Here is a 109,013-nt window from a genome sequence, read left to right as displayed (position 1 = left end):
CCAAATCCTTTAACCAATCCTTTCTACGAAACACTATTGAAGATTGGAACAAACTTCCTGAGTCTATTGTCACTGAGTCAAAATTCAAAGATAGTCTAAAAGCCATTCTCATTGTCTAACTGTCTTGTGCGTCTTGTTTTTTATTTATCGATACATTTTCTGGGCATGTGTTATGATACATTATCTTTTATTTCAAGGTTTCTTATGTATGATTTTCTTTCTGCCATCAGTCCTTGACTATGTTCTATCTTTTCAGTGCATTTTATTATCCTTACACTTACGTTGTTTTTGTTATATCACGCACTGTATAATGTTTCATGCTGCCTCCATCCCCTTGTGTAATGCCCCTTTTGGTTATTTAAGGAAAGATAAATTAGTATTATGATGAAGATGATGTGTGACCACTGTATTGTGATCTACAATAGTTGCATCTTCGTATCTTTTCTTGATGGTATGTACATACCAGTGATGTTGGCGTGCCCTGGAACAAAGACAGTCCCCGAAAGTGTACCTAGGGAAGTGAAGTTTAACAGTAACCAGCCTGAAAACTATTAACGATTGTTGATAGACAATAGTACATATTATAATACGCTTTTGCAGTATCTGCATGAAACGAATCCCCGTGCTTATATATGTGTGATTTGATCCCGATATTATTCCGGGGGGAAACTCAGGGAAATAAAAAGAAAGGCCGCTCATTAATGACCTTGATTACCTCCATGCTGTCATATAGATATTCACTTTGGATTGTGTAATTACCCGGATTTTAAAGGCCTTCTACTGCTTTCTGGACAGCTTTAAGTTGAATTAGCATTGCCGTTTTATGCCAGTGCAGTGAGTGTCGCATGATCCTGCGTGTTGACATGATAATATGCTGTTGCGGTGCGGCATATCCGATGCTGCAGCTGTCTTTGCGCAGGATGTCTACTAAATACGCGTTCCTCTGTGTCCACCAGCTTTTTACGTGCTTTTTCTGTTCTGTCCGTTCAGCGTTAATTTTCTTGTCCACGAGAGCGTGATAGCTGAGACTTGTTCATGATGACTCTGACCTATATCCGTCCTCGTGCCCGCGGCCTGTCCTTGGCTTCCGTGCATGCGGGAGACCCTGTACATTGCGCCTATTGGAGACTGGTGAACTGGTTTCCTGAGTGCTAAAAACAAAAATAAACTGCGGTGTCTAACTTCACGAAACTGCACAGCGGGTTGCGAGTAACGCTGTAGGGGAGGGCCTCGGATTAATTTTGACCACATGGGGTCCTGTACACGTGCACCTAAATCTAAGAAGGCCTACACGAGCGTTGTTGCATTTTGCCCCATCGAGATGCAGCCGCCGTGGCCGCGAGTCGCACTAGCGACCTCGCGCTCAGCAGCAGAATGTCAGCCACCGCGGCGGATGTTTCTTGCCGAATTCTCAGAGGGCGCTTTCCATTGGTGAGAGTTGAGCGTAGCTTTGTAGCTCTTCATTTCTTGTGTGTTGCGGAGGCCTGTAATTTCTCGGACGGCGACGTTATACACGATTTTCAGCTGTAATATTCTCTTACGCTCTTTGGCGAGGATGTAATCAGAAATCCCCTACAATATTTAAGATGGTAGCGTCACCTCAGTAAGTCTTGCTGAAGTTTCGATTCGTGCACCTTTGTTTCTGTGCGCTATGCGCTTGGTAAGTCATAGATTAGGTTTCCATTGCTGCCGTAGTTGTAGTCATGTGGGCGGGTTTTCTTTTCTTTGATAACATTGGCCAGGGCCGTGATGTGCCTAGCATTCTCTGACCACGCAACTGTAGCGACAGCTGTGCGCTTTTGGAACGGCCCCGTATACGGGAAAATCGTGCCTTCTCCGCGGACGTACCCAATCCAGTGTGCTTGAGGGCGGTATCAGTTACATGCAGGGCTGTCAGCACAATTCTTTTTTCCTCGCTTCTTTACGTATGGTTAATGTGTTGTCCATAACGTAATGGTTGTCGGCATTGGTGGTGAACCAGACTTCGTGCATTCTGCTCTGTTTCCAAGAAGACGCGAGTTCTATGTCGAACAGGATTAGGGGTATTCGAAATGTCTTTGATACCCCGATTAACCCTGATCCTGTTCTTGCGCCACCTGCTTTCTTGGTTGTCGGGCCAAACTTCAGTTAGTATGTGCGGTCCTCGAAGAAATCTTTAACGATGGTTGGTGATCTCGTTGCCCATCCATAACGTCTAATTATCTTAATGATGGTATTGTGCGCGTCAGACACGACGCTCATTAGATAGATATCTTTAAGTTCACAACCAATAAAATATCTGGCCTTGTCCATTTTGTGCTTCTGTTCATCGTGTTAAGAAGTAAGAACGAGCTGCATTGTGTGCTAAGTTGTTTCTTGAACACTGTTCGGAAAGGATGAAAAAAAAATATTGTTGACATTCCAGATCGTCATCTCTTCCACCAGTTTGCATACAATTCAGACAAGTGAAAGCTGCCGTAGGTTGATTAGTTGGTTCGATCTTATGTGTTCAGTATCGATATTACTCTCGAGTGTTTCCATTCTCTGGTATGTCTTTTCTGCCCAATGTTCCAGGTCCAGGTGTCTGAGAGGCCCGGTAGTCGGCCACTCATATGCAGGGACGCTGCCTTCTTACCTTCCTTTCTGCCGATACGCTTACGTAACGGCTCTATTATCACGATCAGGGAAAACCAGCCAATGATGGCTTTAGCTTCAGTTACACCCCAGTGTATACTGAGACGCAATGGTCAGCGAATGATTACGAGAAAGTGGAATTCAAGAAAATGTGAACATGCGTGTTGCGAGGCCTCTTGAAGGGGACCAGGCTGCACCACAGGCCGAATCAATTACGTCACTATCTGCCAAATCGCGGTCCAGGCAAACTATGTGTGTAAATGGTTTCCCTCGTTACACTCCCCTACTCCCATCCCACCAGTGCTGACGGCCGTTCAGGCGCCATCAAACTGCTCTTGACAGTTATGGTGCGATCGGCAGTGATTTCCTTCCTTTTCTTTATATTATTATTTATTTTAATAAGCAACAACCGATTACTGCTCTTTGCTGTGCCTAATAAAGAAAGGGAGATTTCATCCACCAGTGCACTTTATGCAGTGCCCCGGCTACTTCCTCACAGCAAACGGACATCAGACGATGCACCATTTGAATGAGAAATTGCTGAAACCACGCTTATGTGGCTACCAGGATGGCAACGCCGAGATACCACACGAGGAGAGGCCTTCGCTCACCCCTCCATTTGTGAACAGAGAAGCCATTTCGAGCGGGCCAGCAACGACTGCTAGAGACATACGGACTTAGCGTTCCTCGAGATCAGATAAGGCAGTGATTATTCTTTCTTCTATCCTGTTCCTCTGTCATCCGTCACACTGAACAGCCATTTCTGGCGATACGGTGGCGTGCAAACGAATGTCGAAGAGTTTAAAAATGCAGTTGAAAAGAAAATGAATCAGTGTTACCCCCGTCCATTTTATTTGAGAGAGAGAGAGAGAATCAACTTTTGAACTGAGCGCTTAGTGACGGTTGGTGCGCGCTGGCACCAGATGGGGTGGAACCTTATTCTCAAGTCCCATATGCGTCCAGCAGTTCCTGGCCCCTAGCCGCCAGCGCGAGCTGGGTCGGTAGGTCGGGGCTGGACAACAAGGTCTCCCATCGCTCGGGGGGGTTGGGGCTGGGGAGGGTGGGGGGTAGGGATGGTGGGGGGTTCTTGAGCTTAGTGCACTCTGCAATGATGTGTGCTAGAGTGCCTTTTGACTGTCTGCAAAAAGGGCATAAAGTGTCATGCTCTGTTGGGAACGTCTTGTGCAAGAGCACGGGATGCGCTAGCGACCCCGCTTGCGTGCGTCGCAAGATCGTTTGCTGCTGTCGGCTGAGTTGCGGATGCGGACGGGGAAGCCTACATCTGCCGCTTCTGTACATTTGCGTGATTTCTTTGTAGCTTGTCACGGGGTGCGGTAGCTCTGGCTCGTCCTCGGCCCGGATTGACAGTTCTCGGGCATAGTGGTCGGCGAGTGCGTTGCCTTCCACTTGCGAGTGAGCCGGGACCCACACGAGCTCAACGGCCCGTCCCGGTGATTTGCATTTGGTGAGGATCGCTAGTGCCGCGGGAGAGATGTTCCCCTTGCGGTAGCTTGCGTAGGTGGTCTGGGAGTCTGTGACCACGGTCCTCACTCCCGGTTGTGCGAGTGCGAGGGCCACGGCCACTTCTTCTGCTTCGGCTATATTCGTCGTCCGTATCGACGCGCCTGTGACCAGTTTATCGATGGTGGTGACGACCGCCGTTGCTCTGGTTCCGTGCTTGGGAAGCGAGGCGTCCGCGTAGAGAACCTCTGGGTCCTTTTCCAGCTGTCGAGCCATTGCCTTGGCCCGCGCAGAGCGTCTCTCGTCGTTCCTCCCCGGCTGCATGTTCCGGGGGAGAGGCTTGGTCTTAATAATGTCTCTCCACGTTGTGGGGAGTGGCTCCGTTGTCGGTTGCTGTTCAATTTGCCATCCTATCTTGCGTAGGACGGCCCGACCGTGCTCTGTCCGGCTCAGCCTTACTCTCTGGTGGGATAGGTGTGCTTCCACCAGCTCTTCCACCGTGTTGTGGGCACCCATTTCCAGCAGCTTCTGCGTTGACGAGTAGACTGGGATGCCCATCGCGAGTTTCACTGCTTTCCTTATCGTCGTGTTCAGCGTCTCGCGGTTCACCTTCGCAAGCTGGAGGTACGGGGCGGAGTACGTTACGCGTGACACGACGAATGCCTGCACCAGGCGCAGTGCGTCTTCTTCTTTGATTCCTCTGTTCCGGTTGGTGACTCTCCGGATCATGCTCAGGACTTGCTCCGATGTGGTCTTGATTTTGTTGACGGCTGCGTGCGCCTTGCCGTCGCTGCGCAACAGAAGGCCCAGTATCCGGATCTGCTGCGTTGGTTTGATCACTGTGCCGTCGATGGTGATGATTATGTTTGGCGGCGGCTCTTTCTTCGGTCTTCCGGGCTGTACCATGAGCAGCTCCGATTTCTGTGGAGCGCAGCTCAGGCCGCAGGTCGTGGCATACTCATGGACGGTCGTTGCCGCTCTCTGCAAGGCTTCCTCCGCCCAGGCGTCGGACCCCGCGCGGTTCGTCCACACCGTTATATCGTCGGCATAGAACGCGTGGTCCACGCCCTCGATCTGATTGAGTAGTTCGGGCAGGGGCAGGAGCGCTAGGTTGAAAAGCAGAGGCGACAGGACAGACCCCTGTGGGGTACCCCTGTCTCCGAGCTCCACAGGCTCTGACCGTTCATTTCCTATCCGGATAGTTGCTGTTCTATTGGTTAGGAAATCTTTAATATAGCCGTAGGTCTTGCGGCCACAACCAGTCTTGCGCAGGTTCTCGAGCATGCTGGCGTGGGACACGTTGTCGAAGGCCCCTTTCAGGTCCAAAGCCAGTATACCCCGGGGCGCGTGCCTCGTTGCTCTTTTAATCACTAATTCGTGTAATTGGATCAGGACGTCTTGGGTGCTCAGGTGCTGTTGGAAACCATACATGGTCGCTGGCATCTGATTTGTCTCGTCCAGGTGTGCTTGAAGTCTTCTGAGAACCATGCGTTCCATGACCTTGCCCACACAGGACGTGAGCGAGATAGGGCGCATGTTCTCGATCGTCAGAGGTTTACCGGGTTTAGGTATGAACCGTACCTCGGCCTCTTTCCATTCTGCGGGCAACCTCGAGCTTTCCCAGGTTCTGTTGATGTGACCCAGGAGCCCGTGTGCCGCCGCATCACTCATGTTATTGAGCAGCTTGTATGTAATGGCGTCCGTTCCGGGTGCGCTCGTCTTATTACTCTCGTCTATGGCTGTTAATAGTTCCGTGATGGTGAACGGTTCATCCAATGCCGGATTTTCCGGTCCCCCGTACTCGTCCGGTATCGGAAACCGCCCTCTCTCCGTCTTGAGATAGATCGCCTTGAGGTCTTCAATGAGCCTTTGGCCGTTGCCATCGTAAGCGTTCAGAACTTTGGTGAGGTTGCGGTTGGTAGCGGTCTTGCTGCTCAACGGGTCGATCAGGTGTCTGAGCAGGCACCAGGTCTTGCGCGCCGAGAGCTTTCCCTGCAGCCCGTCGCACGTACTCATCCAGTTCTCTCGGCACAGCTTGGTTGCGTATTCAGCGATCTGTTTGTTGAGGAGCGCGATGCGTTTGACGAGCTTCTTGTTTCGTCGTTGACGCTTCCATCTTCGCGTGAGCGAGTGCCGCGCCTCCCACATGTGTGCTAGTTTGGCGTCGACGAAGGGCGTCTGCATCGTTGTTACAACTTCTTGAGTAAATCTGTCGAGCGCGATCTTTTGTTCTCGCGCCCATTCTGCGTACGTTTGATGTCTGCCCTCCTCCTCGTTTTCTCCGCAGGTCTCGTTTTCTTCGTCCGTGTGCTTGCGCATTCGGTCCCAGTCGGTGATCCGGGCTTTGCCGAGGGCTGCCCGGTACCTTGGTCCCTTGATCGTTACACTTATGATGCTGTGGTCGGAGCCCAGGTCTACGTCTTCGTTCCGCCAGGCCACTTCTAGGGAGCCCGCCATCCACGACAGGTCCGGGGTGGTGTCCCTGTTGACGCTGTTTCCCTTTCGGGTGACGACGCCCGGTTCATTAAGGAGCGCCATTCCTTGGTCCTCCATTGCCTGTGCTAGAGCCTTGCCTCGTTTAGATTGGTATTTGTAACCCCATGTAGTGTGAGGGGCGTTGAAGTCGCCTAGGACCAGGAGCGGCCTGTTCCCCGCCAACCTCTTCGCCTGGCTTACTGTTGTTTCGAAGTCGTACTGCCTTTGTGACGGTCTGCAGTATGCGCTCATTACAAACAGGTTTCCGGCACTGCCAATAGTCCTTGTGTGAACCTCGACCAGCGTGTGTTCGCAGCCCTTTTGCGCCGTGAGGTGCTGGGTGGCTGCTATGTTGGTGCGCACCAGTAACGCCGTCCCGCCTTCCGTCGGATCCGTGTAGGTCACGTAACCCGGGAGTCTGGGTCTGCCGTGTGTCTCTTGTAACGCGATCAGATCCGGTTTCTGGTCGAGCCCATCTATGTGAAGTTGTAACTCGGCTTCCTTGGTGCGGATGCCCCTGCAATTCCATTGGTAAATGATCGTTGTTTCCCCCCCGCGGATTTGCTTTCTACTGTTCGGCGTCTGCGCCATCTTCCTTTAACGTTTTGATGCGACCGCGCCTGTACGCGATCGATTCCTTGACTTTATTGGCGCGTTCATTCCTTAGCGCTGCGAACTTGTTCTTCACGGTTATTGTCGCTGTCTTCGCCGCCAGTCGTTCGTGCTTGATTGACAGGATCTTTATTTGACCCTCGAAGGCCTCTAACCTGGCATTCATATTGCCGAGATTCTCGTTAATTTGATTGATGGCTGCGAGTATCGCTGCCAGTTTGCGGCAGCGATACGAAATGCGGCATATATTGCTCTTACCACGTCCGTCCTGGGTCAAGGCGGCGGTAACTTACTATCGTATGGGCGCCAACACGCGTGGTTTTACGACCGCTTTTCTTGAGGGATGTTCACACGTGAACATACTATATGGCAGATGCGCAATTTTTTGTAGACCTATGGGGGACTTATCATCATCATTATCATCAGCCTGGTTACGCCCACTGCAGGGCAAAGGCCTCTCCCATACTTCTCCAACAACCCCGGTCATGTACTAATTGTGGCCATGTCGTCCCTGCAAACTTCTTAATCTCATCCGCCCACCTAACCTTCTGCCTTCCCCTGCTACGCTTTCCGTCCCTTGGAATCCAGTCCGTAACCCATTACATGTCCTGCCCATGCCCATTTCTTTTTCTTGATTTCAACTAAGATATCATTAACTCGAGTTTGTTTCCTCACCCAATCTGCTCTTTTCTTATCCCTTAACGTTACACCTATCATTCTTCTTTCCATAGCTCGTTTAGTCGTCCTCAACTTAAGTAGAACCCTTTTCGTAAGCCTCCAGGTTTCTGCCCCGTACGTGAGTACTGGCAAGACACAGCTGTTATACACTTTTCTCTTGAGGGATAATGGCAACCTGCTGTTCATGATCTGAGAGTGCCTGCCAAACGCACCCCAGCTCATTCTTATTCTTCTCATTATTTCAGTCTCATGATCCGGATCCGCGGTCACTACCTGCTTTCAGTAGATGTATTCCCTTACCACTTCCAGTGCCTCGCTACCTATCGTAAACTATTGTTCTCTTCCGAGACTGTTAAGCATTACTTTAGTTTTCTGCAGATTAATTTTAGAATTAATTTTAGAATTTTTAGATATTTTGGGACTTATATCGTAGCACGAAAGACTGCTACTACATTTTATTTCAGTTTTTACCTTGTGTGCGTCACGTCCATTGCCCTGCGTTCTACGCTATTCCCGAAGGGCCTGAACATTTTCTATATATAAAAGGATTCGACCTTCTGAATTCCCGCTGGACTGACCCGGCTGAGCCAACTTGATCCTTTCGTTGATGAGTTTTTGATGTGCTCAGACGTCAGCATTGTTGGCAGTCACATATATGTACAGTATTGACATTTATTTTCATAATAACAGTTGACCTTCATAATTTTTGTGGTTTGTTTACTTTTACCTCCTTAAAGAATTTACTGCGGTTTAACAAAACTTCATTTACCCACGATGTTTATTCCTGGTTAGAAAATTTCTGTTTCCCCATGAGTACGTCACACAGAATAAGAGAATGGATTAAAATGACGCTTAACATCTACTGCCGCCAACAGTGGACCGAACTTCGGTATAACACCGTACGAAACTGCCAGTTTTTTTGTTCTTTTTTGTTTTTGCTGTAGATACATTATTTCTTTAACTAATATCTTCGTATTCGCTTTTGTATTCCGTTGCTCACATTGGGAATTCGCTGCACTTGGTTATAATAACCACTATTTCGCATACCCATCCGCCCGCGCCTGCATTATTAATTCGCCTATATAGAGGAGCTTCTCATGCTGAGGAAAGCAAACATGCGTAAAAAGACAAACTGATCACAAGACAAAAAAAAAAAAAAGAAAGATACATGCAGTGTATGTTGCTGCGCAGTGAATTCTCCGAGCATAACGGAGTTTCTCCACGATCGAATCGGATGATGCGGTCGCGAAGGATGCAGTTGTGCCCTTTCAGCTCACTCAACGCTTTGCGCATTTTGCGCGTCGTGTGGGTTAATCTTACTGCAATGCTCACATTACAATGATTCTAGTGATGAAAAATAGACTAGCGGCGAGCGTGCTCGAGCCAGCAAGTAATCACTTCCCGCAAAAGTGCCAGAGTCTTCGTAACGTGCCAGCTTGTTGCTCCTCAAGTGGCAACTGCAAACAAAAGAAGAAGCGGTCGAGAGGACTGCAGAAAAAGTATCGATCGATCAGCCGCTGCGGCAGGCCGACAGGCACTGTTACCGCAGGGGGCGTTGACTGATGTCATTCTGCTTTAGAGTAGACGTAGAATAGTCGTATATTCAGTTAGACACAACGTGTTTCGCAGTTTACGCTTGAACTTCATTAATTTATATACTCATAATTTATCTCACGTCTCGCGAGGTTAGGGTTCTATGTGTTTCAAAGCACGCTCGTTTCCCTGTAGAATCCTTCACTTGTCTTGAAGCTACCAATAACGAAGTAGACACAATTAAAGAAAACAAAACATAGAAACTGAAACAATCAACTGCTATGTAAATTAGTTTTTTAATAAATCTAAACATACAACTTATAACTAGTGGTGTTGGAATAGCGATATCTCCGAATCGAATACGTGCATTTGAGAAAAATTACCTTCGTATATCAAATCAAATATTATGTACGCTTCATTCTAAGCAAAGTGAGATACAATTTTTTTGTGGAGTCCGTATGATAAAAATTGAGGCTTACTTGCGTTATTTCACACGTGTACATAATGCCATTTTCAAGTAGGCGTCTGTTCAACAAAGCAGCTTTCAAATGAAAAACAACTGCTTTCACTTACCTGGCACATCGTGACTATGACTAATGAAATAAGAAAACAAAACGTCACCTGCTTCACGCAGCACGCTGAAATGAGTTGATATTTAATGAAAGAGAGAAGCGTTGTACTACATCACCACGTATTGTAGTAAAGGTGTATAAATAAGGAGAAATGGTTAAATAATTGCTTCACCTAAACGGAAACATAACTAAGTATATAGACGGCCTAAAAAAGAAGTCATTCTTATTGAATGACTGCAAATTAGTAAGCAAGAGTTATCTGACCCGCGCACATGCTCAGTCGCCCCTGCGCAACAACCGCGACTTTCATGCAGAAGGGATCATTCGAAACATTCCTCAATTGCATCTACCTCTCCCTGGTGAGACTACAATAAGTGTTATTATCTCTTATATTCCAACAGAAGCGAATATTCGAAAAATTCGAATAGTGAATTCTCAGATCAAATGCGGTTCAAGTACGAAATAAATAAGTCCTGTTCGATTCGTATTCAAAAAAAAATTTAATGTGGCACACCCCTACCACTAACCGAAAATTGCAACGTCGCAAGCAGCCTGAACTATGCGGCGCCACGTATTAATTGCTCAAACATACTGTTACACGCGTTAGCGGCAGTGCTTTCTCAAACACTGCCGCCAACGCGTGTAACTTTGTTTTGTCGCCAACGACGAGGTATTGTGCACGAAGCGCGACATTTCAAACACTGCAAGATGTCATAGGCGACTCCCTGGAACATGATAACAGGACACATTTGTGCATCATTCATTGACTGGCAAAGTCCCGGACGCTAGTGGGCGTCGAGGAAACCGTGCGAGAATTCGTTTTGCAGTTTATTTAAAACAACGTAGAACGAAAAGATTATAAAGATCGGAAGAAAGGTTGGCACGCTTGAGCAGGGGACAAAATATAGCCGAGCACACAGATTGACACGATACACCTTCCTCCTCAATTTATAAGTTCACTTGAACTTTTCTATTTCGGCCATTGGCTCACCTTTGAAAGTTTCTCGTGTAGCTTAAGCGACGTGGTGGCCTAACTTGCCGCTGTGAGCTTCTTAATCTGGAGAGAGTCACTGACACCATCACATTCGTTGAAGATTGGCGCGCTGATGGGGCTGCGCCAACCTGGGATTCAAGTAACGTCCTAGTCGTGACTTGAATAATCGTCTGAGACTCGCCGGTGGAAGCCCTTATTTCTCTTCTGCAAGAGTTGGCGATTTAGCCGTTGCGTCCGATTGTCTTCCGTTCGAACGTAATAGGACATGGGCCCTGCTGGTGCTACCACCTTGACTTTGAGTAACCATGCGCCACTCTTCCCGAGTACTAAGGCGTCCCCGTGGAGGCGTAGAGAAGATGTACGGTTGATGCGTGGGCGGTTTGTGCTTCTTCACTTGGACAATTGGCTGGTCTGGAAGGTTGGGCAGCGGGGTGAGCAGGGCACGTCCTTGAAGTAGCCAATTCTCCAGGATACAGGCCATATTCCAGGGACCTCACCCCCGTAAGGTAGCACATCAAGCCAACAGCCATATTTAGACTCTGACGGGTTTTTCTTTTTTTTTTTATATAACCTGCACGCCTTCATTCCGCCAGAACATTTGACTTCGGAAATTGCGGGCTAGATGTGACGTGTGGGATGTCATACAATTTTTGCGAAATGGACAAATTCACGACTAAACTGTCATTCGTTGTCTGCGCATACCTTGACGGAAATGCCGTATCTTGAAAACATTGCTCTGAGCCTTTCAGTGGTTGAAGATACTGTGGTCTTGTGCGGCAGTCCGACTTTTGGATAGCACAGGCTACTGTATGCTAAAGGATATGGCCATTGATGCGGTACCACGCTTAAATAGGGTTAAACACATCATTAGTGGTTTTGACGGTTGAGTGTGTGCGCGCTTCCTACAAAGTGCAGATTTTTGAATAACAGCTTCAACATTGCAGTCAATGTCTAGCCAGTACACCAGCTGTTGCATCCTTGATTCATATTTGCTTGTACGAAAATGATCCCCCTGAATGTATTTTAGCATATCAAGCCGCATGCACAAAGGAACCACATTTGCTCCATTTTCTGTTCGACACCGGCCTTCCTTCAGTAGTCAACAACTTTGATTTGTGGATCGGACGTGGTCTTTCGTGCAAGTCAAATCGCTGTTTTTGTTTTTCGCTCACCGATGCCGCCACGACGGTAAGGGCATGAACTTGGACATGACCAGTCTCCACCTCAGTGACATCACCAGCGTCCAGTGCTCTTGACACCATGACCATCCACTGCATTTGTTTCCCAGGAATAAAGTAGCGTGTAAACGTACCTGAAATAAAAAAAAACGTTGCAACTCGGTCGGACTATTGACAATGTGCTAGTTTTCTTGGAAATATCTATCAAAGGTCTGCGGTTAATTTCAAGTAGCAGCGGGCGACCATATACGAAAAGGGTAAACTTCTCAGAACGAAAAATAAGGACAAGAAGTTTTTTTTTCTCTTTTTGAATAACATTGCTTTGTTTCTGTCAGGCAGCTCGACGCGCACTCTACCGGCTTAATCTATTCTCATGGCTCTGCAGTAGAATGAAACCAATACCGTTTTGGGAAGCGTGTGATGCTATTTTTGTTTGCTTGCGACAGTTTTAGTTCGCTTGTGCCCGCACACTTCAGTCACGCAGAAGCTGTCCCTGTGTGAAAAGAAGCATGCTAGGCCATATGTTGCCTGCGTGGTTGTCATGGTCTATGACATTCCACTCACTAGCGGTAGGATTTATATTGGTCGGAAAGGCCGCTGCGTTTGTAACACAAATGAAGTACGAGCTTTCAGTCAAGAACAAGATTTCTGCACATTTACCTATACACTCTGGTTTCTGCACATGCGAGCCAAGTTCATGATACATGCGAAGTCTTTCTAATGTCCGCATGCTCGGTAAAAGCAAATATGTTTTAGCACGTGATTTAATGAAGGCATATAACGTCAGAAAGAAACAAGATATTTGTATCCGCGATACCTCGGTGGTCCTGCGCAGCCATGAATATTAATTATTCGCGTGTTTCTCAGAATAAGAATGCATTATGTCAATTCAATGTTTATTGCTGTGTGGTCTTTTATTTCTGCATAAATATGTTGGCGCACGCTATCACCTTCCGTATAAAATGTACCTGTACTCTGAATAAAGTTAGATGCGAGTAGCGTTCTTTGCTGTCCTGTATGTTTCTTACTTGTTTCCGCGTCTTTTACACCACAGGAAGTATGAACCAATTAACTAGCCCAGCAACAAGCATAGTAATAACCAATGCTTAGCATAGGGGCGCGGAATGCGTCCGCTACGGACAGACGCGCGCAGAGAGAAGAGAACTAACTTTGAGAGCAACCGGCGAGCAGCCGAGCGGCGGTGAAACTGAGCCTTTTATTGTACGTGCCTTCCACGCCGAGGAGGCCGGTGCCGCAAACATAAACATCCGCTCATTGTGCAGACGCCCACGGCGGTGGCAGCGGAATCGGATCCACTACAGGGCTTCCCCCGTAGATACAAAGGTCGCTGCTGTCGCGCTGATGCCCAGGACACTAGTTTACTCACCGGGCAGGGTACGGATGGGGGAGAATCCGGCGGGGAACGAGTGGGGAGTGCAAGCGAAACACACAAGTTTGCCATGTACGCGGGTTTCACACGGTCGATTGAAATCACGTTTTCACGGCCGTTCACAGAAACAGTAAGTCTTTTCTCCGCGCTGTAGCACTTCTAACGGGCCGTCGTACGGTGCAGTGAGGGCGGGCCGGATGACTTCGCGGCGCACGAAAACGTGAGTTGAGGCAGCTAGGTCTTTGCTTACGAAAACGTCGTAAGTGGAGGGCTGTCGAGGTGATGTTGGTCGCAAGCGCTCAAAGAGCGACCGAAGTTGCTCAACGTAGACAGGAGGCGAGAGGTTGGGGACTGCAGGTGGTGCGAGGAATTCGCCGGGTAGACGTAGTGTCGTCCCGTAGACCATTTCGGCAGCTGTATACCCGAGGTCCTCTTTTATCGCCGACCGAATACCTAGTAGAACTAGCGGCAGGTCGTTGACCCATGAAGTTCGAGCGTCGGGGGCGATGAGGGCGGCTTGCAGCTGGCGGTGAAGCCTTTCCACCATTCCATTTGCTGACGGATTGTATGCAGTTGTGTGGATGTGGCGGATACCGAGGATGCTTGTTAACGCTCCGAAGAGCTCACTTTCAAACTGTCGTCCGCGGTCGGTTGTTACCACGCTGGGGCAGCCGAAACGAGATATCCAACCGGCTACGAAAACGGAGATAAAATGCAGGTGCCGAATTTGCCGGGACGTGTGTGTGCTGTGGTTTCCACGGAAAGCGAATGTCAGTGGCTTATGATCCGTCAGTACATGGGACACGGTACCTTCGAGAAGGTGGCGAAAGTGGCGAATGCCAAGGTAGACAGCCAGGAGTTCGCGGTCGAAAGTGCTGTATCGAGTTTCTGCCGGCTTCATCTTCTGCGAAAAGAAACCGAGTGGACACCACAAATTCTGCTGGAATTGTTGCAGAACCGCACCAACGGCACTGGAGGAGGCGTCGGTGATGAGCCGCATGGGCGCGTCAGTTAGGGGATGCACTAGGAGGGTGGCTTGTGCCAGGGCATTCTTGGCTTCTTGGAAGGCGGCGTCTGCTTCGGATGTCCACTCCAAGATCGCAGATGGTGCCTTTGAAGCCTTCAGCATGTCGGTCAGAGGTAGAATGATGCGCACTATATTAGCCAGGAACCGACGATGGAAGTTCAGAAGCCCGAGAAATTCGCGGAGCTTGCGAATTCGCGGAGCTTGCGAAGCGACGTTGGACGTGGAAAATCCCGCAGAGCTTGAACCTTCCTGTACAATGGCTTGATTCCTTCAGGTGTGACAAGGTGTCCAAGAAATTCGACGTTGTCAACACCAAAGACACATTTGGCTGTGTTGATAGTTAAGCCATGTTCCTGCAGTCGCGAAAACAGCAACCGCAGATGGTCAGCGTGCTACTCTGGTGAAGAACTTGCCACCAGCAGATCATCAAGATAGGCGATGACGAAGTGCAGACCACGTATGACTTCGTTGATGAAGCGTTGGAAAGTTTGGCCTGCATTATACGTAACCCGAAAGGCATGCGGACGTACTCGAATAGGCCAAAAGGTGTTGTGATGGCAGTCTTCGGTATGTCCGCTGGTTCCACAGGAATTTGATGATATGCCTTGACTAGGTCAATCTTGCTAAATATGGTTGTTCCAGCAAGAGTGGTAGCAAAGTCGTGAATGTGCGGGAGCGGGTACCGGTCGGGGGCGGTGCGGGCATTCAATGCACGATAGTCTCCACGAGGGCGCCAATCTCCGGGGTCACGCTTGGTCACCATGTGCAGGGCAGATGACCAGCTGCTTGACGATGGGCGGATTATGCCTAACTGCAGCATGTGATCAAATTCTCTGCGAGTGTGGCGAGGCGGTCTCCAGCAAGACGTCGTGGCTTGCAGGACGCTGGAGGACCCGTGGTGACGATGTGGTGCGTCACAGTGTGCCTCACGGGAAGTTCCAAATTGCTAGGTTTGGTAAGTTCAGGAAATTCACTGAGGATAGAGGCGAATTCTGATGATGACGAATGCCGAGCTGGTTGCGTAGAGGCGGACAGCGGTGCGAGGATACTTTGCACGGAGAGGCTGGTCGTACAGTCCACAAGTTGACGGGAGCAGAGATTCACGTTCAAACCGAAATGGGTAAGAAAGTCCGCACCTAGTATGGCGAAGCGCACGTCGGCGAGGATGGAAATCCACCGAAATATGCGACGCAGGCCCAGGTCAATGGTGAGGGAGCGTTGGCCATATGTTGCGATTGTGGATGTATTTACAGCTTGCAAAGGCGCAGTGCTCGGGCAACGGTGTCGGTCCTGGCGAGATGCAGGAATGACGCTTACCTCTGCACCAGTGTTCAGAAAAAAGCGATGGCCTGCGATCCTGTCTGTGATGTAGAATAGGAGGCTTCCCGTAGCGGTTGAGTCACGCGCCGCCATTAGTGACTCGCTTCCATGTTTCCCTGCCAGCGACAAGGCTGTCGACATTTTGCAGCGCTGGCGCCGAACCTATTGTGGTACCAGCAGAAGACGTCAGAAGTGTGTCTCGGGCGGGAACGGGAACGCGAGCGTGAGCCACCCCTAGCCAGTGGAGAGCGACGAGGCGAGATTGCCGGGCCTCGAGGTCTGATGTGACAGTGGTCGAGGACACCGCGGAGCTTGCGCCGGAGTAGTCGTTGACGCGGTCCGCGAGCTCTGCCAGTTTGTCAAGAGGCATATCATCCGCAGCTGCCAAAACCACGACAAGTGTCCGAGGCAAGCGTTGCAGAAACAGCTCGCGCAATAGCGGACTCTCGTAGTCTTGGGTACGGTCGCCGAGTAGCTGTCGCATCCAATGTAATAGCTGCGACGGTCGGCGATCGCCGAGTTCTTCCGCGTTGAGGAGTTGGTGCAAGCGGCTTCTCTCGGACACGGTTTTGCGTGTGAGCACTATGGCCTTGAAATGGTCGTAGGGTGCGGCCGGATGTGGGGCTCTTATGACGTCGTCGAACTCATCAGCTACCTCGGAGGAAAGTGCTGAGACGACATGCAGGTACATCACACGTTGTGATGTGATGCGCCGCAGATCTAAGAGGGCTTCTACTTGCGCGAACCACACGGCGGGATTCTTCGGCCAAAACGGCGGCAGCCGCAGCTGGGCATTGCAAATGGCGTCCATTACAACGCTGGGGGCAGGTATGTCGCCTGGCACTGTTGACTGGGGCTTAAGAGCCGGGGCGTCGTTGCTGAAAACCGTAGTGTTCATTTCGTCTTCCATTGCGTGAGCTTGCTACGTCTGGGTCACCAGGCTATAGAGGCGCGAAATGCGTCCGCTATAGACAGACGCGCGCAGAGAGAAGAGAACGAAATTTGAAAGCAAGCGGCTAGCAGCCGAGCGGCGGTGACACTGAGCCTTTTATTGTACGTGCTGTTGCATCTGGGTCGCAAGCCCCAAGGGTAGCGTTGGCCTGGCGGCCTGGGGCACAGCTGGAAGCATCCGAAGGTCCTGGCAAAGGATGAGTCGACTGCTAACAGAACAACTTGTTTATTATAGCATCGCAAAAGAGCGGCCGGTCAGGTCAACCGAAGTGGAGAAACGGGAGACCACGTTACTCGACTGAATAAATCGAAGCTTCTCTCTTGGCGACCGGGGGCAGCTGCTTTTATACTCTCGGAGTCGAGGGCAAGAAGGAACGGCTTGGGAGAGGCGCCAGTGACGGCGGCGCACGGACACGTTGAGACAAGAAGTGACGCATCCGCCGGGCCGGCGCTGGTCAGACCTCCTCGCTTCACAGTTGGGGGAGCTCCTCTTCCCGGCTGCCGCGCTTTGACAAGCGTGGGCACCAACATGCACACACACTCACACACACACGAAGACACGTGGCATTGAAACATGCCTGGACGCGCTTAGCGAGAGGCGTTGGGACAGCGCTGAACTGGCCAAAATGTCCGCCGCTGTGAACGAAGCCCCGGCGTCCGTTGCATCCGCGCCGGCTATACCGCACGTCGGAGGCGAAATGTAACAGACCGCCCCGCCGGGAGAAGGAGATCCCGATGGTCAGGGGACTGCATCCGCTGTCCGGAGGGATGTCGCTCGATGATGCTCATAACCGAAGTCGGTCGTCCCTCGGCGTTTCTTGAGCGCAGCGCACAGAGAAGGCCTCGTTCTCACGTTCAGGTTCACACAGAACACTGCAAAGTGACTTAGCGAGAGTTGCCATTTTTGTTCTCGTTCCCAGCAAGCGTTAGAACTACGCCGAAACTCAACCGCTCAGTCAGCAAGCACGACACAACCCTCACTAAGCCATGCCAGGCTCTTTCCCCTTTTATACTACTGCCTAGTTCCTTACAGTAGTCTAGCAGCACTCAGAACGCGTCCACAAATTGGAAAATTGCACTAGAAAGCACGTCATCACTTTGAAACACTAAACAAAAGCAATATGTTAAAAATCCTGCCTCAGGAAGAAAAACATCAGTAACAAATAACTTTGAGGCTGATTCCTACGTTAGGGGACTCGACTTAAGCCATCGACGTTACCGTTGAGACTCCCCTTTTTGTAACGCACCTCAAAGGAATATTGTTGCAAAGCGAGGCTCCAGCGCAGGAGGCGGCCATTTTTGGAAGAGATGGTCTGCAGCCATTGGAGAGGACAGTGATCCGTCTCAATGATAAACCTCGAGCCGGCTAGGTAGCATGACAATTTCTGAACGGCCCATACGAGACACGCACACTCTTTCTCGGTGGCGCTGTACGCCTGCTCACGACTGGTCAGCTTACGACTAGCATACAGGACGGGGTGTTCCACTTCTCCATTTTCCCGTTGGCACAGTACAACGCCCATGCTGTACTGTCTGTCTGTCTGTCTGTCTGCCTCGCTCACTAGCATCGCACTGAAAAACGAACCCTTTTGTGTAGTCTGGCGATCGTAGCACAGGCTGGCTTGTTAGGGCGCTCTTTAGGGCGTTAAAAGCTCTTTCCCTTGTCTCGTCCCAGACGACTGTTTGGGGCTCTGTTTTTCTTGGAGCATCCGTCAGGGGAGCTGCGATATCAGAGTACCTGGGGATGTACCTCTGATAGTAGCCGGCGACACCTAAGAACGACCGAATATCGGTGTTCGTGCGCGGCTGCGGGAAGTCTCGCACAGCGGCCACCTTTATTTCAGAGGAGCGGCGACGACCCCGTCCAATCACGTGACCGAGGTAGACAACCTCGGCCTGTGCTAACTGGCACTTGGGAGCCTTGACTGTCAAGCCCGCTTCGCGCAGGCGGGTTAGCACTGCCCGCAAGTGTGCCATATGCTCAGACCAGGATGCGGAGAATATTGCTACGTCGTCTAAATACGGTAAAGCGAATTCTTCCTGTCCCCGCAACACTTTGTCCATGAGGCTTGAAAAGCAGTATGGCGCGTTCTTCAAACCAAAACTCAAAACTTTAGGACGGAATGTTCCCATTGATGAACTGAACGCCGCATACCTACTAGCCTCTTCTAAGTGGAACCTGCCAATAACCCCTGACAAGATCTAGGGTGGAAATAAACTGAGCGCTACTAACTTTCTCAAGGCGCTCCTCGATATTAGGGATCGGATTAATTTGATCCTTAGTGATGGAATTAAGCCTGCGGTAGTCGACGCAAGGACGAGGTTCCTTGCCCGGTACCTCAACTAAAATCAAAGGGGAGGTATAATGACTCCCACCGGCCTGAATAACACCGAGCTGTAGCATTTTCTTTACCTCAGCCTCCATAATATCGCGCTGGCGGGGTGACACCCGGTACGCCTTGGATCGTACTGGCTCTGGGGAGGTGAGTTCTATTTCACGAGTAAGGACAGAAGTCCTACCAAACCTCTCAGAGAACTGACCTTGAAACTCTTGTAAGAGCTGGTGTAGTTCAGTTTTCTGCTCAGGCAACAGCGGTGCTTTACTGATTAAGTCACTAATGACTTGATCGGTGTCTTCCCTGTTCATCACTGAGCCTAGTCCTGGAAGCTCGACCGGAAGCTCTTCGGGAACGTTTACCATCATACACACCACTGCTTCCCGTTGTCTATAGGGTTTGAGCAGATTACAGAGGTAAGCTTGCTGTGCTTTCCGTTTTCCTGGCAGACTCACCACGTTGTCAACGTCCGACAGTTTTTTAACAACCCGTGCTGGGCCCTCCCACTGCACGTCGAGTTTGTTTTTTAGCGATGTGCGCAATATCATTACCTCATCGCCCACATCAACACGACGGGCCCTGGCTGTCCGATCATAATAAACCTTGGCCCTCTGCTGGGGCTTTGCCATTGCTTCACCTGACAACTCCTGTGCCCTTCTTAAGCGTTCGAGGAGCCTAAGCACGTACTCCACCACGACTGGGTCGTCGCCCCTGCCTTCCCACGAGTCTCGAAGCATGCGAAGCAGAGACCGCAGCGAGCGACCGTACAGCAGCTCAGCTGGCGAAAACCCCGTAGCCGCATGCGGCGCGATCCTTAATGCAAACATCACCCCAGGCAGACACAGCTCCCAGTCAGTTTGTTGTTCAAAACACAATGCTCTCAACACGCGCTCCATGACGGAGTGGAGCTTCTCAACGGAATTTGACTGTGGGTGGTACACTGAGCTGTGTAACAGCTTTACCCCGCACCTTTCGAGAAAGGCTGCCGTCAAAGCGCTAGTAAACACTGTGCCCTGATCTGACTGGATTTCCGCAGGAAAACCAACTCGCGCAAATATGGACAGTAGTGCATTGACTATCTCAACTGAGCTGAGTTCTTTAAGCGGCACTGCTTCAGGGAACTTTGTCGCTGGGCAGATCACAGTCAAAATGTGTTTGTACCCCGTGGTTGTTACCGGCAGAGGTCCCACTGTATCAATAACGAGCCGTCTAAAAGGCTCCGTAATGATAGGTACCAACTTCAACGGCGCCCTCGATTTGTCCCCTGGTTTGCCCACCCGCTGACAGGTGTCACATGTCCTCACAAAGTGTTCTGCGTCACGAAAACACCCTGGCCAATAGTACTCTTGCAAGAGACGGTCCTTAGTCTTCTTAACTCCTAGGTGTCCGGATCACGAACCTCCATGCGACAAGCGCAAGAGATCCTGACGGTAGCACTGAGGCACGATCAGCTGATCGAACTCCACTCCCCTGCGGTCTAGATACTTCCAGTACAGGACCCCACTTCTTTCCACAAAACGAGCATTTTTCTTGGCGATACCATCCTTGACATTGCAGCGCATGTTTTCTAGGCTGCCATCCTTTTTTTGCTCGGCTATCAGAGCCGACCGGCTGACTTTTAGCAACCTATTAAGTACATCTGACGTAGGCGCGATGAGCAAATCTGCTGATAGCTCTTCTAACTTTCCCGTGTCGGGCATTTCCTCTCCAGTATCTGGTGCCTTGCAGCGCAATGAACGGGACGTGCAGACTTAGACCAAGTGCTGTGTCAGTCTCAGTTCTTCATCTGTCTCAGCCTCCACGTCCCGTTCTTTGCGCTGTTACTCGTTTCTTTTATTTATTTTTTTCAGACATGTACCATCCGGCCCAAGTTAGCACTTTAGTGCAATATATTTGTGAATATCTTAATTTTGTTATTGTAATGGGACAATTCAATTGATATCATTCGTCCTAGCCCCTTACCATTTCCCGTGTATTTTTTGGCAGAATTGATGCATGAGCTATGAGTTGCTGCAAAGAAAAAGTATTGACAGCTGAAGGGTCGTATACTAACGGTGTAATGCGTTATGTCTTGCCCGCTGAATCTAGGGGGCTCATTCTGAAAGCGTAATTGGAAGTCTTCGCGGAATTTGACTTGAGGTCTTCAAAAAGGTTTTCAGTGGGCGTATTAACGAGTGGTGGTGGTAGAAACATTTATTGCCAATGATATGAATGGTGGGGGCGAAGCCCCCTACATGGCACTTGAGTGCTCCCTTACTATGAGGGGGCACCCTTACAAAGCGAAGGAAAGTCCTTCAAGCGCAATCCTTCTTATTGCACTGGAGATGATCCGGCACTGGTCTTAAGCGGAAGTGCAGGTCAGAAGAGTCTCCCAGTAAGACACCGCCACGGCAGGTGATGGGGGATGAGGGAAGGTGGGGCATGTGAGGAGGGTGTGCAGGAAGTCTCCTGGTTTGCCGCAAAGTTTGCATGTTGAGGGGAATTGGTCTGGGTATCTGGCATGTAGTAGTATGGGGTATGGAGCAGTCCGAGTTTGTAGTCGACGCCAGTGTGCGGCCTGCTCTATGGTGAGGGATGGGGCTGGGGGTGTGTATTCCCTTCGTTTGTCCCGGTAGTACGAGAGAATATCACGGAAGGAGAGCAGGCACTCCCCGGCCCGTAGAGGGGGCTCGGCTCCCACTGCCCGGAATGTGAGACCTCGGGCGAAGGAGTGAGCCTCCTCGTTGCCGGGGAGGCCAGCATGTGCTGGCGTCCAGATTAGGGTTATGCGGCGCCGGGGCTCCCAGAAGCGTAGTAAGCGCGCAGCGGTGCGGGATATGTAGCCATTGGCATAGTTGAGAATGGCGGATTTGGAGTCAGTGATAACTTTGGTGGCAGATGAAGAGATGAGAGCAAGCGCGATGGCTGCCTCTTCTGCCTCTGTGGTGGAATTGGTGATGATTGAACTGGAGGTTAGAAGCTTTGCTCGATTGTCGGCTACCGCCAGGGCCATACGGGAGCCTGACGTATATTCCGCTGCGTCCACGTAGACCACCTCATGGTTCTCGCCATACTGTTTGTGGAGGGCCCGAGCCCTTGCTATTCGGCGGTTCCCGTCTCGCTCAGGGTTCATGTTCTTGGGGACAGGGGGTATGTTCAGGTTAGAGCGGAGGATAGGAGAAAGGGGGACCCTCTCGGTAGGGTGTGTAATTGGGGTTAGGCTTAATTGGGATAACAGAGTGCGGCCAGGCTCTGAGTTAGACAGACGGGATATTTGTGCCGTAAAGGTAGCTTCTCTGAGTTCTTCAAAGGTGTTGTGGACACCGAGTTTGAGGAGTCGGTCATTGGATGTGCTGGGAGGAAGGCGTAGAGCTGCTTTCGTGCAACTCCGTAGGAGCGCGTTTACTCGATCTCTCTCCTTCTGTCAAAGGGGTAGGTAAGGAAGAGCATATGCGGTGCGGCTTATTATGTAAGCCTGGGTGAGGCGAAGCGTGTTTTCCTCGCGTAAGCCAGCCCGGCGGTTCGCTATGCGGCGAATCAGTCGGGTGGTCTGTTGAGCGTGTGTTTGGAGAGTTTTTATGACTTCTCCGTGCGCGCCATGAGAGTGGATAACTAGCCCTAGCACTCGGATTTTTGATACTAGTGGGATGGGGTGAGTACCTAGCGTAAAGGTGATGGGAGGAACAACTGAATCGTGTTGCTTGTGGCGGTATAGAAAGAGCTCCGATTTTGATGGGGAGCAGGTCAGGCCACGCTCTCGTACATATGTGTCGATGGTGGTTAGTGCCAATTGTAGGTGTTGTTCTATTTCGGCGTTACTGCCTCGGTTTGTCCAGACAGTGATGTCGTCGGCGTAGAGGCTAAAATGGATGTCGGGGATTTGAGCTAGTTGTTGGGGTAGGTGAAGGAGTGCTATATTGAATAATATAGGGGAGAGGACGGCTCCCTGGGGCGTACCTCGTGCCCCGAGTGTGATACCTGGGAGGCTGTGGTCACCGAAAGTAAGTGTGGCTGTGCGATGGCTGAGGAAGTCTCGGATGTAGTTGTACATCCTGGCTCCGACTCCCAAGGTTGTAAGGTTTTGTAGGATAGCTGAGTGTGTAACGTTGTCAAATGCCTTAGTAAGATCCACACCTAGAATAGCTTTGGTGTCGTTGGTTTGGGAATCTAGAATGTGATGTTTTAGCTGTAGGAAGACGTCCTGTGTGGAAAGTCCAGGACGAAATCCAAACATGCAGGTGGGCATCAGATCATTGCTTTCTAGGTAACGGCAGAGCCTGGTCTGGAGTACGTGTTCCATCAGTTTGCCCACCGAAGATGTCAGAGAGATGGGTCTGAGGTTAGAGGTGAGCAGAGGTTTCCCGGGTTTAGGTATGAAGACGACTTTGGCCTCTTTCCATTGCGATGGGAGGGTGCCCTTTTGCCAGCACCCGTTAAAGTATTCGGTAAGGGCCGCAATGGATTCAGCGTCGAGATTCCGAAGTGCCTTGTTATGTACCCCGTCCGGACCGGGGGTTGAGCACGTGTTAAGTCTCTGGAGTTCAGCCTGAACTTCTGCTTCTGTAATGGGTTGGTCGAGGAAGTCGTTAGGGGGGCCTGCATAGTCGGTGTGTGTTAAAGGAGGGTGTGTGGGGAAGTACAGATTTCGAAGTTCTTGGAGGAGTTCCAATGGAGGTGTATCGGAAGTATGTATGAGTTTGGTGAGGTTGTGTCTTTGTGTAGTCTTAGACTGTGTGGAGTCTATTAAGTCTCTAAAGAGGTTCCAAGTCTGAGGTAAACTCATATTGCCATCTAGCTTGTTGCATAGTGACTCCCAGTTTTGTCGTGAAAGAGTCGCTGCGTGTGTCTCTATCTCTTTGTTGAGACGGGCGAGGCGGCGTCTAAGTGTCTGGTTCCAACGCTGCCTTTGCCAGCGTCGTTCTAGGCTTGCTTTAGCTTCCCATAAATGTAGGAGGTGGGAGTCAACTGTGTCGGTGGGGTAGTCCTCCCATAGGGGACGAGTTACGAGTCGGACATCACTTTGTAGTTGTTTGGTCCATACGGTGATGTCCTTGATGGGGGCGGAGGTGCGGGCTGCTCTATATGATCGGAAAGAGTCCCACTTCGTGAAAGTGGAGCCTCTGGGAGGTCTGCGGGGTAGTTGAATGTTTAAGAGAATTTCGATGATGCAATGGTCACTGCCCAAATTCTCTTGTGTGTTGCACCATGTGGCGTGAGGGAGGCGATGTGCGAACGTAAGGTCTGGCGTAGTGTCTCTACAGACGCTGGTTCCCGTGCGTGTAGGAGAGGTAGGGTCGGTGAGTAGAGAGAGACCGGCTTGTTGCGCTGCTAACCACACACGACGGCCTTTCGGTGTGTCATGTGGGTAACCCCAGGCCGTATGCGGGGCATTAAAGTCTCCTACGACGAGTAAGGGGCACTTGTTTGCTATGCGCTTCGCAAGTGTAAAGAGGCGTTCGAAGTTGCTTTGTAGGCACTTTGGGTGGCTATATACATTTAGGATGAAGAGACTGTTCGCTCGAGCGTGTTGCGGCACAAGCTCAATTAGAAGGTGATCAATGTCTTGAATCGGTAGGGTATGGGAGATGGTGGTGATTGAGCGACTAACTAGAAACGCTACCCGGGAGGGTAGGGGGGATGTGGGCAGAATAGGAGTATAGCCAGGGAGGGTAAGTGGGTTGGAGCGTTCTTGCAGGGCAAGGATGTCGGGCCCCGTTGCGCAGGACAGCAGTTGGTGGACCACATGACGCTTCTGGCAAAAGCCCCGGCAGTTCCACTGCCAGAGTGTAAGATTATGGTTTGGAGCTGCCATCATGAGAGTCAATAGCAGGGGAAGGAATAACAGGGGGGTGGGGGTCGTGAGCTATGACAGGCATAGGGTTGTCGTTTCCCTCCGTTGCTTTAGCCTTCTTGCGTCTATTTGGGGTGGGGTCCCGCTTCGGGAGGGTGGTTGAGTAAGAATTGAGCTGGGACTCAAGATCGCTACATCGGTCAGAGAAGCATTGTGTAGCACGTCTAATCGTTGGTTAAAAGCAGTATTGTCTTGTGTTATGTGGATTACCGCGTTTTTGAGGGTTGCACATTCCTGGTTGATGTGAGTAATAGCGGCCTGCAATTTTGCCTCAAAGCGAGCAGCGAATGACTCAAGCAGGATGGGAATGTCGTCTCGTAAGGTAGCGGTGGAGGGATTGGGTGCTGTGCATGGAGTTGAACTTGCGGAGGGTTCGGTGTCAGCTTCCATTGCTAGCAAATCAGGAGAGGAAGTAGGATTGGAGTGACTGGGTAAGGTATGGGCGATGGGTGGATTGGGGGTGGGAGGCTGGGATGCGGCAGGAGCGGGGGCAGGTGGAATGGGAGATCCAGAGGCAAGAGCACTTATCTGGGTTTCCAGTTTGGCGATATGTTGATGAAGGGCGGCGGCTTCTTTCCGGGCTGCTGTAGCTTCTGCTTTGGCCGCCGCTGCCTCCTCCTGGGATTTTGCAAGGGCGTGTTGTAGATTGGGAGTCACTGTCATGGATGGCATGTGCTTGTGAGAAGAGAGGGGAGTGTCCCAGGCTTGCTTCAACGGCGCTGTCCAGGCTTGCTTGTGTTGGTTGGGCGACAACTGGGGAAAATTGTCCCCGGATGTGAGCAATTCTTGATGCCGCGTTTGTGGGTGGCTCGGCTGTTTCCGTGTCTGGTGAAGGTTTCGTCCCTTGCAGGATCCCGTGCCGGTAAGGTGAGGGCCCTCGCACAGAATGCAATTAGGCGTGCAAGGAGGTTCTTGTTGCGGATGTTGTATTCCACAGCGGGGACAAAGATTGGTCTTGGGGCTTGGGCATACGTCATGACGGTGACCCGGTTGTCTGCAATTTGTGCAGGCTTCCGGACTGCCGCGGTATTGGGTGCAGCGGTGGATGGCTCCCATGTATTTGATGGAGTTCGGGACTGCGCTTGCGTCGAAGGTGATTAGGATGGAGTGCGTCTTTCCCATGCGTCGGGCTGCTAATATGGTGTGCTCTGGATTTCTTCTGACCAGGTCTTGGTAGAGTTGCATTGGGGTCTCGTCGTCATAGGCGTTTGTGATGACTCCTCTGGTAGCGCCCGGTGGGGCTGCCACGTAAGCTGCGCACGGGTAGGTTCGGTCTCCAATGATGAGGGAGGTCAGCGTCTTCAGAGTCTCGGCTGTTGGGAAATGTGTTGTTGCCATGGTGAAAGTATTGTTGGTCGGGTGGATGCGAAGGCAGAAGTCGTCCGGTAGAGTGATTTGGAGCTGGGTCTGCACTGCCTTACTGAGTCGAGGTGTTGGGATGTCTAGGAGTCGCACTTCACCTCGCGGGCGAACGACCACTCTAATAGCGTTGGGTGGGAGTGGCGGCAGTTGCTTGCTGCGTTGCACTGTGAGGCGAGCCTCCTTGGTCGCAGGTGGTAGGCGGGCCGGTGTCTTGCTGCTAGTTGCGACTGCTGCGTCGGGCGCCGCGTTTCTGGCGTTCGGGTTTGCTGCCTCGGAGGTAGCGTTGTCTGAGCGTTGAGGTGGTTCCGGCGAATTGGCGGGTCGGGAGGCATAGGCTTTATATAGAACTGGTGTCCAATCGTCTGACTGGAGCTCTTGTGCGGTTACGGTGTGGCCTTCAACCGTTACTTCCATGTTAACGGCTGGCGTCGCCGGCGGAGTCCGAGTGAGGCTTAGCTCGACGGCTGAGCGTCTCTCCGGAGCTGGGGAGCCGGAGTCGTCGGGGTCTCGGGGCGAGCCGTGCCGCTCGCGGTGCCTCGGGGGCCCCCGGCTGGGGGCGGCGGTTCGGGCCGACGTACGTGCTGTGGAGCAGTGTTTAGGCATGTCTGACCTCGACGAGCGCGCGTGGTGTTCTCCCTATTAACGAGTGTGCGTTTTCAGGATTGGGGGCTCAATCCCACCGTTCGTTACTCGTTGTCAAGATTGGATTCGGGCATGAATTAGAAGGTAGCTGGCCCATGCCAGCGGTGGCGTTCCAAGAAAAGTTGCCGCCGCTGTCGCAAAGGGCTGAGCATGAGCATGAGTGCCTGATCGAAAATATGACTGAGCCTGCATGCGTAAGAAGAGCGGGATGTATTTCTTCTTATTTGTTCTGCACGACCAAAGCAAAAATTGTTCCTGCTATAATACTATAATAATGCAAATTCTTGCTATAATGTTCTTTCGGTTATTGAAACTAGTTCCTATATGAAGTTTTTTTATTACTAGCGATTTGTTCAGAGCCATACGTTGTACTTTGACCATTTGCATATTATAATATTTTATATGATTTTATAGTGACAAGTGCCATGTGTGGTCACTGGCAACAATCATTTAAATCATTCTCGTCATGGTGCACACGAGGTCCCAATTCACTTTATAACTACGGGACCTCGATCCTTCTGTGTGTGCATCTCTTGTAATTTCTACTTCACTACTGAGAGGAATAAACTGATTTTTATTCTCATAAACAATTTAGCATACAAGGTAGTGCACTTACATGACACACCAACTATGAACTGATGCTTTGTGCGTGATTAAACTTGAGATGACTGCCGAACGAGGGCGTATTGGGCGGCAGGATTGAAATGGTAAATTTCGGGAAACAGACAGAATCCCGTAATTTGTTGGCGCAGTGAATGGTCGGGCATGTTTTGGGCATTTTTCGTTGCGGTAACGCTAGAAGCACGGGAATAGTAAAAAAAAATTAAGCTAGTGGAACGATTTTGAATTGCCTCAATGTTATGAGTGAGAGAATAAGTATACTCACCCCATATTGAGGACGCCCATTCAAGCTTGTATCTTACTAAAGTTTTGTAAAGGAAACGCTTCAGGTTAGTAGGAGCCGAGAAAGAGTGCCGCCGTAAATAAGTAAAGGTGCGATTGGCATTGCTTACAATTTTTTTTAATGCGAGTTTTTCAAGGAATTTTATAATAAATGTACAAATCCAAGCATTTATGAGAGACACGTTATTAAGTACATAACTAAAATAAGCAGCACTGTAAGTCTGGTGGGAACTCCTAATGCCTTTGAATTTTGACGCATAGTTTCATTGACCACTTATTGCACCAAGAAGAAATGCTGTCAAGATAAGATTCCAAATAATAAAGTCAGTAGGATTTGAAGTTTCACATACTGCACGGGGTTGGACAAAAAGCATTCAATCAATTTAGCAATATTGGAAACAAGGTTAATATAACCCCATTTTAAAAGTAGTAATTGATTATACACTGGATCAAACGCTCTTGCGAAACATATAAATATGCAATCTACAAAGGATGACCGGTCTCTGGCTGATAACAGATCCTTTGTGAAGGACAGGAGTTGTGTTTCGCGCGAATAATTTTTGCTGTAGCCGTGTTGGTTAGTACAGAAAAAGGAGTTGCTTTATAAAAGAAAAGGTTACTAATTCAATGTATATAAATAACATGCTGCATAAGTTTGCAAAGTATACTTGTTAGTGATGTTGGTCATTAATTGTTTGGGTTGGGCGTATTATCTGAATGGAACGCAGACACCACCTTCCAGTCGTCTGCGAGGGCATGCTTACAAATAAAAAGAAAGTTTTGACAACAAAATGAATGAATTCGCTGCAGTATTTTTATAAAACTTCGGGTTAATTCCCTCGTCACCTGAAGACGAAGGCTTCATATGTTCAACTAATGTAGACAACCGAACACCTGTCAAATACAACAGCATTCATGCGAAAGTAATCACAAAAATCAATATCGGGAGCTGCAAATTGTGAATTGCTGGAGAACGCAGACTAAAATACAGAATTCAGCACAACACAGCAACTCTATTTCGTTGCAACCAAATTGTCTTCGGCTAATATATCAATTGACTTCCTATCTTCCCCATTGCTTACGTGCCAGATTTTCCGCGGGTTTGTTAACAACAAAGATGGAAGAGTTGTCTCAAAACAAGTTTCTTTTGGGAGAGGCAGCCCGCCAGAGCATTCGCAATCTGTGTAAAAAAAATTTCCCGTCTTTCGGGGTTCTATGAAAGCATCCCTTTTCTGTAAATGCATTTTTGTGATTATTATTAAGGAATCACTTCAATGTCGGGGTAATCCAGGGTGACCGGGTGTCTTTTTTAACTTTCCGAAGCAATACAAACCGGTTGGTCTCATAATTTTCTACTCCTTTAAATATACGCCAGTTTTTATGAACCGACCATTCTGGGAAATTCAGCTGACATTCTTTAAGAACATTTCAAGTTCAGCATGAATGGCGATGTAAGCAGTTCTGGCGTAGTCTTTGGTTGCCTGCTCAATTTGCTCTTGTACGGTAACATGTTAGAGAGATTAAAGTGAATGGCGAGATGCTCGCTCAAACCAGGCAGCAGAGAAAGAGTGTCGATTAAATCCCAGTGTGCGATAAGCACTAATTCTAATAAGTTAGCGCTATGATTAGCAATCTGGGCAGGATTTAAAACAAGTTGATTCAAATGGAAAGTAAGGTATGCGATCAGCAAGAAAGCACACTCAGAAGATGTGGCATTTGCCATCAGAAATTGGCTGTGCCAGCTTATGCTCGGGACGTTAAAATCGCCCATACAAATGCCGTAGAAGACATAAATCTAGCCTGCAAAGTACTCAAGATATCCTGTAAATGTGAAGAACAAACCGGGGTGCTCTGGGTGAGCGATAGTAAGCACTGATAATGACGTCTTTGTGATTCAGACATGCGCATGTGCACATTATATAGTTCAAGTATAGTGGCAATGGGTACATGAAATGAAGCCAGTTCTTCAGAACCCGCAATCAAAACTTTTCCATCAGAACGAACATCTGTATCGGATCTGTAAAAATTGCAGCTCTTTATTCCAAAACTCAATATTTCATGACTGCCGATTTGCGTCGAAAGCCATATTCCAGTAATGACCACGATGTCAGCTTGGTATGGGTCGATTAAAGCCAACAATACATCTCATCTGTTAGGAAGGTTTCTTGAGTTGCAAAGTAGAAACGAAAAGATTTTAGAGCGCAGCTCTTAGGCGCCCGTTCATGCGGCGAGCGTCGGCGGCGGCGTAACTGAGCGCACGAGCACAGCAAAAGATGAAAGCGAACGCGGAACGCAGCGCGGGATGAAAGCCGCGAGGAGGAAAGCGGAGAGGAGGGTGCAGGGGAACCATGAGCTGGAAAGCTGAGGAGCGTGTGGCGAAAGCGTGAGAAGAAAAGCGTAGGGCGGCGACCATGGCTACGAGATGGCGCCAGAGTAGCGCGCGTCGTCCGGGGAGTCTGTCGGCGGTGGCTGCTGCGAATCGCGTCACCCACACCCTGCCTCTCGCGATCTCCGATTAGCGAGGCAGTCGCGCTGCACTGTTTTTATGAGTGACAGCATGTGCAGCTTTATCTAGCTATGAGAAAGAATGGCCAGTAGTTATCACTTAAATATTTCAAAGGCTCTTCAGATTTATTTACTTCATTATGTGTTTCAAAAGTGTGCGACAAGAAGCGATGTTTGTTACGAAATCATATTAACTTTGTATTCTTGATGTTAGTGCTTATCTGTCAGTCAATACACCGTCGGCTTACTTCCTGCAAGTCTTTCTCACTACTCACTACAATCATTATGGTCTGTTAAGGATATAGTAAATGACAGTCGTCAGCAAGCAGACACATTTTTGAAACATACCAGTGCAATTATCATTTATTCATATTACAAACAGCTTTCACACAAGTACTGAAGCGCGTGCGTGTGTGTTGGGGGGAAAAAGGAAAGAAAAAAGAACTAGGCCTCAACACCTTGGGCGTGCAGCACAGCATCCTGCAACTACGCGTTGTCCTCCTATAGCACATTAGTGCAAAGCGCTAGAATTACATTTACAAAGAGCAGTGGCTAGCTATCCAACTTGCCAAACGCGCAGTCAGTCAGATGGCAATGAATATATTAGCCCAGTGGTCCATTTCACTCTCTCACAGGTGCACGGGTGCACGAGATCTACAGTCACACATACTTTCAGTCAGATATGCGAGATGATTTTTATTTTATGTTTCCTTTTTTAGCGACATGAAGAAAATAAGCAAGCAAGGTAACATCTGCAAGCCAGCCAGAAACATTACACACGTCCGCCAACATGTCTTCCGCGGCTAAATGCAAATTTGCAACATTGAAGCTGAACATTAGGAGAATGCTATGTTGGGCTAGTTGGTGCGTAGCGCAAAATTAGTATAATATTAATAAATTATGGGATCTTACGTGCGAAACCACCATATGATAATGTGGCACGCCGTATTAGGGCACTCCGGATTAATTTTGACCAACTGGGTTTCTTTACCGTGCACCCAAAGCACGGTACACGGGCATTTTTGCATATTGCCCCCATTGAAATTTGGCCGCCGTGGCCGTGATTTGGGGACCTATAACGTAAAACTATTCCAATATGTTTTTATTCCGATCTCCTTACGTCAAATTTGCGTAACCGCCGATGCAAGCATCGGGCGGTGATCAGCAGCGTTGCCTCAACAGCTCAATCAAACGCTCTCTTAGTTTATACCAGGTCACTTTGCTTTCAAGACGAATAACATTGCCTACATTCAGCAGTTTTTCGTTTGTAATTGGCTGCCAGGAGGCGAGGAGCGCGGTCAAGTGGAGAGGGTTTCGATGGGGCCGAGCCAGTGCACTGAAAATAGATACCTGGATGAAGAGGGTGGTACCGGCGCCTGCGATTGGTCCACTTTCCCTTATTTAGCTTGCGGTGGCTGGCAGAAAATCGCGCCGGCGTGCAACGGAAGGTTAAGAATGCCGCCAAAACGAATCCTCAGCAAGGAAGAGTTGGCAGAGCGATTTCGTAAACGTGCCGAAAGTGCTCGAAAGCGCTACACGGCAACGCAAAAAGTTTTATTATACACAAATAAACCCATGCTCTCCGGCAGGTGCGAGTAGCCAGTGCCTGAGCGATCAGCGGCAGCCGTCTTTTATTCCTTTCAGAATGGGGCAGCCTGCGGCTATTCAGAAGAAAATTCAGTTTTGTTCGGCATATTAATGCATCTTTAACGCGTACACGTCACTTTGACGCGGTAAGTTTTCGCGGTTTTGTGACGTCACGTGACAGGCACGGGAAGTGGGTGCAGCCCGAAAACTTTTGACCAATAGCCGAGGGCTAATGGTGAAAAGGTGTCGAATGAGAAATAACAATTTTTTCTTTTGTTCTGTCCAATCATGCATAATCATTGTGTACGCGTCATATCAGATGGGGAGCTATCGCGGTTTTCGTGGCGTCGTGTGACCGACAGGAGAGGTGGGGGTGGTCCAAAAAAGTTGTTGGCCTATCGCGGAGGGCTGGTTGAAGAATTGGAATAGAAAAGTTTGGAAAAGCTTTACATTATAGCGCCCTTGGTCTCACGACCTTAGGCTTAGCAGCGTAACGCTGAAGCTACTACGCCACCCCGGCGGGTGAGCGTAACAATAATGTGCGGCGCAAGGTTAAACTCGACGGAAAAAACATTTCTGTGTGTCTCCTCTTATTTCTTCTGTTGATTTTAACCTCGCACCAGAAATGCTTCTTTAGCTGAACGTGATTAGGAGTCAGTGGCTCATACAATAGTGTGGCTTCATCATTTAGTCATTGTCGAGCCAGTAACGCCTAAAAGGTCGTAATATTTTTCACATTACGTTTTTTTTTATTGCGTGCTTCATTCGCTCCCCTGTGTAAGCACATCAAGATATCCAATACCGCTGCCGATGTCAAGAAGAAAACATGCAAGCAGGAAAACATTCAACATGCATACATTCAACCAACACTAATGGCTTACGCATGGACACTGCTAAGCGTCACATTGCTAATGAAAAAAAAATCGAAACGCTGAGCCAATACGATAACTATTTTCTCAGACAAATATTACAAGGCACGGCGCATGGTCCTCTGTGTCAGAAGAAAAAAAAAGGCATCAGCAACTTTCGGCGACGATGTGCGCTCAAAGTTTGTTTCTTCTGCTCGTTGCATAGAGCGGCCTACGAGCATAAACATGGTTTGGAGTGAGGTCGATCAACCTGGCAGTGGTTACTGCGGCGAAACTGTAGCTAAGGGATCCTTTCACGCTGTAAGTAAGCACGGCCGACGTCGAACTTGTTATGATAGCAGAAGCCTATTCCTGAGTTCCGTAAATAAAGCAACGGGTTTGCTTATTTACTTAGAGAAGGCAACTCAAGAAGCATGCGAGAGACATTGGGCACTTTTTTTGGTTAAATTTGTATTTATTTTTCTTAGACCACGCAAGAAATACCGGATTTAGCGAGATGGTATTTGATCGGATTGCTTCATTTCTGCCTTTGCTCTAATATTCGCTTGTTCGTTTGTCTTGAGGGGAGCGATATTGCTTAGTGAAAGTAACAGGTGTCATGCAGAAAAGGTTCGGTTGTGTTCGGAGAAAAGGCGTTTGCGTTTATAGACACCGCAAGTGCGCGGGAATAGCGTTCTCCAACCTCTATATACACACTGCATTAACATTTTGTTTGTCGCCGTCGTCGACATCCTCCGGCGAAAGTCTGGCACTACGTGTGCGTGGAGCAGTGTTACGAAATGTCGAGATGTATCTGAGCACACAAAAACTAATAAAGGTGCGGTCGCCAAAAAGTTATTGCTCCCCACCGTGACGTGCTCATAATGACTATCGACGGCACGAAGCGAAACGTTTAGGTGCTTCAGGCGGCAAAGAGTGAAGGTTGTAGCACACCCGCTCGTTGCTGACTCAAGCTATTTGTCACGGACGAGTAAAATAGACTTGACGAAAGGGATTACGTTATACAAACCGGATTTGAGCTTTGCGCTCGTGTGATGAGCCTCCCTCCTCCTTCGCCGGACGACAAGGGATATGGTCGCAGAGAAAGAGAAGCGAAATGTGAAAAACCTGCTAGGCATGTACTCCCTTACAATCATATAGGCGCGATGAGAGGCGGCGAAAGAAGGTAGAGAAGTAAACTTTGCCTTGAGCCGGGAAGGACGCGTCTTACCTGGTGGTATGGGTCTTGGTAAAGCTGAACCCAATTAAAACGAATTATGGCTTATATACGTCAAACATCTGCAGCTCCGCGGATGGGGTAGATGCGACATAAAGGCACCATATTTTGGTGATTCGAAACAGATTTTAGAACAAATCGCCTGCAGCAGTAGTAATTGTGCCACTTCAGCTGGATTACTTTTAGAGGAGCTACAATCAAACCCCGGCCCTCAGTCACCAGCAGCCGCGAAGCAACTGACCACGGCGGCAGTCAGATCTGTGACGCAGCAGAGGGTGCTAAGAATACCTGGCTCCGGACAGGCCGCCATTGGAATCTGAACCTGGCAACGTTTAACGTTAGAACGTTATCTAGTGAGGCGAGTCTATCAGTGTTATTGGAGAAATTAGAGGGTAGTAAATGGGATATAATAGGGCTCAGTGAGGTTAGGAGGACAAAAGAAGCATATACAGTGCTAAAAAGTGGGCACGTACTGTGCTACCGGGGCTTAGCGGAGAGAGGAGAACTAGGAGTCGGATTCCTGATTAATAAGGATATAGCTGCTAACATACAGGAATTCTATAGCATTAACGAGAGGGTGGCAGGTCTTGTTGTGAAACTTAATAAGAGGTACAAATTGAAGGTAGTACAGGTCTACGCCCCTACATCCAGTCATGATGACCAGGAAGTCGAAAGCTTTTATGAAGACGTGGAATCAGCGATGGGTAAAGTCAAAACAAAATACACTATACTGATGGGCGACTTCAATGCCAGGGTAGGCAAGAAGCAGGCTGGATACAAGTCAGTGGGGGAGTATGGCATAGGCTCTAGGAATAGCAGGGGAGAGTTATTAGTAGAGTTTGCAGAACAGAATAATATCCGGATAATGAATACCTTTTTCCGCAAGCGGGTTAGCCGAAAGTGGACGTGGAGGAGCCCGAATGGTGAGACTAGAAATGAAAGCGACTTCATACTCTGCGCGAACCCTGGCATCATATAAGATGTAGACGTGCTCGGCAAGGTGCGCTGCAGTGACCATAGGATGGTAAGAACTCGAATTAGCCTAGACTTGAGGAGGGAATGGAAGAAACTGGTACATAAGAAGCCAATAAATGAGTTAGCGGTAAGAGGGAAACTAGAGGAATTCTGGATCAAGCTACAGAACAGGTATTCGGCTTTAACTCAGGAAGAGGACCTTAGTGTTGAAGCAATGAACGACAATCTTATGGGCATCATTAAGGAGTGCGCAATAGAAGTCGGTGGTAACTCCGTTACACAGGAGACCAATAAGCTATCGCAGGAGACGAAAGAACTGATCAAGAAACGTCAATGTATGAACGCCTCTAACCCTACAGCTGGAATAGAACTGGCAGAACTTTCGAAGTTAATCAACAAGCGTAAGACAGCTGACATAAGGAACTATAACATGGATAGAATTAAACATGCTCTCAGGAACGGAGGAAGCCTAAAAGCAGTGAAGAAGAAACTAGGAATAGGCAAGAATCAGATGTATGCGTTAAGAGATAAAGCCGGCAATATCGTTACTAATATGGATGAGATAGTTCAAGTGGCTGAGGAGTTCTATAGAGATTTATAAAGTACCAGTAACACCCACGACGATAATGTGAGAGAGAATAGTCTAGAGGAACTTGAAATCCCGCAAGTAACGCCGGAAGAAGTAAAGAACGCCTTGGGAGCTATGCAAAGGGGGAAGGCAGCTGGGGAGGATCAGGTAACAGCAGATTTGTTGAAGGATGGTGGGAACATTGTCCTAGAAAAACTGGCCACCCTATATACACAATGCCTCATGACCTCGAACGTACCGGAATCTTGGAAGAACGCTAACATAATCCTAATCCATAAGAAAAGGGACGCCAAAGACTTGAAAAATTATAGACCGATCAGCTTACTGTCCGTTGCCTACAAAGTATTTACTAAGGTAATCGCAAATAGAATCAGGAACACCTTAGACTTCTGTCAACCAAAGGGCCAGGCAAGATTCCGTAAAGGCTACTCAACAATAGACCATATTCACACTATCAATCAGGTGATAGAGAAATGTGCAGAATATAACCAACCCTTATATATAGCCTTCATTGATTACGAAAAAGCGTTTGATTCAGTCGAAACCTCAGCAGTCATGGAGGCATTACGGAATCAGGGTGTAGACGAGCCATTTGTAAAAATACTGGAAGATATCTATAGCGGCTCCACAGCCACCGTAGTCCTCCATAAAGAAAGCAACAAAATCCCAATAAAGAAAGGCGTCAGACAGGGAGATACGATCTCTCCAATGCTATTCACAGCATGTTTACAGGTGGTATTCAGAGACCTGGAGTGGGAAGAATTGGGGATAAAAGTTGATGGAGAATACCTTAGCACCTTGAGATTCGCTGATGATACTGCCTTGCTTAGTAACTCAGGAGACCAATTGCAATGCATGCTCACTGACCTGGAGATGCAAAGTAGAAGGGTGGGTCTGAAAATTAATCTGCAGAAAACTAAAATAATGTTTAACAGTATCGGAAGAGAACAGCAGTTTACGATAGGTAGCGAGGCACTGGAAGTGGTAAGGGAATACATCTACTTAGGGCAGGTAGTGACCACGGATCCGGATCATGAGACTGAAATAACCAGAAGAATAAGAATGGGCTGGGGGGCGTTTGGCAGGCATTCTCAAATCATGAACAGCAGGTTGCCCCTATCCCTCAAGAGAAAAGTGTATAACAGCTGTGTCTTACCAGTACTCACGTACGGTGCAGAAACCTGGAGGCTTACGAAAAGGGTTCTGCTGAAATTGAGGACGACGCAACGAGCTATGGAAAGAAGAATGATGGGTGTAACGTTAAGGGATAAGAAAAGAGCAGATTGGGTGAGGGAACAAACGCGGGTAAATGACATCTTAGTTGAAATCAAGAAAAAGAAATGGGGTATGGGCCAGACATGTAATGAGGAGGGAAGATAACCGATGGTCATTAAGGGTTACTGACTGGATTCCAAGGGAAGGGAAGCGTAGCAGGAGGCGGCGGAAAGTTAGGTGGGCGGATGAGATTAAGAAGTTTGCAGGGACAACATGGCCAGAATTAGTACTTGACCGGGGTAGTTGGAGAAGTATGGGAGAGGCCTTATCCCTGCAGTGGGCGTAACCAGGCTGATGATGATGATGATGATGATGATTATGATGATATTTGCAGAAGAGATCGCAAATAACAATTAGCTTACTATCAATGTCTCACATGCGAATATTTAAATAATTACTTTAAGGCGCATGTTGCAGTTGGGCAATCGAACCCTTTCAGTGCTCGAGACATGCATATTTAAAGGAAATCTCGAACAAAAGATTTCATTTTGCCGTTCTCAAAATAGATTATCAAACCGCGTTACACATAAATAAAGTAGATAAAACCTGAAGGATTGAGTGATGAGATTGGAAAATTCTATTGATTCAAAGTGGATTCAATTCACTCAGATCAGGAGGAACAGATCTCAGAGGAAGATCTCTGACCTGCAAATGAGCTCAATATAGATGGATAGTTATGATGATGAAGAAGAACAAACTGACGATTGTACTTGCCACATCGATAGGAAGTTTATTACGTAAGTGGAGGAAGGAAGAGTTTTCCGGTAACAGGAAAATTCTCAGGAAGAGGAGGGAATGGACTATGCCGTAGATGCTGCAATTTTGCCGCAGAAACAGGCTGGATCGGTTTGAAATCCAACTAGGTGACCTGGTTAGTACGCCATGTTTAACTTGTCCGGAGGCGTAGACTTTCAAATGCTTAACACATGAACTTAATGGACAGTTTTTGCCAAGTTTTTTGACTAAACAGCGACGCCGCGTGCTTTTCTTTTTATTTTCTTTTTGAAATACGGTAAGTTTGATGCGAACGCGTCCGCTACGCGCGTGACAGCTTGTTGCTTCGCTCACAAGAAACTAGGTCACAAGAAACCGAAAGGTCAGTTGAAGTATGCGTTTTCTTTTTTTGCTTTTTTTATTCTTCGCAACACTAAATATTTACCAAAATGCATGAAATCGCCTCATATGCTCGCAAAATATAAAGTTTCATCGACATGTGCTCAGAGTTTCAAGATGTCTCATCCAATCTTTAATTTTCTTTTCATAATCGATTATGCTTCATGGCGTGAGGATGAATTTTTGAACGAGAGAAGGGAAAACGAAAGAACAGGGTAACGAATTCCGATTTTGGTAAGCTCAGACGGTCACGAGTTATGCGGGGATACCTCCTCGCTTTTCGGCTTACGTGCGTTCCGTTCCTCTTTCTCCGCTTTTAGAGAAGACGTGGTTTTCTCATTGTTCCTTTTTTTTTTAACACAGGGGCGCGCTGAGGCTGCAGAGCGGTGCTTCGCTACAAGGAGACGATTGGGACGCTGAGTCCCACGTGAAGGTCGCGGGGCAGCCAGCGAAAAACTTAACGGGCACAAAGGGTCGATTGCGAAACTGGAGTCCCGTCTTCCACGTTCGCAGCGGCGTCCCCCTATTCCCGCAGTGCGTGGGCGGCCGGAATCGGCGCAGGCATAAAACGGGGGCGACTTTGAAGCGGAGAAGCAAAACCGACCCACTTTCCTTCTCTTCGCGGGGAAGAAAATCGTGCGCTCGACGAAGAAACGAGCGAAGAGCCAGCTCGTCCCTAGAAACCTCGCTTCTTTTCCCTCTAAGGAGCGCGGTACAAAGAAAAGTCATTCGGAGACCAACGACGTCAGCGGTGACGTCCGGCGGCCGCCATTGGCCCATAGCCCGTTTTCGTCGGCACGATCGATGCGTCCGGGCCAATGGCGGCGGCCGACCGCATGGATCGAATCCCGGCGCCCGCGAAGGGAGGCTGCGGGGACCGGGGGCGCACGACGACGGCACCTTGCCACCGCGAGCTGCTGTCCGGGGAAGCCAGCGACCCGAGGGGAGCCCGCCATCCTACAATACCTATGACGTCTCGGAACCACTCCGCTGGGTGTGTTAGATGATTGCGCCACGTTGCAGGCTCCGAAACTTCCCATCGAAACGTACTAGCCTGCGCTGGGGAGACAGCTGCCGGCGCCATTCCCACCCGACCGCCGGCCCCTGGTAGCCGAGACAGTCACGCCGCCGTGTCCGACGACAACGCCGGTGGGACACCGCCGCTAGCGGACGGACACCGTTCACCAAGCTCCCCTCGGGGGCGCGCCTCGCCGCCTGACGCCGAGTAAGGAACCCCTGCTTCGAGCCGCGACGGCGCCGAGACCCGCACGCTGGTCGGCGGCTCTCGGGGTCGTCGGGGCCTGCGAGCGCTGCATGCTCCGCGCCTCGGCCTCTGCCGGCAGCCCCGTGGCGCGCGCCACATCAGATAACACGGGCAGCTCCGCCCCACATATCTCGTCGGCCGGGTCAAGGCTGTGGTACGACGCGGCTGCTCTTTCCGTCGACCGAATGAATGTGTGTGGCCGGAGCACCTGCCTCAGTGGCCGACATCGACAATGTTACACTGGCAGAGTTAGCGAACACACGAATCGGTCGTATGGCAGATGCCTTACAGGCGCTCGTTGGATTGATAACTTGCGGTTGATGTATGATAGTTTTCTTTCTTTATTTCTTCCTAGTGGCGAAGGCTGTTAATACAAACTTCCCCGGTGTGGTTATTTTAGATTCTACGAAGTACTGAAGATTAACGTACTTACTTATATGTCGCCTTCGACAAATGGTTAAGAATAAGAAAGAAAATTTTGGTGAAGAGAACGGTCTGGCAGTTTCTATTCCCCACAGCCGTGGCTGCATTCGAACGTGTGCAAAACGAGAAAAAAAAGAAAGAAAAGGGGGAAAAAAAGACACCTAGGTGCTCAAAATTAACCGGAGCCCACCACTCATGTAGCCAAGGTTTTTATTAAGGACGTTAACCGATCGAAATCCGAAGAACAGAAAAAAAGAGAGAGAGAGACTATTTTGCTCGTGATCAACGAACGCGAAACGTTCGTTGATCACGCACGCACCGGAGGCAGATCAAGGCACCAGTTACGTCATTTCTCCAAGGGCGCCGTACGAACGGACAGTGTTTCAGTAATGAATCGCCTTGCGGAGCACGCTTACCGTCTGTCACTCGTTTTTCGCAGTACCTATCGACAGATACTTGAACGAGCACCGTCGCAGAGGCGGAGGTGACGCGTCGCTCTTCTACGTACATCGCTCCCCACCTTCCATTAGTTCCTTCTTTTTCACCACGCGTGCGCTCCCTTTTATTGGCGAGCCTTCTTGAAATTCCTCAGTTTGCTTAATTTTTATTCGCTTCTGTTCTCGCTTTTTGCTCGCCCATTCCGGCCCACGAGTAGCACTATCGTTTAAATGAGTAGGTGAAAAAATGTTCCAAAAGCCATCGTCAGTACGGAAATGACTGACGATGCCACCCGCATAGGTAGCGAAACGTCTATGTTGTTGTTATATTTTATTGTTGAGTAAAGCCAGTGATAACAACACGTTGAAGTATTAAATGAGTACTTACACATACTTTCGAAGTTGTAGAAAAAAAAAACAACATGCTTATCGCGCGCAAAAGGATCGCACTTCGTGAGTATGAAGGTTTGGAAACACAGGGGCTTTAATCTAGTACTAAATTCGTCTCGAAATGCCGGACCTGGCGTCGTCGACGTTATCGTGACGTCCTGACGCGGAAAAAACATTTGCTGTCGTACGTCACCTATCGATACGGCTGGTACGATGGTGTGCTCTAATGATTACAAACATAAATTATAAACAAGAGTGCTACGCAGCAATCACAGGAAGGGAGCGAGCCAGCGTATCGTGACAGCATGACGAATCCCCGTGCTGGGTATATATCTAGATCGAAAATGGGTCGTAGAAACAAAAATTATGGTCAACTATGTCGAGCATTACGGCGCTCGCCAGCATTGTTTCTAAGGTTCTAGAGGGTTTGTACCTTCATTCTAACACAAAAAAAATTACGATTTGCAAATGTTATGTTAGTGCTCCTTTAATAATAGCACTAGGAATTAGGAAAGTGTCCACCGTCATCTATCTTCGCTGCTCACGTCTATAGCATCGCTCATGGCATGGCTTTCTTCCGTGGAGATGCCTTTTCTTATTAGTTTTTCTCAAAGCGTACACCGTTTTTGGCAGAAGTTTCGAAGACATTCTGTGAGTGACGGCACCCGTAGATGGGCGCTGTTGCAGCGCTTCTGTAGTGCGCCTTGCGCAAAGTCCAGGAAACGAAAACGCTTCAGTGCCCCCATTTCGCGGACCGACGACACGGCTGTATACCGGCACATCGGCTTCGAAACTTTTGACACAGAACGCTTGCGTGAAATTGCAATGACGATCGTCAAACGCCTGTAAAACTTGAAACCAAAGTACTCATACTCATGTACCCCAAGACCATGTAGCAAGAATACGAGCTTAGTATCACGATTATTTCATTTAATTCATTTTTATCTGCACATATATTTACCTTTGTCGGCAATTTAGGACATCGCTTTTTCTTTTTAAAGATGTGTAATACAATTGAATACTTCTTCAGCTCAATTCGTTGTTGTTGTTTTTTCGAACCTACTTTTTGTATTAATTTTTCCTGTCGTGCTCTACCTGCCTCTCTCTGCCTAAAGGTGAAAACGCTCTTCACGCGATCTACTCGAGCAAGTTGTGCACGAGCGTTCAAGAACGAAAACTGCCACCGAACCTCCGCACCGAGTGACAACTATCGCTGTCAGAGCACTCGTCGCCAGATTTGAAAAGTGAAACGTAAATATCATCTTATACCACATAACATAGACAGAAGCCCAATTTTCTCGTACTTTAAGTGCTCAGCCTGAAATTGACATGCGCGATAGTGGTTCATGGTTGCACTGGTAATGTTCCTCGCGGTTTCAGCCTTGCAGAGCTGCTGGCGAAGGTCGCTCTGCCGATAAGTCACACAAGCAATCTGGCAGCCCCCTCTCCATCTCCCCCCTATCGAACGAACTTTCATACTCTGTACGAACGAACTTTCTCCTCTCGTCCGTGTTTATTTGTGCGCTCGAACGATGTTTGACAATGCTATCACCAATGAACTAACCTAGCTGTCCATGTTTTCATAGCTAGCATACTTGAAAAACTAACGCTTGTGTCGCCGCTGGCCGGCAAACATACAATTTTCGACAAAACCGAGAAGGAGATGTGTCTTTGAGCTAGCCGAAGCGCGTGCTCTCCGTGATGCTGTGGCCGATGTTTCTTCAACAAGGGTGCAGGATGTGGGCAATCGTTGGTACATCTTCACTAAAGGTGTTTGAGCGCAGGGAAATACGAGGATATAAGAAGTGCCTCCAATGTGTCCTCTTTTGTCCTCTTGTTTCCCTGCGTTCAACCGCATTTAGTCAAGATGTTTCTCGCTGTGTTCAGGACTCTTCACATTTTCGAACAGACCATGTCTCATCGCTGCTTAGAAATTCAGCAATAATTTTAAACTACCAATAAACGAAATACCGAAACCGAACCGGGTAGCTGCTTCGTGTGACGTCACGATGAACCGATGATGTCAGATCCTACGGTACCATAATGTAAACATGCAGAACGCGTGCTAAACACTCAGTCCGCGTGGCGGTAATGCCAAAGAAGCGAAGCTGATGATGTCTCCTGACGACACAGGGAGCTTTTACAGAGTTTCCGAACTAGGTTCATTGCGGCGACGTCATGTGAGTAGGTCATTCAGTATGAGGCCCCTTTCAGAATATAGTGACCCGCCGCGGGGTCTCAGTGGCTGTGGCATTGTGCTGCAGAGCACGAGGTCTGGGGTTCGATTACAGGCCGCGGCGGCCGCATTCTGACGGAGCCGGAATGCAAAAACACTCGTGTATCTAAATTTACGTGCGCGTTAAGCAACCCCAGGTGGATAAAATAAATCTGTTCCAGAGCAAAACTGCTTAACCTCCCTTCCTTTCCTACTCCACTTTTTCTTTCCTTCCTTCCGAACTAGGCAGCGGCGATTTCAGCGATGATTTCATCGACAGTGGCGGTGTAGTCTCTGATGTCACAAACAAGGGTGACCAGTAGAAAGTCATGAGTCGGGAACGCAATTAATATTTAAAATTAATTTTCAGGAAAACTAAATGACTTGCAGCCATATTGTTTGGCACATATAATCAGAGTATAAAAGCGAACGCATATTGAAATTTTCATGAGGATATGAATATCAAGCTCCGCCGCGTGAGATGTATTCTTAAATTGTGGGGTTTAACGTCCTGAAAGAGAGAGAGGGAAGGAAGGAAAGGCTGCGAGATAAACTAGACTCTCTTCAGTTTGCTACCCTATACGTGGGGAGGGGATGGAGAAGTGTTAAGAGAGAATGATATATATATATATATATATATATATATATATATAGAGAGAGAGAGAGAGAGAGAAAAGACATAAGTCTAGCATATTCACAAGCAGTAAGCAAGGTACAGCGTATCTACAATCGGGCACCCAAGTCTGTCGCCTTCATGTGCTGTCGAAGAGCTCGTGTGGCTTCATGGACTGGCGAGCCGTTGAGCCCATGCTATCGAGACCTTTGCTCCTCTAAAAGACCAATCGTCCAGTCTACTCAAGGCACACTGAATAGTCTGGCGTTGTTTGTCGAAGCGTGAACATTGGCATAGGAGATGATCAATGGTCTTTTCACATCTGCACTTTGCGCACCTGCGTGAGCCAGTCATTCCAATGCCATAGTTCAATGAGTAGAGACAGATATTACGAATCACAGCCGACACAGCACGGTGGGCTAAAGGGGCGCAATAGTGGAGGACGCCGGATTTATTTTATCCACCTGGGGTTGCTTAACGCGCACTTAAATTTAGGTACACGAGTGCTTTTGCAATCCGGCTCCGTCAGAATGCGGCCGCCGTGGTCTGTAATCGAACCCGAGACCTCGTGCTGTGCAGCACAATGCCACAGCCACTGAGACCCCGAGGCAGGTCAATATATTCTGAAAGGGGCCTCATACTGAATGACCTACTCACATGGCATCGCCGCAATGAACCTACGAACGGTGTGCCGCGCTCGCAAACCTTTTTTTTTTTTTTACAGTGATAACTGTAATATTTGCTCTTGGCACTTTTGGAACTGTCAGGGGTAATCGTCGTAATTGGTATCTGTTGTAAAAGGTTTAGTGCAAATACCTTCGCACCGGTACTTAATGCCGACTAAAGAACAACCACTTTTATTTAGCAGTATCCTGTGTGCCTTAAGCGTCAAAATAAATTAGCCCAGATTGCTTAGAGTTGTGTGCTACACGTACCCTTTAGTGAAAAGCACCTGATTTACAACGCATACGGATAGCGACCGCAGAATTTCAATAAAAGCAGGAGGCCCGCCCGCGTGAACAGCCAGTCAGCGTGGTGGCTCTAGGGTAGTTACATTGTATGCATAAAGGTTGTTCGCTACAAGGTACAACATTCTGAGCCCACTATGCTGAACATTCGCAAGCTACGAAACGCAACGAAAGAAAAGAAGTCTGAAAGCGGTTGGTCTCTGCAGGTGCGAAAACCATCACAATTTTGCAGTTTGCAGACGAAACTGTGGAGTTTTCCCCCGTTTTGCCCAACTTCTTTTGTTTTATATTTATCCTATTCAGTATATCTTTTTTTTTTAAGGAATGGTGGCAGTCTCGTAATTGCTATTGCAGAATTGCGATAGCAATGATATGGACACTCCATCAGCCTAATTGCCGTCGTCATCGTCGCCGCCGTGATGTTCCGTACAAAGTACAAGCACGATAACATCGTCGCCGCGCGTCATATTCTCTATGTACGAGTGAAACTTGCGAATGTCACCCGACGATCGTGCCTCAATCTGGCACGCGCAAGGGAGGAAGGCGGGGAGGAAGTACGCCGTCATCCGTCGCGCGCAAGGCACCGAGGAGAGGGGCGGGGTGGGCGGGTGGGTGGGTGAGAGAGGGCATTCTACTCCTGTGGCTGCTGCGTACGGTGCGGTCGCGCTCTTCAAAGCAGTCTGCGATGTCGATAAAGTGCGCCGAGGGCTAGTAGCTTCGCATGCGCTGTGAATTCGACGGTTAGTTCGCATTGGGGCGAGAGGTAGCACGAAGGTCAATTCGCTCGCTCCTGCTGCCGCGCTTCTTCACTCCATCGTTTTGACAGCGAGTTTCTGCGGTCATCGAGTGAGATGTGTTCATATTCACTTGTGCGCGCGTGACACCGTGCTTGTTAATTTAATTAGTAAGCGAATGTTTACAAGTTTATACGGCTGATAAAACTACTATCCTTACTTTCTATACATGTGTACTAATTTGCTATCGCATTCAGTGCTTCGCCTTTGGAGGAAACTGCGACTTTTTTGTATATATTCCATGTCAGGGTACAATGTATTTTGCCCCTACAAAGAAGTGGGTAGCGCACGGCCCCCCCGAACTTATCCAACCAAATTATATTTACTGGAAACTACAGGTATGCCCAAGGGCGCAGGCAAGAAGTGTATGCAAAGGGTTGACTAGAGGTGTTCGCGCCCCCTACAGATACTTGGGCTTTAAGCAGCAAATTTCTCATCGAAAACATTAATATTTACTTTGCTTCAATAGGACCCTTCTAACTATGCTGGTCTGATCTAGATTTTCTCGCTTGGATTTTATTTGTCCACGATAGTAAAAGTGTCAAAGGATCGCAGAAGAGATGCCCTTTATGTCGAACTCACGCTGCGCGGAATCATCGCCAGAATGGCGCACTGTCGGGAACTAAGGAAGAAAAGTGAAACTTCCATTTAATGTGCATGTGAGAATTAAGCTGGAGAATATTTAAACGCAATAACAGTTTCCGTTTCGCATTCCTCCTGCATCTTATTTCGCAATGCAAACCAAATGACCTCAGCAGAGAATAGAACCAAGGAAAACATAGGGAAACTAACTGTGCCCTAATTTAGTGCACAATTAATAATGAAAAGGGAAATGAAAGTTGTAGTAATGACAATTAGCAGCCTGTGGGAGATGAACCCACAACCTCCGCATGATTCCGTGCGATTCTGTACCAGTCTATGGGTAGAGTGGAGGCTGTCCTGCCGGCCACTTTCTTCAGTATTTGCGTATGTTTTCTAAATAAAGCATGTAAGTGCGGGAGAGCACCCGTCATAGCCATCACGATGGCTGTGGAACATTCTTTCAACAGCAGACGTGACGTGGTACGTAATGCTAGGAGCGAGCAACTTGCCGATAGACCATCGTGTGCTATACGTCATAACGCAAGGCTACCAGAGTCGATACCCTCACTAAGCAACAAGAGAGGAGAACCAGGGGAACCGAGAGGCTCAATCTCCGATTAGCTTCGATTGGCGTGACGACGGTGAATAAAAGGATGGTCCTTATCCGCCACAAGGGCTGTGAGGGCTGCCACTGCTAAAGCTCCCAAGGCTACATTTAGTACACATGCACAAGTACCCAAAAAGAAAATAGTTGGAGGGGGGCGGCGGCAGCCACTCCTGTAAGTCAATTTCTATAGAGAATCGCACGCCTGGTGCAGAAGCTGCGGGTTCGGCCACCACCGGCAGTGACAAGTCTTCCACTTTCATTCCCCTCTTCCTTAGAATTAAAGCCACGGTTCATTTCCCCTATCTTTCCTTGGATTCATTGTCTGTTCGCTTCACATCAGGGTAAACGAATGCCTCGGTCCTCCTGATTCTTCACGCTTATTTCCCAGGAACGACTTTCCGACACCAAGTTTAAGTGACACATTTCTGGATAAACAGTTAAGGGCATGCCATTTCATGCATTTTACAGCGAAAGCTGTACGTGACTAACATTCCGTAGTTTTTTCGGCGTAGGATAACAGAAACGGACTTAGCGATCCATCACGCACGGGTGCAGTGCGGCGGCACAGATGTCAATATGCGGAACAGATTAGAACGCTGCCCGTGAACAACAGCGTGACGTCAAGGTTATTGCAGTATATAAGCAGGAGATGTATCGGCGTTAAAAACAGCTGCGTTATCGATGGGGCGGACACGTATAGTTCCTGCATACGAAGAACAACATGCGTACGAGGAGCGCCGGAGAGAACAGCAACAAGAATGTAAACGGCGCCGGCGTGAAACGACCACCGACGAAGAACGTTCCCGCGATGCTGAACGGAAACGACAATGGCGATGAGAACAAATGACAAACATTCCACTTTGTGAAGATAGAATGTGGACAGTAGAATGTGGAGCGAAAGCTGAGGACAGTCAGAACTCTCAAACGAAAAGTAAAGTGCTTTTGCTGGCACCTTCACAGAGTGGCATGGTAGTCATATTTTTTGTCACATTTTGTCATTTTGTCTTGATACGTGGATAATGATGATAGAGAGATCAGAACTTATAGGGATGGTACAAGGGGAAAGCTATAGTTTTCTTATTTTTGTGAAGGCTAGTGATGTCAGGATAAGCTTACGCTTATTTATATCGTGTTAGCAGGTGCCAGCTATAGCTATTGTGCTTCCCAATCTAAGTTTATTTCAACATTTGCAAATGAAGCGTCCGTTTTTCATAATCCCGCTATATCAGGAGCAGAATAAATAGACCTTGCAACGTACATATATTGAGGTTTGGACTGCGAAACTTGTGGAATACTCTTCCGTACACTCAATATGCTTAGATGCTTAATAGCCGCCTAATATAACTGTGCCCGGATTCATACCCAACAAAAGTTCTTACACGCAAAAACTAAAAATCTTGATATACTGTTGCGTTAAGCTTTGCAGACATGCAACTCCACATTTAAACCGAAATTGAAGCGACTTCAAGCCTGTGGGCCAAGGGCTCGCAGCTGAAGACGACGTGTGTATACATTAAGACATATTCGATAAAGACAGTGCTCCGAGGTGTGCCTTGCGGAGTCACCGGCAAGACTGTTGTAGGTGAAGCTTCGTGTCAAGATGTACTTGTTACCCTCTGTTCGTTTTTGTTCTTCATCAGTTACTACCGCCTTTACCACTTCTAACATCGCAGTTTCTAGTTACAACACCATCCATTTATGTTCATGCCGCTGCTGTTGCGAAACGTTGACGAAAGAGTTTGGTGTGAGCAAGATTTGTCAGAGTGCGATCACGCTTTATTTCGGGCTCCGGTGTTCTGAACGAATATTTTGGCATGGTTACGACATGCTCTTTGCGAACATACCAGAACATCCGCGAATTAACTAAACATTGCTAGGATAATGCTCAGGCGCACATGCTAGCGACAAAGTGAGGGTAAACGCTGGGATGAGTTTGCGCTTGCGAACACGGAGGGAAGTTTAACCTTTTAAAACATCAGCAGCTCGAATGAGTTTGAGATAAATGATAGGTAATGCTTAATGCTAGCGTCTGTGCTCCTTGGGAGTCGTACGGCCTCACCCTGCCAAAGAGAGGCATGAGTGAATGGAAGCTGGCGTCGTCGTGGGCTGTCGGGAGGTCACTTATCAGGCAGGCCTTCCATGACTGTGTTACTAGCATTCCTGAATAAGGTTGTTTTGCGTTGCACTGAGTCCCCTATCGCGACGGTTAAACTATTTTCTCTCGAACACTCTTTCTCTCATTTTGACCAACTGAGAACAGTGATGGCCCTACCTTTTCTATGCTGTTGGCTCGCTCCTCATTCTCGGCCCATCCTCATCCTGCCTCATCCTCGCCTGCACCCTCCTTTCGCTGCACAGGCAGCAGTTTAACTGAACTGGCTGAATAATGAATTGGTGTACAGCCTGGCTACTTTCGGAACTCCTTCAATGATCCGGTAAGACTCACTGGTTGCTTATTCCTGAGATGGCAGCCTCTCCGCGTGCCTAATGTTCGATCCGTTCCGAAGACATCTCTACCTCCGCGAATGTCCTCTGTAGGCAGTGCAGAGTCTGTGGCCTCTTGACAGTCATTCGGAACATATGTGTGCCAATTACGGTCTCTCGCCACTTTGATTGCAGGTAAGATTGCGTGCTTCTGGGCCTTTGTGTTAGACAGTACTCTCTTTGACCTCTCTACATGCAATGTGGCGTGATGGGCAGCGGAAGGGAATGATTGTCCTGCTGAAACTGTTCGGCTCGCATTAGGGTAAGCGTCCGTGTCTTCAGTTTTGGTATGTCTTAGCTCCGACCATGGCTGCTCCCGTATGGTTTAGCTTACAGGCGGCGTTGCGTATCCCACTGGTGTGGCTGAAGATAGTGAACTTCGTTCCTGGCTCCGGTTCATGGGAAAAAAAAACACAAGGAAAACCTTAAGATTTTCGCTGCAGCGATTCGAAACTCGCACATAAAACGGCAGCTTCTTGCTTTGTCCAGGTATCTCCTTGCTTTGGTGAAACATTTATTTTGCATGTTGGAATACTTAATTGGCGATGTCGGCATTGTTTACTTTGCTTCTTGGCTCTATTCCTCTTTTAATGGTTGATCTGTGGGATTAGAGGACACGTAATAGTCGTCCGAACGTGAAACAATGAGGTGCGCTTGACTCAGACTTGGATTTTTTTTTTCAGGATTATGAAACGTGTTTAAACATGTGGAAGTGGTCTAATTTATCAAAGTAAGGGAAACTGATGAACTTATCCCAGCTTTTTCACGTACATGGCTGCCTGCAGCAGCATAGAAGTATTTCTCTTTGCGTAGCTGCTTTAAACGGAAAGCCTGCTTGATATCACGGTCACTGCTGAAGCATTGGCCTCTCATTAACTCTCTCAGTAATTCAAACAAATGATAGACATTTCGAGCGAGGTGGGGACTGTATGGCGGATCTGGCAGTACTTCGAATCGAGGTACCGCAAAGTGCAGACTGGGCGGTACGCAGTATTCTGGCGCGCATTGTCCTCGATGAAAAGAACGCCCGTGGTAATCAAGACAGTCCGCTTCTTCCTGAGGGCAATGTGTGCACGTTGGAGAACGTCACAGTAGCATTCGCTCTTGCCTCAGCAGTGTAGAAAAAATCAGCATAAAAGATGGTACACTCATGCCAAAAAATTATTTCACTGCCGACGAGCCAGCATGTTTTTAATTAATGATCTTATGGCACATATTGCAATTTACACATTCTAGCGGGTGAGACTGCAAGGCATATCCATTTGAAAATAATTGTGTGGATGACACCATTTATGAGATATGCGCCGTCAAACTTGCGGTAAATCTGTACTGTCGTTCCACTTACTTCCTTAACAAAACGTCGTTTTATGCATTGAAGCACAAAAGTAATTGGAACGCCAATGTATTTCTCCGCAACGTTCCGGAACTTATATCTCGAAACTGGTATGATATGAAGAACTTTATTTAGGTCCTGAGCGATTAGTCTGGGACTGATGCGGGCCGCTCCCACGTTGGCACAGAGAGAGACCGAGCCCCTCTGCCGTCACACGGGCCCTCTGGACAGCCCTTAGTTGGTTCGAAACTGGTGTCATCCTGAGAATTCGTTCCAAGTGGACCCGCCTTGCGAACTCGGAGGGTCGAATTGGTAAATGGCAATATGTGCCATAAGGTAATTAGTGAAATATTAATTATCCAATTCTGTTAATTGGTCGACTATGCCTTTCAATTTTTTGTGCAAGTTATATCCGCCTCTTCGAGTAGACCAGCTCATGGACTAGAATTGTGCTATCTGCCACAGGAAATTTTAAAAACATTATTGAAAGCGTTCGCTGAAACATCCGGTTGGGATGTTTCAGCGATTGGGAAGGGATGGAGAAGGTTGGTATGGAATGGTCACTTTCATACTGTGTCTTATGTATGCGTTTGAAATAAGAGTGCACAATGTTTCAGCGGTTAAGACAAAAAGTTTCAAGCATCGCACCTTACTTGCTGCTGATACCTATGTCTTCTGCTCATGAATAAGCCTTATACATCCCTCACGAAGCGGTAGTATGCCCCTAAACCTCATTTACGCTGCACTCAACATTTCAAGCGCCTTTTGGCAAATATTAACAATGAAACGATCCCAATGGAGTCTCTGCAGGTAAAAGACAGGCAAGAATAAATATTAAGCAAAAATCATTCTCAGCTTCACAGACTATAAGAACTAGCACGTATCTGTGTAAAAGTATGTATCATGTCTGCTAGTCCTCTCTTGGTTGACACGTTTAGAACCTAGACGAAACTTAAGGCATAGCAAAATGAATACGCCCTTGATACAAAGCTTTTATTTTCGCAGTGCTTCTTTATTTCTTTCTGGTCTCCACTGAGTCTATGCTTTACTTGAAAAAATCGACCATTTTCTTTTCTTATTTTCGAGTGCCAACGCTATCGCGACATGCACCGTTGCTCCCTGGATAGTATCTTGCTTCAAGGTTGGTTGCCTGTCTCAGTCTCCGTCTTATTATCACATGAGGACGACGAAGTTATTGTGCTCGGTTGCTGGTTTTCTTCTGGTGCTGCAGTTTTTCTCTATTTATATTATTTTCGTGCATCAGTAACAGGCAATGACGTTTATGCTGAACCCTGAAGACTCCTACTCTGCTGGGAGATCCTCCCCGCGGAGCTTGCCATGGAAGACATGGTCTTGGACTCGTCTGGCGGTCAGCATAGACCACCCGCGGCTCGGAAGCGGCTCAATTGTGCAGTAGGATCCGACGCTGCTTATTCCGAGCTTTCTGACTCAAGATCGGAAGATTCGGATGCTTTCATACCTGTCAAGCATCGCCGTCCACGACGGACATCTCCAACATCGTACTCAAGTGAAGGGACTATCATATACAGCACCATCAAGATTACGACAGTAGCTTTCATGCCCGACGACGCGATGGTAAGCCTGAATGCTATCTCTCGACAGAAACTTAATGATTTCTTCTTCAAACTTGCCCCTGGACTAGTCCAAGAGGTTCGTGTGAACCTCTGGAAAAATGTCATTGGTGTTGACACAACTGATGACAAGATGGTGCAAACTCTACTTGGTTTGTCTGAAATCTGTGGGGTTCACACGCGTCCCTACATACCACAGGGTACAAATATAGCAGCTGGTGTCGTATCTGATGTGTACTTGGATCTCAAAGACGACGTTTTTAAGAACATGATCGTTTGCACGCCACCCACCATGCAAAATAATTAGCGTTCGAAGGCTAGGCTCGTCAAAGTGTATGAAGATACTTTTCGCCTCTGGAAAGCTGCCTAGTCATGTAAAGGCTGGACTTGTGCGCTAACCTGTTCGACCTTTCGTACCACCGCATTTGCAATGTCATAAGTGTTTTAAGATTGGTCATGTTCAGGGCTTTTGCACCAGAGATCTGGTCTGTGCCAAATGCGGTGAGAATCATCATGTAGATTCCTGTGAAAGTCAGGCATATCGGTGCCCTAACTGTAATGGTGAACATTTGGCAACGGATAAAGGATGTCCCTTATTGAAGAATGAACTAAAGGCACTAAAAGAGAAAGTCAAAAAGAAGGCAGCAGGAGATGCAAGCTCTCGTCGTCGTAGTGCTGCCCCAGCGACTGGAAAAGCAGCACGTTCAAGGAATGACAAAGACACAACGCATCGCAAAGTAGCAGGATGGACTTTCTGCCTCCCAGACACATCGTGTCCAGCGCTGCCATCGAAATCGTCGGAAAAGTATCTACAAATACTTTGACCACAGTAGAAAGCACTGCAAACACAGTATCTAAACCGGCATCAGCCAACGACGATGTGCAACTTGTCAATCTTCTGAAGATGCTTGCCAACGTCATCAGATCTCTAATCGCCGGTCGCCAGACACCAGCAGCGTCAGCAGCAGAGCAACTTTTGGAGGCCCTCGTTCCAGTCCTCGACGGCCTTCACTAGACGTTTTGCCGGAAACAATTTTACCAGTTGTCACAGCCTCGCCCCTTTGTGCTGCAATGGAATGTCAGGTCGATGCGACCACGGCACGCTGATCTTGTCCTTCGACTCATCGCTATGAAGACTCCACCAGACATTATAGCGCTTCAGGAAACTAACGTAAGGAAAGACGACTATCGATTGCCAGGCTTCGTGGGTGTCGACAGTAACACTCGATGCGCGGAACCAGCTTGTGGCTCTTTCCAGTGTGTGGACGCGGTGCATACGCACAATGCTTAAAAAGCATCAATGTACGTGCGTACTGACTTGGACTTCGCGGTTCTTGACACTGACGGCATCTGTGACGATGAGTTTGAGTGTGCAGCTGTTACTGTGAGCCTCAGAGGTGTGTCTACGATGGTGGCAAGCGTATACAACAGGCCTACACGTTCTTCCGATACCTCACTACTTGAGTGCTTAGTGTCTCGGTGTGGTGCGTCGTATGTGTCATGCGGAGATTTTAATGCCCACCATCCACGATGGCGTAGCCGTCCCCAAGACAATCGTGGGGCAGAGATTAACGAGATCATTATCAAGAACGATCTGCAAATACTGAATGACGGTTCATCTACATTTATAGGTAGAGGAAAGGAGCATTCCACTATAGGCCTTGCGATAGCAACGAGAGATGTGTGCCTAGCCTGGTCATGTGAACCTGACCTGTGGGGCTCAGATCACCTACCTATTTGGTTAACACCAACACATACTGCGGGCCGCCAGGATGTCGTTTATACAGTGACTAACTGGGACAAGTTCTGTCAGCTGATCTCAGAGGCACCATCTCAAGACAGCCGGTTTAAACTTATGAGTGAGTGCTTACGATAAGCTACAGTACAACGACGACGGAGTATCGGCAAACCAAACCCCGATCCAAAGCTTTTGCGGCTCCGCGCATGTCGACGGCGCGCTTATAGACGGGCACATCGCTATAAACGACGCACCGACTGGACTATATATAATCGCATTGATACAACCATACGGCGGCATACAAAACAACTTCGTAGCAAGAGCTGGGAAGATTTGTGTAGTCCGTTGCATACTGGAAGTGGTTTTGGAAGTGTATGGCGCATACTGAAGGCTCTCCGCACTCCTGAAATGTGCAAGAATCCTACGGCTGCATTGAGCATTGCGACTGGCCAGTCACCAAAAGTAATAGCGGAGGCACTTGCAGACATTTTCGTTTCTCCTGCATCCAGTGACACCACAAATAGCGACCTTCCTTCTTTGACAAGTCACAACACCATAACCGCTTCCTACGATCCAGCCTGCCAGATGGACGAGGCAAATTTCACTCTTGAGGAGCTGCGACATGCGCTGAGCCTCTCCAAACGCCGCACTGCTCCAGGCGAAGATGGTGTGACGTATCAAGCATTGCGGAACATTGACAAGAGTTTTCATGACCGTATATTGGACGAGTATAATGAAGTATGGAGAACCGGTGTAATCCCTGCTGAATGGAAATCGCCCGTGGTAATACCAATCTTAAAGCCCGGGCGTCCTGCAAGGCACCTCAAGCTCTACCGACCAATACCCCTAACTTCAAATGTCATCGAGTTAATGGAGCGAATGGTCTTGTTTTGCTTAGATGTCAAGCTAGAGGAGCTAAATTTTTTCCCTGATGTCATGAGTGGCTTTCGCCGTCGCCGTTCAGCTCTGGACAGCATATCAGACCTTGTCTGAGCGCTCTAATTTGCTAAAAGAAACAAACATTCCGCCTACATGCTCTTCCTAGACATACAGCAAGCTTTCGATTCAGTTCCGCATAAGGCGATTATTTCCACTCTTGCAACCGCGGGAATTTCGGGTCGTCTGCTCCACTTTGTGCATAATTTTTTATCGGAGCGCCGGATGAAAGTGCACGTTAGAGGAATAACTAGTGAATACCGATATGTGAAGTGCGGTGTCCCACAGGGCAGCGTATTATCCCCGCTTTTGTTTAACACCGTAGTCGCCGCGCTTCCAAATCGTTTACCTCGGGACAGCGACTTCTCTGTGAGCATAGCTGTCTACGCAGATTACATTGCTCTGTGGATAAGCGGCCCTTCGCACCTTGGTCCGCGGCTTCATGCAAGCTTGCAAAGAGCTCTAAACGCTACTTCGGAGTACTTGGAAGAAGTTGGCCTGCTCATATCACCTGCTAAGTCGGCTGCAATAGCATATCACCCTAAACAACGCGCTCGTCGAACAATGAGCCGACTGTATCTTGACGAAACACCTATAAACTGGGTGCGACAACACCGTTATTTGGGGTTAATTGTGGATGATCGCATCTCTTGGCGTCCTGCCGTTAAATCTGTACGACGCAAATCGCACTCCCTCCTTAAGTATGTGGCCGCCTTGACTGCTAGAGGTGCTGGCTGCGACCAAACAACCGCTCTCCAGGTGTACCAGTCATCTGTGCTCTCAGGCATGATGTACGCATTACCAGTCCTGAACATACCACCTAGTTTGATGGCCCAACTGGAGCGAGATCATCGCATTGCGCTTCGACTAATGCTTGGATTACCTCGTGAGGCGCAATCTATCGCGTTACTCACTGAAGCGCATCAGTTACCACTGATGCTGCAAGCAGACCAGAGAGCTCTATATCATATTGAGCGTCTGCACCGCGCATCGAATGGTCGATCGCTCCTTGATCGTCTCATTCACTGCCCTTTAACTCGCATGGGAAAAATGGCGGCATTATTTATGATTATTACTGACATTTCTGAACATGTTCCTTCAGATACGCCTCCGCCTCCAAAAGATATCACGAAACACGTATCTCTCGTTGCTCAATGGATACCAGAAATTTTGTGCAAGCTTGATGACGCTCGTCTGCTGATTCGTCGCCACCTACTCAAGAGCATCCAGACCAGCGCGTCGCAAATGAATGTTCCCGCCCCGTGTTCGCGGTCGAGGCTTGCCTCGTCACGCTAGAGCACAACTACTCAAGCTGAGGGTTGGCTGCGTAAACGTGCGCGAACGTTTATACAGACAAAGACGAGTGGAAAGTCCATTGTGTACGTCTTGTGGCTGCTGCGAGACACTTCAGCACCTTATATTTGAGTGTCCCGCTTTCAGGGCGCAGCGCATGTCGCTAGTAAGAAACTATCATCACCTTGGCCTGCGGTGTACGACACTCGACGAATGTTTACACGCCAGTGGTTGTGCGTCTAAACGTGATCAGGCTCATCGCGCCCTACTTACTTTTCTAGAGTTAACTAACTTAGGTTCATGTTTGTAGCGTCGAAACTATTCTATTCAACTTTCTGTAGTAGCGTGACCTTCAGTGACCGGCGCTACTGTGTGTGATCTGTACTGTGTTCTACTTTAGTCTTTAGATTTCTCCTGTTGCTCTTCCTTTCCTCTTTCCTCCCCTCCTTCGTATCTCCCATTTCTGTGTTGCTGTCACCTCCCTTCTGAAGAGTAGGCAGGCGTTGTGCCCCTTCCGGTGGCAGTTGCCAGCCTGCTCCTCGCTTTCCCTTTCCTATGTGTTCAAAACAAATAATAATAATGATAATAATAATAATAATAATGAGTTAGCGGTAAGAGGGAAAATAGAGGAATTCCAGATCAAGCTACAGAACAGGTATTCGGCTTTGACTCAGGAAGAGGACTGTAGTGTTGAAGCAATGAACGACAATCTTGTGGGCATCATTAAGGAGTGTGCAATAGAAGTCGGTGGTAACTCTGTTAGACAGGATACCAGTAAGCTATCGCAGGAGACGAAAGATCTGATCAAGAAACGCCAATGTATGAAAGCCTCTAACCCTACAGCTAGAATAGAACTGGCAGAACTTTCGAAGTTTATCAACAAGCGTAAGACAGCTGACATAAGGAAGTATAATATGGATAGAATTGAACATGCTCTCAGGAACGGAGGAAGGCTAAAAGCAGTGAAGAAGAAACTAGGAATTGGCAAGAATCAGATGTATGCGTTAAGAGACAAAGCCGGCAATACCATTACTAATATGGATGAGATAGTTCAAGTGGCTGAGGAGTTCTATAGAGATTTATACAGTACCAGTGGCACCCACGACGACAATGGAAGAGAGAATAGTCTAGAGGAATTCGAAATCCCACAGGTAACACCGGAAGAAGTAAAGAAAGCATTGGGAGCTGTGCAAAGGGGGAAGGCAGCTGGGGAGGATCAGGTAACAGCAGATTTGTTGAAGGATGGTGGGCAGATTGTTCTAGAGAAACTGGCCACCCGGTATACGCAATGCCTCATGACTTCGAGCATACCGGAATCTTGGAAAAACGCTAACATAATCCTAATCCATAAGAAAGGGGACGCCAAAGACTTGAAAAATTATAGACCGATCAGTTTACTGACCGTTGCCTACAAAGTATTTACTAAGGTAATTGCAAATAGAATCAGGAACACCTTAGACTTCCGTCAACCAAAGGACCAGGCAGGATTCCGTAAAGGCTACTCAACAACAGACCATATTCACACTATCAATCAGGTGATAGAAAAATGTGCGGAATATAACCAACCTTTATATATAGCTTTCATTGATTACGAGAAAGCGTTTGATTCAGTCGAAACCTCAGCAGTCATGGAGGCATTGCGTAATCAGGGTGTAGACGAGCCGTATGTAAATATACTGAAAGATATCTATAGCGGCTCCACAGCCACCGTAGTCCTCCATAAAGAAAGCAACAAAATCCCAATAAAGAAAGGCGTCAGGCAGGGAGATACGATCTCTCCGATGCTATTCACATCGTGTTTACAGGAGGTATTCAGAGACCTGGATTGGGAAGAATTGGGGATAAGGGTTAATGGAGAATACCTTAGTAACTTGGGATTCGCTGATGATATTGCCTTGCTTAGTAACTCAGGGGACCAACTGCAATGCATGCTCACTGACCTGGAGAGGCAAAGCCGAAGGGTGGGTCTAAAAATTAATCTGCAGAAAACTAAAGTAATGTTTAACAGTCTCGGAAGGGAACAGCAGTTTACAATAGGTAGTGAGGCACTGGAAGTTGTAAGGGAATACATCTACTTAGGACAATAAGTGACTGCGGATCCGGATCATGAGACTGAAATAAGCAGAAGAATAAGAATGGGCTGGGGTGCATTTGGCAAGCATTCTCAGATCATGAACAGCAGGTTGCCATTATCCATCAAGAGAAAAGTTTATAACAGCTGTGTCTTACCAGTACTCACGTACGGGGCAGAAACCTGGAGGCTTACGAAAAGAGTTCTACTTAAATTGAGGACGACGCAACGAGCTATGGAAAGAAGAATGATAGGTGTAACGTTAAGGGATAAGAAAAGAGCAGATTGGGTGAGGGAACAAACACGAGTTAATGATATCTTAGTTGAAATCAAGAAAAAGAAATGGGCATGGGCAGGACACGTAATGAGGAGGGAAGATAACCGATGGTCATTAAGAGTTACGGAATGGATTCCAAGGGAAGGAAAGCGCAGCAGAGGGCGGCAGAAAGTTAGGTGGGCGGATGAGATTAAGAAGTTTGCAGGGACAACATGGCCACAATTAGTACATGACCGGGGTAGTTGGAGAAGTATGGGAGAGGCCTTTGCCCTACAGTGGGCATAACCAGGCTGAATAATAATAATAATAATAATAATAATAATAATAATAATAATAATAATAATCAGTAGTAGATAGTCCTTGAGAAGACATCTGCGATCCGCTTTATTATTGAGTATGGTATTGTTTGGCAACTTAACACCTCTGTTATGCTATCGGTTGCCTGAGGGTTAAAAAATATAAATAAAAGAAATTGATCTCGGCAAGAAATAAAAGTAATATACGTATGGATGTTACTCACTGACCGATTACGGTATTTTCCCTCAAAGCCAGATAGATTGCATCTTTTTTATAGCTTTTTACGTAACAGAAAATATTACGTAAGGAAAAAAACAACTGTCTGTTAGTCACGTTCTATTGTGTTCACCCCCAACAGAAGCAGCTGAGCCTCCAGATGTAATCGAGGCAGGACAGAAAGCACACTTTTCGTCGCCGTGATCTACATCTATGTGGCATTTACCAGTCACTCTTCAAAATTCGTTGAAGTGATTGATTTACGCGGTTCAACATCCTAATGCAATACCAGGGCTAAAGGAGATGGCTTATTCAAGGGTTCCGGATTAATTTCGATGGAATGTAGTCGCCGCGGCATGGAATTGAACCGGCGACTTCGTGTTCAGCAGCAGAACGTCATAGCCACCGAATAACTGCGCTAGGTATCGAAAATTCCTAAAGTGACCATGACAGAATTCTCAGATGTAGGTTTAGTTACTCGTCATTTAACTCCAGGTTACGACCTTACCCCTGCTACGATAATTAAACTCGTTTGGCACTTTTCCTAGTGAACTTTTCGAATATTGTGAAGTGTTCCCTATGTATACCTGTATTCGCAGGTCTCAAAAACTTGTAAAAATTGTGCTTATAATTATACTTCAAAAATCGGTCTCAGATATGTCCTTGTTAATATTTGTCCGATATCGCCTATACTCAGCCTCGTTAAAATAATTGAAAGAACTGACTTACGTTCGCGTTAGAGAATTTATTTAACCTCAGAATAAACCTTTGCTATCGGCAGGTAGGGTATCGGCCTTAAAGGGAAGCTGAAAGGTTTTCCAGAAAAAATGAGTGAACATCTGTACATAATGGTTTTCAACCCTCCGAATTCGAATATCGTATCGAAATTGAGCGAAAGAAAGCGCAAATATATTTTATTTCGACGAAAAGTGCAGCAGCGGACACGCCCAGCTCGCGCGTTTCGTTTCCGCCTGTGATTGGTCGGGCGCCTCGTGACGTCAACACTAGTAACCGACCGCTGCCGCTACACATGAAGCGCGGTGCCAGGTAGTTTGGTGCTGTTTTTCTGAGACGGTAATGGAAAATTTAGAGAGACTGCGTTTTTCTGAGGAGTTCGGCGTTACTCCCTACATGTACGAGCCGATTGCGAAGAGCCGGCCTCTCGAAGAAGCAAACGATGCTGGTGCGAGCAGTGCTTTCGACGCGAACGAAAGCAAAGTCTTGGGATCTCCTCGTGTTGGAAATGCTCTTTGGTGAGTATGTTTTTTGCAAAGCGATCTAGTGATCTCGCCGATCTTTCGCCGATCTAGTGAGCTCGTTTCCGGTCAAACAACTGTAGTGTTGTGTTCCTGCATGCCTCCTCGTGAAACGTAAGCGGGGATGCGATCGTCGGCATTTGTGCGCTGTCCAAAGCTGTCGGCAATCTACAAAGACGGTTTAAATGCGTGAAAAGCTTCCCGGTTCATGCAGTACGTGTAGTGACCTTCATCTGTTGACTACCACGTTGACTACCACTCACGTTGATTACCACTCACGTTGACTACCACGCACGTTGACTACCACTCTACATACACGCAGACGCACCAACAAAGGAATGCAGGGTCGATCGAAGCAGATTACGATGGCACGCACGCAGAAACAAGCACGGTCAGGCACGGTCGCGGACGCTGCGAAGGAACGAAACACTAGAGTTGACGTCACAACACCGCTGTTCCCGGTCTCCGCTCGCATCGTCAGCGTCAGCAGCAGCGCGCGGCATTCGACGGGGGGCGGAGCTACAGCGCAATTTCAACCGACGATTACGTCGCTCCTAATTGAAAAAAAAAAAACCAAATTTTACCTACATGGTTTATAAGGTTCCCGCATGCGTATATGAGCGTCTTATTGAATTCGACAGACTCTTCAGCTTCCCTTTAATCTGTTACATGGTCGGCGCATGTTGATCTGGAAAGCCGCATTGAACTAACAGGACTGTCAGGGGAGATTTCAGCATTAGTTCGAAAGCTTGCTCCAGTGCAAAACACGGTTTTCTGGTTTGTAGATAAGTAAGCTGTGCCGTTCCGGACTATATTAGAGCGCCGCGCTTAGGCGCACGTTCCTGCGGCGAGCGTCGGCGTCGGCCTCGGCGTTGGCGTAATCGAGCGAACGAGCACAGCGAACGATGAAAGCAAACGCGGAGCGCAGCGGGCGGATGAAAGACGCGAGGAGGAAAGCGAAGAGGAGGGTGCAGCGCAACCAGGAGGTGAAAAGTAGATAATGGTATGGCGAAAAGGGTGAGGAGGAAAGCGGAGTGTCGCCACGATCAGGCATGCGGTCAGCGCGGAAACAAAGCGCTGGCTAGGGCTTTTGACCCACTGCGCATGTGCTACTTCGCCCGCGGCACCACCGCCGCTATAAAATGAGCTCTGCGTGAGCCATGCGTTCCCATGTGCACGCTTTCTTTCTGAGCAATGAGCTATGCAACCGGTAGAAATGCTTCGTCTGCCACTGCTGCTAAACGATCTGCCCGAGCAGAGGCTCAGCGCCGCCTCTGAGAGCGCCTTGTCTTTCAGAATCAAATTATTTGCCATAATGTATCGCGAATTCAAAACACCTAAACAGCTGCGCTCGAAATTCGCATTAGGAAGTATCGTAATCGGTGAAATAATGAAATCCGGGAGAGTACTCACGGACTCTTTTTGGGGTGGGGTATTTATCTTCTGCCTCCGCATCTATCTGTTGTCGTCAGCGCCTCAAAGAACTGGATGCCGCCGGCTATTCTCTCTAACCGTGAAGAACGGATTCTTCTCGTCACCTCCTCCGCTTACGTTCTTTGGCCATCTAGAGAAGAGATTATAAGTGTCAACTCCAACAACATCGTGGATGGCGACGTAATCATTATACCCTACGGCCAAACCCTATCTCAAAGATAAAATAAGGTCACCCCTGGCCTTATAGCTTCTTTGAGGGGCCTGCGTTGCTTACCGCCTTCCCGAACCCCAACTGTTGCATCGTGGATCAACTATCACTTACGCTGTTAACATTCATTCCGTTGCAATTGTCGCCCTTTCGACAGTGCCACCACGGTGAGAAACAGACATTGCTTGGCGGCGATCTTGACTCTGCAGAGTCAAGATCGTCGCCAAGCAATGCCTGTTCCTCACCATTGTCGGCAACCATAAGTCCTGACCTGACGCCTGCCCAGAGTCAAGATTTCCTCGCCCTATTGAACGAGCATCATTCCTTGTTCGACGTCAATGCGCCCGGCCTCAGTGTGACTACCACCGCTACTCACCGCATACAGACTAACGACTCCCGCATTGTTCACCGGCACCCATATCGCGTGTCTATTACAGAGCGCAAAATCATCGAGGAAAACGAATCAGACATACTTCGACGAAACATCATACCTCTTTCCTCGAGTCCCTGGCCCTCCTTAGTTGTTACCCGCCGTGGTTGCTCAGTGGCTATGGTGTTGGGCTGCTGAGCACGAGGTCACGGGATTGAATCCCGGCCACGGCGGCCGCATTTCGATGGGGGCGAAATGCGAAAACACCCGTTTACTTAGATTTAGGTGCACGTTAAAGAACCCCAGGTGGTCGAAATTTCCGGAGTCCTCCACTACGGCGTGCCTCATAATCAGAAAGTGGTTTTGGCACGTAAAACCCCATAATTTAATTTTTTTTCCTTAGTTGTTTTAGTGCAGAAGAAAGACGGTTCAGTGTGTTATTGCGTCGATTACCGTGCGCTGAACAAAATCACGCGCATAAGTGTTTTCCTCCTGACACGGATCGACGGTGCACTAGATTGCATATACGGCGCCGAATAATTGTCTAGTCTTGACCTTAGATCAGGCTACTGGCAAATACCAATGTCGGAATCCGACAAAAAAAAAAGGAACGGTATTTGGCACACCAGATGGGCTCTACGAGTTTAATGTGATGCCTTTTGGACTGTGCAACGCGCCTGCTACCTGCTACCTTCGAACATAGATCGATAATGGATTGCGTGGTTTGAAATGGAAAACCTGTCTGTGCTATCTCGACGAGATTGTAGTGTTGTCAACCACGTTCTCACAACATTTGCAACGTCTTCATGAAGTCCTTGCCTGTCTTGAAAACTCTGGCCTTCAGCTTAACACACACACACACACACACACGCGCGCGCACACGCGCACACACACACACACACACACACACACACACACACACACACACACACACACACACACACACACACACACACACACACACACACACACACACACACACACACACACACACACACACACACACACACACACACACACACACACACACACACACACACACACACACACACACACACACACACACACACACACACACACACACACACACACACACACACACACACACACACACACACACACACACACACACACACACACACACACACACACACACACACACACACACACACACACACACACACACACACACACACACACACACACACACACACACACACACACACACACACACACACACACACACACACACACACACACACACACACACACACACACACACACACACACACACACACACACACACACACACACACACACACACACACACACACACACACACACACACACACACACACACACACACACACACACACACACACACACACACACACACACACACACACACACACACACACACACACACACACACACACACACACACACACACACACACACACACACACACACACACACACACACACACACACACACACACACACACACACACACACACACACACACACACACACACACACACACACACACACACACACACACACACACACACACACACACACACACACACACACACACACACACACACACACACACACACACACACACACACACACACACACACACACACACACACACACACACACACACACACACACACACACACACACACACACACACACACACACACACACACACACACACACACACACACACACACACACACACACACACACACACACACACACACACACACACACACACACACACACACACACACACACACACACACACACACACACACACACACACACACACACACACACACACACACACACACACACACACACACACACACACACACACACACACACACACACACACACACACACACACACACACACACACACACACACACACACACACAAATGCAGTTTCGCCACCAAGACCATTAAGGTTATGGGGCAGTTAGTTAGAGATGAAGGTATTCGACCGGACCTTCGAAGCTGGCCGCCGTACTCGAATTTCGCAGTCCGCTGCGTTAAAAAGGCCTGCGCAGTTTTGTCGGACTTGCTTCTTATTTCCGGCGATTCATACGCAACTAAAAAGGCCTGCGCAGTTTTGTCGGACTTGCTTCTTATTTCCGGCGATTCATACGCAACTTCGCTGTGCTTACGTCCCCGCTCCACCAACTCCTCGCAAGCGACGCACCTTTCGTTTGGTCCGATGAATGTGAACGTGCTTTCCTGGCTTTGAAATGCACCCTGAGGTCTAACTCGGTGTTGTGCCACTTCGATCCAGCGCCGTGCCCACCATCCTTCACACTGACGCTCGCCGTCATGGTCTCGGTGCCGTCCTGCTGCAACGTAACAACACCTTCCGCGAACGAATAATTGCTTACGCTAGTCGTGCGCTAACCGCTGCAGAGAAGAATTATGCCATAACCGAGCAAAGGGGGGGGGGGGGGGCGCTGTCTTGCTGTTGCTTGGGCAGCGCAAGAAATGTCGGCCATATCTTCACGGCCGCCATTCTACAGTCGTTACCAACCATAACGCGTTGTGCTGGCTTTCATCGGTAAACAATTTATCGGGTCGCCTTGGTCGCTGGGTGCTTCGCTTACAGGACAGGAGTACGATTTCGATTTCGCCTACAAGACTGGAAAGAAGCATCAAGACGCCGATGCTCTATCTCGCTACCCTCTGCTGAACCATGACGACTCACCGTCGCCTCTTCGTACTAGCATACATCCCGAGTTCTCATCATCGGCTTTACCTATCGTAACGCTCGATTGCTAAGACCCAACAGTGCATCTGTCCTTGTGTCCCACCAAAGTGTCGACCATACTGCCGAACTATTCTCGAACGCATCTTCACCTCTCAATGCCCAACTTCGTCGACAACTTAACCAATTCAAGCTGCACAGTGCGGCTTTACATCGCTACATTTATCACGTCGATGCCAACAAATGGCTCCCGGTCATACCACGTTCTCTGCAACCTGAGGTACCCGAAGCCTTTCAGGATCATCCGATGGCCGGTCATCTAGGCTACCAGAAGACTTACGACAGAATACGAAGTCGCTGCTCCTGGCTTGGCCTCTCGTCAACTGTTGCCAAATACGTCGCATCCTGCGTTCATTGTCAAAGCCACAAACGACCGACCACAGCTCCTTCTCCATTTCTGCAACCTGTTCCTTGTCCCGCTTCGCCTTTCGAAGTCGTTGAAATAGACTTGTGGGGCCCTCTTCCCACTACCTCAAATCGCAATCGCTGGATTGTGACGGCCGTTGACCATCTAACACGCTACGCGGAGACAGCCTCTAGCTCTACAATCGAGGACTACCGCTGAAGTCGCCGATTTCCTTCTACGCAACATTTTTTTACGCCGTGGAGCTTCCAGCGTTCTTCTCAGCGACCGCGGCAACGTCTTCCTCTCTTTTATCCTTACCAAAGTTCTGCGTGCTTCAAACACAATTCACAAGACCACTTCCAGTTACCATCCGCAGACCAATGGCTTGACGGAGCGTTTTCATCGTACCCTCTCAGACATGACTGCAATGTATATCCGCCCCGACAACACGAACTGGGATGCAATCCTGCCGTTGGGGACATGCGGTTATAACACGGCTACACAACGTACCACCAGCGTTTTTCCCTTTTCCACGTCTACGGCCGCTCGCCAAGTTTTGTTCTGGATGTATCGTTCCTTTCGACTCCGGTAGCCGCAGCAGCTCCTTTCTCAGAACAATTTTTGTCTCGCCTCGCGGAGTGCCGTCACCTCGCCCGCATTAACACCGGCATCTCCCAGGACGCTCGGAAGTCTCGCTAGGACTCGCCTCACCATGCCGTCACTTTTTCTCCTGGCGACGAAGTTCTTTGGACTCCTGTGCGCGTTGCCGGCTTATGCGGGAAATTCTTCACTCGATTTACTGGGCCTTACACCGTGATTGAGCAGACATCCCCTGTTAATTACCGCGTCTCGCCACTACGAACGCCGTCCGATCACCGTTGCCGTGGGACAGAGATAGAGCATGTCTCTCGTTTAAAACCATATACTCGACGCATTTCATAATACTCCCGGTGCGGCCAAGCGGCCGCTTCTACAACTAGAGGGAATTAGTGTGACCGCAACACATGCATGACTTTCATCTTCATCATCTCGACATGTCATCATCCATTGTACATCTTCCTCACCTCTATATATCATAATCAACTGCTGCACAGCTTGATCCTTGTGTGGCAGCACGAGCTCGGCTGGAATAAGGTATATATATATATATATATATATATATATATATATATATATATATATATATATATATATATATATATATATATATATATATATAAACCGACTAGAAGCATGCCACGCGATCAGTTCTTTCTCTGTTAATATTTTATTATATTCTGTCCGTCTTCGTCAGGGTGCTCAGCTGTATTGATATGCAGACGAGATTACCTCATCTTTCTCGTCGTAAGATCTCAATACCTTGTACCAGACTTTACAATCTTATATGCATGTCTGAGCGCGAGTCCTGGCATGAAGGGCTCTGTTATTCTGTTATTGTAAGTAAGCGCTCGCTGCCAAATTCTCATTGCCAAATTGAGCTTCTTAATGTATCACTTCAGTGTCTATTTTTATGCGTATGAGCATTTCTTCTTATTTAACTGTGCTCTTGGATTTTCCCGTGCTTTCCGCGTTTGCCACAAGCATTCATATTACTCGCCTGCCCTTTATTTTGCAACTTTAAGCTCTTGATGTGAAGTGTGAAAATTCTTCTGGGCTGAGAAGTGGGCGAACACTATAACCAGATTATTGAAGGTATCTGCTATAACGAAGGTATGCAGATACAAGGAAGCTAATCTTGAGAGATCACTATGACTTGGGAGGCTGTAGCATGGAATCAGTTTAGGAAAAGTGCAATGACTGCTTGGAGCTCAAAAGATGCGGTAATTTCGTTAAGGGATAAGACATTTAACGCCGATAGTCCCAACGACGGCGCCATGAGAGTATTTTGACGAGTGTCTATTGTGAGGTTGAAAGCGCACCCGCAGAGACAGCTTGGGAATCACGTCTTGGCGAAAACTGCGTTCCGGAAATCACGGTACTTAATAAAGTCAATCCAAATATTTCCTGATGCAGCAAACCCCTACACAAATTCAGGATGAAATTCAGTAGCTTTTCTAAAGAACGTCTATTAGCGGGCTTTTGAAACTCAACAGGAAATTTTTAGTATATCTTTAGTATGTCAATGAGCATTTTTCTAAGGGAATAAAGGCTGGTGCTGCAATGACCTGCTCACTGGCGCTGTGCTTTATGAGCAGTCTGTCTCATAATAACACGCAGCTGTCGCGCTCCACAAACTTTAAAGGAGATACGCTCGTTGGTTAACAAACTTTTTCTCTCCAAGGAAAAAGAAAGGTGCCAGCGCCGAGGTTTCCCTCATTAGCAAAGGAAAACATTCTAGGTATGGGTGGATTGTAAAGGGATCATTAGTGATAAGCGCTCCATAGCAAAGACTCCTCAAAATTTTATTTTACGCTTTCTAATACTGCGATCTGGGTACAGGTTAATGTTCAATGTATAAAGCAGTTACATGGCCGTTAACTGTTCGTTTATGCATGTAAGTGCGCAGCTAAACTATGTTGCACAGGAAACACAAACTAATATAACACTAATACGAGTGATAATGAGAACGTATTTCTTTCTTTAGGGGGGGGGGGGATTTGTCTCTTGTCTGAATTGTTTGTTAATAAATTGTCTCGAGAACAAATCTGAGCAGCTTTTTCAGGTCTGTTTTGAGAAAATTGATTGAAACGTTCCCGGTTGTGCTGTGACGACGACTGGAATGCTGAGTCCGCATGTGGGTCCTGCACTACCTTATCTCTGCGAGCACTTTCGTCATGAAGTGGTCCATATAGCGGGCCGTCTTGTCGTATGAGAAAGCTTGAAACTTGATATAGAGGTGTCTTCGGTTCGGCTATACTTTCTGAACCGATTTTCGAGAGTGCCGTGTTCACTGCTGCACAAGTTAACGCTGTGCAAGTGCAGCGTGACACCTGCGCGCCTCGTGAACCTTGCAAATAGAGGACAAATGTACTGCGCTCTCTAAACGATACTGCACCAAGGGCATTAAAATCGACGATTCCTTACGCGTATGTGCAAGCAAACCTCTTTCCAAACCTGCTTTTCCATTGTGTAAGTCATCAGTCAGAGAGGCTTTTGCTTTGGGACAAAATGACAAATAGAGACGCCTGTGCAGCTGCTTCCCTTTCTCCTATACGTCTACTCTAGAAAGGGTCAGAAGAGGGTGCTAAAGTACTTTTCGCTCACATTGCCGCGTTCGCCATATGAAGCACTAGTGTGAATCCTCTTGCACTTAATATTAAGTGATCATGTGTGACCCACCTTCGAGGGGTACTTTACCATTTCTAAGCAGTTCCAAGCAGCTTGAAACGTCGTCCCAAAAAGTGGGACGATGCGAGGAAGACGTCTCAATTTTTTGCTTACCAGGACTGCCGGCAAGATACGTTAACCACTAAAAGTTTTACATTTTATTTCTAGCTACCCGTGCTTTAAGTTTATGTAAACACAATTTGTTGTGATACGGTTGTGGAAGCAGCGACTTGGAGTCCAAAGTATTTTTATGTTTTGAACCTTCGGGAAGCAACACCCGTGGCTGCACGTTTAGCATGCCTTAAATATTGGTGGTAACGTTTCGGCCAGCGTTCCCGAACACACTCGGACAGCGCGCCACATATGTCCGCACAGTCCTTGCTTGACACTCGCCTCGCTCCTTTTCTTCGTTTCAATTTACTTAAGCCTTAATCAACAGCCTACCCCTATAATCCAACGCAACAGTGCTGAACCCACCGGGTCTATGCGATGCATATGGCCCGGTGCATATAGTTTCAGCCTGATGCCTTTGATGTGTGGGGAAACGTTCGTGGCCGATCACTCTTGAAACACTAAGCCAGAGAAGAAGACATGCGAGATAAATAAGTATTTCTAGCTTAAAACTACATTGCAGAGAAGACTTCAATGTCTCGTCAGTAACTAGGAGATTCTGTCACTGGCGTAAGGCTAAGAAAGAGAACCACCGTTCATAAATTACAGGAGACGTAGTATGCAACATTCAAGTCTGACAACTTTTACCAAACATGGTGAAGTCGCCGTGTGAATGCTGTGTAAGTGCTTCCTCGTTCTACGATTAGTCGTATCCAATTGTCGAAAACTTGCAATCTATTTAGACAGTTGAGCCGTACAATAATGCCTTATGACTCCCGGCGCCCTGCAGATTGGTTCCATAAGCAGAACAGGGTACAACCTTGCGTGACGACAGCGTACTCTGTACTCTCTGGGCCATCGAAGCAATGTTACCCGTTTGGGCGTACAACTTGAGCCGGATATAAAGTAACGATTCCTTTCGCTCGATTATATTTTTTTCTATACCTTTCTGATCATCTACCCGTTCACGGCTGGTCGATTCCAGAAATAACGGAGACGGAGTGCCGCTCGTACCACTGACGAAGCGCTGAAAAGAAGAGCATGGCAATACAGTTTTTACGCTATCCTGGCTATGCTTTACCTTTGCCTTATTTTGCATGATTTGTGCACACAGGCAAACCTGCTTACAGCTTTGCCTGCGCGTAACTGACATTTGAAGAAGCGACACTTAAGATTCGCGTTATGTTTTATTTGTACACTGAGAATAAAAGAAAATCCAGCACACTTCTGCGACCATCGCATAACCACAACCCTAATTTGCATAACCCAACCCAACCCTAACCACAACCCAGACATAAAGGTCGCTGCGCTCGGCATGCTACTTGTCATAGCGTTTTCCCAGCGTAAAGGCGTTTCCGGTTCCTATGCAACTTTTATTCAGCGCTCGTGCAACGTCCCAACCACCCGCGTGCCTGTTGTCGCCAAGTGCCACAACATCCGACGACGTTGAATGGGCGACAGCTGAGAGTAAGCACTTTCTAACGTAAAACCTGTTAACTTAAAAATACACCTAAAATACTGATCCTAAGGCTAGAGCGTCTCCCGTATGCGCGTGTAAAGCTTTAAGAGGAGGTGTAGAGCCATTTCTGTATAGCAACAATATTAAAATATTGATTTTCCTCTGACAGCTCGAAGAAACCTATTGAAGGATCCGATGGCATTTTGAAAATTTCCTACGGTGGTTCCTAAGTACCGCACACTTTTAAATTGCTCCAGCTTACTTATTTCGACGCACGTTCTCTTAATACGTGTAATTTTTATACGTCTAGTGGCTCGCAAACAAGAAATGTTTTATTCTCAAGGAAGCATCGCGTCAAGCTTCAATTAGCAAACATTTTATAGTTGTCTACATCCGCTCCTCAAGCACCCACAACTTTTAAATTTCTCCAGTACATTCATAGTGAGGGACTCTTTATTCATGGCACCTTTCTTCTTGATACGTGCAATAACTCTGAAACGACGAGCCGCTGAATAACCCCATAAAGCTCTAAACCGCAATAACACAAATTTGGTATTTTTTCAGGACGCGCCTACTGATCCCAAATGCTTCTAACCTTGCTCGTACACCACCATTAGCAAGCTTAGCTTTTTCTGCAAATTTAGTTGCTCTGGCTTCAATGGTATTCTTAGTACATTTTTGTCGACATTTTTAACGGTCATTCTCAACCGCATCCAGTCTCTGTAACAGCCTCGTTGTAAATCTTTCATCGAACTGTCTTAAACCCTAATTACAGCGCACTGGGGACGTATTCTGCAACGATCACTTCGCTGATACTATTGCCTTCACGTGACGTCGTGCTCAACCAGCCAATCAGTTCATCCGATTTTGCTCAACCAGTCAATCAGCACGCGCATGTCGTCGTTACTATCGCCGAGGCGACACTGTCTCTGTAAGTGATCGTCGCAGAATACGTCCCTTGGTTTGAGACAAAAATTCGGGTAACCCGTACCTGAGACTCGCATCCCATATCACTTAGCCCGCTAACGAGCCATTGCACGAAGTGTTTATAAAAGTGCCGTATTAAGGTACCTCGCGCACTTATCTAGTTTACCGTCATGTCTGACATACTCCAGACAAACACACCGAACTGCACGGGAATGTATCGCAAGTTATCTTTCTTCTTCCTTTTTGTAATAAAGTTTATTGATAAATGTGAAGTAACAGGTTGCATGTAAACATACAAAAAGAGACCCGTAGCTCAAGGCTAATTTGCACTTCTTATAACCAGATAGAGATAATTTAATTGAAAGAAGGCAGAGAGGTCGGCCTGAGCTAAGGTGCTCTAGCCTGCTACTCTGCACAGGGGGAGGGGGAACGGGGACATAAAGATGTGATGAGGGATGATGATGACATAGCAAGAGGGATGCGCAAAGATGAAAGCAAGTTCAACACTCTGATGATACACATTAACAAATGTCATCCATGAAGCCACAATCAGGTTTCGCCTCAAGTCTGTAGTCACCGATTTGAACTTAAAAATAGAGGCGTTAGGACGAAGCTGGTGTGGGCCTCCCCTGCGTGAACAGCACAAGCGCCAAACAAAATCTTTATAGCATATAAAGAGCTGCGATAAGCGGCTCTAGCACGGCGAGCACTTGTAGGGCACTTTTAGCGGCCGGAGTCTCGAGACCACCGAGAATCACGCGCATTGATTCTACTAGGTGCTTCAGCATTTTTTGTACACTCTCCTTCTCATTGTGTTCATCTCCTTGCTTGCCCGTACTGTCACCGGTTTCATTGGCCCTATAATTCTTGGCTTCATGGCGCAGAGGATCGCTAGTGCCCGCTGACATGGCCGTGGGCCTAGAGGGCAGCAAAGGCCATTCCGTGTCTGTATCAGCCGGTGGAGGTGAATGTTTGCCGCGTGCTCTCGTCGACCTTGAATTATCAGTAGACGCCGTTACCGTCCTCGATGCACGCGCAGGCAGAGGTGGTCGTGGTACCTGTGCCACGCTAGGTAGTTCTCCTGAAATGGTTTTGTGATGCTTCTGTCGCGAGCGTTGGTCACTTTGGCGAACAGATTGAGCAGCCTCTTTACGTGAAGAGTGGTCTGTTGCCATTTTTCGAAGAATACGAACCTCCTGTTTCATCTTCGGGCATTCCTTCGAAGTCGCTTCGTGAGAGCCAGTACAGTTGGGACATTTAAATGAGGACGCCTCACAGTCGGTGGTATCATGCTCTCCGCTAACGCGAGCAGGTGGCTTTGCTTCTACAAACAGCGCTCACGTGTCCTATCTTGTGACATTTCCGGCACTGAATAGGCCTCGGAACGAATGGTCGTACTCGGTGTATAACGTAGCCCACTTTGACAGACGCTGGTAATGTCGAAGAAGCAAACGTTAACTTGATACATCGGGAGTGCCCCAAGCGGTGAATCTCAATAATGCGCACCGATGACCTCAAAAGACTCTTGAGGTCCGCATGCTTGATTTCAAGCTCCACGTCGGAAATCACTCCAGTTGTTGTCTCCTTCCCGTAAGTAATAAAGGAGCGGACGGGGATTGCGCTTAACTGTGGAATGGTCTTTAACTTCTCAAGTATTGCGGAATTTTTCACATCTATTGTCAGGATGTTCTTCCGAGCGTTGATCCTGATCTCGTTAATTTGCCCAGGGGCCACACTTTCAAAATATCCGGTTAGAAACTGCCTGCTGAGGGAGTTCATGCTGTGTGACGTCGAGAGCGGCACGTAAGAAACCATGAAGGATTCTTGCTCACTCTGATGCCATGAAGTCGCCTCAGTCGACATACGGCGGCCCATGACCACGGTGTACTCGCTGTCAGAGTCCATGGCTTCTGGCGTTGAGCTCTCCCAGGAATCGAGCTGGTCCGAGCTTCCGAAGGCACGTCGTCCAAAAATGAGCGATGAAGTAGACGACTTACCTTGTTCAGGTGGTCGTGGGAACATCATCTTGCTCATCCTTGATGAAATGACTCTCACGAAAATGGCAAGAACGTAAAAAAAATGCATAACAGCGAGAGGCCCAGAGCACCAGTAAGCTCTGGGCACTTCTTTCTCTTCCTCTGCCAGTTACATAAATGACATAATGCAAAAGTGATTGCTGATTATGGTACTAATACAAGGGTACTTCATTACCACAAATATAGTATCCTTTTTTTCCACAGTAAAATACAGTTGTTCACTAAATGCACATGCAATGGAAATACAAAATAAAAAGAAATTCCGAGTTCCCAAGCTTCCACTTTGTGAAAAAGGATGACCAAGGAAGCTCTGTATGTGGGCCCCTTAATGGCGAACTGCACCCCCGCCGCGGGTCGGCCCGGTATTGCACCATCTTCGGGATTTTGTGTCTACACACGGACACGATTTTGGGGGAACTAGCCCTTAACAGCTTCGCTGCAAAGTAACAGTAAACTGTGAAAGAAGCGCAATGAAAAGGCAGCAATAATGGTACAAAGCAAAATATTATTAAAGGAAAACCATAAACAAATCATTAAATTTAAGAGCTAGGAAACCGATGCCAAGCAGAGAGTATAATAACTATATGAGGACAACAGCTAGTATACGATTGCTGAAATACTGAAAAATCGGCATTTATCAAATAAAGTGCGTAAATGTCTTGTAGGTTGTGGCATAGCTTGTGCGGTGCGAACTTCTTTCACGCGTCAGTGACCACCCAACGACAGCCGCCACCTGCTTGCGAACGTTTAACAAAAACCCATCACGTAATAAGCGCGCGCTCACTCCGTCGGTTTTCTTTGCAGCACGAGCTCCGCCCATTCCTGAAACAGCGACGATCGACGTGCGGAGGTCCGCCGACCAAGCGAGGCGCCATGGCCATCAACATTGCGGGCGTGGTGTCCGTGGTGATCTTCTACATCCTCATCCTAGCGGTGGGCATCTGGGCCGGCCGCAAGAGCAAGAAGACCGGCAATGATCCCGGCGACGCTGATGAAGTGATGCTAGCCGGGAGAAACATAGGAGTCTTCGTCGGGATCTTCACCATGACAGGTGCGGAAGTGTGCGCGCAGAATGCCGTCGCGAATCAACTAGACAAACTGCATCGAACTTGTGCGCAGAATGACAATGAAGCCCTACCTGTGTTTCCAGCTATCATAAACTGTCGGTAGGAATTGTTTCTGAATGTCAGTCTGAGAAATGGAAGCGACCGGCACTTCTTGCAGGCAGTGTTCTCATGGCTTGCTGCCTGTCACCGAAAAAACTTCTGGTTTCACGCACTAACGCACGGACGCTCGCACGTTGGCGTAGGACACAGGGCTAACTCCCCCCCCCCCCCCCCCCTCTTAATCTCTTATAGTTGCATTAATACAGGTACGCATATATTCAACTACACTTTCTTCTACTTTGAGCTTGGCGTTGGGGCGCCGATGTTGGTGGGATAAGGCACGCTGTGATAGTTGTCTATTATGTCTATTATATCACTGCAGATACGAAATATGCGCTCGTTTGATATTACGCGAATGCGGCATGAGCATACGTTTTCAGCTCGCCGCGGAATTATTTCTATATTTTGTTAATTTGAAGAACTGTGATCTTGTGGGCGTCTATAGCTTTACTATATGGGCGCTTGGATTGCGCGCTTGGATTGCGGTGTCGCGATGGAATTTTCTGCATGCGCAGCTGGATTGGAGGAAGCGGGAAAGAAAATGCCGCCACAGGGCAGGTCGCTGCTGTCGTGCGACTTCGTGCGGACGGGATATCGTTTTGTTGGTCGCTTCGCCGACTACGAGCCAAGGTCTGCCAGTCACGACACTCACAAATGCAAGGCTACTTCGGCCGCATAACTAATCACACCAGTTGCAGTCGTGCGCCACTCGCAAGGTACACGACAGAAAAAAAAAAAAAACGAGAATGAGTCTTAGAATGAATAAATGTACCTTCTAAGATTCATGAGCAGCGCGTAATATCTACAAGCTGCGTAATATTCTTTCATAAATTTCCGTAGTAATGATTGAGAATTCATCGCACTGATTAAATCGTCACACTTTCTCGCACCCAGTGGAGTCTCAAGAGCAAGTAAAAAAAGTGCGAGCTAAATCTTTCAACTGAAATATTTGTACTGATTTTTTTAATACTCGACCGATCTGCGTATAAACTGCCCGCCCAAATCGGACACTTGTTTCAAGAAACGGGTTGCGGTAACTACGTGCAAATTGTATGATACTATGCGCAGATTTTAAAAGCCCCTAAAAGCAAAAGAGCGCTGGGCGTTTTCTATAAAAATGCGAGAAATGGTAGTTCCATCTTCCGTACGCTGATCTTAAAAAAACTTTTAAAAATTGTGAGTTTTCTGCCAGAGATAAAGCAATTGTGAAATCGTATGAGCTGTCGCCATTTCACATCGGCGCGTCTGTTACATACGAAGCCGGGACAACGAATCGCACTGGTTGATTCCTGCTAAGTTCAAATACGTAATGATGATGATGATATTGATTTTATTTAAGGTTGGCTCGAAGGCCTGTTAGATGGAATTGCGTAATAAAAGGCTCCACTGTGAATAGCGTCTTCGATGTCTTTCTTTTTAATTATTAATGTGTATGATCTTATATAATACGAAGAATCTGTGTTAAAGTTGGCCAGTACCAACAACCGTTCCAAGGGAAGCATGCATTCCTTGTTGGCTCTCAAGATTCGGACTAATTCTCGGGCTGGTTGTAAATTCCAGGGTTTTACGTGCCATAAACTGGTTGTAAATGAACTCGTGTAACGAGAAACAGAGCAATACGCGGGATCTTTTTTTTAGTTTTCTGTTCTTTTTCGGAGAAACATTTCGCTCTTTAAATTCATACACATATTTCCTCTGAAAGACTTCTAATAGGTATTCGATCTTTACAAACGACTTAATTAAAGGTATAGCCTCTATCTTATCCTGTCAGAGCATTCATTAGCCGCGCCTACGAAGTATTCGCAACATTATTTAATTTATATTGCGGTTATACTGCAGTGACACGCGTATCTTATATTCCTTATACGACAAGAACTGTCTGACGGGTGATGCACAAGCATTGTATAATGGCGGCGACTTTAGCAACTTGGGCCGTATTTTCTAACAATCCATTTCATTTTCTATTCTTTTCGCCCTTCGCCATTGGCTATAATGTGACTTGGACGAGGCCGCGCCGCCGTTGTTGCTGGGATTTGTCACCCTGTGTGGAAAGTGCTAAGAAAATAAGGGAAGATGAAATAAAACATCACAAAGCGCGGGCCCATTTTATTTTCTAGCATGGCGCTCTTTGGCCACACCTGGCCCTTGCGCCATTAAACATCAGATATTCATTCATTTTATTTTTTTTAATGCGAAAGTATCAAATGGCCCGTTGAGCAAAAAAAGGCGGCGTCTGTAGTATCGAAACGGCCCCTAAATTTCCATTGGCTGCGACGCCACGTCAGCAGCGCGCCTCGGCGGAGCAGACACGGCGACGCAACGCCGCGGGGCCACGCGAGTTGTCGTCGGCGAGACAGTCGCGTGACGTGCGAGTGCCGCCGTCTCGCTCTCGGAAGCCGGCGCGCGGTCCCCGTATCTCCCCCTCTCTCACCCCCACTGGGCTTTGGCCTTGGTGGCCGCTGCTGGTTGCTCGGTCTCTCGTCGCGCGGGACGTCGGTGGCATGCGGCGTCCTTAATTTCTCAGCAATATCGTCCAAATGATTCCGATCGAGAGCCAACATGCTAACGTAGAAACTGTAAACAATAACCCGCACCAATTTAATCGCAAAACTCGGTAACATACCCCGCAGCCAAACTCCAAGAGATTACTCGCAGCGCAAAACTCGAAGGACCGCTCAACGGCGTTCAAGTGAATAATTATGCTTTCGGATTCCCGACTAATAAGAAGTGCTTATGTGTCCTCAGACGTTTTTCGTGTTTTTTTTTTTTGTTTTTTTTTGCCTGCACAAAATTTCTCTCCACGTAATAAAAAAATATTTAATGTAGAAAGTAAAGTGTGATCTTCACCAGCTATACTTCATTCAATGGTATTGATTGTTGCATTTTATTTTTGTTTCAGCCACTTGGGTGGGAGGAGGGTACATAAATGGCACCGCCGAAGCTGTTTACAGCAACGGCATCATCTGGTGTCAAGCTCCGGTTGGCTACGCGCTGAGTTTAGTCGTGGGTGAGTACCCTCTCCTGGAAGACTCTCGATACAACGTATTCCGTTAAAGATGAACTCGCACGACGGACCGAATCACGCGGACGAGCAAGACCTGACTTAGTGCCGCCGAATCCCGCCACCACACACAAGCACACCGCAGACGATTACCATCCATATAGCGGCGTGAGACATTGTAGCTGTTACGCTCGTCTGCGGACGACTTCAGGGTGTGTTCCAGTTCTGGCCGGCATTGAGAAGAGTCTACATTTACTGCTAAGAAGGCAGCTTCGAGTCCAAGTAATGGAACGCAACTTGAAATTGTCTCCACGACCTGACGCCACCTCGCGCTGTCAAAGAAAGGCAGAAAGGAAGGACGCTAAAAAAGAAGCACACATTATAACACTTTGCTTGCGTGAATCTATGACAAAACACAACGCGTAACTTATAAGTGCATGAGAAAGCGTAAAATTGTCTTAGAATGGTGGCGAATGAGCAGTGACTGTGCGGCTCTGGCAGAGCAACTGTCGACTGTTTTTACGAGTGATATGCCGAACCTGCGCTTCCCCTCTCTTCCCCCACACCGCACACGCCATCACGCCGCCCGAAGCCGAAGGCTTGAAATGCCCTCGCAATTCAAGGCATACTATAGCAAACCCATCGTTGATCCTGCTAGTAACAGCGCAAAATGTAGACAAGGGACGAGACAAGAAGACACCACAAGCGCTGTGGTGTCTTCTTGTCTCGTCCCTTGTCTACATTTTGCGCTGTTACTAGCAGGATGGAAAACCAACAAGCCCAAGCTGCTATTCTAGCCATCGTAGATCGTCGTGCCACTCCCAGTCCACTAAAGACGTGGCACAGCATGCGCGCCTGCTTGGAGCATGTATTTGACATAGCGATGGAGTTCATGTCGATTCGAGCAAATCTATAGTTTGCCAGCTTACATTCTCGTTTGCTGGTTGTGCAGCTATTCAAAGAAGGTGTCGGTTTCCCCCAAGCATTCCAGCCAATCGGCATACCTCCGCTCTGTAGAAAAGAACATGTGGTTCAATATTGTCACGAAGATAACAGACGGGCTCGTCGAAACAGAGCAGCGTTCTTTTAATGATGGCCGACACCCAAAAAACCCGGCGCACAACTGCGCCCTTCGTCATCTTCTCTCTGGCGATCGGTGCCTGTAGTGAGCAGCTGACTTCTGGCGATTGAAACTCGTAGTGGGCAGCTTACTTCGCGTCAATATCCTGGATGGCCACACAACCAGCATGCGAGAATGGACGCTCGGACGCTATATAGATTTCCAGGAATCGACATCAACTCCATCGCTATGTCAACGACATGCTCCAAACCGGCGCGCATGCTGTGTCTTTAGTGGGCTGAAAGTAGCACGACGATCAACGACTTAGTTGTCAATATTTTATGCTTTGAATTGCGAGGGCATTTCAAGGCTCCGGCTTCGGGCGTGTGCGGGGTGGGGGAAGAGAGGGGAAGCGCTATAGGTTCGGCCTATCACTCGGAAAAACAGTCGACAGTCGCTCTACCACAGCCGCATGGTTACTGCTCATGCGCCACCATTTCAGCGCGATTTCAAAAGTTTCGCGCCAGTCCTGTCAAACCCTCGAAAACGATTAATCAAACAGGTCTAATCGATTAAGCCGATGAAATGAAAGGTGGACATCGATGCAGATTAACCACATTGCGTGATACATTCAATCGATTATCGATATTAGCCGCCCTACACGAAAATTGTGATAGGTGAGGGCCATTTTACACCTGCTTCAGCCAAATATGCTACTGAACTCCGCATTCCTAAATGTTCCTCCACCGACAGGCTCCGAGATCGGGCGGTGTGCGCTTGTGCGCGTCGCCGGACCTCAGCCAGAATGTGGCGGGCATGCACGTCCGCCTCTGCGCTTAGTTTGGTTGTTACGCTTCAACAATGCTCCTCGACGATTTCAGAGTTAAACTGATTAATGCTTCCCTTGGTGCTACTTGGAATAGCTTGATAGGCGGACAGCGCTGCTGGGACATGAAACCGAACATATGAACGAGAAAGCGCTCTCGTTCGTGTTTGTGTTGGTGTCTCTGTTGTGTGTCTCGTAAATCTTTGCGGCGCTTCCTTCCCAACCATTCTGAATTAAAATTTTGCAACCAGACACCCTCGGCGCCTGCTGCTCGACGACCCTGTAATGGAGACGTGTTTCGCAAGCAAGTCCCCATCGCAGGTATCGCCGAAGATAGTTATCAAGGAGCAGTGCCTATGTCAGTCCACGGGCGGCGGCGTTCAACACGCGGTGGAGTCGAGAAAGAATTTTGAGCCCAGGCCCATTTGTGAATACGGAGATCACACTGCTTACACAGCGCAAATGCATTCTTCGAACGCTAGCCAACATTGAGTTTCTAGAAATGTCACCTATAGAGGGAAATCTGGCGCCACCGTCTATGCGAGTTTCCTAAAAACATTGTGCAATCTGAGGGAATGCCGGGATACGGGTGTGCAAGGCTCGTCCCGAACGTGAGTTGGCTTAAAATGCAGTCAGTTCCGCACATAATATGCTTTATTTAGAAAGAAATCTCGACAAGTCGTCGTTCAGCCGTAATGCATACTTGGCTATTGTTTACTCGAATTGAGAATAACAAGAAAGCTAAGAAAATCAAAATACACGATTGATACCGAGGAGCAGTGAGCGCTGACATTGTAGTATTTCCTCCGACATTATCAGCCGCCGGTACTTCTCGCGTTTGATATAATTGCACAACACAACGCTATTTTTTCATGGTATAATTAAGAAAATGTTTTTACACAATAATTTGAAGAACTCAGCATTTTACACGCTGTTTCAGCAAGGAATGGACTAACGTGACAGACGGAACGCTGTTGGCCATACGCGTCCACATAGTGTTGTGGCTCTCTGAGAAAGATGCCAATCCGAAACCACCACATCTCGGCATTAGCATACACACAACAGCTCGACAGTGCCAGTTTTCCCTCTATAGTTAAAGATAAGAAACTCTATGCCGGCCAAGCCAGAATTTGTGAACCTGCGTAGGCGGCCATACAGACCTGACGGCTCCTTCTGTTGTTGCTTAAATGGAAATAAATACGAGTCTTTCTCGACTTGCTCCCTGCATGCAATTTCGCCGCCTCACTGAGTTTCCATCTGGGGCTGTTAAAGCAGCCTATCTGTAACCGTGATGTTCAACAAGTGGCGTTAAATGGAGGCTTTAGTAGTGGTCAGAAACGATCACATTTAGGCAACCGCTGAACCAATTTTACTGAAACAAATTTTACTCCTCCTGTAATAGCAAAAACTTTCACATGCGGCAACCCAAAACTCAGATCATCTTGCTTCTGGAAATGATAAAATGATACACATTAAACCGACCCGAAAATTGAAATGGAAAAAGCTCCCTCGAGAAAGAGAAGGAAGAACTCAGCATAGCTAGCTATTTGTGCACATTGAACACAAACAAAAAAGAAAGAAATGACACACCTGCGATGCTTATTGCGCCAAACGAATGTCTCCTTCTCTGGAGCTGCGGGCCTTCGCTATATTTTTCTCTCACTTTTTCATGCTTCAGGTGGCTACTTCTTCGCCAACAAAATGCGAGCCGAAGGTTACGTGACCATGTTAGACCCGTTTCAAGAGCTGTTCGGAGGCCGGATGGGTGGCTTGCTGTTCATCCCAGCGCTGTGCGGAGAAGTGTTCTGGTCCGCAGCAATTCTGGCAGCGCTTGGTGAGTTAAATACGCATCAGCTTTCACCCTTATTTAATTCCACTTGCCCAAGGTGAAGGTGTGTCTTATTTACAAGCCCCGGAGTTGTCGTCCAGGTTTACCTCGACTACAAACGGTACATGTTGGTGTAAACAAGATGCAAGAAGTCCAGCTGTTCCCCTGCATACGTGGCAATCAGTGTTAAGCGAAACTTTATTCGACGTGTATGCACATAATAAAACAAATGTTACACGCAAACGGAACACTGAAGATGCAAAGATTTCTGCAAATAACACAAATTAAAAGCAATGTCTATCACAGCTACAATTGTTTATTAGCAAAAATGCATTCAAAATAGTTAAATCAAAGATAATCCATTTCAGTCGGGCACTGTAGGCCACCGATATTCCTCTTTAACTGTTCCGTGTAGTAGTGGGTGATGGGTTTGCGTCTACTCGGAACATCAGCCAGCACCCGCTGAGTATAGGACGAAGAGGCAAAGATAGTTTCCCCTTAAAATGCACGGTGTGTAGCTGTGTGTCGTGCTTGCAGAGCCATTTAGTGCACTGGGGAACTAGGGGATATACACATGATTACAGTGGTGCTAGACACCACACCGTATAGATAAGTTCACAACTTTAAGGCCTCTGCGTTTTATGAGTGGTGGCTCGTATCGACGAACCTATACTCCTCCTGATCAAACGTGGATGGTGGCAAGCCGACACTCCCTATAGATAACTCTACGCCTATGCGCTTTGAGCCGTGACGTCATGCGTGCGAGGAATGAGCAAACTGAAAGCCATGCTTTGGAAAAAAAGGTCGTGCTAGGCGTCGCCCGCGTCCCCCACGTGCTGTCTCTGTCGAAGGTTACCTTCTTTCCAGCCTTCGGTCTTTCGTATGGGACACCTGCAACTTTTGTTAAGTATTTCGCAGGCACGACAACTGCATGAAATCTCAAGCAATTTCTGGCCTGTTTATACGCTATATTCATGCGCGCATCGTTCGCTAATTCACATTCATTCACTCCCTGGATCCAAGCAAATTTAGGCCTCGGTACATGGTTTCTCTAGCAACCTCTGGCTCGCACATGAGTGACAGCATACGTAATATACGACATGTTACGTAACCAAGCATGAAGGACGCAACCGTAATAAAGAAGTTAACAATGCGCAAAATGCATGTTTCCAAGCGTGAATATCGTCCAACTTGACTTCACAAGATCCCCGAAGAGGTGTGAACTGAATAATGCAAACCTTTAATTACTTACAAAAAATAAAAATAGAGAAACAAGAAACAAAGACAAGTACCTACACTGCTATAGAAGCGATCGCTATATTGAGCAATCGCCGTTCGCGCTAATTTTCCTCTTACTGCTATCGTCGGGATTTATCGTTCCACGTTTGAAGGACGCACCGCGCACGCTCTTGTGCAGTGTTTGTGCTTGTAATGGTCTTCTAACGTCTGCTCACCGCAGGTGCCACCGTGGGCGTGATCATTGACATGGATACTAATACGTCGATCATAGCGTCGGCGTGCATAGCGCTCTTCTACACGTTCTTCGGAGGGCTTTACTCGGTGGCCTACACGGATGTCATCCAGCTATTCTGCATATTCATCGGACTGGTGAGTCGGCGCTTGTGCTCCCCTTTACATGTGTTTGTTCTGCTTGCGATGACTCTCTCTCTCTCTCTCTCTATCTGCTCTTTTGCGAGACTTTGTAACAGGGATATTAGTTGTAGAGGAAAAGTCGGCCGTTGGCGTGTGTGATACGATGCGTCTAGCAAACGCAAGGACAGGAAGAGCAGTCGCGAATACTGCGCGGGCGCCTCTGCCATCGCGTCGCACCAACTCGTGCAGGGGGCAATAAAAAAGAAAAAGTGAAGAACACGATTTGACGTGTTCCGAGCCAGCCAAAAGCTACGTTTGCATGAACCTCAGAAAGTCGGGCCGAGTGGGCTTCTCGGGCCGAGAGCCGGTCGTCGGGTTCGTGTGAACGCTATAGAAGGTCAGCCCGCTTGCAAAGGTGGGTCGACCCGCTCGGTGAGATGCATGTAAACGCAGCGGCGTCGCGTCGAGTTCATATAGACGAAGCGAATGGCATCGCGACCAGTCGGGCAAAGGCGCCAGCGGCATTCCGGTCACGTCTCTATCGCAATGAAGGCAAACTATATACCCGCGGCATCGTGCAGCGTTACCGGCGCGACCAGTCGAAAAACGTCTGCCGGGCCTAGTCCGCTGCCGAGTATACACCCCAAAGCTTCTTTCACGCTCTGAAAAACACTTTTATGTAGCATGTATTGAGCAACAGGAAGCTGTATCGGGTGCTTTTTGTGTCGCTCTACAATTTTCTCATTGACACTTTTCATCTAATTGTAATATTTCAGAAGTTGATCAATTAATTAACACTAATTATCTAATTAGGCGGAATGAAAATAAATAATCTGAGTATCTGAGAAACTACATTACTTTGGTTCAGTCCAGCTACGTGGCATTGACATATATTTAAGCTTTGGCTAAATTTGCGTGAGACACCCTGTATATGTATACAAATGCCGCAATTCGCGACGATGGTCATCAACGGCATACTTCTTTTCCTTTCGCAGTGGCTGTGCATCCCATTCTGCATGATGAACGAGTCAGTGGGTACGCTAACGTACCCGACGAACGACTGGATTGGGTCATTGGAACCCAAGTACGTGGGACAATACATCGATTTTGGGTTGCTCCTCATCCTCGGTGGCATCCCGTGGCAGGTGACGTTGTCATTCGTTCTCCCTTCTGGTTCCGGCTGTACGCACCACATTCATGTATATATATGTATATATATGTAGGTGTGTGTGCGTCTTTTTACTCCGAACACTTTAACAAGAAAAACAAAGCAATCCAATCACTAATTAAACTAATTAAATTTGCTAACTCTTACTTGCAAACTTCGCGGTGCATATTTATAATGGAAAGTTGAAGGGGACAGTCATAAAAGTCTATGCTACGAGTTGCTACATTTCAAAAAGGCCATGCAAACAGAACTAACTGGCGCTGCAGATTATTCGTTCAGTTTACCTGACTACGCACGCGGCACCGCGAAGCGCGGCTGGCGTTGCAACCCCCCAGTGACGTAGTAGGGCGGAGTGAAATGAAGCTTCGCCATACCGCGCGATATAAAGTTGCCTGCATCGTTCCAGCTGATGTGGTGACTGTGTGTCCAGTCGGGAGTTGCGCAAAAGCGCCAATCAGAATAAGCTCGTGGGAAGAGGGAAGTGCGACGGCAGCTGCATTTTGCGCCACACTATATGCAACCGTGCAACGAAACAAAACGCACACACACACGAACACGAACACAGACATAATATATATATATATATATATATATATAATTCCTTTTATAGAGAGCGCCAAGGAGAAATTACGTAGAGGGAACAGCACTATTCACCATAAGTTTCTTTGCTCGCAGGTCTACTTTCAGCGGGTCCTTTCCTGCAAAACTGCCTTCAAGGCGCAGCTTCTTTCCTATGTAGCTGCTTTCGGGTGTATCATCATGGCTATTCCTGCTATGATTATGGGTGCTGTCGCCAAAGCTACAAGTGAGTACCAAGTTTGCATTTGTTACATTGTATGGAAGTTCTACTGGATTTATGAACATTTGTTGAAGTAACCAGAAAAATTTTCTGCCCCAGGAAATGAATTCGTGAGGGCGGGGGGCGGGATAAAGAAGGTCAGTTCAGATATTATCGACCATTTTTTGTTCTTGTAGAAATCGAGAGGTAATGATAGGAATATGAGGCGCCGTCTCTCGGTGGTACCAGTGGGAAGGCGCCGGGCATCTAAATCCTGAGGCCTCAGAGTATAGGGGGGAAGGTTGAAGTAGTAGTTTGAACAGAACAGTACGGCACGGCGTGCGTGCGTGCGTGCGTGCGTGAGTGAGTGAGTGAGTGAGTGAGTGAGTGAGTGAGTGAGTGAGTGAGTGAGTGAGTGAGTGAGTGAGTGAGTGAGTGAGTGAGTGAGTGAGTCAGTGAGTGAGTGAGTGAGTGAGTGAGTGAGTGAGTGAGTGAGTGAGTGAGTGAGTGAGTGAGTGAGTGAGTGAGTGAGTGAGTGAGTTAGGCGAGTTCTGAAAGGTGCCGGCGAAGCAGCACAAGAAGTGTGCGGGAAGCATGGAGCCTTCATGGATACGAAAAATAACAGCTTTTGTGTCTGATCGACGCAGCTTCGCGGCGCTTAGTTAGTACGCATGCACGAACAACCCCTCCGTTCTGCTCGCTGGACAGTAACGCACCAATAAGCAAGTTTGTGCTCGGCATTAGCTCTATATTTACGATACCTGCGCATGCTTGTTCTATGGTACACAGCTTGCGCTCAATTGTCGGCACAACGTCGCAACACGGATGGATCTATGTAACGTCACCGGCAGAATATCACAGGTGTTCACAAGCCGAGTGAGTCCTCTCTGCTGCTTCTGTTAGAGTCGTTAAAGAAAAACTGTCTACTTTCTACTAAAATACAAATTTCTGTTAGAGAAAAAAACTTTTAAGAAAATAACACGCTCCTCGAGGTATGTCCTCAGACTTTTTAAAAACTTGCAGAAAGGTCTATTTCCTAAGTGAAAGAGGCTATAGGATAAGCGAGCGCAACAGAACATAATCTACTGTGCCGTTTACAGCTTCATTTTTCTTAACGTAGCGTGGTTGGATTATTTATGTACACACATCACACCCGCTTAAGCGTGATAAATATACATTAAGTCAGAAACCACAAGAACGTGGCAGAGTGATCGTCCACGCTTCAGCGGATCGATTAAAAAACACTCGATTTTGTTGAAAACTGAAGAAATGTACGACGTGAGCATTCTTGGCTGGGAATGAGGCGAACCGCCTGAGTGAGTGAGTGCTCGGATTAGTGAGGTGCACGCGGAATATTAAAACAACAAAACACGTTAAGCACGTACGTTACCGGGAGTTTGACGCCAAGTCAAATTTTCGGGCTTAAGGTCACAAATCAACTCTGAGGCTATGAGGGACGCCATTTGGACTCCGGATTAATTTCGAGTACACGTGATGTTCTTTAACATGCACCTGAATGCAAGTGCACGAGCGTGTTTTTTTTTTTTTCCTTTTCCCGTCCGTCTCAATCAGAATACGGCCGCCGTGGTCGGGAATCGAACCCGCGACCTCGAGCTCAGCAGCAGAGTGCCATACAGAGCCATCGCGGCGGGTGCGCGCATTGAGCGTGAATAAATTAGCGAACACGAGTGGCAGGAACGACATGCAAGAGAGCACTAGAGTGTCTGCCTTGGCTGTAGACCATGCACGAGAGTGACTTAGCGACTCTTGAGTTTTGTACCGGAGAGTGCGGCGACTACCGGAGTGCGCGAATAGGCTTGCGAACGAGTGACTGACTGTGTGCGCAGGGTGGAACGAGACGGCATTCACGGGTCCGCTGCCCCTCGACAAGGATCACACATCGCTGGTGCTGCCCATGGTGCTGCAGTTTCTGACTCCCGGCTTCGTCTCGTTCGTCGGGCTGGGCGCCGTGTCGGCTGCGGTCATGTCCTCATCGGACTCTTCCATCCTCAGCGCAGCCTCCATGTTCGCCAGAAACGTCTACAAGCTCATCTTCAGGCAAAATGCGAGTCTATTGACTTTTTTGTTTTACATATAGTGTACAGCGGCGCTGTCGCTGCGTGTTAAATGTGCAGGTGCGCTCTTTATTTGTGCATGAAAAAGAAAGAGAATATTGCAGCCGTGGGCACTATTCAGCGACGTCAAGGTGCCAGTGAAATACGGAAAAAATGAGATGTAGAATTTGGCATCTCGATGAAGCTCCGATGATTAATCCATTCACATTGGGAAAGGGAGACTAAAGGAAACGCGGACAGGAAAAAGAAAGTTCGGCAAAATAGAGCAGTGTGTCTGTGTGGCTCGCATCTTCCCACGCTATTGAGGTCTGCGGACTCGTGGCGGCCTAATTTTACTTTCGGCGCTACTTTCAGGTTGAGCAGGGTGTTGTTAGTTCTCTTTAACTCCCCCTCCCCTCTTATTTTCCACCCCCATCCCGCCACCTTATAAAAAAAACAAATAACCTTGCGGTGAAGTGTTTTTTTTTTTTTTGCACTTAAGACGGCAGTCTATTTCCAAATGAGCATGCATTTATCAAAGTTGACATACGGCAAACAGCTATACACACATACATATATGAATATATGAAAAACCTGAATATTCGATCATGTCGCAAGTATACTTGCGACATGATCGAATATTCAGGTTTTGCCAATGAAAGTGACTTCCTAAGCGCACCCTCCCCTTCCCACCTTACAAATTGATATCTTGACGTGAAAACGAAACGAAATTCTGTCCCCTGCCCGCATTCTTTTTTTCTTTCTTAGAAAAAGCGCATTTTCCATTAAAACACGTTGTGGGGCTAGTTGGTGCATAGCTTTCAATAGATTAAGCGCCAAAAGTGACGGCACACAAGAAGAAATACAGACAGGAAACAGAAATACTGAACTGAAACAGAATACTGAAAACAGAAGGAAGACAGAAATACTGTCTGTATTTCTTCTTGTGTGCCGTCATTTTTGGCGCTTAATCTATTGAAAGCATTTTCCATGTTGGGTCAAGTTGTTTAGCTGACATATGCAGTGTGTTTGTCATCATCATCATCATCAGCCTGGTTACGCCCACTGCAGGGCAAAGGCCTCTCCCATACTTCTCCAACAACCCCGGTCATGTACTAATTGTGGCCATGTCGTCCCTGCAAACTTCTTTATCTCATCCGCCCACCTAACTTTCTGCCGCCCCCTGCTACGCTTCCCTTCCCTTGGAATCCAGTCCATAACCCTTAATGACCGTCAGTTATCTTCCCTCCTCATTATGTGTCTTTGTCTGTAGGAGCTAATTCTGCAAAGTTGTAGCTGTAACTGGCGAAAAGTAGGTGCAACAATCGTTAGTCTGCTGCCGAGCTGCGTGTCTGTCCAATGCTCAGTAGAAGTGAAACTTACACAAGTATGTTGTGCCACACATACTGTATGTTGTACACGGTAAAAAAAACAAAAGAAACCACCGTGAACAGCAAATACTCAGGAAGAGGCAGCGCTCATCCTGTCCGTTCCTGTTCTTCCGTCGTCTGCTGTTCGCGCTGTTTTCTTTCTTCTTTTTTTTTGTCACCTCTGTCTCCAATATGACAAAGAACTGTTCAGTAGTGTTCTGTCGCAGTCGCGACCCTTCTCGTGCACCCTGAGCATGCAGGGAAACAACGTCGGGATGTCGCCTATTTGCAGGCCTCCGAGCGGGAGGTGATCTGGGTGATGCGCGTGGCCATCCTGTTTGTGGGCGCTATGGCCACCGCCATGGCACTGACCGTCAAGTCCATCTACGGTCTCTGGTACCTGTCCTCGGACCTCGTCTTCGTCATCCTCTTTCCGCAGCTCGTCTGCGTTGTCTACATAAAGCACCACTGCAACACGTACGGCTCCCTCGGCGCTTACATCATTGGCCTACTCCTCCGTGGATTAGGAGGCGAAGACATCCTCGGTCTCCCAGCGGTCATCAGGTATGCGCAAACGAGAACATGGAACTACTTGCAGCGTTAGGAGTGCGACGGGGTGCAGCAACCGCGGAGAAGTTGACGTCAGGCATTTGATTTGTGAAGCTACTTCAGCAGCTTCACGAATCCGTAAGGGCACCGGTATTAGTTGGCCAAGAGGGGAGAGCTTGCAGGTTTTTATTTACTAATAGCATAATAAATTAGCGCAAATATGTCAGTTTCCATCAATAAGGGACGTTCCGTGTTATAGTGGTATTCAATACTTATAGGCGTACCGTGTATGATTCGTTTAGCAACGGCTGTTTCATGACATGCAAGTTGACCCGTTAGCTTCTTCTCAGGGGAGAGAGTGGGAAGCGCCTGAAAAATGCTCCTCGTACTGAGTGACGCACAGGTCAGCGGCTGTATGATTTTAGTCAGAATGGCGGTAAGCAATCAATAACTACTTGGGCAGCGTCCCGACATGGCACCTGTCTCCCCCTCTTCACCCTGCTTATGTGAAGTTCAAGCTAAGTGGCGCGTCCTTTTGTGAAGTGAAACATATCGATCACAAATTTTGATGCCTGATAATTCTGCGCCACAAGACGACATTTCCTTGTGATGCGCTAGTCTTCAACTGTCAGAGGAACAAAAAGCTCGAACTGTATAACCGAAAACCAAAGAAACCATTGTTAACGACTAGTCTTTGTAAACGTAACACCTGGGACAGAATTCACAAATCTTTTTGTTCGTAAGTGCTCTTTTTCATTGGCTGATCTACTTCGTTAATAATATGTCCTGCATCACTACTGGCTGGCACGAACGCGTTAAGCGTAAGAACGTTTTGTGAATACGGGCCCTGATAATTATTTTGTTCGCTGGTCAAATAATGCAGCTGCATTAATACTGTATTTGTGTCTACTATAGCTTCTTGCAAATGTTTTAAAGTCTGAAAGCATCCTGCATATATGCGTGCGAGCAAACTTTTTGCGTATGTAGGCTACTCGTACAACACGATGTGCCCGTATTCCTGCCCAGGTACCCATTCTACGACGAAAATGACGGCCAGCTTTTCCCGTTCCGTACGCTTGCCATGCTGACCAGCCTGGCGAGCATCCTCTCCATCTCGGCGCTAACACGCTGGCTCTTCGAGAGCGGCACCCTGCCGGCGCGGTTCGACGTATTCCACTGTGTCGTCAACATTCCGGAGGACATCATGAAGGTACAGGAGCCCCACGAGGGCGAGATGACGGTGCTCAACGCGGGCGGCCTCGTCAAGAGCTACCAGACCGAAATGAACGGCCGCGTCAACCCGGCGCTAAACCTGCACCCCGAGGAAGACGTCGAGGGGTTCCAGGTCAAGCCATCCGCTGCTGTTGGAGCCGACCCACTGTCTCCTTTTGGCGGCGGGCCGCTCTCCACCACTGCAGCGCAGCCGCCGCCGCTCGGCGACAGGGGTAACGCGCTCTCATCTGAAGACACTACCAAGCTCTAGGCTTGGCAGGGGTTCGGACGAGCCCCGGAGACGCACGGGTCCCATAGTTCGCCCCGCTTCGGGCGGCCCCCCTGTCGCCCGGTCCCTATGTCCACTGGCGCGCGTGAGCCGGCCCCCTACTCTCCAACCACGTCCCCCGTGTCTCGCCCGTGTTTCTCGTGTGTGTGCGTGTTTGTCCTATCCGCGCCACTCGCCGTTTGGCGTACGCGGTGGTATGGAGCTGCGCTCAGTCGCTTCGACGCCGGTAGCAAACGTGTGGGAGAAGGGCATAACGCCCAATATTACCGCGCAAGCCGTTCTCTCGCTGAAAATGGCGAATCGTATTACCGTCTTTTTTGGGCATTTACAGACAGCAAGAGAATGCGTGGCAGAGTTGCCTATCGGAAGGGAAGTGGCGTAGAACAATCACTTTGGAAGGGAATGGAGCGGTGCACTACTGCAGGTACTTGCGTTTAAAAAGAATTGAAACACGCTTTATCTTTAATGTTCCTGGGCGTTCCGCTGCCGTAAGTCACCAAGCTGTCCTTCTCAGGTCAGCGCAGTATCCGAAAAGACTGGAAACACTGATCGGCCCTGCACTCGTGAACGATCCAAGCGAAGTCGACCCGACAGTCCTCTGTCAGGGACGTCGATGCCAAGCTACAGTGGTTGTATGTGGCATGGCGGGCATTTGAATAGTTCGGTTCATTTACCGAATGAATGTTGGCATAACGAATGCAGATACATTCTAGCAAACTAATTACTGAACTCGCGGCATTTTTACAAGTCCGCAATCAGCAATAGTTTAGTGTTCGCCTAATGTTCTTAAGAAATACGTTCCATTATAGAGTGCTGAGAAGGATCATCATGCGAAAACAGTACTGAAATGCCTGTGACAGGGCCAGTGAAAACACGTTCTCTCGAGCCAAACATTCGCCGCGCTATCTGCTTTGGAACAGACACACTGTTATGACCGAAACCATTGCAGTGCCGCGAAATTTATCAAATAGATACGCATAAGACAAGCCTACATTCTGTGCTTGCTTATGTGTCCCACTGTACGCTGGTGTCTGAGCGACCAGCCATTATAACTGGCTATTACAAATAGGAGCGATTGTACCGTTCTTGTTAAAACTTTAAGAATAGAACAATAAGATTAGGTCACGTGCAGCCTTGCAGTCGCTGTTTCCAGCTGACAAGATTTGATGTACTGAATACTTCGTATCGTATAGAATTTCCCCCTCTCTACTGGTTGAATGCCACCTGGTTGCCGCCTTTACGCCTCGCAGACTTCAGTGGCGTCCGAACGCGGAGTTAAGCGCCCCCATCTTACGTCCAGCATTGAAGTCTGCGTGCTTATTTTGATAGCCATAACTCGTGCAGCTCAGCGAAGGGGCCCATTCGTGTTAAGTGTAAATGCTCGTCGGGGCAAAATGTAGAATTCCAAGATAATCGCTTTATGCGAAACAAGTGTAAAGCGTTGTCTTGTGAGGACCCATGGACGAATTTTATCTTTCCGTAGTTACAAAAATTGGAGCATGATACTACCTTTGCTGCGCCTCAGCTGCCCACTAGAAGCGACATGAACCCAGCAGCGAGAGCTCATGTATTCTGTCTGAGTCAAAGGGACCACTTCCACGCTAAGTGTGACCATTATTGGTTTCCAAATAATCAAATTCGGCTCAAATAACCGACACACAGCGTGCTGCTCTTGTTGGTGCATACAACATCGCAGTGAAAGGGTGAAGCGCATTCCAGGTTAGGACCAGCGTTTGTCCTCATGTGTTTTATTGTGAAGTGTCTTCCTTTCGCGCTCCTCTCTTCCACTCTGCTCGTATCACGCACTAACTCGGCACGCTGTGATCATTGGCGCGACATGAAGGCGCACACACGCTGTTAGGATAGCAAAAGGTGGGCCCCTTTCCTGTGCTTATCGTAAGACAGCCACAAAAGTGCAGCTCGTGTCCCAACCTCGGGAGGTGCCCGTTGACCGAACGCGCAAATTTTCACGTTTGAATCGTTGAAAGGCAAAATTACAGCCATTGCCGGCAACGCTAGAAGACGAGAGGTTACATTTGTTCCGCGTTTTCGGCTGTACAAGCCTAAAGCGCTGAAGGGCGAGAGCTATCGCCGACAGTGTTCCACCTGTCTACACTAACCGGAGAGAAGCATGCTGCGCCAAATGTTGTAACGGGAAACGTATTTCCTTTTATCATCTCTCATTCTCCTGTGCAAGCGATGTGCACTCCCGGCTCCTACACATCCGGCGCGCAACAGGGTGGCTTCTATAGAGTATTGACATCTGTGAGACGCACCTCGAGTTCGTTGTGTCAAACAGACATGTTGTGACAATCACGTTATGCAGCGCGCGAGCATAGAGCCGTCGGTATTTTTTGGGAAAGTTTATTGCGGGGAGCTATCCCCCTTACTCGTTGTGGTCGATAACTCAATGTTGTAAGCGCGATGACAATCAAGTTTATAGTGCACTGTGATCGTGGTACCTTTCGTTGGAGAGATATATACGCACTTTTTCTTCAGTGACAATCAATAGCCATGGACGTGGTGACAATGTGAGCCACGTGCGAAGGCCTGACGGCACAGGGTCTCGACAATCCTGCTATACTGTATACAGCAGCAAAGCATTTACGATGAACTCGCGGAACGCCACCGCGGCACGCAGCTGCGTGGTGAGATCGAAAGCTGCCCGTCTTGGTGATCACGGTGAAACTTGGGATGCTATACACAATATACGCAACGTAGGTGAATGTGCTATTTTCTGACCTCATGCTTGAATTAACAGCGTAGTCGGAAATAGGAGCGCTTAGCGCAGATAAAATAAAGCGTGTATATATTACAAGCCACCCTATTCGGAGCGCAAATTCGGAAGCTCGGGCGACGTTAACTTCAGGTGCATGCAGCGTGCATGCTACGCTGACGAATGCGTTCCAGCTAGCGTGAACTTAGTAAAACAAACAGACAAACAAACAAAAAGAGAGCTGCAGTGGTCATGTAAACGCTAACAAATGCTGAATTATGTTGCAAGCGACGAGGCGCACCCGTCAAGTTCTGTCCGAGGGATAGTAAACATTACAGGACAAAAATAAATAAACAATGGGGAGGGGGGTCAAGTACGCGGCTGATTTCGACCGTGGTACCTGAGGTCACGATGAGCTCATTTGCCTACCTTGTGTTGTTCAAGGATCAAAGAGTGCCACTCCTTACAACGCGGCAAACATTCGATCGCGCTGTTTGTTTCGTCGTGACGAGGCATTTCTGCGAAATTCTCCATTTGCTGCATGCCCACGCATTTTCGTTATGTGACTTGTTGAGCAGTGCATGATTATTCCATTTCTTGAACATATCGTTTCACACTTCGCATACATCTTCGGACGCGAAAAAAAAAGTTATATTAAGCGCATTGCCCTCTAGCGTGCTCTGTTCAGCTGTTTGGATGTGTTAGTTGCACGCGCAAACAGATGTGTTGCAGGTGCTGCGAATAACTTATATATATGTACATATGTATTATTTATCGTCACTGCTTTGTGAACCTGTTAGAGACTTGATTGCTGAGCAATATTTTCGCATATTGACAGAGCCCTCGTACTTATACACTTTGTTCAAGGATGCACTCACTTCTAGCGGAATCCTTGCTTGGACTGTGAGAAGGCAGGAATGACTGTTCCCACGGTGTTTCAAGACAAAACATATCTAAGCCGTAGCAGGCTAGGTGTTGGTTGATGTTAATGCTTGACGTATCTATAGGCGTTATTTTACAATTTTTCCGTCATCACGTAAGCCCTGCTCCAACGGTATTGTTATTTCGTTGTGTCATTGTAAGCCGCGTCAGGTGTTACCTGTTGTAAACCTCTAGCTGTTGACAATCAAGCCGCATCTTGTATTATGACATCGCACCAAAGGAATTGCGACGATGTGTGCAGCCATGTTTTGAGATATTTAAGTGCAATTATGTGCCCGTACGTAACGTTAAGATCAAGTTGAAGGGGCACAGGATGGTTGAAGATGCGTCTGGCTCTCGGCGCGAGTGCTCGCAGATAGTACGGACCGTTGTTATCCCGTCTATCGGCGAAGCTTAGCGCTAATTTCGGAAGCCGGAGCTACGCAGGTTATAGTTCAGAATAAGCGTGGCGCTGGGAATCCGACAAATAAACGGGTCAGTTTGAAGGTTCGCCCATCCGGTGCGGCATGCTATACACGGCGGGAGCAAATTATTGAGTGCGCTTTCGCCAAATGCAGCCGCACAGTGAGAAGAAACGAAATTTAGTGCTACGGCAAACGTGAACGGTGTTGCTGGAGTAGCGTAAAAGTATTGCTGGATTTAAGTTACAGTGGGAAGCCTACCGCTGAAGTGCACCAATGTTTTTGTTGTTTCTATTGCTTTTAAATGTAAATCGAAATGACGAAGTTAAATTTATCGCACGCGTTACCAAAGCTGTCCGAGATTTGTCCATTCTCGAGTATTCACCGGCCGCTAATTTGTGTATTTTATCTGCATTACGCAATAAGAACGGGCATTGGCGTTTTTTTTTTTTTTTTCTATTCCACCCAAATGAAGCAAGCGACGCCACATTCGACCAACTCGACGCGAACACGTCATAGCCTGTCGTAGTGATAGTGCAACTCGTTATAATTAAAATGTTACTTGGCTAGTTACTCCGCATTTAAAAGTTTACGTGAAATTTTAGTGTTTTGATGTACTCCAGCTTCGCGTTTACGTCCAAGCCCAGCTGCCGTAGGAGCCAGACCTCGTGGGTGCCATTTTCGAAACGTTTGTGCAATAGGCACCCTGCAGCCCACTGCCCTTCGTGATGCTTAAGGGTTTGCATTTTGTAGTACGCAGATTCAATTCATTTGAAATTGTAACAGAGTTTAATCCCATTATCAAATGCTCCCATCGCAGCTGAGCCGTATGCCAGGACGACGCGCAGTTTACCTGCAAGTTCTCACGTGCTCATGAATATATCACAAATTGTGAGGTTATTTATACGTGCATGCACTTACATCAGACCATAAAAAAATAAAGTTATCTTCTTTTACTGATGGTAGGTATTATGTTGAGAGTAGCCCCAGGCTTTCTTTTTTACTTTGTTTCTTTCGGTTGTTTCGCCTATTATTCGTGTTATTCCCGCTTTGTATTATTCTGTCGTCGTGAGTAAAGTGTCTGGCAAACAGCGAGTATGCCATATTTCCTAATTACCAAAGAAAGCGTTTTTTTTTTCATTTCTTTCCCCCCTGATCGCTGCTACCATAACGCCACGTTCGCTCGTGGCAGGAGACGTAATGGAAAAAAAAAAAAGATGCAATCACCTTTATCCTTCTCTGGACTTTCTAATATCCAAATAGTTTGCCCGCTCGTGGGCTGCATTTTATTTTGCTCAGATTACGGCATTAGTGCAATTTGTATTCCACCGTGCTGTCTTCCCAGGAGTCTATAAATACGTGCAAGCTGCTAATTTAACAATTTGCGGCATACAGACTCGTGCGTAGGATGTAAAAGATTACAGCTTGACTAGGACGTTGCGAGAACACTTAACTGGATAGAGACGGACACGTTTGACTTAAATCAAGGATCACGTCACTTTCTTCGAAATTAATACAGTCGCATATCAGCTTCTTATTTTTCATTTTTATTTTTCATTTTTGTTATTTCGTTGTGCACCGTTGGCATCTTTTAACAAAGAGCTCGGAGCTTGTGAAAAGCTTTGTACCAGCAGTCGGGTTGCTTACATCGCGTAATGACGAGCCCAAGTGTCCATGTTTACCGTGCTCCCGCACAGGAGGATATGTTCCCTCTCTCTCTTCTGCTGACGTGGCAAGCATAATAGTGTGCTTAACCTGGAGCTGCTGGCAATGCTAGAGATTGCCCGGGAGGAGGGGGGGGAGGAGGCGGGGGGGATCGTATTTTGTTGTCTTTAGCCTTGCTCTGACAAGGAGAGCACAATGCGCGCCTGTTAACGAAATGCGCAGACAGCAATATCAATCAACCTTGACAATCATGTCTTAGATGTGTGTGCGTGTGTATGCGTGTACGTGTTATTCAGATAATGTGACAGTCATGTTTCATCGTGCAAAGGGTTTACTTACGAAGTTGTTGAAAAATGCCGTGAGCATCCGACCGAAGATGCAACGAGGTAAACAATAAAGAGAGATGTATTAGTGTGTGATACGATCGGCGGTGTCTGTGTCCCTCCTTTTGTCATCGACACGCCGCGCGCACCAAGCGCCTTGTACGCGAGGCTGCGCCAAAGGCACTGCGAATGCAGGGCCCGTCGAATGCAATGCAGAAAATGCGAGCCACAAGTATACAGTCTTTCATTATTATGAGTCTGAAGGAGAAGCTGGCGCCTTGAGAGGCGCAGGCTATGCTTCGTCGCAGGGTGACCGAAAAAATAAAGTACAAAGCGCAATGAAGAACACTGAATACAGCCTTAGAGCACAAACTTTCCTGAACTATGTTGCACTTGTTAGCTCTTACTGAATGCGCATGCCGTGGTTTTCCGGTGCGGCACGTGTCTGAAATCAGCTTCGGGTGCTGGCGAAAAAAAAAAAATCATAGGTGGTCAAATTTAATTCGGAGTTCTGCACCCACTCTAACTTAACTCACAGCGCGTGTGTAGCATTTAGGTTGTTGAACTCAATATCAAGCAGTCGTTCAATTAATGAACTCACAGATGCACGCAAACAAGTTTGAGCGGAAGTGAATCGAGCGAGATAAGCGGTGGCCTCGTCGGCAAGTGGCATATCCTTCAAGACGTTTGTCCTGCTGGAGCACTTATAGGATAGTGCTCGAACGTTTGTGGTTCCGATTAGCTCTCGAAAATTCACTATTCCACAATTCTCCTGAACCGGGGGTCAGGCATGGATCCGAGTCTAGCCTCCTCTCACAAACCTTCATTCGTGCTTACGGTAGTATACATACATACCAGATGATGTATGTACCAGAGATGAGACCTGAAAATGCCAACAGCCCTGAATAGAATTGAGTGGACGTAGCATGCCTTTAGTGTGCGGCACCACGAACAACACGTCGATGACGTGGGTACCGCCGAGGTTTTCGTGCGGACCGTGCGCTAGGTACGATGTGTCTATAGCCGGTTCCTGCACGATTTGCATGCGGGATCGTGCTGATACCCTATGTACATACTTTTGTAGGCGCATGTGGCGCCCATCATATCTGCGTTGTGTTTAGTTGAGCTGATTTGTTGGGGGCATTGCAACACGCTCGCTACCAGGGGTTTCAGCAAACCGTTACGACAGGCATTTTAAAGACGACTTAAGAGCGCAACACAATTGCGGCCTTTTCAATGTCGTAGACGGGCTTGAAGTGCGATTTTATTGTTCAAATAAAGTTTGCTCGAAAGGTGCAGACGAGAGGGAGACCACTTTAGACGTCTTTACCCGAAAAAGAAAGAAAAAAGAAGAGGCTTACAAGAAAGGGTAAAAAAAATACATGAGGTCGACAATTGCGAAACTTAAAGAGCCTAAGACTTCGCCTGAGGCCACATGTCCCACACGAGAGGTGCTTGAAATAACGCAGGAGCACTCACCTTTTACCATCAGTTTAAGAACACGTCTTCCAGCGATTATTTAAGAAGGTGTAATGGTCTATGTAAAACCAACAAACCAAAACGAAGAAAACTGATCTGCTCAGCAATTCGAGGGCCTTACGTAACTGTCGCCCCACATTTCTCGGCAGCGTGTCGGGGAAAACAATTGACCTCATCCTGTGAGACCAATTGACAAATGACCTTTAAAAAAATGCAACAAGGAGAAAAGCTGCTACCGCGCCATCTGCTATACGCCCTGCCGTATACGTTTCGAATTGTGTCCTTGAGACGCAATTCCAAACACTTGACTGGCGGTCTCCAGCGGCCAACGTTTCGATAAGTGGAGAATTCATTGCTCGTACTTCGTGGCATGATGCGACTAAAAGTCGCTTCCGTTCTCGCAATTTTTCTCTTTACACGTTAATTTTTGTTCTTATTCTCGAACTGTTCGAACCACTTAACATAAATTCTGCCTCATGTCACCTTAATGTGGTATAAAAGGTGAAAATTGTCTTTTGCAAGAAGGCCTGCATCAATGAGAAATAACTGTACAAAGCTACGTTACCCGAAATAGGTACGAATGACATCTGATGATATCATTCATACCAATGATGACTGTTGTTAACAGCAACTCAATCAATCATTGGATCAATGAGCTGATGAAAGGAAGCATACATAATGCAATTCTGCACGAACAGGTGTCCCTCACCGCATAAAAATCAAATAAATAACCCCCCCCCCCACACACACACACACTTTAGCTGCACCACATTTTTAAATATTGCCTGTAGAAGATAGCGCATTTCTAACCCTTGATCTATATTCCTCGAAGAAGCGGCTATTTCTTCAACGAGAAATCAAAATTCTTAATTGAAGAATTAACATAATTACGCGAATTAACCTGTTTTATTTAATTACTTTACCGGACGTATTTCAATTTACGAATTCTACGAATCTACGAATGCGCCTGTCAGTTGGCAAGGTACTTGGAACGAATTCTCAGGACTGCATCAGTTTCAAGATATTAATCTTCGAAGTGTAAGGCGAAATGCATTGGCGCTCTGCTGCAGTCACATTTTTTTAAAAGAAAACGCTGTTCTATGCATTGAACACAACAGTAACTGGAACACCAATGCATTTGGTCGGACACGTTGAAAATTCATATGTCGAAGCTGGTGCAGTCCTGAGATTTCGTTCCAAGTGGATACGCCTTACAAGGTCACTAGCTAAATTCGTCGGTTAAAATGTTTGCGGTAAAGTAATTAAATACAAAGTTAATTAGCGGAATTATTTTCAATATTCAATTAAGCGTTTCGATTTGTCGTAGAAGGAATGGCCACTTCATCGAGTAATTTACATCAAGGATTAGAATTGTGCTATCTGCAACAATCAATTTTAAATTTTGGTGCACCTAAAACACCATCATATATATATATATATATTGTAATGGAGAAACAGAGACAACACCCGTACACCGAGCTGGCTATTCTATTCTACCTCTGCTTCCTCGCGCTCCCTGAGCGAGCAGCCCTACCCGAGCTCTGTTCGGTCTTCTTGATACTCGGCCACGCGCTGCGAATGGTGCGCCACAGAAGGAAAAACACTTCGCAGCACCTTAGGTTTGCCGACGGACGCCGTTCTTCATTCGCGACACATGCACGGGAAGTTTGTTTCGCTTTCTCTTGTCCGCGTACGAGTCGTATGCCGAGGACCGCGTACGCCAGACGTTCTCGCCCACGCGTGCGGTTATAATGAAGGGCCCTTCGAACTTTGCGCCTAATCTCTTTGAATATGACGGTGCATATCGTTCGTCCTCGTCGCCGATATTGTATTCCGGTGGCAGACGGCGGCGGCGGTCGTAGTACCGTTTTTGCGCCTGTTGGGCATGCACAATCCTCTTGCGCGCCTCTGTTCGGATGTTGTGGCAAAGCGCCTGACGTGAAATGGAACGTCACACTTTTACAGGCGTGTCCAAGGTGAGTGCAGCGCCCAGCGATGGAAGTTGGCCGTACACAATCTCGTAAGGGGAGGTGCCGGTGGAGCTCTGTAATGCCGTGTTAACTGCGTATGCAGCAGCTTGAAAGTGCTCTGCCCAATCGGCTTCACTTGGCTTGTTGTTTCTACATTATTGTGCGAGTAGGTCTTGGATAGTCTGGTTCGAATCCTTTTTCAGACCGTTAGCTTGGGTGTGGTACGTTGACGTGAAGTGGTGCTCAACTCCAGCTAGTTCTAAGTAAGTGCGGAGCTTGCGGCTGCGCAACGTGCTCGACCTGTCGGAGATGAGCTTCTGAGGGAGGCCGTGTCTCCGTTCGAAGCGGTGCCGTAGGAACTTTCTGACACAGCTGGCGGCAAGCAAAGGCACGGCAGTGACTTCTATGAACTTTGACAATTGGTCCACAGCGAGTACAATATATCGGTTACCCGTTCTTGGAAAATGCCCGATGTGATCTATTCCCACACAGTAGAAAACTTCCTCAGTAGGTGCGATAGGGGTCAGGAATCCACCTTGACACCCGGAACGCCGTTTGTGCTGTTTGCGCACCTCACAGCCTGCGACACACGAACGCACATTTCTGTTCATTCTCGGCCACCGAAAGCGCTCCTATGCCTTGCGAAAGGTGGCTCGATATCCCACGTGGCCTCCTTCGGGTGTATCACGAATGACAAGCAATATGCTTGAGCGTCTGCCACCGGAATACAATATAGGCGACGAGGTGCGGGTGCAACGAGGTGCACCGACATAATCAAAGAGTTTAGGCGCAAAGTTCGAAGGGCCCTTCATTATAACCGCACGCGCGGGCGAGAACGCTTGGCGTGTGCGGTCCTCGGCATATGACTCGCACGCGGACAAAAGAAAGCGAAACAAATTTCCCGTGCATGTGTCGTGAATCAATAACTGCGCCTGTCGGCAAGCCTAAAATGCTGCAATGTGTTTTTCTTTCGGTGGCACACCAGTTGATCGTAGCGTGGCCGCCTGGAATGGAGACACCGCATCCCTAAGAAGCTCATCTCCGACAGGTCGACCACGTTCCGCAGCCGCGAACTCTACACTTAATTACAACTAGCTGGAGTTGAGCACCACTTCGCATCAGCGTATCATCCACAAGCTAATGGTCTGACCAGAAGGTGGCGTTCGTCTTTCTTATTGACCCAATGACCACGATACAACGTACGTACCTTCGCTCAAAATAAACTTGGAATTGTGGTGCTTGAAGAAGCCTCCTGTGTACCTTGCTGTTCCAGGAATAGTGAAGAAAGCTAGCCTGACCACCGCGGCTCTCAAGCAGATCACATTGGAGCTTCTACATTGTTCATACTCTAACCGAATTCATGTTTACACGGATGGTTCCGTGTCGGAAAATTCTACGGGCGCCGTTGTTCTACCATCTCAATCGGTCGTCATCAAGTTTAAGACATCACACGTAACGACATCTACAGGCTCTGAACTGGCCGCTCTTCGCGCTGCTGTCGAATACATTGAAAAAAAAACCGCCCAACAAATGGGCAATATTTTGTGACTCGAAAGCAGCCCTCCAGAGCTTGAGAAGTTTACGACGTGGCAATTATGAACAGCTGGTGTCACAAATCCACGAAACCTGCCATTGCGCTTCTGAAAGAGGACATAATATCATATTTCAGTGGCTGCCGGGACATTGTGGCATCGTTGGTAATCACCTCGCCGATGACGCTGCCCGACGTGCCCAGGCTGGTTCACCGACACTCCTTATACCTTTATCCAGAGTCGACGCTGCAAGAGAGCTTCGCAGTCTCGCTCGTACAATCACGTTAGGTTGCTGGCATACACCTCAGAACTCTAAGTGTCGTTTACACAGCCTCGACCCATCGCTGAAACTTACATTACCAGCGAACCTTCCACGACGTGACGCAACACTGCTGTGTCGGCTGTGGGTAGGAGTAGCATTCACCAACTCCTACAGCTATCGTATTGGAATGGCGGATTCACCAATGTGCGCTAAGTGCAAGTGGGAAGAGACCATCAGTCACCTTCTGTGCCACTGTTCTCGCTTCGATAATCAACGCGAGACTCTCCAGTGTGCCTTAAATAGACTGGATGACAGGCCATTTACGGAAGCGAAGATCTTGGGGGCCTGGCCTCATAGTTCATTGGCCCAGAAAGCAGTTCGAGCGCTTTTTCGCTACCTGAGGGAAACAGACTTGAGTGCCAGACTGTAGACATCCTACACCTAAGTTCTCTCTCTCCCTCTTTCACTCCCCATTCCCCTCCCCACGTGTAGGGTAGCAAACTGGACTCAGTCTAGATAACCTCCCTGCCTTTCTGTCTTCCCTTCTCTCTCTCTCTCTCTGGAATTGCGCCCCGTGTCTGTTCGGGAATTCATAATCGGCACCAAGTGTTTGTCGATACGCTGGGCCTTCGAAATGTCTTGCTGGGAGAACATGAGCCCGCCTTCTTGGTTTTGTGGGGAGCCTTCCTCAATGGGGTTTCGCGACAGAGCGCCCGCAACGTGGTTTTGTGCTCCTGGACGGTGTCGGATGTCGTAAGTATAATCTTGCAGCCGAACAATCCACCTTGCAAACTTGTGCTTGAGGTACTGTTTAGCAAACATGCATGCAATAGCAGGATTATCCGCTACAACGGTGAATTGTCAGCCAAACCTAGCGAAAACCTAGGCAGCGATCACTACATATTAAACATAACACTACAGACTTGACGCCTACGCAGGCAAATCGGCACAGCTAAACTCACTGGCTGGCGAAAAATCAGGAAAGCCCAAGAACAGGACGCCGACACAATCACGAACCTGGAAGACTGGTGCGACAACCTCCGTCGACATAAACAACGCCAAAAAAAGGAAATCTCCAGAACGGAAGAGACCCCAGAGGTGGATCCCCACTTACTACACCTGTGGGATGCCAAACGGGACCTTACCCGCCGCTGGAGAAAGCAGAAATATAACAGGAAACTGAAGACGCGCATAGCACAAATAACAGCGTAAGCAGAAGAATATGCCATGCAACTCGCCTCCGCGAACTGGTATAGATTCTGTGACTCCTTCGGTGGCACGCTGGACACGGCCAAGACGAGGCACATCCTCAAAGCCATCCTGGACCCCACCCAAAACCAAAGGAGAAGGACACAGGGCTCTGGAACGGTTACTACACGCCTACCCAGGCAGCCAACAAGACCTCATCAATGCCATCAAGACCAAGTGCTATGGAGATCCCACTCCCACACAACCATGTAGTACATCCTACACAGGACAACCCAACCCACTAATGGACGAACCTATCGCTGAAAACGAAATGATAGCGGTCTTCGCAAGCACCACCCGTAACACAGCGGCGGGCACGGACCAGATCACGAATTCGATGATCAGAAACCTGAGCGACAAGTCTATCTCCGCGCTCACGGCCTTTCTCAACTAACACTGGGAACAAGATACGGTGCCGGCGATGTGGAAACACGCACGAATAATCATGATTCCCAAACCGGGCAAGAAATTGGCAATTGAAAACCTCAGACCCATATCGCTCACGTCCTGCCTCGGCAAGATGTACGAAAAAATTGTAAACACGAGACTACAGAGACACTTGGAAGATAACAAACACCTGCCGGACACCATGTTCGGTTTCCGCGCACGCCTGTCCACACAAGATATGCGACTCCAAATCAAGGAAGAAGTCCTCAGTACCGTTTCCCGCAGCCGCGATCGCGTCCTCCTAGCAATCGACATCAAAGGGGCTTTCGACGTCAGCCACCAAGGAATCCTAGAAGGGCTGGCCAACACCAACTGCGGCGAGCGAACGTACAAGTATATTCAGAGCTTCCCGAGCCACCGCACGGCGGAGCTGAAGATGGGAGAGATCCAGACCCCAGTGTACCACCCTCCCAACAAGGGCACACCACAAGGTGCTGTCATATCTCCCACGCTGTTCAACGTCGCCATGATCGGTCTCGTAAGCAAACTGCAGGACGTAGCAGGTATTCGGCACGCAATCTACGCAGACAATATAACACTCTGGACCACAACAGGGTCCCTCGTTGAAAAAGAAGAACGGCTGCAAACTGCAGCAAATCTCATCCAAGAATACGTCAGCCAACGGGGACTACAATGCTCCCCCGAGAAATCTGAGTTCCTACGAGTCTGGCGAGGCCGGGGTAACCACACAGTCCCCACAGACCCAACAAGAAGACTCGAGGTACGCCTCAACGGGGGCCTTATACCAGAGAAGCCATTGCTGAGGGTGCTTGGCATGTGACTGCAGTCCAACCAGCGGGCCACACACACCCTTACACTCCTCAAAACCAGTGTCAAGGCGATATCACGCATGATCTCCCGCGTAACATCCACGAACAGAGGCATGAAGGAAAGAGACACCCTCCGACTGGTCAGTAGCCTGGCGGTAAGCAGAATCACATACAGCCTGCCTTACTACCATCTCACACAGTCCGAGACGAAGCAGGCCGACACACTTTTGAGGATGGCCTTGAAGACCGCTCTCCGCCTGCCGATGAGTACATCGACTGAAAAATTATTGGCGCTAGGGTTGCACAACACCCTCAGTGAACTGGCAGAAGCCCATTACGTTTCGCAACAACAGAGACTTGCGCGGACTCGCACGGGCCGGCAGGTCCTACAAACCTCGGGGTTCCCAGCAATAACAACACGAATCCAAGAAACCTGCTTGATACCTCGTCACGTCCAGGACAGGTTTCACGTTGCCCCGATACCACGCAACAGGGACCCTAGCCTACACTCCGGCAGGAGGAGAGCAAGGGCCCAGTACAAGGAGAAAGCGTTCAGGTTCAATACCACAGCCCGTTTTACGGACGCCGCCATGTATGGGACGAACAACAAGGGCGCAGTTGCAGTGGCATGCGACCACCGAGGCCACGTTACCTGCGCTGCATCAACCCGCCCCTACACGATTACGGAAGCCGAAGAGCTGGCCATCGCGTTAGCCATCCGCGAGGGCCTACACGCAAACCAACCACTGACGATCCTCACGGATTCCCAGCAGGCCTGCCGCAACTTCCTACAAGGAAGAATTGGAAGACCTGCTGCACAAGTCCTAGCCGGAATACTCAAGGAAGACCCTGAGGACTTCACCACCCAAACCATCATCTGGATACCGGGCCACACTGGCATCACGGGCAACCTGAAGGCCGACAGAGCAGCTCGAGGATTCGTACATAACCGAGCACTCATCACGCCGGCTGCAGAAGACCTGGACCCTGTCGACCTCGAGTATTCAGCCATCGTGAACTACCACAGAGGGCGTCGCTTGCGATATCAAAATCCCATCGAAATCTAAAGACAGAAGATGCCGCTGCCTGGCGTAGGCTCCAGACAGGCACTTACACGAACCTACACATATTACATCGGATACACCCCACAGCCTACAGGGACGAATGCCCATGGTGTGGGGCCACACCAACCCTATATCACATTACGTCGGAGTGCACACTACACAACATAGAACACCCAGACACGAACACTACGAGGGAGCAATGGGAGGCACTGCTGTCCAGCTCGGCCCTCGACGACCAGCTCAAGCTGATAGAGAGAGCTGAGAAGATGGCAAGAGCCAGCGGAGCCCTGGACTAAGGGCCCCAACCATTAGCGGTTTTTTCTGATTATTTTTTTAATAAAGTTTATCTACCTATCTATCTATCGGCCAAACAAGTAGTGACGAAACTTCTCGTTTACACACCAAACGACGGCCAAGCACTCCAGTTCGTTCGAGTGGTACTGGTGCTCAGTGTCCTAGAGCTTCCGGATGGCGTAGGCGACGACGTGCTCACGTCCGACAGGGTCGCGCTGGATTAAAACTGCCCCGACACCAAACTGACTTGGATCCCTGTGCACTTTTGTCTTCCAATATTCATGGAAATGAACGAGAAGGGGTTAACCGAGAGGCCCTTTTTTATTAATCATACCGTTAGAAGCCAACAATTACACCAAGGACAACATAAGGGAAATTACTTGTGCTTAATAACTGAATTAAAGAAATGAAAAATTAATAACGAAAGTGGATGAAAAAACAACTTGCCGCAGGTGGGGAACGATCCCACATCTTCGCATTACGCTTTCGATGCTCTTACCGATTGAGTTACCGCGGCGCCATTTTCCCATCCACTTTCTTGAGTGTTTATGTTTTACTACTAGAACTAACCATGGGAGCGTTAACCAGCGCCGCCACTCAAAAACTTTGGCGTCGGATGTGGAACATCCTTACTGCCCCAGGCGTCAAGAGTGATCTTTTTGGGTCATGGGTCAATAAACCCGCACATCACCTGAAGACATCAATGTAACTGGATTCGAGACCCTCGTTATGAAATGAACGAGAAGAAAGAGGGTTAACCGAGGGGCCCGATTTTTTACCATTATTGTTATATATTGTTACATACACACACGCGCGTACACACACACAATTTTGCGTGCTTTTGCGGGCTTCTTTCACGCTCGGAAAAAAACACTTTTATGTAGCACGTATTGAGCAACAGAAAGCTGTAGCGGGAGTTATTCATGTTGCTGTACAATATTCTCATTGGCGCTTTTCATCTAATTATAATATTCGAAATGTTAATTCATAATCAGTACTAATTATGTAATTAGGTAGAATGAAAATTAATTTGAGTATCTACAAGCGACGGCAAACAACATTACCTTTGTTCTGTCCAGCTACGTGGCAATGTGCATATTTTTAAACTCCGGCTAAAGTTAGCTGGGACACCCTGTATATCGGTCAAGCCGTTTATCTGCAGGTGATAGGCAGTTGTCTTTTGATGAGTCGCTTATAGCCGAGTTGAAATACTGGCGGATCCCACGCACTGCGGGAATCGATGTAAACGAAGCTTTCTATGCTGTTTGCTTTGATTGACGGGGCAGAAGTGTTAAACCTTAATTGAATTATGCGGCTGTAAGTAATTCAATTATTGTTATAGTTGTTCGCATACATTGTATACATACATTCGTGGTCTGCACCACGTTTCGCTGCGTAGCGAAGAGGCTCCTGTTCCGCGCGGCGCTTCTTTCGGGCCTGGGTGTCCTCGACACTGAATGCACGCTATGGAGCCATTTTGCTGGCGCATACCTACGTGCTCCACTGCATACGCGGCCAGCATGCTGTTGAGGCGCCAGCTCCAAGCGCTCTTCAGGCTATGGACGATTGTAATGTTTACACTATCACAGCCCGGCACGCGAGCTCCACAGCACAGCACCTGCTTTTTTCTCGCATATGAAAGCAAGCACAGCACGTGCCATACGCACAAACAGTGGAACGCTACGCCGCTACCGCGACGGCGCCGGCTGGGATGCGCGGAGGCGAGCGGCATCTGATGGTGTTACAGCAACTCAGCGGCGCGCGCACGCATAGATGGATGGATGGATGTATGCTATGAGCGTCCCCTTTGGAACAGGGTGGCGGGTTGCGCCACCAAGCTCTTGTTATTATATTGCCTAATGTCCTACCTATATTCAAAAAACAGGAAAAAAAGAAAAGGAAAAAAAAACACGAAGAATTCTCATCGCCAAGCTTTCTGAATCCCTATTGGGAACTTTGTTTTTGTACGCCTCCGTTGGTTTTCGTTTGCCTACGTTGGTTTTCGTTAGCCTACGTTTCTTCCACCAATCCTCCAATCGCCTCTTACTAATACCCCCCCCCCCCCCCTATTGCGGACATGTTTACTTTCCCCTTGCTCTCGCTGAACCCAGGGCTTCAAGGAGGCCAGAGGCGCCTTAATCGACCACTGGGTATATATCTTCAGATTCTAATAAAACATGTTCCATCGTTTCCCTAGCTCTACCGCAGCAAGCACATGCTTCTTCTTCCTTCTTATATCTCGCTTTATAGGTGCGTGTTCTAAGGCATCCCGATCTCACTTCGAAAAGTAATGAGCTTCCCTTTGAGTTATCAAATTGTTTCTTTACTGATTTCGTTTTTTCCTCCTAAGTAGTTACTCATGGCAGATTTCATTTCCATTGCCGCTACCCATGAGATTATTTCAGCCTCTCTGACTTTCCGCTTGACGTTCTTTGTTGCTGTGCTGCCCACCCTACAGGCCACGTACTTGCTACCATGGAAAGCATCCTAATTCTTTTCCTCCCCCTGTGAATCAATGTTTTTCCTGTAGAAATATCTGAGCACTCTCTCTCAGCTCATTTACTCTCCACCATATTCCTCGGTCATTCTTCATAATCAATTTTACTCTGAGTTTCCCTCACTTCAAAACTAGTCCAGTCCATATCACCCTGCAGAGCTTCATTTGTAGTCTTCCCGTGAGCGCCCAATGAGAGGCGTTCCACTGGCATTTGGTCGCCATCGAGTCCTGATTGTACTCCTAACTTCAAACAAACAACCACATTTCTAAATGTAAGTCCTGGAACCATTAACCTTTCCACATACCCCGGAGCGATTCGTACCTATTGTATCCCATAGCGTTCCGTGTTTAATTATGGCCGCATTCCTCTTTCCGTTTGCTGTTATTTTTTCCCTGTGTTTCCATATATTTATTGCATTCGTTTATCCATATACCAAAGTACTAATATTTTTACCCGGGGTATTTCCTGGCCATGTATTTACACTGTCTGTTCACTGCTTTCACGGAATACCATGACACTTGATTTTTTTTAACACTAAATTTCAGACCTAATTTTCGCCTTCCTGTCCACATATATTAGCCAGACGTTGCACATCTCTCTGTTAACTAGCAACACACTGTCGTGTGCACAAAACAGGAGGCGAGCAAGACTATGAGGCTAGCGCCATCTGGTGGCGTTCGCCTCATGAACCCAGCGGAGCGCGCGAGCAAGACCACAGCAGCAGCACCCGGAAAGTCAGAAGAGACAAAGAAAGCTTCTCTTTAGAAACGTCTTCAGTAAGCTGTTTTGTAAACGCCGTCGCGCGGTCTGACGAAGTACGATGGGGCGCCATGACGTAGTACAATGCTCTGTATAAAAAAACTGAGCTACTTCGGAAAATGCCTCGAGACGGCGCCTTTGCCTCAGCATACCGCGTTAAATCTGTGGCGACGATTGTCCACTTGTTTCCAGAAGACAGTGAAAACGGGCCCAGAAGGTCCATGCATACCGACTCGGTCGAACGTTTTGCCAGGTGGGTGAATCAGATTCAGTAATCTTGCAGCCTTCACGGCTGGTGGATTCCGGCGCTGGCAGTCGCGGCAGGCTTGGACGTACAGCTTAAAAGGACTGACAACCAACATTTAAGGACAGTTTTTTTTTATGGGGAAACGAAAAGCTCACCCTCAGTAGTGTTTACAGGTGCCCCGGTTCCAAAAGCACTTCGATATTTTGTAAACAAAATTTTTCGACCTGAGCAGCCTATAAAGAAGAAAGACCCACCTCCAGCAACGCTGGGAAGTGACAGCGATGCCGATGGCCCGCCTCGCAAACTATGAAAGCCGCCATCGTTCTGCTTTCACAGGATGGAGTGCAACTGTGGCTAACCACCTACATTCTGACCTTTTCAACGACTTTCGACAAAAAAAAAAAAAAGCTGGCACAGCAAATTTGCGTGGTTGTCCAGACCTTTCTTAGATTTGTACCGCGTTTTGCCACAAGTACACACTTACGTCAGGGCTGGCTGGCCCCCTGGCGTCGTTATTGTCGGCAGACGAGCCAAGCGAACTCATCGCAAACGCCAAGCGTAGGCAGCGCCACTCTTCTACTCACTACAAACGAAGACGTATCTCCACATTAAAGTGTAGTGCATTGCAATACTAATAAATATAGCAGGAACCGCGTCCACTAGGCACGATATGCCATGGAGAGATTCGCGACCGCCGCGCCAACTGTATGCAGCAGAGCAAGCAGGGGACGGGAGACGCCGTCCCGCTTTGTG

At 48.0% G+C, this 109,013-nt stretch overlaps 1 protein-coding gene across 1 annotated transcript; it reads left to right on the top strand.

The window, feature by feature from the left end:
- Positions 1–38,858: 38,858 nt before the first annotated feature.
- Positions 38,859–95,791, top strand: LOC126547731 (high-affinity choline transporter 1-like). The gene is made up of 10 exons (XM_050195691.3): positions 38,859–39,231; positions 73,554–73,800; positions 76,815–76,922; positions 80,481–80,636; positions 82,090–82,238; positions 83,219–83,368; positions 84,067–84,196; positions 86,017–86,234; positions 87,886–88,157; positions 89,169–95,791. Exons 2-10 carry the CDS (start codon positions 73,623–73,625, stop codon positions 89,623–89,625), a joined length of 1,818 nt encoding a protein of 605 aa, XP_050051648.1. The 5' UTR covers positions 38,859–39,231; positions 73,554–73,622; the 3' UTR covers positions 89,626–95,791.
- The last annotated feature ends 13,222 nt before the right edge of the window (positions 95,792–109,013 follow it).

Source organism: Dermacentor andersoni, chromosome 1, assembly GCF_023375885.2.
Source record: "Dermacentor andersoni chromosome 1, qqDerAnde1_hic_scaffold, whole genome shotgun sequence".
Taxonomy (NCBI): Eukaryota; Metazoa; Arthropoda; class Arachnida; order Ixodida; family Ixodidae; genus Dermacentor; species Dermacentor andersoni.
The sequence above is the reverse complement of the archived record's forward strand: the minus strand, read 5'-3'. Positions and strand labels throughout refer to the sequence as shown.

Excerpts from the sequence above, each read along its gene's own strand:
- LOC126547731 (XM_050195691.3), top strand. The coding sequence starts at position 73,623 with ATGGCCATCAACATTGCGGGCGTGGTGTCCGTGGTGATCTTCTACATC. Across the intron at positions 82,239-83,218 it reads TCTGCATATTCATCGGACTG|TGGCTGTGCATCCCATTCTG; the intron begins GTGAGTCGGCGC and ends TTCCTTTCGCAG. Across the intron at positions 83,369-84,066 it reads TCGGTGGCATCCCGTGGCAG|GTCTACTTTCAGCGGGTCCT; the intron begins GTGACGTTGTCA and ends CTTTGCTCGCAG.